We start from the raw sequence: 144,179 nt of genomic DNA, 5'->3' as shown, positions 1-144,179 counted from the left end.
CTAAAAAAATAAGAAATGATCCCTGCAGTGAAGCAGAATTATTCCTGGTGGTTTTAGCTTAGTAGAAATGATGTACTTGACAGCACAGTGAAACTGATGCAAGTTGCTGTAGTAAAAAGTGGCAAGTTGTTTCTACCAAGGCTTACAGAGCAGATGTGAACTCCCTGCATAAGCAGATGTATGTTGACTAAAAGCAGGAAGGTATTACAATAAACACAGTCTTACTGACCTGTTAGAAATTCTGTCTTTCCTGTCGTGTCCATCTGCGGTCACATCTTGAAAAATTTGGAAGGTGTTCAGAGATGATCATTATTATGTACTGAAAAATTTGCTTTATAGGACAGATTTAACAAATTCTAGATAGAAAAATACCTTGTAGTGGATTATTTCAGGACTTAATTATGAATGGTGAGCAGTTGTATTTTCTGGATGCTTTTTCATTTAGCAAGCAAAGGCATATTAAAACCAATGCCTGTGTGCTGAGTTGAGGAGACTTGTTACAGAAATGAAATGCTCTGTAACTTTATTAGCTTATGTAGGCACAAGGTAAAACCTGTGGTGTTTGATGTCCTTTGCTTCCACTTTAGAAAGGCATTTATGATTCCCCTGGAACAGATACCACATAGGCCTGAATTCAGTAGGGGGAGAGAGAAAATAATGCAATGTGCTGTTTAACATGATTAGCATGAGAAAAAACAAGCCTTGGTTTAGCAGGTCTTGGCTGAGTGAACTGTGAACTCCAGAAATGTTTGCCTCAAACACGTAATTAAATTAAACTCTTGTTTCATTTGTCCTTATTGAAATGTGCTTGATAAGTCTTTTATTCCTACTGCACCTATAGCCATGAAGAAAACTGGTGGTGTACTCATATATTTGATACTTACTGTCCTTGAGTGTGAATATGGGAAGGTAAAGCAAAATAAACGTTTTCAGAAGTTTTTTTATTATGTAAACACTTGAACTGTTGCCAACTAAAGTTACTTGACAAGTCTGTAATTCCAGAATTTCTCTAAACAAAAGAATTCAACTATCACATGTGTTCACTATCTCGAACACATAAAACTTGCTTTGTTGTAACAATGTGTTATGTCATGCATCTGCTTTTCCTGCTTTTAAAGGACTCAAGTTCAGGTTGTGCCTCAGGAGTAGAGAATTTTCCTAGCTAGTAAGTCCTGCCACTAATTCACAAGCTTTTTTTTTCCTGTTAAAGATGCATTATTAACCCAGTTCTGTTATTTGGCAATTCCATGGTACTGAAACTGAGGAGTCACTTGTTTCAACCCCAGAAAATTTGTTCATTTTAGAAGACTTAAATTCCTGTATTTAAACAACAGTAGAAGAATAAGACAGTTGTGAGGAAAAATCTGTACAAACTTGGACCTTTCTATATTTTTTTTTAACTTGATTATTTTTTTCTCTTGCCAGGCATTTTGGTGTACAAAGCACACAGAATCATTGAGTCCTGTCAGGAGGCATTCATCTTGCGACTTTATCGCCAGAAGAACAAGCAAGGCTTCATTAAAGCTTTTACAGATAATGCAGTTGCATTTAACACTGGCTTTTGTCAAGTGGAAAGAGTGATGAAGAATCTTTTTGTTGGGAAGCTTTATCTGTGGCCAAGGTGAGGCACTTCTTTACTTCACTGGACATTTACTCTTAAAGGAAAGATGAAAGATGTTACAGTGGGTTTCTAAGAAAATGAGGTGTGTGCAGTCACACTGCTAATCTGTCTTGCCTCCTCTTTCCCAAACAAAACCTTTTCAGTTTTTGACAGAAATAGTCTTAAAGATGCTAAATTTCTGAGAGTGTTTTTGAAAATGGACTTCAATTGACTGTATTATAGGAATGAACCTTATGGCAGAGCTCTCCTGTTAGTCAGCAGAAATTGCAGCAAAAAGTGACATTCTTAACAGTTTAAGAAAAACTTCTCTTACTAAACAAGAGTACTTAAGCCATGAAATGACAGGAAAACAGTCTCTCAGTTCTGCTATTCATGGACGTGTTTGTTTCCAACTGTTATGAAACTCCATGCATCTCTTTCTGCATGTCAAATTATTTTAATTTTTTTACACACCTATGCTGTGTATGAAGAACATTTCTTGATGACTGTTAAAAAACGAATTGCCAAAATGTAGCATGCACGGAGTCTTCCAGGAAGATCCACAAATGGAATGAACACTGATGACCCAGTCAGTGCTTTTGCCCTGGGCAGGGGCTCTGCCCATTTGTTCTGTTAGTCCAGGCTGGAATGTGTTTCACTCCTTCTTAATGACTGGCTCCTCTGCATTGTAAATTCCTGAAGAGTCTTGCAGTATCCCAGGGAAGTAAAAGTGGACATACCTCGAGTAGGAAAGGTTGAGTAGAAACTCTCTAGATTTCCTTCCTTGACTTCCATGAAAAGACCTGGGGCTGCAGGCTGCAGTAAGGGAAATGTGGAGTTGCAGAGGTCAGCAGCCATGGGGCTCCCTGAGCCTCCTCCTGTCAGGAGCAGTCAGGTGGCATCTCTGGATCTGTGCAACTGGAGTGGCTCCAAGGACAGGCTTCCAACAAGGACCTGCAGGTTGGCATTGCCAGCTGGAACATCGTAAAATCTGCTGGTGCAGCTGTGTGATTTCACAGAATTTACGAACCCCTTCCAGTTTCTCCCTTATATGATTTTTTAGGTTTGTTTTAATATTTGTTATGTGTGATGATGATGCAGAATCCAGTGCAGTAATTTTCCGTGGATCATTCACCAGCACTGTAGGCTCACATGACTAGAATGACTACAGTCATAATTGTGGAACAGATGGTTTTCCAAGGCTGTTCATAAGATTGCAGTCTTCACATCAGTAGAAACTGATTTTGGAATAACTTAGTTGTTTACATTTTAAATAATTGTAATTGTAGTTTGTATAAACTTTTGAGTAATTCTAAGTCAAATAAAACTACCCATGTAAATCTTAAGAAGCTGTTTTTCTCTTAGATTTCACATAGCAGTGCACTCGTTTTTAGAGAAGCATAAACCTGAAGTGGTGGAAATCCACGTGGCCATGACCCCTGCTATGCTTGCCATCCAGACTGCAATCCTGGACATTCTGAATGCATGTCTGAAGGAACTGAAACGTTACAACCCAGCTCTTGAAGTAGAAGATCTATCTTTAGAGAATGCTATTGCTAAACCTTTTGACAAGGTAACAATTTTGATTGTTCTGCAGTGTCTAAATAATGGGCTATAGATCTCCAAAGTGCCTGCCATGCAGACAGAAATGTTATTTGCAAAATAAATAACCAGCAGCAGCTGAGTGTTCTCCCATGACATGTTTATTACTGGGACAAGGGGATGGAGTGGTGATGTGACAGTTGTCAGTAGGGTTTTTGATGTATTGGTGTTACTGTTCTTCCTTCATTTCCAAAGTCCCAAGAGTTAAGAACATCCCAGTTCATGGTTATAATAATCGTTGCTGCTGTTATTAAAAAGATAGCTGCAACTTCAGCTCAGAACACTTTGTAGATAAGTATCAGTAATTGCCATACACATACTCCCTTTTTCCTTCTGAATTTCTGGCTTGTGTTTTTTTTTCTCTAGTAGGAGAAGCACTGTGTGTACTAGACAATATGTACATGCATGCATCTGCTGTATCTTTAATCATTATGTATGTCAATAACTTTGGGTTCACTGTTATTTTTGACAGATCTGCAATGTGTGGCACACATATGCTTTTGTTAGGGTGAAATCAACTGTCATAGTGCAATACAGTTATTGGTTAACTGATTTAATCTGGATGGAAGGCCTTCTGAACTTTGAATATTTGAAGGTTCTTTCTTGGGCTCTATAAGTTGCACATCTTCATGGTACCTATCTTGATTTTAGAAACTAAATGACATTATAATGGTTTTTTCTGTACCTAAGTAAAGGACATTAGATACTAAATACAACAGGCCAGTACCAGTAAAATAAGGGTGTTTTTTTATAATTTTACCAGTATTTTGTTATTAGATGGAGAGGAAGAAGTTTACTGAAAGCATTAAATTATATATGCTAATTGCTGAAATGCGTTTCATAAAGACATCTATATTATGTTAACTTTGCTAAAATATAGTAACTTATATCAAAACAAATATCTCACCAGTACATATTTATTTTGGTATCTGTAATAACTTTGGGAAACCAGAGCCTGTAAAGTTAAAATGGATTCTCAGCTTGTTAGAAGCTATAATGCAATACTGTATGTTTGACACTCCAAACTTTCCAATTTTAATTTCCAGACAATCCGCCACTATTTAGATCCTCTCTGGCATCAGCTCGGAGCTAAGACAAAGTCTTTGGTGCAGGATCTGAAGATCCTACGTACTTTGCTACTGTATCTAACCCAGTATGATTGTGTCACTTTCCTTAATCTCCTGGAGTCACTGAAAGCAAGTGAAAAAGCTTTTGGTGAGAATTCAGGTAAACATGGAATAACCATACAAGTTAATGCATGAAACGGTGCAGTGTTGATGTTTTTAATTATCATTCCCAAACATATGAAGGTACCTAATTAGGTTTTACACAACCAGCCATAAGGACGTAGGTTTTTATTGACAGATAATTCTTTCATCTTCCCACTTAACTGCTGTTACTTAACAGAGTGAGATTTGCATCACATTTTTGTCATTTATTAAGCTGGTGATTACACAGCAAGCAGGTAGGGCAGGTATTCCAGCTGAAGATCTGGGGCTTTTATTGCAGAGGGTTGGAAGACATAAACATTGCAGATGTCAAACTACTACTGCTTCCTTCTCATTTCCTCCCCAGGCTGGCTGTTCCTTGACTCCAGCACTTCAATGTTTGTGAATGCTCGAGCTCGAGTTTATCGCATTGCAGATGAGAAACTGAATCAGAAAGGCAAAGGCTCAGGCTCTGAAAAACGTGATGTAAAGAAGGAAAATGGTACTGATCATTCCTAATTTCTAATTTTAAGTTTAAGAGTGTCACACGATTCCAAGTGCTTTGCATATTATTACTTGTACTCTGGTTCCCTGCATGAACTTCCACAGCTCAGGATGTCAGTCTGTTAGCTGGGATAAATTGAGATATAATCTTAGTTCCAAAAGCATATGATCAACAACGTAAAAGAGTCACGACGTAGGGATTCTCCTCAGCTTGCTCAGCTGATCACTGGAAGAGCTTTTGTGAAATTGTTCTTGCATTACATTGATGTTTAGCTTCATCTTTATTATCTTATGTGAAAGAGTAGGAGGCTGTGGTTGCTTTTATTAAAAAAATATATTCAGGAGTTTCAGAATTGAAGAATGAGTGAATACTTCAGTGTTTTGCTTCACAAAAGCATTTATCTCCATTTTTAAATTTAAGAGTGTTCTCCACCTGATTAGCATAACAAGTTGCATATGTAGGCTGTTGAATATCATATGTGCCAACAACCATCACACTAATGACATCTAACCACTGCTTTAAAGTCTGAAGGATATTTTGCCTGCAAGAGCTGCTATGTTCAATCTTACTTTCTTTCAGAACTGAAAAGGGAATTGGTTCTAGAAAGTAACCCAAAATGGGAAGCTTTGAGAGAAGTACTGAAAGAGATTGAAAATGAGAATAAGAACAGTGACAACCTTGGCGGTCCAGGTGAGAGAATATGAAACCCTGCAAGTTTTCCATGAATCCTGCTGGTTTGTACTTCTACTTGACCTTGGAGAGAAGGAACTAACCCTTTTCTGTAGTTTTATCAAAGAGCTGGTTTAAATTTAGTAATTTGTGGCCTCAAGATGAGGAATTTCTGTACATTATGTACATAAACTATGTAAAATTAAACTTTTATTAGGTCTTGCTCTAAAAGAGAAATGCTGTTCCTACAGTGCAATACTTTTTAGGAAAGAACCTGCATTATTCTGAAAAAACATTTTAGGTTACATTTCAGAAGTGTACTGATACCTTAGTTCCAAGCCAAATAAAACAGATATGGAGATTTATAATGATTAAGGTGCCATTCACTCATTTCTGAAGTTTGGGTTCAGAACAAAAATAGGGATTCTGTCTTACACCCTTTCTGACTTGCACATTCTTCTTATGCACCTGAAAATTTGCTTTGCATGGTTTGCATATAAATGAGGTAGAAATTAGCAGGCAGGGAAGAGAGTCTAACTGCTTTGCTGCCTTTCCTAATTTAGGGCTTTTCATTCCCTTAAAATTCAGCAAGTTTTATTTTAGGAAATAGTAAGGGTAAAAAAGTGCTCTTTTCTCCCACCCACAGTGTTCTGACTCTGGGTAAGAACTGGCTCTCTCTCCTAGTGTTGTAGGAGTTTATCTGAGTCAGCTTGCAGAGAATTGTTATTCACCAATGTCAATAATACTGTGTGAAACATGTGTTTTGTAGATTCTCGAACACAGCTGACAAATTAGAATGGTCTAAATTAAGTTCTCTCTTATTCCACATCTTAAAAATGAATAGTTGTTCGAGTATGTTTCAACATGCACTGTATCTGCCTCATTTTCAGTGGTCAGAAGGAAAACTTTATGAATTTAGATATTTTAAGAAAAAGGAATGTTGAACTTCCATTAATCTACTCTAATTTTATTTGGTACAAAAAGCCATGCGATTTAAATTCTCTCAAAGTTCAGAGCAACTGTGGCAGCCGTATGTGAAGGCATTTGGCAGGCACAGGGCTTGGATCAGTGCAAACCATTGGCTCGGGAGGTGCTTTAGCTGGATAAGAAGCACAGCATTACAGGCTGTAAACATGGTATTGTTTCTTGACTGCAGGGCAAGTGCTCATTTGTGCCAGTGATGACCGAGCCTGTGCACAGCTCAGGGAGTATATTATTACTGGAGCAGAAGCTTTTCTAACAAGACTTTATAACAAAACCTTTGGAAAGGACGAGAAAGCTGGAGAAGTGTGGATTAACGACAGAAAAGCCACGAAGTCGTCCAAAGGAAATGCCAAACCAGACACAGGGCCTCAAGCCAAAAAAGCCAAGCTGACAGCTTCTTCAAAACAAAATAAACAGAAGAAGCAGCAAGACCGGACTCTAATCCAAATGATAGGGAAAACTGAAGAGGAAAAGAGAGAGGAGGTCGAGGTGGAAGACAACAAAGAATTAAGTGGTAGCCAAGAAAGCAACACTGAAGAGACCATTCCTGAAGATTTTGATTTCAGCTTGCCCTCAGATTGTTACTATGGGATCTTCAAGGACCCACTGACAATTATCCACCCGCTGCAGGGCTGTGGGGATCCCTACGCGCTCACTCGGGTGCTGCACGAAGTAGAACCCAGATATGTTGTGCTGTATGATGCAGAACTCACTTTTGTTCGGCAGCTGGAAATCTACAAGGCAAGCAGGCCTGGGAAGCCTTTGAGGCAAGTTGGCTTGGCCAGGGTAATTCTAGTCTGAAAAGAAAAAATTGGAAGTGCACTGTCAGCAGTCAATGCAGAACATGCTGCTGTTCAGTTTCATTAGCTACCTTCCAGTTCCTGTTGAGCCCTTAAGTTTAAACAAAAGCAGAATGTCTGGTGTAACCAAAAGATATTTTTTACTTTCCAGCAGGTATTTAGTCCCTTAACAGCAAAAGCCTATCTGTTAAAAAAAAAGAAACAATTCCAAGATCTCTGCTTCAATGATTTTAGTGGCAGTAGATCATTTTCAGGTGGTGTAGTCTCATTTTAAACCATCTCTGAAGATACGATTTTTAAAGAAAAGGATTCATCTTGGGTTTAATTAATTTTCACATTTCCTGATGTTCATCATGCTGAAGACCAGTAATTCAGAAATTGTAACAGAGAAGCAAGTAAAGGAAACACAGTAAAGAAAATTAGTATTTGCAGTTATAGCAACTGACAGAAAGATCACCACATTATGTATATGTATTTAATACACCTGGAAATTTCAAAACTCAGTTTTATGAATAAATGTCACATATAGAAAACTTACTATGCGATTAACTAACTTGTCAGGCATTTACTGCTGCTAACCTTAAATTTACTGGTGGTGAATTTTTTAAACTTAATACCAAGTTTTGTGACCTCTTTTTTTTTCTCTTCTATACCTACAGAGTTTATTTCCTCATATATGGGGGCTCCACAGAAGAGCAGCGCTACCTCACAGCTCTGAGGAAGGAGAAGGAGGCCTTCGAAAAACTCATTCGGTAACACAGTTTAACTGCCCTTAGAATTAGGGTTTCATGTAATTCCCCAATACTAATTCAAGTAATTCAATATTAATTCATGTCATTCCCCAACATTTTAAATAGAGTGATGTTCTTAACTGTGTGAAGGCTTTAAATAAACTTTTGATTCAATTCTTTGTCAGATGTAAAGACTACTTTCCTATTGAGAATCACCAAAAAGTCAAAACTTTCCTTTTCAAAGCACCTGGTATTTTGTTCATTAATTTTAGCAGGATTTAATATTAACATAAAGGCTAATCAGCATTGCTTGAATTTTTTCCTAATTGTCTATGAAGTTCATTTGTGTAATTGTGTTTTTGCAGCTAACATTTCTTGTAAGATAATTTCTAAAGCTCTTATAACCTAAGTTAATTGGGGAAACAAAACATTTCCTTAGACTGTATAAGACAGTATTTTTACTGACAGTGCCTTCTCACGGGTTACAGTGCTATTGCTAGTCATTAGTTCCTTTGTAAAAGGAAAAACCTAGAAAGACTCAGAAAATTGCATTTCTGATCGGGCTTGCATTTAGTATTAAACTATATATAATTTTACATCTGGATGAAGGGTATTTCAATCTTCTTTACTCCTGCATTTGCAGTTTTTAGTGTGTTTGTTTGTGGTCCCTTAGAGAGAAGGCCAGCATGGTTGTTCCTGAAGAAAGAGAAGGAAGAGATGAAACAAACTTAGATCTCCTCAGAGACGCCAGACCTGCCTCTGTCTCTGCTGACACACGCAAAGCAGGTGAGCAGCTCCTAGGTCAGCCTTGCAGCCCAGAGCTTCCCAAAAATCCCTGAACTATTGCACCTTAAATCTCCCTCAAACTGTCTGGGGCAGAGACACATTGTACATTGGCTTCATGCTAAAGAAACATTATTTCCTAGTGACAATGAACTGTGGTTTCCTTTGAAAGTACAGGTTAATGAAGTATTTGACCATTAAGATGGATACCATTTGGATTGTTCCTAGACAGATTCTTGGTTATGAGGCTGTCTAGTGCTACTTGTAGGAAGAGAAATTAAAACATAGAAACTGAAGTCTACAGATGGTCAAAGGCGGTGTTGTCCTTGAGCTAGTAAATGATGGGGATTTCTTTTCATCTTGACAAAACATGCTGCCTGGGTAAACAACTGCACATTATGGGTGTGATCACTTCCTTTGTAGTCCTTTTTATTTTGTTGCAATTCCAACCATATTTTTGTTCTTTTCCTCTGACAGGTATGCTATGCCTCTGTTTTTCTTTACTGTTGTTTCTGTAATCCTGCTCTCCTTTGCCACGTGCTCTCTAATCTTTGCTATTACATCTTTTGTGGCCTTGGTGCTGCAGTCTCTTTATGTCCTGGAGATCTGTAGAGCGCACCACATAGTTTCCACAATAAAGTGCTGCATTTCTGTGGGAAAGAGCTAGAAATAAAAGGATCAGCTTCATTATCTTGTTTTGCCTTTTAAAGATTTCCCTGATCCATTTAAATAATTTTCATCTACAGCTTAATCTATTTCATTGTCACCTATACAAAGCTTTCAGCAAGCAGAATGGTAGTTCTATCAAGCTGTAGAGCATGCTCCATAAACTACAGTATATGTTTAAGCAAGTAAAACAGTTAAAAATCAAATGAAGTCTGTATTTATTGTACTGCTGAATTTGAGGTATAACTTAAGATGAGAAGTCCATCCATTGCAGAAGCCTTGGCAGCACACAGGAAAACCACCAGAGCAGGATGTATGGGGATAACTGTGTTTACTTTGCCCTTCAGGTGGACAGGAACAGAAGGGTGTCCAGCAAACCATAATCGTGGATATGCGGGAATTCCGTAGCGAGCTGCCATCCCTGATCCATCGCCGTGGCATCGACATCGAGCCCGTGACTTTGGAAGTTGGGGATTATATTCTAACCCCTGACATCTGCGTGGAGCGCAAGAGCATCAGCGATCTGATCGGGTCCCTGAACAACGGCAGGCTGTACGCGCAGTGCGTGGCCATGTGCCGCTACTACAAGCGGCCAGTGCTCCTCATTGAGTTTGATCCTAACAAACCCTTCTCCTTGATCCCACGAGGCTCTTTACAGCCAGAAATTTCCAGCAATGACGTTACTTCTAAACTGACCCTTCTCACACTGCACTTCCCAAAGTTACGAATCCTGTGGTGTCCCTCTCCCCACGCTACTGCTGAAGTCTTTGAAGAGTTGAAACAAAACCATCCCCAACCCGACGCAGAAACGGCGATGGCCGTCACCGCAGACTCCGAAATTCTCCCCGAGTCAGACAAGTACAACCCTGGGCCTCAGGACTTCCTGCTGAAAATGCCAGGGGTTAATGCAAAGAACTGCCGTGCCTTAATGACCCACGTTAAAAGCATTGCAGAGCTGGTGACGCTGTCCAAGGATGAGCTGGCCAAGATTTTGGGTAATGCTGCCAATGCCACACAACTCTTTGACTTTATTCACTTGACCTATGCAGAGGCACTAGCCAAAGGAAAAAGCAAAAAATGACTCATGAGATTGTTCAACACACAGCACAGATAAGCTTTTCTGGCACAGTACTTTGGCAAATACATGAAATATTTTAATAAATGCCCCCCTAAGATAACCAGCTGTTTCTTGCTCATGCTATTCCATCAGTTTTAATATGTGAGTTAATTATTACTAAAGGCAAGTTTCAAGAGGAAAAAATATTTTTAATAGAGAAATATGAATTATTTTTATTCTTTTTAAAGCACTTTAACCAATTCTATAATATCACTGAATTAACTAAATTTCTAACTGAAATTAGAAATTTCAGTTAGAAAACTGAAATAAATTTCTAACTGAATTAACTAACTTTCACCAAGACCATAAGAATTAAGTGCTAAGACTAACTGATAAAGGTGTTTTCTTGTGAAAGTTATGATGTCTTGTTCAAGCTAAAAATGTGCTGTGTTTTGATTAGTCTGGGTGACCTGCTGCATGATACAACACTGCTTTTGCCATTTTTAATGTCTCATTCTCTGGCAACTGCCACTTTTTGATTGACAGTGATGAAGTTATTTGAAACACATTGTGGTCTTTGCTCAGGAGTTTATTTAGACTATACTGGGACTGAATCCTGAATTTTAGAACATGACCATAAGCCTTTGTCACAGTAAAATCCATTTGTATGCTATGCTCTGCATTTTGCTTGCTTACCCTACTAGCAATTACACTTTTTACCATTACAAAGCCGGTACAGCTCTGTCCTGCTGGATTTTACAGAGTGCTTTCAAAGCGCTTACCAAGTTAGACCAAAGTTAGACCTTTGGTCTAACTGAGTAGAAATTCTGTGGTGCCACAGAGCAACTTAATTTTGAGCGTGCCTTACTTACACTTTTAAGAGGCTTTGTTTTTTACTCAATTTTGATAGCTCTTTCACTTGAAAGTGAAAAATCTGGGTATACCATCAGCACTGTTCCTTTATACCAAAGAATATTTCCTCTTGTATAATGCAGTCATTTTCTAAGCTAGGTTTTCCAAAAGTGTTGAAAGTTCTTCCAATATTGGCTTCTTTTGTGTCCTATTGCTCTTGTATTTTTATGTTCCAAATCAACTGTCTGTCAATAACCTCAGTAAAGCCATTGTCACCTACAAGATAATACTTTTAGTGTTTTGTGTAGCATAAAAGAAGGAAATGTTTGTGAATATGTGCATTGTTAAATTATACATTCTACATTGAACTTTGATACAACTGTGTACAAACTGCCATTGCCAAAAGGGTTGGTCCAGTGTTATTCCATGCTAATGTATTTACATTTGTTATTTACAAAACCTTTATCTATGATTTGCACATGTATTTATATGATTCTAATGGGAACAACAGACCAATATTATCTCCTTTGTGAAAGAAGAAAATATTTTTTGTGTTCAGGTTTGGTAAAAACAGTACTGTGAACTTTTAGGTTAAATGTTTATTGTGCATTTTATGTATGAATTATGGATTGTTAACTTTAATCTGTGGTTGAGCTATGACAAATTTCCAAGGGAACATTTTTCTGCAGATGCAAATTTTAGTATTAAATACACCCATAATAAGATTAAAATTTGTTCATTATCTTGTTTTGCATTTGGCTGTATTGATACCAAAACATTTATATTTTTAGTGTGTGGTTTACAATCCAGATCTTTGTGTTTCTATTGCTCTAGATTCTAATTTATTTAGTATGAGAAGAAGTCTTTCCATTTTGACTTTTGTGTATTCAAACTAATATTGTCAGATGTGCAGAGGTTTGAGAATGCTGTAAAGTGGTGCTAAGAGAACTGGAAATCAGAGTAAGATCCAAGTGCCCTGAGTGCATGGCCTTGGAGCCTGATTGAGAAAAGGGCAGCTGAGCAGCCTTGGAGAACAAACATTGCCTCTGCAATGGGGTTAGGGTGCTCCATGAACTGTGGCTTTGGGGTTTTTCACAGATGCTGCCTCAGCTGTCAGTGAGGTTTGGAGTTTTTGCATTGATGTGTATGGGGTGAAAATGAAGGGATAGTAATGGGAGATAAAGTTGTAGCTTTGTGTTGTGTGCTAGATCAAAGTTACATCATGCAATTAAATAATTATTTGCTAAACATTTTAATGAAATTGCCTTTTGATTATAGGTGTGGAACTTTCCTTTTTCCTTCTCTATGCAGGGTTTGCCCCTTTTCTCTAGAACAGCCACAAGTACATGTTGTTGCATGTTATTATTGTTCCTGTGCTTTGGCATTTCACTGCATTAGGTGTGATGGCCAGTGAGAGCTGTGTCCTCCTGGGGCAGGAGGTACAGACTGTGCTCCAAGGGGGAGAGGTCCTGTGTCCTGAAACCACTTACACCTGAAATTATAGAGCCCAAGGCTCTGCCTGAATGCAGTCACACACAGGGCTGGGTGAATGATGAAAACCCTCTCTTCGACCAACAGTCATGGAATTTGTACATCTTGTCATTGCTGATGTTTTAAATTTGTGCTTTTTTATTAAAAAAGCAAACATAAACACCCCCTGCCTTCAGTTTGGGAGTGTCTCAGCTTCTTGCTTGTCCCCAAACCAAGACTCCATGTTCCCAGGTCCCTCAGTAGGTGAAGCCTCTCTGTGAGGCGTTCACATGCTAGAGAGTTGCCAAGTTGCTCCTTTCTGCAACTTCTCCTGGGCTTGGATCACTGACAGTGCTTCTGGAACAACCACACAACCTTTTAGAAGCAAATGTAGCTTGTATTAGCAAATCTATTTAGCCCAGGACCCTTTTATGTGCTTCATAAGTCTTTAATATTTTGTTAACTGTTAGGTACCTTCTTGCACTGAAAATACACATACCAATAGTATCTGCACCTTCTTAATTCTCATGTCTTGATAAGGTTTTGCAAGGAAATACTCAAATGTTATGAGTTTCAGGGCCATTTTTTATTTTGAGTACAAAATGTTGGGAACTCATCTCCCAGACTTTTCAATACAGAGAGGCTGATTGTTTTTTTATTTGAGTTTTGATCTGTATTTTGAAAGCTTCTCCTCAATAAATTAAAGGGAAGAAATATCCTCTGTCAAAGTCTTGAAAACCGTGAAGTAGCTTGGCTGGCCAAGACTTAGCTGAGAGATGGATTCTTACTGAAGTTAGTGAGGGTAACCAGGGCTGCTGCACTGCTATGGGGATTTCTTGTCTAAACAGAAGATGCTGCTGCAATATGTCAAAATGGGCCTGTGTATGTACTAAGTTTAGCATCATTTTTTTTAAAGCATGATAAAATTACCTTAATCCACAACTTCTGTAAAGCAGACTTCCTAGGAATATTTAATCAGGGCTAAATAGGTACCAGTTTCTCAGCTTGCATTTTACCCTAGTTCTGTCTGTGAGAGCTTCCCTCTATAAATTAAAGCATCGTTTTCATTTCTAGGGTCCTCAGTTCCTCATTGTTACTTCTTTTTTCTTTCACCTTAATCATCTCCCATCAAAGAGCAGGAGCCTGGAATTATTAAACAGCTGACATTGTTTCCAAGCTGGCATTTTCAGTCAGCTGTGCAATCTTGTTCTTGCACGCTCAGCTTCTTCCTCAGCTCTCAGAATGGCACTTAGACCATTCTTATTTTTATTGGTTTTTGTTTAAGAAAACACAGTGGCTATGTGACAAAATCTTTGGAACTGACTTGCCTTTTTTAATGTAACCTTTCTCATGTAAGTTCTGATCACAATCAATAGTCAGAGTAAAACCACATGTAAGTCTTCCTGTTTATGAGATGCTAAGGTGCTATTGTCCACAGAAACATGCTAACCTTCAAATTTCAGCACATAAAAACCATCTCCCAAGTGATCCAAAGCCCACGAGTTTTCCCAGTGAAATTGGCACAAGAAGCCTAAACTTGACAAGGCTGCATTTCAGCCCCCTAAAAATAGGCAGCATAATTCTAATCTGAGCTCTTTGCACAGAGCCCTGCAGTTCCATGAGGATACACAGTGGGACATGTGCATTGTCCCTCCCCTGAACATCCTGGGGTGAAGGGGATGTCCCAGCAGTGTCCCTCTGAACATCCTGGGGTGAAGGGGATGTCCCAGCAGTGTCCCTCTGAACATCCTGGGGTGAAGGGGATGTCCCAGCTGTGCAGCTGCAGTGGAGATCTGTGAATCCTGTACTTATAGCACCATTTAGCACTGAATTAAGTAACATTTTACAGTTTCTTCATCACTTTTTTCTTGTGAAAATGTAAACTCTTGTGAATTTACTTTATTCTGAGATTCTCTATTCAACTTTTATCTTTCTTCTATTTTTCCTCTGGAATTTTCTGATTTATTTCTTTTTTACATCTCTTATCCTAACCATGACTGTCTGTATTCTTGTCCTTTTGTTTCCCCTCAAGAATGCTGCTTAAATATTGTGGCAATTTGTGATGTCTGTTGAGCACAAATAACACTGAATTCTTTGCAAGACTGGCTGCATTGGAGCCTTGTCCAGTACTTATGATCAAGGGGATTACATAAAAAGAGTATTGTACTCTGCTTTCATTTTGGCCCCAGCCTTGAGGCGTGTCACATTTGGAAAGCTGACACTCAGGGAAAAGAGAGAAGCAGGTTGGCAGTTCTTGCAACATTAAATTCTCGGATTTGCCTTACATTTCTTTTGAAACAGATTAAAAGCAGTCCAAATAACAGACACAATAAAATCATAATCAGTTGATTTTATAAATTTTTCCCACCCTGGAAAAATTTTGAAGTATTTTTTATAAGTCACAAAATTCTTGGAATCTTATTCATAGATAGCAAAAGTTGGAAATTTTCTTGTGGCATTTATATCCCACAACCATATTTACATATTGCAGTACTACAATTGGCAAGTTCTCAGATCCTGCAAAATCTCTTATTCTATGCTTAAGCATTTACATTAGGGTGTGGGAGATCTGCAACAGCAAAAATATTAACTGCATGTCTTCTACTTTTGTCTAATTTTTCTTTATCCCCTTCTCTAACTCCTCCTATTGTCAAAATATGCTTTATTTCTGCATCATCTTAAATCTCTGAATGCTGAGTGTTAGGAAGAACTCCAGTCTATAAAATCAACATATATTTGTGTTAATCTATCACAATTCTAACTTCTGGAGTCTCTGTAATGCTCTTGTTTCATTTGTTACAGAAGCATTTGGAAATCTATCAATCCATTTTCCCCACAGCCTACACAATGTCTTTCCAACATTGACAGCAAGGGGGGCAGACACTCCTAACAAAAGCTGGCCAGGATGGAAATGTTCAGGTCACCTGCAGCTGTAGCCCAACAGCAAAATCTAGAGACCCTTCAAGAAAAGTCCTGCCCATATTAAATATGAAAAAATACCTAAAATCTGAAGGTAGACACGTCCTGTGCAAATCTTGGTATACGAAACACTGCCTATACAGACAGTCCTTCAGAAAATGAAGATGTCTCAGACAAGCCTTGAACTGCAGCAATAAATCTGGTGTACTATAGTTCATATAACTATTAAAGTTGCCATTTTTCTTAAATATTTGCATTATACTGCAAATAACATCACTAGCTGACAGAAATCATAACCAAGTTCTTCTTTTTCACGTTAATATTTACTTGACAGAAGGTCTGAATCACATACTAAGGTATCCAAGTTCTTTTCCACAAAGTACTATTGGTATTAAAATGAGATTTGGGGTTTTTGGTCAGCCCCACCAGCTCCTTAGGGATCTCTGACATATTTCTAATGGCTTCAATAACTCTTGTGCTATTACCCACACAGGAATTTCAGCTGGGTTCCACAGGAATGTCTGGGGCCATTCCCACCTTCAGCACCTGCAGGGGCACACACAGAGGGCCTGCAGGAGGGGACACGAGTCTCACATCTGCAGTGACCCTGAAAAAGCCAGCTAAGGCCATCCCCCATTCTATATTTAAAACTGTTTGTTTAATTGGTGGAGTGCACCAAGAATAAATAATGAGCTAATTCTGAAGATCATTTCCAGAACAGTCAGCTCAGATTTTTTTTCTGCAAGTCAGAATTCTTGCCTCTCCTTTGTTTGGGTTTTCTGGATTTTGGTGTTTTTAGTGGTTTCATTATCTGAGGGTGAACAGCTTTGTCTAAATGCAATTGTAGGAACAGTATGATATTTCAAATATGAAGCATTCTGCACATGAGTGAGGTTTTGCAGTGTTTTTTTACTGAATACAAAAATAGTTAAAAGTTCAAATTCTAAAAACTGGATCAAAGATTCTAACCAGATTGGAGATGAAGTTTCTTCCATTAACAAAAAAAAAAAAACAAACTAACAAACTAAAACCAACCCAACAACAACAAAAAACCAGCAAACCAAAACAAAAGTCAGTTAAGGAATACTGCCACCAGAGTTTTTCCAATGTATTGTACAGACCTTCTTTATCTTCCTTGATAACAGTTAAAAACAAAGAACTTAACTACAAATTTTATCCCAGAAAAGAATTTTAAAAGACTTAAACAGATACAGAAATTCCTTTTTCAAAGTTTTCATTAACTTTTTAGCTGTGATGGGTTATAAAGGTTTGATAATAATTTTTTTTAAAACCCTTCTCTTGTATTTTGCTTTGTTCTAATGCACCAGCAGCATCCACAGGTCTCTGTGTCTTCAGTGAGAGCACAGGCAGGGAGATGAGGTACAAAGTAACATACAGAGGTCAGAGTGCAGTGAAATGACTGTCCAGTAACAGAATAGGCTTGCTCATGGGCTTGATGATTAATAATATTAATACAGCAATTAATGACTATGGACATAAGTGGGTCTCATTTAACTTGACTTACTGTGGTTGAAAGAATACAAGCTTTAGTCAAATACCAGCCAGGCACTGTGAGAAGAATACTGTGTCTCTTTGCTAGGTTATAAAGTAAAGAACTTAATTCTGTCATGCACTTGGTGTTGTATTCATTTTATCTCACAAACAGAGAGCCAAAAAAACTAAAGGCAAAGGGTTATGCCCAAACTGATAAAGCAAGTCCATGATGAAGTGTGAAATTGAAACTCACCACTGACTCATAGGTCAATTGAACCTTAAAACCTCATTTCCATATGCATTTTTAGCTCTCATTTGATGTTGTTTATTACCAGTTTCAGCTGAAATCTTTATTTCTGTAGGAGTGTAGTGATACTCTGAGCAACTTACACTGAAGTTTCTCTTGATTCCTAGCACTGATGCACCAATTCATTCTGTCACATGGAAAAACATTCTGCCAGCTCCAGTGTAGCTTTGGGACACCTATTCCATGGCATGAGCTCAAACATGTCTAGAAGCCAGCTGAATCTTACCTTCTGGGTTGTGTCTAACTACCCTGTGAGACAGGAAAGCTGGGGATTAAGTGGTAGCATGGAGTCAAGAACCAAGAAGTTACTGTTTGCTGGTAGAGTTTTTCAGTTCAAATCCTTTTTCTAAGAGTAGGTTTTAAATACTCAAGAATACTGAGAAATTCAAGCTGGCAGGCAGGACCCAGTTCAGACCTGGAAAATCTGGATTTCTGAGCAACTGTAATTAGCTTGACCCTTATTTTTAGGGTCACACTGCTTAAACTGGCAGATATCAAAATAGGCTGAGGGCCAAATCAGTTATGATCTGGTTTTATTTATCCAAAAGTCTCATATGGACCTAATTTGCTATTTTGTGTTAAGAAATAATGAGTAAGTAGAAAGGATTACGAACACATGTTTGGCATAGAGAGGAAGAGAGAATGCAGCCATAACTTCAATTTGGGAATGTCTTACTTCATCATAAGCTTAAGTTTCAAAGCTGACACAGGGATTTTGGTACATAATGCCTCATTTTCAACTAATTGCATCTTAACTGAACACTGAAACCTGCAATTTGGAAGCTCAAATTAGCAGCTATATGGTGGTAGTTTTTTCCCAGGTTGTGTGTAGATGCCAACTAGAGGATACAGGCATATGATCAAGTCTTTAAATGTGGTTTTATTAAGTAATAAGAATAATCAATATATGGTGACAGTTCTTACAAAACAGAACTTCTTCTAGTCTGCTGTGTTATCCCGAGTCAATATCTTGAATAATTTACCCTGAAGTTTTCTCTGCACTCTGTAGAGAAAACCAGTACCATTCCTGGAAAGTGCCTTGCTATTCAGCTAATTGAAAAAAAAAAAAAAAAAAAAACCCAAAAAAAAACCCCACCACAACAAAATAACAACAAAAAATGTAACTGTTCTAGGTAATTCCCATGCTACGTTGTGTCCAAACTGCATTTGAAAAGTTGAAGTTCCCCCAGGGAAAAGTAAAACCATCCCTGGTGGCATATACCTGTTAAATATAAATGCAAATCACTGCTTCCTTAATTATTTATGCAAATGAATCCTTCAGTTGGGTATGAGATGTTTATCCTTTAAGCCTACCAAGTTGATTAATGACTTGGTCAGCATAAGCCTTGGTTCACAGGGAAGGCATCTGCAGATAAATAAATCAAACACTACTTGCCAATTTATAATATTGTATTTATAGTTACACCCTGTGCATGCTGAATGATGGCAGTGGCACATGAATCAAATGGGTTCTTTACAGCTTCCCAAATGCCACAATCTGCCAATTTCATTAGCAATGCCATAAAATAATTTTTTCAATCTGGGCAATTTCCTAAGGAAATCAAACTTAGAAAAGAAAAGCCACCCCATGCTCTTTGAAAGTATGAAAAAGACAGATGAAGTCAAACCACTGGAGAACAAGGTGTGAGAAGTTGCAGAGGAGGAGATGCACCAAGGGCTGGTGGTGAATGGCAAACAGAGACAGATGTGTGTGCTTAGTGAGACCATCCACAGACACTCCTCAGCCTGAGACTCCTCCCTTCCTTCCCTCCCAGCCACTCTGGCTCCCACTCCCGGGGATCAGCAGGGATTGTGTCCAGCAGCAGCTCAGTGATGCAGAGAACTGCAGCAGCCTGAGCCAGAGCTCTGCAACCCCAGTGTCAGAGTGAGAATGGGGGGTGGCAAAGCTGGGTTACACGGCTGAGCCTTCTCACAGTCCTCATCCAAGGAACAAGCACGACAGGCCATGAAAAGGATGGGACTCAAAAGGCAGAATGAACATGCATAACTAATTTTCAGGGACTGCAAGACAATGTGATCACCTTCAGATTTTCCCCATCTGTTGCTAAGCAGCATTCTTAAGTCACAAGCTTTGCCTTACAAAATGAACAGCAGTCTCCTCACATTTTGCTGCCAAGTTTGCATTTTAACTATATTTCAAAATGCTTTAAAACAAAGATGAGCACTAATCTAGCTGCAATCTTTGGGAAAAGGTTTCAGTTACTACCTGGGACTAGCAGTCCCCAAAAAGGAGTTAGAAAAGCCTCCATCTCATACATACCAAAGGAATTGCTTTCTGCCTCTCATCCCTGAGCTTCACATGAGAAATTGAACTTGCATCACGGAAAATGCAAGAGTATCACACATTTGGGGTTGTATATTCATTATCAGCCTCAATCTGTATAAACAAGATCTTAGAATTTTCCTGTGGTGGTAGTAAATTAATTGTATTTATTCATTTGATCTGTGCTAAGGACGTTGTTCCAATGATCAAACACCCATTCAATGCTCTGGGCATTCTGACAAAAATTAAAATTAAATCAAGGAGCTCTCTCTGTTAGAAATTCTCTCTCATTTAATTAGAAGTAAAGGGCTGGCTGCCAGCGTTCCCAAAATAATACCAAACATGCCCACTGCAAACACCCTCTCCACAAATTATTCACAGCAGAAATTTCAGAAATCCTCATTCTTGAAGACCAAGAGAAGTAAGTGACAAAGAGTTCAGGATCTTTCAGCAACTGTGGGGAATTAATTCCTCACACTTAGATCCCATATGTCTGCAGTTTAAGCACTCTATACTGTTAGCTCAGTTACACAAAATGAGCAATCATTTTAAAGTGCAAAATGACCAGCAGCTCCATTTCCAATATTCATGAAATGAACAAATCATAAAGCTGAATAACATAGACGATCCTGTGGAGTATGCTCAGCTCTCCAGAGCATGTACCCTCAGCTCTCCAGAAAAACATTTCCCAAAGGGATAGCCCAGAAGTTTCCCAAGTCTCCTTGGCTAACTGCAGCAGCCTTTAGGGCCCCACAGCCAACAAATGCTTCTCACACAGCCCCTGGCCCAAACCCACACACTGGTCTGTGATTTCTGTATCCTTCCAGATGCCTCAGCACTGACCAAAGCACCAATTCGACCTGGTCACAGCCCTGGTTACAAACCCCAACTTGAAGTAGCTGCACTGTTCTGCCACTGATTAAGCCATCACAGGTTTGGCAATGAATATTGCTTACTGAAGAAGATTTTTGTTTCACATAAATTCAGATATAAACAGAATAGCTTTAATGTCCTGGGCATTTATATTCACCTACTGCCCAGGAGTGGCTGGGGATCTCTACCTTGCATCTACACAAGGATATGTCCAAAGCCAAATTTGTTCCACTAGCTCCAGCTGACAGAGCATTCCTCACTCTTTTTGGTATATCTGTAGGAAAGAGATACAGAGAGTGGCTTTGGGTATTTTTTTTTCCTTTTTTTCCTTTCATCTCTTTTTGTCTCTACCAGGTGTTAAGTAAAAGGACAGGGAGCAGGTAACAAAACCTGCAGCCTAGGGGTAGGTAGGTAGGTAGGTAGGCAGACTCCTGTTGCCAACTCAATCTCCTCCCTGCAAGCCTCCAATTTCTGCAAAGCTGCAGGGCTGTGGCTGAGCCACGAAAGAACAGCAGTCTCTGGCATGGGTCCTGTTGCTTAAAGGAGCAGGCAAATGAGGAGAAAAGAGGCATGAGGAGGCTGCAGAGATGGAATACACACATATTCAAAGGTGAGCTTGCATCTACACGAGAGGAAAAACAGGCAGAAAGGTCTGATGCAGGCAAAATGGACTGATAGAGGGGATACAGGCACCCAATAGGGGAAAATAACAACAGCAATAACAAAGAAGTTATTAGGAGAATTAGAGGAAAGAAACTAATGGAAAGACCAAATAAAAATGAAAAAATAGAACTTAAATGCCATTAATAAATGTGCATTTCTTGTGACAGACTATTAAAGCTTCAGTGCAAGACTGATTTTACAGTTAGTATGAATAACCACCGTTTGGCAGTGTTAAAACCGAATGTAATAACAGCCAGTGGTGATCAGCTATATCATTTTCTCAGATGTAACCTGAAGTGTAATGCTGTTTTCTTTTCTCAGAAGCCACTGATGACCTGCAGTGAGCTCCATTCAGCAGGGTCAGCAGGACCATAGCTGGCAATGGAAACCAAAACTGCAGGAAAGCTGCTCTCAGCCATCGAGTCCCTTCTGTAGAATCACTGGGTTCAGATGTTGGCAAATTTCTCCAGGGAATACCAAAAACATTATAGCAGAGATAAGGTCAGCCTGATGTTTCTGTAACATGGATGTTTCAATATCATAATGATTTATAATGCTTATTTAACCGACTAATTTAACTTGTAACCTGGTGAGAGGCTTTCATATTTTTGTTTTGGTTTTAGCTATGATGTTGACAAATGCTGCCTTTTCCTCTTTCATTTCCTTGTCAAATAAGAACTGGTTCTGTGGTTTACACTGAAAGTCCATTTAGTCCAGCATGTCCCCTTGAAGAGCAGCCACAACAGGATACTTCACAAAGACATTCCTGTCCTTTGATTTCTGTTGAACTCAAGGAGTTGTTCCCCCGTGAGAGAACCACCCCTTGTTAACTGTGCTGCCATTTTGTAACTGGAGTGTTAAAAGCTTTTACAAATGCAAATAACGCTGTATCAACAACTCATCCACTTCCCCCTCACTTACAGCCCTTTGGAGAAAGCTCTGCGGAGAAAGTAGTTATTTCTTCCTCGCATAACATGTTTTGTCAATCTTTTGATCTCAGACCATTAAGGAATATATTGAAACATAATAATTACAAATTATATGACTCCAGGAGAAGCTGTAGTAGTTCTTGCCCTACTTTCAAAGTAGCTTGCTCAACTGCAAGCCAACTGCACTACTATTCTGTAATCTGCAAGTTAGGTGGCAAAATGGTGGTCTTTGCTCAATGAATTTCATCTCGAAATTTAATACCCCCATGGAATATGTAGTTGAACTAATACAGAATATATTATAGTATGCCTTAAATAATGAAGTCTTTATTAACAAATCTAACCACAGTGTTTACATCTCTAGAATAATCAATTCTTTATATAAAGCCTGTACTAGAATTGAAAAGCATAGGTTATTTCTGAATAATTTCTAAAAGATATTTGCATTGTTTCATTAAACAAACAATCCTTCCCTAAAATATGCAGCTTGCCATTCCATGATTAAATACATATTCACTATAAATCACAACAGATGTTTTTATTTGTGCATCAATTGGAATATTAAAATGCTGATATTGTATCATTTATCTGCTTTTCATGTTCTGCATTTTCTAACAGCAGAACACTGGTTTGAAAGCGAGGGGGGGGGGTCCATCCTTTCACTGCAGAGCATTGCATTGCTCTGCCAGCTTCAACCACTGTACAGTGCTTCTTACCCTTATCCTGCTATAAAAAGGGGAATACAGCATCCATTGTTATTGTTGGAGGCATATGCCAAGGGCTCTTGTTGAACTATTCTGTAAGGAGAAGGAAGTGTTGTACATGTCCATGCCCAAGACAGGAAAGGTGGTGCTCAAAAGTCAAGAACAATTGTGTGCAGCTGGACAATTTCCATGGAGTGATTTTATGGAAGAAACTGTTTATAAGTAGTTAATTGCCACTTTAAATGTGTCTTTTTCATTGACTCCTATTTCATAGAGCACAAATACCTTCAAGAAATGGGCACCATCTGTGTTTTATGTCAAACCCTTTAACACACCTTTGTCTCAGACATTTTTTTTTCCAGGCTTTTCAAGTTCTATAGTATTTTTTAGCAAGGAATACTCCAAGAATGTTCTGCAATATGATCCATGTCTATTTCCTTCTAATCAATGAATGGGCAATGCCCTCTAATGCAGCCATTGGAACTACCAGAATGACCTAGGCTGCATTGCAATATTAAAGAGATTTCCACCTATTGCACAATGCTCTTGTACATTGTTGTTTTTAGTTTGCTTCTGGAATTGGACAAAATCTGATTAGCTAACCATAATCTAGTGAAATATAAGAGAAATTTACACTGTTTTACAAAGCTTAACAAAAAATAACCTTCCAATCCATCTAAAACAATTTGAGCAAGTAATTCTTTCAATGTCAAAGTATCCATCAGTAGTGAAGTGTATTGGAATGGTGTCTTAAAATCATAAGGAATTATAACTGATTCTTTTTTTTTGTGCCTGTGGTATTGCTGCTGAACAAGTGCACTGAAAAACTCTCTTGGAGCAGGGAACCATGTTTTGCTTGGTCAGCACATAGCATAAGCTCAATGCAGTCTCTTAGCAAGCTCCTGGACATCAGCAAATTGCAAATAATAAAAAAGCTGTATTAGACCATAGCACCAAGTGGCAGCTTAGTACTTAAGTTGTGACCTAAAAAATAATACAACTCAAAAGCAGGGTTGCACAATACTGGGCCTGATACAGTTTGTACTTACAGAACCGGACTGGCTCGGTATTAGTAAAAGTCAATTTGTTAGATATTTGCTGTGAGCACAGTGTTGCACAATATGCGCAATAAATTACTGCATGCATGCACGATCATATTCTGATCACAAAACAAATGCCTCTGTTCTCTATTGCACATTCTCAAGTGTAAATCATGAGGTTTCCAAAACTTCTTTGAAGAATTTTATCCTCCTGACTGGTTTGATGTTGAATCAAGTTCAGTCACCTCAGACACTGACAGCTAAGCCTGAAGGTGAAATACACGAGGTATGAGTCCCATCTTGTTTGTGAATGTTTGCACAGCCAACATTTGAAGCCATACCCAATCCATCGGCTTCGAATTTCAAATTTGTGCGACTGCAGCACCCCGAGAAGCGACGCTGGCACCCTCAGCTTCCGCCCGCCCGGGACAAAGCCCCGCGGTCGGGTCGGTCCGGCCCGGGACAAAGCCCCGCGGTCGGGTCGGTCCGGCCCGGGACAAAGCCCCGCGGTCGGGTCGGTACGGCCCGGGACAAAGCCCTGTGGTCGGGTCGGTCCGGCCCGGGACAAAGCCCTGTGGTCGGGTCGGTACGGCCCGGGACAAAGCCCCGCGGTCGGGTCGGTCCGGCCCTCCCGCCAGGGCCCGGTGCCCCCAGGAAGCGGCGGGGCCGCCGCGGCCAAGGAACCTCTGTGAGGGACGGGGCGAATTGCCTGGGCCTGGGGAGCGATCCCAGAGAACTTTCAAAAATACCTGCACCAGGAATAGTGTGGCCAGCAGGACCAGGGCAATGATTGTCCTGTACTTGGCACTGGTGAGGGCTCACCTCGAGTGCTGCATCCAGTTCTGGACCCCTCAGTTCAGGAAGGCCCTTGAGGTGTTGGTGTGTGTCCAGAGAAAGGCCACAGTTTGGGAAGGGTCTGAAGCACAACTCCTATGAGGAGCTGATGAGGGGGCTCAGCATGGAGAAAAATAGGCTCAGGGGGGACCTTATTGCTCTATGAGTACCTGAAAGGTTGGAGGGGTAGGGGTCCAACTCTTCTCCAAGGCAACCAGCGACAGGACACGAGTACACCGTCTTAAACTACGCCAGTGGAGGCTTAGGTGGGACGCGTGAGAAATTTCTTTCCAAAAAGGGTGATTAGACATTGGAATGGGCTGCCCAGGGAGGTGGTGGAGTCACCGTCCCTGGAGGTGTTTAAGGACAGGCTGGACGTGGCCCTTAGTGCCACGGTCTGGTTGACACGGTGGTGTTCGGTCATAGGTTAGCCTCGATGATCTCAGAGTTCATGTCCACCCCCAACGGTTCAGTAACTCCGCACCGGCGACCCCCAGCCCGGCTCTCTGAGGGCGCGAGTGCCCGGATGTGCCGCCCCGCCTCCCGCACGTGCGCGGCGCCAGCGCGCGCGGCTCCCCCGCCCCCGCCCGCGGGCCAACCGCCGGGGCGCGCGCCCGGGGAGGGCGGTCCCGGGCGCAGAGCTCGCGAGAGGAACATGGCCGCGGCGGGCCGGGGTGAGCGGGGCAGTGCGGGCGGGGGGCGCGGGGCGCGCGCGGCCGGGCGCTGCCTCACCGGGACCGCGCCGCACGGGGCGGCCGCGCTGCCGCGCGCTGGAACCGGGCCGGGCCGGGCCGCTGGGCGACAGCGGCACCGCCGCAGCCATCGCCGCCCGGCCCCGGGGTGGGCTGCGCGCCGCCCCGCCCGCAGAGCCTTCCGAAGGAGGTTGCGGGGGGCGGGAGTGCCGAGATCGGCGGCCGCCCCCTCTCTGCCGGAGGCGGGCAGGGTCCCCGCCAGGCCGCAGCCGGGCACACGGTGGGGCGGCCCCCCAGCCCCGCCGGGCCTCTCCGGGCCCCGAGCAGGTGGAGGTGCCGGTGTCCGCACCGCGCCCTGGGACGGCTCGCCCCGGCCCGGCCGTGGTGGATGTGCCCTGTGTTATTCTTTGCTAGGGAGGAGCACTCGCTCCCGGGGGCGGTGCGGGGCTGCGGGCTGCAGGGCGGCGCTGCGGGCCCGGCCCCAGCCCTGCGGGCGTTGAGATGGGAGCGCCTCGCCCGGGGGAGAGCGGAGCCCTCCGTGTCCCCGATCGTGGATCTGCAGCGGAGGTCACTGGCTGTGAGGAGAGCCGCGACCCTTAGAGCAGGGGCTGGTAACGAGTTCGGCTCGTTTTCTGCGGCATGCCTGGATTTAGATGGCACTCGGTCAGTCCATTTTAGCGTGGAATAAGTTGCCCAGGCAGGTGGTGGAGTCACCATCCGTACGGCGTTTAAAAGACGATGTGGCGCTGGGTGATGTGCTTTAGAGGTTTCAGTGGCAGTGCTGCTTCGGTGGTTGGACAGGGCGATATAAAAGGTCTCTTCCAAGCCTGATGATTCCATGATTCCAGAATGAGCGCTGTTAACAAGTGTATGTATCCCCAGCACCTGCATGCACAGATCCCTTGGCTGGCACTCTCGGCTGTGACATTCTTGGGGACGCGGGCAGCCCGGTGCAGAGCTGTGCTGCCGTGCCGTGCCTTTTCTGCCAGCACGTACATTTGCCTTTGTTCCATTTACGTGGGTTTTGTCTTGGTGTGCAAGTGTGCAGTGCAGAAAACTGCTGTTAGTCAGTCTCAGTGCAGTCAAGAGATACCAGGACTTCTGCCTGCTGCAGGCAATTGCCTGAAATAACGACTACAGGATTTAAAGTGAAAAAATCCTGTTTGTTTAGCTGTAAAGTAAATATCAGGAAAATTATCTTTTTATGAATGTTTCAAAAACACCTCCATAAAGTCTAGTGTGTCAATATGTCTAAAATAGTTAAAGCTTAAACATCACTCACCTTTAAGAAAAAAAGCCAAGATTTCACTGTCCTGTGAGTACAGCATGATCTGAAGTTCTTCTTTATGCAAAGGTGTTCACATTTCTTCCTCATGCTACATCTTTTCCTTTAAGAGAAAAAATGCCCAGGTTTTGAATTAAGTGAGGTTTTAAAGCTTTCAACAAAGGCACAGCTGGAATTTCATAAAATTCTTCTCTTAATGTGTGACATTTTATCTTGTCCCTTTCTAAAGTTTTCTGTCCTGTGTTATTGCTTAGGGCAGATGTGACTTTGTGGTCTAACTTGCATTTAAAACTTGACTAGATTGCTGCCTGGTGATGACACCAGCAAATAAAAACACCTGGAAGCTGAACATCCTTAGTACATTGTTGGGAGTACGGAATATCTTTCAGGATTTGGCAGTATTTGGAGAAGTGTAGAAATCTGAACTTAAAGATGCAAATGAGTTTTTAGAAGCAGTCATACAATAACATTGAAATCACCTTTATATTTACTTTTTGTTTGTCAGATTCTGTTGAATTATAAGGTAGTATCAAACAGCTTTAATAGTGAGGGTTAATACATAGATATTCAAACAAATTTAGTGATTTATATGCATAAAATACTTTAAAAATATCGGATAGGGAATATGCTTAGTTGAGGTTTGGGGTTTTTTAAACAGCGTTTAGATTACTGATGAAATGATGATTGGAAGGAAGAGGGAATATATTTTATCATAGGCCATTTATTTTTGTGGGCCTTTTTGGCTCTTTTTGGCATTTCCATCTTGTAACCTCTTCCTCTTGTGTGTTTTGCTCTGATTTTTTACATGTGCAGCTTTTAACCTCTGTCACTGACATGTACAGAAACCATAACATCAGCTTCAGCCTTTAAAAGAATTAAAAGTAGTCTGATAGGATTCATCTCTGGGATCAAAAGTAAAATTGTGTGGCTGAGCAGTGTCAGGGACGTTCTAAGTCTGATACCTGTGGGTTCAAAGCCAAAGCTGGCAAACTCCATCAGTGTTACTGTATGAAACAGCATTTGATAAATGCCAGATTTAAAAGAACTGATTTTAAACTTTTCTAAATACAGTGAGCAGTAGGTTTCTATTGACTTAATCATATGTGTCTGTATATGTATACATGTACACACACAGTCTAAAGTATTCCAATAAATGAAATGTTGATGTTGGAACAGGTCCATTTGACATAGCAGAAAGGCAAAATGTGGATGGGAACAGTTTCCTTTTATTGTAAACATTCCATTGTATTGGAATCTATAGAAAACTAAAATGCATTTCTGTTGTATAATTGGCACTTGCAGGTGTGAAGACTTGAAGGAACTAGGGCTGAGTTTGTGTACTGCAGTTGAGCTAAAAGGAGCAGACGATGCACCTCTGGTACTGCTGTTCTTGCCAGAGGTAATTGGAAAGACAAATATCATCTTAGAATTTGAGCAGGAGTATGAAAGGTGCTAAAAGATGTGCATGAAGTATATTAAAATCACTTTACTCTCAGGATTTTAACCTAATAACACACTCTTACATCTGAAAACTGCAGAAGCTGAGAAAGCTGAACTAGTATTCTTAAAACTTTAATTTCTCAGGTAGAACAAAATATGTAACTTTTAAAATAACGAATCCTTGACACATCTTTGTGATTTTTGTTTTTCCTTTTTACTTTCCAACCAACCAGGAATGTGCTGAAACAGACACTCTACAAGGGTGCTAGAGATACAAGGTAAGTGCTGTATCTTAAAAATTTTAAACTTTTTAAATAAGTTTTTTTTTAATAAAGCTCTTACGCTATTTTTTTAGTGAGCAGTGTATTCCTTTAAGTTGTGCTTAAGGTTTTATAATCCTGTTAAAATGGAAGGTTTTCCAGGAGATCTGTTCCTATACAAACAGAAATTTGGTTATATGTAGTACTTGTATTACATAAACTGAAGAGCAAGTTATTGTGATTTTATGCTTTGGCCTTTGATGTGAGTGGGTTTTAATCACCTCTTAAGAGTATGATTTAACTACTCATATGTTGATTAAACAATATTTTCTCTTTTTAAAGGGCTGTCATGCTTGCAAGCCTTCATAGATGTTAGCTGTTTTCCACATGTGAGTGGTTTTGATATTAAAACTTCAGCCTGTAGAACATTTTGTTTACTTTTAACAGTTTTTCTGCAGTGACTCAGGCTTGTACCAGCACAGCACCTCCAGAGGGACTCCGGATTCTGTGTGGTTTGGTTAAATCAATCCAGTTATAGATGAGGAAAATTCTCTCTCAAAGGGAGTCACCAAGGGTGTTTGCCTTTGCTGATAGTGCTGTTTGAGGAGGTGTTAACAAGGGAAGTCAAGCAGCTCAGTAAAACAAGGAACTTGGGTTATATTGACTAAACATTCTCAGTTCTGGAACTGTGTGCTTCTGGAGTTTGGCTGATCCCTAAATGGTGAAAATTCTGATCCTGCCTTTCCCTCCTCATCTTCTGTGTGGGAAAAAGAGGGTGGGACAGGTTGCCTGATTTTCAGGATAACCAAGACTTAAAGCCTCTTGATAGTTTCCACTGAGGCCTCCTAGATGAACCAGAGCATTGGTTCCACCTCTACAGAAAAAGCAGACACTGCACACGACTGTCATGGCTAGGAGCTGCTGCAGAGACTGGAAGAACATGATGTGCAGAACTGGATATACACAGAAGGGGGTATGTATCTGTACATTGATGTGTTCCAACAAACCCCAGAGCTGTGGTAGGCAAAAAAGCCCGACTAGAAACACTTAAAGCCAGGGGAGCTTCCCCTAACCTGAAGGCAAGGTGTGTGTAGGGCTGTGTGCAGGCTCCATGAAGAGCAGGTTTGATTACACTTGGCAAACCAGTTCACTTTGTGATCTCCTTTAGTGAATCTACAACCTTTGGTTCTTACTGTGAATAAATCTGCTGCCTTTTTAGCTGCATGTCAAAAAAACAAAGATGAACCACTGAAATTAAGACTATTTGCACTTGACAGCCATGAATGTTTGTGGTTGCTTCTTCAGATGAAGAAATGCTTCTTTTTCCATGCTGTGCTGTATTCCTAGCATTGTTTTGAAACATTTTTAGCACCTGAAGTTCAAGAGCCAGAATTGCCCAGTGTTAGTTACAGGATGCAACTTTTTTCAAACTTTCCTTCTGTGGCAAAGATTGATGTCTACCACAAAAATCTGCCATATCCTGAAACTCCAAAGCAAATGCACATTACAGAATTTATTGAAGTATTCAGATTACTGTTATTAAATCCAGATGCTAATGTAACAGTTTTGCACTTGGGCAATAAACTGGATCTCTCTGATTGTTGACTCAGTAGAGAGTATTTTAAGATTTCATATTTGGTACATGGCTTAAGCATTAATTAAATGTTGGAGAAGGGGCTTTTACTTGGGCATGGTGCCAAAAGCAACAAAGTGAGAGAGAAGTCCTGGTTACACTCAGTTTTGATCTTTACACCAACTAGTGAAACACAAATTAACAAAACAAAAAATAAAGACAAAAAGGACACCCACTGGTTTTCTATCCTTCTGAGTGAATTTATGACATAGGTGGTCGTAGTTACCTACCTGAGAAGGACATGCAGTTGTGTTCATGTTTCCACATGTGTCTAATAAGCCTGCTGGAAGGCTAGGGAACAGTTGCTGAAAACTTGTTTACAAATTCTAGAGACATTAAAATTAGAATCTTAGTCATTCTTTAAATGTAAAAGAGGTAGCTCATAAAAATTCATCAGAGAAACTCATTTAAATGAGTTCAAATTGTTAGTGTATTAAGTTATTTCAGGAGTTTTTGAATGGACTAATAAATCACTCTGAACTATTTTTGAGTGTGTTTTTTCATTATATATCACTTGGTACACTATTTATTTTAGGATTTAATCTTTAAAAATAAAATTTTAAACATATTTTTCCATGGAAAGTACAACTAAGACAGGTACCAAAAAAGAAAAGCCTTAATGTTTGGCTAATGTTTTCCAGTATGTAATTTGTACTCTTTGCACAGTTATACTCTTTATAAGTATACTTGATATATTTATAAGGTTTTTGTTAAAGACTTGTAACCTGTATGAGTTAGGAATGTAGAGAAACAACTGGAAACTTCACCATTTTCTACTTAATGTTTTCAACATTAATTTCATTTGCAGTGTCTGGACTGCAGAAGGTTTTTAATACCCACTTTATGAGGGTAGAGCTCACTTATGGTCTTTCTAATAAATAATTAAAGAGAAGTTACTGCTTCTTGTTTTGCAGTCTTTATTATTTCTGAATTTGTATGGGTTAATTACAGTAATGCTTCTTTATGTTAATGTCAAATAATACAGCAGCACTCAAATACAAAGTACTGAGCAAATACTGTCAGTTTTTGCAAAATATGAACTGTCTCTATGGTTATGGGAATTATAAGTATTCCTGTGTGAATCAAGCCCTAAATAATTCTCTCTATATCTTTCGACAGTTTTAACCAACTTTCTTTGCTTCTGTGAATAACTGAGTGTATTTTGTGATTTCTTCTGGAATCAGATCCTCTCTCCTCTGCCAGATGTTCCACCCTTCCCCTGTTCTGCCAGTTAAACCATTTGATGACTCTTTTACCAGGTCCTGCATCAGAAGCCTAATTTAAAAAAACTTGTTGTGCAAAATTGGTAAAAGAGAAAAGTGGAATCTCTTGGAAGGGGTGAAATGCAGGTGGTGAGAACCTGCTGTGGCCCATAGTTCATCCTGGCTGTGCTGGGAAGGCTGTGGGCAGGAGCACAGGTGGGAATGTGGAGCCAGCCCGGCCCCCAGTGTCACCTGGGGATGGGTGAAACACTGGGACTGCCTCCCTGTGCTGCAGGGAAAGCCACACTCCCAGGAGAGCCCTGGGCACTGTTCTGCACCAGCTGCTCTCCAGTACCTGGGGCAGCTGGGGCCTCAGGGTGGTGCAGGAGAGAATTCCAAGGTGTCTCCCAGCTGCCTGTGGGTTCTTGGCATAGGTGGGAGACTTTGGAAAGCCTAAGCCAAGCCTTGTGCTGGCTGCCTGAGGAACATGGTCAAGAAAAGGTTCTCAAGGAAGGATGGTATACAGAGCATTTTTGATGGGTAAAACTGAGTTCAGGTGATTTAGTGATAGATGGAGGATAGAAGAAAATAGAGAATACAGGACTAGAAATCAGGAAAGTGGGTATTGAAGTAATCTGGGGAAAAAATAACTATTGTCTGACACTAGAAAAAGAACAATGAAAATAAACCAAGGGAAAAAACTCCTTGGCTACAGTATTTATATCTGATACCAGATTACATTTAACAAATATCTTGTATTTTCCAACAGAGTTTCTAATAAAGCTTTGTAGCATCTTTTTAAAATATTTTGAGCGCTGCTCAGACTACAAGAACTACAGAAAGTAAATGTGTGACAGCTGCTAAGTGCAGAAATTTGTAATCTACTGTAAACAATTTTATGTTACCATCTATTTCTTACTTAGTTTTAAACAAGCAGCTTTGTATGGAATGAAATATTGGAACACAATAGTTTAACAGATAAGACTTCTTGAAAACTGGCCTTAGGCAACATAAACTCTCCTGACCCAGAGTTTCTGCCCTATTAGTCCTTAGCTACTTTCAGTAGGGGAGATGGAATTCAAGTTCATTTTAGCTTTGGAGATCGTGAGAAATTGGTTCTTCAAATACTGAGGGCATGGACTGTGGATTATAGCATTAAACTGTTTGGAACATCAGAGTTTTCAGGCACCATACTAATAACATACTTTTTCTGATTATTTTAGAATATGGGTGTTGATCTGGAGATTAGACTTCATCAGTTATGATCTTGGATCTGTATTTATAAAGAAGCAATAAATTATATTCCTTCCTGTGGTCCCACCCTGTTCCTTGTTAGAAGAAATATGTTTGATTTGAAAAGTAAAAATTTGGCTTCTGTTAAGTGAAGAGTGTAATTTTTGTCTTTATCAAATAACTTCTTATGCCGTTAGTCATAATACTATGTGTGTGGTATATTTTCTTGCTTGATTTCCAGTGTTTAGGAGTGTCAGGGCTGGGATTTTGTTGTTTGTTTAGGGATTTTTCTTCCTGGAAGTCTGCTTAACTGTATGGAATTCAGCATTCTTCCAGTCTACATTCTTATTGTTTCTATTAAAAAAACCCCTGACTTTAATTCTTAGGAAGATGCTGTAAGGTATAAATCTAGTAGAAGTGATATAATTGCATTCAGATAGTGACCTTTTGTCATTGCTGTATAAAAATGAGGCCATGTAACACAATGTGGGATTAGAAGTAAGAAACAGGAAAGAATATTGTAGGTGAACTCTTAAGCACTTGGTGTTAATCAGGTAAAGAATGTGCAGTAAATTGCTGCTTGAGACGTACCACAAGTTGATTGATATATTTTTTAATTAAACATGAATGTGTCACCTTCTAAGTTTTCCTTTTGTCCATTAGCAGATTAAATACTAAAAGTTTCATTTTCAGAAGTTGGGAGCAACAAGTTGACTGGTTTCCATGGGAGCTAATTCAGGTTACTGTTTGCATTGTTAATACCTCAGAGTAGCTGTGTTGGTCCAGTCAATATGCAGCAAAAGGTTTGTGTGAGAGAGATTTTCTTAGCTTTCCTAAACTTGTGTGTAGAGACTGCTTAATTGAGGACCTTCTGCACATGTCACTGAATTTCAGCTCAGACATAATGATTCTGATATTTGCAAGATCCCCTAAATTGAAGTTGCTTGTAATCTCTTAATTATGCTTACATTATTTTGAATAAAAGTCTAGGTAGCACTTAGTTTCTTGCTGAATGTAAATAGTGTGTTAAATTCTGTCCAACAGAAATTGATTGCATTTTTAAAGACAAATTTAACTCTGAGTATTACAATAATAAAATAATTACAATAATTAATAGTCAAATTTCAATAATAAAACTTTGCTAATCTTTGTAAAGTGTGTAGATATAAAAATAAGCAAACATAGATTTTTCAAGGAATCTCATCTACTAGAAATGATTGTGCAATCAGTCCCACTTCTGATCTGAGGTAGAAAGCAGCACATTCAATGGGAGGCAGTCCTGCAGTTCCTTCCTCTTTGGTTTGAATCCTTGTGCTTTCCTTGCTTTGTTCAATTCAAGGGCTTGGTTTGCAGGCAGTAAAATAAACAGAGTAGCACCTGCAGCTTAGTCATAAATGGGAACATCTCACAGTATCCAAGCAAACAAATGAAATCATGGAGTCATCTAACCTTCCCTGAATTGCCTTAAGAGCTTTACCCACATTCATTTTTAAGAAGGACCTCTATTTTGGTTATCCAAGGTCTCTGAACACACAGGGAAAGATCATGATCCAATTCATTGATAAAAGTTATGAAGTATTGTCTGAGCTACCAAGTGCCTTTATTATACAAAAACAAGCACTTGGGTTTTGATTTTTTCCCATGTTGGCAACTTCAATTACATAAATAGATTCTTCTGGCTACACTTTGTGTTTGCTGGCCACAGAAAATCATGGAGCACATGGGACCTTACTAATTGCTTTCACAAAGTTCTGTCATAGACCAGAAGAGCTGAAATTGCTTCTGATCAGGTTAATCTGAGTTGATGGCACAATTACTCAAATACTCCTGCAAAGCACTTCATATTAAAACTGAAATTAATAACTTTGGGATTTTTGCTAATCGGTATTCAAATAAGTGGCTTTGGAAGTCATATGTCACAATGTTTCATTGGAAAAAAATATTATTTAAATATGTAGATATTTATGAAGGTGAGAAACTAGGAGAATCATTTGCACACCACACTAATGCAGATAGCTGTTGTTTGGTTGGTTTCTTTGTTTCTTTGCCCTGCTAAATTTAGGTGTAAAACTGACCCTGTGTTGCTTTGTAAACTCAGCCTGAATGTATTTGTTGCCAGTGTTAATGTCAGCTTCTTAAATTAGAGAATTAAAACAAATTTAGAATATTGGCAATCAACATCATCTTCACAGACTGAAAAATAGGAATGTCATATTTAGATTTTTCTGACCATTTGCATACAACTTATTTCCTTATAGAGTAATATGTAAACAAGACACTACTTCATGTTTTGCCTATCTAGTTTTAATTCTTTTTATGAAGCTCTTTATTTTAATAGAACTAGTGAGGATATGTGCTATGACAGCTTTGTATTTATTTAATCAAGTGGAACCAGCTGAACCACTTAATGTTGCCTTAAGAGGAGCATTTTTTATTAAGAATATCCACAGAAAATATGAGATTAAATCAAATTATGTCTGTTCATATGGTGATTAAAAGTAAAAAGTTGTTGAGGACTGTGCCTGAAGTCCTTCACTTAAAACAAGTTATGGGTCAATGTCTTCTACACTTCAGGTATTGTGGCCAGCATTCTGCTTGCTGCTAAGTGCTCTTAGGGAAGATGGATTTAGTAGTAGAATAAATAAATCATTGTCTTCTCTTGATTCAGAGTTTTCAGCATAAATCTTTATGAACTCTGCTGCAAACACTGCAAGTTAACACAGCACAGATTCTGTTTATGAAGTATTGTGTCAGTGGAAGGTGAGTTGAAGGCTGTCCTGGGTTACCAGGGTGGGTTAATGGATGTTTGCTTCATGCCAGTCTTAAACAGCTCTCCAGAGATGAGCATCTCTCGTGCAGGGTGGAATTGCAGAGCAGTTCAGACTTCTCCCTGAAAATGGAGCTTGTTGACTGGGTGGTACCTTTAAGAGGCAGCTAATGTTAGACTTTACTTTTTCTTTGGTCCCTCAGACCAATTTAGTGGTTTTGGTGCACACTGCAGAGTTTCTCAACTGTTTCTTAAAGGAAGATGACATAGTTGAAAAGTTTTATATAAGCAGTAAACAATTTAAACATCACTTTTGTCTGAAGGTATGGGTTCTGTTTCAGTGATGACTGTTGTGCATATTGAACCTTTGCTATATTAAGTTCTATTATTATCATTTTAAAGCCCTTGAAATGTGAATACAGAAGATAGTTGTAATCTTTACAATTACTTTAAACATTTGTATGAAACCTTAAAGTATTTAAACACTAAGCTTCACAACATTGCTATGAGGTAGATTCTTCCCAGTGAAGGCTGATATGTAGCCCAGATTTCACGAACTCTTGTTTGAACAGGTTAGTTTGAGCAGGCAGTAATGTGAGAAAAGAATAGATAAATCATCTCTATGGCCCTGCACAGCGACAGGGTAGGCTTTAGTTTCCCCACACTTTAATGGAGCTGTGGGAGGCTGCCTTTATTCCTCACAGCCCCACACTGCAGGGTAATTCATTTGCACTTAGCAGGGCTCAGCTCCCATTACCAATTACTGTGATTTTTTTTCCTGCCTGGAGGTAGCAGTGGAGGGAATGAATGTATCATCAAGGATTCTCCTGACTCATCCCCAGCCTCTGTCCAGGTACAAGTAATTCTCTATACATTACCTCATGGACCATGTGCATTTGCCACTGTAGCTTATTCATTTTTCATTTTTGGATCAGTCTGAAGACGTAAGATTTAAAGACTTCCTCTGAAGAATTAGTAAAGAGAATCTCAATGTAGCATTGTCATCAAAATATGCAGAAGTGTTAAATGAGTTTCTGGAGGTCTTTTGGTGTCTGTTCAGTGGTATTAATTTAGCTAGAGCAGACAGTTACAAAAATTTAATCTCAGTTGTTTAATAAAAGTGGATATTTTTCTGCAGTATCAACCAGTCCAGGAGGACTCTGCTCCTGGAAGAAACACATTATTCCAGGTACTGGAACAGTGGGAAGCGTGACAGGACCTCAGTTTTGTCAGATACTTCTGCACACTGTTTTTTAAAGAAATGAATAGTAATAGTGAGTTTTTCATAATGCGTAGTCCAAGGTGGTTACTCATGGTTAGTCAGCTGCTATTTCTCATCTTTTTCTGCTTTTGTATAATTACCTTCATAAAAATAGCTGTATGATTGGAATCCTTATTGCCCTGTATTTGACCACAAAACTTAATTAATTAGGTTTATCGACATTGTGTTTAACTGTGAGATTGCAGTTTCTCTTTCAATACGGTGATTAAATGTCAGTTTCCATGTCCAAGTTCCCGTGCTGCAGAAAGGGGGTGTCTGTAGGAAGGCGTCAGCCCAGCAGAGGTGAGGCTGTGCTGTCCCATCAGGGTTTGTGCTCCCACAGCCCTTGCTGTGTTTCTGACTCCAGCAGCCGCTGGGGCTGAGGAGTGTCACCCTCTGGAGCACAGCCCCTCTTTGGGGTTGCTCCAGGAGCTGATGGAGATGGAGACTGCAGCCAAGGCATGATTTGTTTGTGTAATTCTCTTTACCCCTGGCTGATAGGCAGCATGCCCAGAGGAGCCATCCTTTAAAAGCCTGTGTCCCTTCCTGTCCTTGCAGTAGTGTTCCATGCCCAGGGCTCCTCTCCGGGAAGTGACTCCTGGAGCTCCCAATTCCCGCCCTCCTCAGTGAGCTCAGTGTTCCCGACTGCTTTGTTTATGTTCAGGTCTGATGTGTGCTGATCCTTGGAAGAAAGGAGACACTGAGCATTCCAAGGCTCTGACCACTGGACTGGACTCATTTGTAGCCCAGGAAGGAAGTTTGCTGTAGGCTTGTGTAGGCATGGGTAGTTCTGCTGATTCTGAAAGCACAGTCCTTGCCCTTCTTCATGAGAGGGGAAGGGGAATTGCCACGTCAGTCTCAGATTGTGACTGCTCACGTTCTCTCAGGTCATTAGTGCCCACTGCTCAAATAGAAGGAATATTTAAAACTATAACAGCCCCCAAAGTGCTTATGGGCCTCAGTGTCAGAAAGCACTGTTCCCACTGCACAGATTACCAAGTCTTTCCAGGCACTGACAGGGAGACTAAAAAGCTTAATGCAATGGCTGCCTTGGCAGCTGTTGGTTAACCTGCTGGATCTCACACTTTTTGAGGATCTCTTTTAGTGTTTTCTGATACATTGAAGAAAAAGGTAAGAAAAACAAAACAAACCCAACTTTTGACATTTCTAGTATTCTCCCCACTGAAGATTCTGGTATATTACAAACTGCTAGAGTTTTAAATTTTGCTGAGTTTTATAAATGGAGAAACTGAGTGCTCATGTTCACACCATGATTCTGAAAATCCTGGAGCTGATATTGCTAATATCTGATGCCTGTTAATTCAGTACTGTACTGGGTACAGGTTCCTTGCAGGTGTAAGTGAGCAGTGTTAACGTCAGCCAGTTGACTTGGCCAAAGCTTGAATGCATTGTCATTCCTGAACTGTTATTTTCCAACAGATTGCTAAAATAAAAGCTGGTTTACTACTGAAGTGTCATCCAGATTTCAGAGCTTGTGCCAAATAAAATACCAGTTCTGGTGTCTCAAGTAGCAGGGAGGTATAAGATGATAAGATTTTTCCAAGGAAATACATTTTGTCTTATGAAGATAAAATGTTTAAAAATAAAAGGAGCATTTGTCTTCAGCAGTTAAGAAGATAGCAACCACCTACAATCTGTGAGAACACTTACATAAGGCTCATACATTGTACAGGAGTTCTGGTTTGCCAGTGCTGGAACACTGTTCCTATGTACTTGTCAGGGAAATGTGAACCGAAGCCTCCTAGCAGTGCTGGTGCAGATTCTATTTTGATAATGTATTCTAAAGGCTAAGTAGGAAAATATTTTTTTAAATTTTTACTCTACTATTAAACATTTTGCTGTTTCTATGTTAAAAAAAACAAAACAAAAAAACCCAGCTACCTGTAATAATTTAAGACTATTGGAACAATTGAGTAATGTGATTTTTAGTTTCTGGAAAGAAGTTGGTATTATGCTTTGCAACAGTTCATAAGCAGAAATGGACCAGATGAATGGCTCACACAACTTTAACTTCAGGTGTCTTAGTTGCAAAGAAGGAAGTGGAAACCCCTTGAGTGACAACTGATTGTTGTCAGATCAGCCTGGTATAAAAGGTGCTTTCTTGGATTATGTTAAGTAGAATATTGAAACTTTAGTAGAATGGATTTTTTAAAATTGTATTTTCCTGTACATGTTTTAGCTGTTGAGTTTCAATTATGTTATTAATATACTTTGTGTGTAGATCTACTTCTATTCAGGGGTTACACAGATAATGGTTACCATCTGTGAATGCAGATGGCAAATCTGAAATAATTCTTCAGGATTGAGGAGGCTTCAAACAAATGAGAAAGGGGAGGCAAATTGTTATCTTTAATATAAAATGTGAGAGTATCATGGGCTTTACATTCTAAATCAGAGGTTTCTCAGTTTTGCAGATGGTTGCTGGATAAGGTGTTGTACAGGGTTTGATTTTAAACAAGGTGAATAAATATTTTCTACTATTCATTTTCGTGTTTGGATTGTTGATGTACAAACGGTTGTATTAGAAACATCAGAATGAAATGGCTTTTGAAGACTGGAAATAGATGGGAGATATTCTGCATATATTTAGTTGAGTTTTGTGTGAAGTAAATGCTGCTGGTTGTAGCCTGCACCTGATGCTAAAGCAGCTATGTTCATCTGGAGCTGTTAAAATGAGTGTGCTAGAAAATGGTAATGGTTTGTTATCATACATGCAGCAGTGTGAAAATACGTTTACAGAGATGTTTACAGATGTTTTTTGTCCTCTTTTTTGTTTGTTGTTTGATTGTTTGGGAAGATATTTATAAAAGTTATTTTTAAGTTCCTAAATTAGTTTTTTCAATCAATAAGGAAAACCTTATGCCAAAGGCAAACTATTAATTTCATGGATGCCAAGTTCAGAAAGTTGAGCAGCTGAATGAATTCTTTATTAGATTCTAATAAGCCAAGAGATAAGAAACAAATTAATTGTTTATATTATTGTAAGTCTTCAATTTTCCATCTTTCTAATATTTTTTAGAAGTTCTGTTCATTGATTCAGTAAGGAGCTGTAAGAATCCTAGTGTATATATGCCAGATGTTCATGATGTAGGTCACTGACTTTTTTCCCCCCTACAAAAAAACCCTGGAAATGTTGGGTGGGGATGTGTGTTTTCCTTTCTGGGGAAGGTTAAGCGAATTTGTTGTTCTTAGCTCAGAAATATTTCTGTAGTCTGATACAGCAGCAGTTCATAAGTAATAACAAAAAGAAATGAGAGCAAAATGTGATTTGAGATATGAGTAAAGAATTTGAGGAATTTAGACATTCTGGAGTGTCTTTTGTTCAAAGATTATGTAGCAACATAGCAATAGGGTTGTTCTAAAGTTAAAGGATCGTTTGAGAACATACCTGGGTTTTTAGCAGCCTATCTAAAAGATTTAGGAAAAGGGAAGTGCAGTATCTGGGGCTTTACTGTGAATTGGAAAGTTTAGAATTAGGGTTAGAGTTCTGCACTGGAGAATTTAGGATTTGGAGGTTTCCTAATGATGACATTCATGTATTGTATGAAACCACAGTGAAAATAGGGCCCTGAGAGTCATGATCAGCAGAAGAAATTCTGTGTGAAGCAGGTGGGCAGAGCATTCATGCTGAGGTTACCCACAGGTAGTGAAATCACTTGCTTTGGAGGTTTTCAGAAGCTGACAAGGCAAGTTCCTGAGAGCTGGTAATGCCATGAGATGGGGGGATGGACAAGATGACCTCCAGAAGGTCCCTTCCAACCTGATCTATTAATGTTCAAACCACAGATCAAGCACAAGTCAAACTTGTTTTGAGTTGTGCTGCTGTGCTGCAGTCAACATCATTTAATTGCATGCTGTGTTCTCAGTTGGATCTGGACAATAAACCCACATTTCTGTACATTCCTGAAATAAAAATGAAGGGATGGACATGTTACCAATTCCGCAGTGCAGTGTAGATGTGGTGAAAGTCAAGCTAGTTTCATTCAAAGCATGATGTTTACTTACCTGTCATGGGGGAAAAATTTAGTCAAAGCTAGTCTGCAGCATAACAAATGCTGAGCCTTAGTACAAGAAGGTGTTTCTGTTAATTTCAACTGGTTTAAAAGTATGAATACAGCTCACGTGGCTTCATCTCTCTGAAAAGTAACTCCAAGGCAACTCATAACTAGTAAATTGTGGATAAAATGCTGTGAATATGAACAGATAAGCAGCTGAATTTTCAGTTAAATTCTGCTCTGAAGAGACCTGCTTGGTTAATAATGTACTTAATTTGTATGAGTGAGTGGGAGTTTGAGGAGAGTGTAATGTCAGGAAATCGAGTGAGAGCTGAGTAAATTATGCTTCTAGAAGCTAAGAACAAAGAAGAAAAATCTTGCATAACAGTAAGTTAATGTGTCTTCATTTAATGTGAAAGCTCCAGTTGGTAACTAGGGAAAATAATGAAAAATATGCACTTAACCATGATAATTGTTCTGTTTAGGTGTATGTCAAGCAGTACTTGCTTATATTTCTTATTTTTCAATTCACATTTTCAGAACATCATTCTCTATTCATTTGTAGTGTAGGCCATTCTTTGGTTTGTCATCTTGGTTTTTTAAATATCATGTTAACACTTGAAATATTTTGGTATTGATCATTGAAACATATATTGCATTTTCAAAATTCTGAATACATGCCCCAACACATGTGGTGTTTATATTCAGAATATTTGAAGTTTAAGGCTGAGTATGGCAAGCAGTTGTGTTTCTTAAGAAAAATAATATAAGAGTAACAAAAAATCTCACAATAATAAGACATTTCTTCATTTTTGTGGATCTGAGTTGTTAATATTTCATATCATTCAAGTTTCCAAGAGTCCAGGGATAGGACTTCATTGATGTCCATATTGATTTATTGAAATTTTAATGACTTGATAGTTCTGTGAGGTATAAAAAGCCTGCACCAGTAATTCATACTTCTGTCTCTCCTTACTGTAGATTAAGTACTACACTAATGATAGAAAGGAAGGCTATAGTAAATTGGGACTTTTCTTCAACTATTCAATAAGTAGCTAGTGTGCAGTAAAATTAATTTTAAAATATTGATGGCCAAAATTCCTCCTGACTGGGGAGAATGAGGATTAATTAGTTCTGATATACTCCTTTGGTGGTGTGAAGTCCTCTATAAATACTGACGTTGATTTGGGATCTGAAGGAGAGTTGTGCAGAGCTTGACAATATTAAAAGCCATTTGTATGTTAGCATAATATATTAATTCAGCATTCTCCAATGGAACTTATTGGGGAAAAGGGATGTTGTGGTGATACGCGGGTGGGGACACAGGGTGGGGCACAGGAGCTCTGGTGAGGGTGAGCAGGGGGTGATGTTTCTGTCAGTGTGAGCAGAGGAACTGTCCCGCTTTCTGGAAATTGCCTCGGAATCCATTCCCTGACTGTATTTTTGCCAACCCCGAGATCGGTAGGTAACGTCCATAATTCTGAAGGTGAATTTTGGGTGCAAAGGAACTGCCCACAGCCCAGATGTGAATGCAGAGCAGTGTGTGAGGCGTTTGTCGGTGCTGCCGGAGCACAGAGTGACCAGAGCCGCGTTGTTTCCGCAGAGCGCCGAGGCCAGCCCAGGATGGAGCCCGCGGGGCCGGCGGACGCCGAGGACGAGCCCGGGCCCCCGGCGCGGCTGGCGCCCAGCCCGCACAGCGAGGCCGTGGCACACGAGCTGCGGGGGCTGTCGCTGCAGCCCAGCCCCTGCCTGCCGCCCCTCACCGAGCGCAAGAATGGTGAGTGAGGGGTGACCCGGTGCCCGGGGGGGACGGGCGGTGACCGCCAGGGACCCTCCTCGCCCGCTCTTACCGCGGCCAGGTGCTGCGCCGTGCTGGGAAGGCGGTCCCGGGAGCTTCACCCGCCAGGGCAGCTCTTGGAGCAGCAGCAGGCACTCTGGAACCTGCGATGGAGTTGAGGAGATTTTTAAGTTTTAGTTTAATAACTAAGTTTTAGTTTAAAAACTGCACCTGGTGTATACTACAAGTATTGATGAAATATTTTTGAGAGTTGTATTATTATCAGACAAGAAGGGATCGTTTTCTATACTGGGGTTTTTTTCTGCATAAATAATACATCATGGATGTTATCCTGCAAATTTTCATTCAATATTAGAATACTTCTGGAAAAATTGTTTTTTCTTTGTTTTCTGTAAAACTGAAATGGATGAGGTATCTGTGTCCTGTCCAACCTCCAGAGCAGCCAAACTATTGCTCATCTATTAGTTCAGATTTAATAAATTTGGTTAATTTGGCTATAAATAGTTTTTTGTAGAAATGATGAAAGTCAGAAGCAAATTTGAATTTTGAACTTATGGATTCACATTTAAAGTAGTTTTAACAATTTAGTATTTTAACTTTTTACCAAAAAATGGATATGTGCAAGAGTATTTTAGCATGCCACTACTTTATAAAGTCTATAAGCGTAAGAGATTGCAGTTCACAGAAATGCAGGGGCACTTTAAAAAATTCTGAAATGTTTAAAGGTATTTTTGGTAGGATATTTTCATGCAGGAAGCATTATGCTTAGTGTGAGCTCTGGTAGTGATCCTTTAAACCTTTTGTTTACTTCAATGAGTCTTTTGGCAGTAGTCCAGTAGGAGGCTGAACTGTTCTAGTGTTGTTCTGTGGTGTTGTTAAGCTGACTTGCACAAGTTAGTACAGAAACTGTGTTTCCAGCTTTTCCAATGTCACTGCAAGGGTAGGAGGCTTCTGCTCTGGTTTGGTTTTGTTTACCATGGAGGTAATCACAGCATGCCTGGGTGAGCCAGCAGTCACTGGAGCTGTTACTCCCTTCTCGTTTTTCACATTTTCCTCCTCTCCCCTGCCCTCTGCCCCAGAGATCTCAGTCACAGAGCAAAGCAGGAGTAAGAGTTCAGGTGAGCAGAGCTCGGTGGGTTTGCTGCAAATTCTCATGGTTAGCTTAAGCTCCAGTGGAATTACTGTCCCTTGAGTTTACAAAGGAACATTTATATGCTGTGCCAACTCTGTCAAAGAGGTTTTAACTTCCAGCAGAGGATCAATAACAAAACAGTTGGAGTGCATTAGCAGCTTAAGATTTTCTAGTCACTTATTACATGCAGGTATTTACTCCCTGAACAAAGACAAATGGATAATTTTGGGAGGTGGATGTTATATGTCAGTTTCCTGGACTGTCATAATTTTAAGGTTCTCCTATTTCATTTGAGCTGTTTTCAAGTTCATGGCTGTGGGCAATACTAATGACACTAATTTCAGGTTCTCATTAGTCTGCATCTTTCTGGATAATTAGGCAGTACATAGAGTGCATTGATCATGTAAGCATGTGCCCTGTGTATTGCAGTGCTTTTCCATGCCTGTTCTCTGGAGACAACTCTTGCTCCACTTGCTAAAAAGCAGCAAAAGTTCCTATTTCATTGGTTCTGCTCTTCACACTTGTCACCTCCTGAGTGATGACAGAGTGTGTCTGTGATCTCATGACAGCCATGGGTGTACAGTCCCTCTCACGAGCAGTGGGCCTGCTCACGTACATGGAGTTTGGGAAAAGGCTCTGCCTTTGCATCCCTGCCTGAAGGACAGGGTCCAGGCTGGGTCCAGGATGTGCTTTTTAGGCACAGTGCTGTGTCCTTAGGAAGGACAGCTTGGAGGAAAAGTGACATGGCTGAGGCTCTTTGGAAGCAGGAGGAGAAGACTGATGCTGGGTGTTGAGTTGGGCTCTGGTGGAGAAAGCTGACAAGAGGAGCAGCAGCGTGGCACGGCCCAAGTACCAGTCAGAACAATGTGCTGCCCACATGCTGTACCAGAGTTTCATGAGCTCCTGTCTGAGAGCCAGGAGGTGGCAAGGGAGGGAAGGATAGGCTGTCTGCTGCTGACAGCAGGAGGGTGGATGGGAATGATGCTGCCTGCAGCTTTCCAACCTGCTGTTTCAGAGCCAAATGATGGGAAGGGATTGCACATGTAGATACCATCAGAAAAAGGAAGCAGTGCATGACCAGAGGTTTTTGTATGCTGATTTAATACTTTTCCAGAGCTGGTGAGCATGCCACTTTGGCTGGAAGAGGGAGCTGTGAAGGGCTGGGTGTGAGGAGCCATGCAATCATTATTTCCAGGTACAAGTAAAATAGAAAGCTCCTTGTGTATTACAGCAGCCTCTCTTGGCTCTGCAGTGGCTTCCTTGACTATCTCATTGTGCCAAACTCTTCTTGTGACAGTGGCTACTAGTTTCTGAAAAAGAGATATGTAAATTGCTCTTGTGCAGTTGTCCTCCACAGGTGGGAGCCTGGTTATATTTTTGAAAAATGAGTGGATAAATGGCTGGCACCTGTCAGGGCCATTGAGGGCCCTTTGGCTCTGCATTTTGGCCATAAATCCTGTCAGAAGGAGAGTGTGTCCATTCCCTGCCCTTTGTGTGGTGTGGAGAAGCAGTTCTGTTCCAGGCAGTGAGATCTGTGAGGTGTCTGCTCCTCCAAGCTCAAGCCAGCACAGGAATGGGATTGCTTCTGCTTCCCTTTGGGGTTATGCAGCTGTTCTCCAGCAGAATTGGGCTAACTGAGAGAAGAACCAAGAGTCTTGGATATTTTGGAGGAAAAAAGTCTTGGGACAGTGAACACTTTAAAGTAAAAGTAAGATTGGTAAAATCTCAATGAGGAGAAAACTGCCCCTGGCTGTGTAAGGACAGGGACACTCAGGAGCAGAGACCCTGAGGCACCGAAGGTCAGGTGAGAATTGCAGCTTCCTGTGGGGCTGCAGAGCTTGTGGGGTACTGTGGGGAATTCAGGGCTAGGTGGAACACACACACACACAAAACCCAACACAAACCCAAACAAAAACAAATACTCCAAATGGTGTATATTGAGTCCTCCTAAGGGACCAGTCAAGTCAGCTGGGAGACACAGTTCTTAAAATAACTGAATGAAATCCACATCCCACTTAACCTAATGGTATTACTTAAATAAATTTGATGATCCAAGGGATTTTTTCTGGCATCTAAGAGTTGTGGTGTATTATTTTGCCTGTTATCTCTTATCTTCCACTCTCCCAGTATGGAGCACTGGTAATGTGCATTCTTGGCATAGTTTTATGGCTTCTGAACAAATTCTCAATCCTCTGTGCAATTCATAGATTTGAACTGCAATTTTGATATTAGGGAATCAGGTGAGATTTGGGACATTTTTCTTGCATCTGTGTATGACAGGTTTTTCTCCATTCCTCTAAGATCAGTGATTAGGTGTGTTTTTCCCCCTTGTATATAGGTAGGTCACTGTGCTTAGAATTTTTCTTTAGAGAGCTGGGAGAGACACAGTGTAGAAAAGATGGCTAGTGGAAAGACTAGAGAATAACAAATGGAAAACTTAGTTCTGATTAAAATAATAGCTTGGCAGGGAATGTAATTGAAAAATCATCTTAAATTCAGCTGTTTCATAATCACTAAGCTGAAAGCAGTGAGATCTGGAAAACAGCATGCAGATATTTTCATTAACAGCACCACCACCAACAATAACATCAACAAACCAAACATAAAAATCCCCCACAAACCAGACCTCAAAGGAAGTGTATCCTGAAAGGCCAATCTAGATAAAGAAGTGCACAATTTCTGTAAGCTTACAGTAGAAATGTGTGTGTACATTTGTAGTGTAGTCATAAATAATGTGTGTATACAGTGGTGGTCCAGAGAGGCTGTGCAATCTCCACCCATGGAAATACTAAAAATCAGCCTGGGCACTGTCCTGGGCAAGCCTGTTCCAGCTGACCCTGCTCCAGCAGGACTTGGGCCAGGGGATCTCAAGATGCTGCTGCCAGCCTCAGTGATTCTGGGATTTGTCTTTCCAATAAGGTTTTAAAAGCCCATGGAACATCCATTGCAAATATTCTAAGAAATAATCTTTGCTAAGAACACGCAGCATATTGTAATTAATGTATATTTGTCTTTATGCTTTGGTGTTTTTGGTAGTGCTCTGTTTTTTGGGGGAGTTTATTTTTGAGGTTTTGTTTGGTTTTTTTAACATGTCAGTAGAGAAAAGCAGAAGTCCCTTGGTCTCCCAGTAAATATTTGAATGTCATCCTATCTGTTCCGAGAGGCGAGCGCAAACCGAGTAGGTACTGATTTCCCAGTGAGTCTGTCTTTGTCACTGGTACTGCCAGTTCCCACAATCCTAGCATTCCCAGGCCATCAGTCAGTGTCTACAAGGAACAATTTTCAAATATTAAAGCATGTGAAAAGACATACAAGCCAAAACTCAGAGATCTCTAGGGACTGTGACCTCTTAAATGGAATATATTCTGACATTTTCACAGGCTACATGAAAGAATTCCAGCAGGGTCATTCCATTTGGTAAACTTCTAAACAAACATTCCATCATTTTAGTTTGATTTATAGATATTATTTTTTTTTAATTATCTGCTTATTGTGAAGAGATTAACACAGGAGACATGACCTGTGACTGACTCAATTCAAGGCATCTGGTATATGTGAAATCCTGTTTGAGGGCTGGCATTTGAGTGATTACAGGAGATACAGAAAGCATGTTTTCCTTTAAAAAGATCACTTGATCAAACTGTCTTATTCTGACCTTTTTTCTTGAAATTCTTTGTGCATAACTAAATGCATAGCTAGAAAAGAATGTTGAGTTAATTTTAAATTCCATTGTATAATTGTTTTAATTTGTTAGAACTAAGTCCTAAGTGCAGATGTTGTCGCTGAAGTGTCAGTTTGTGACAGAGCCACTACGAGAAGGTAACAGGGAGCAAACAGAACTGGTGATTGGTGTGCAGCACTTACTGTAGGCAACTTGTGCAAATCAGAGGTAGCACAGTGGATGACTAAATATTGTCCTCTACAGGATATATATATGCAGTTAAATGTAGATCTGTATAGTTAAACATATACAAAAATGCACATTTTAATGTACTCTATATACACATTTTAAAAATATTTATTAATGTAGATGTGTATATGGGTAAGACCAAATGGAAGGTGGTTTTCATTTAAGCAGTGAACACTGCCAACATATGTCCTCCCTTAAAAGGAATTTGTGTGGGTTTTAGTGGGAGTAGAAGAACATGCAGACTTATAAATTTGACATCACTGTAAGTGATTGGTATTTTTCTGGGAAGGGTGACTGAGGTAGATGGTGACCATTATTTGTGTTGTTTGGGTCTTTATTGCCACAATGGTGGAGAATTTAGGCAGAACAGAGCTCCCCCAAAACAATTCTCCTTAATTAATAATTTGAAGTAATGTTCTTAATGTTTATAGAAGTAATAGAATAAGTTATAATAGGGGTTATGTAAACTGATGCTTTAGTTTGTGTAGTCAGAGCACTATTTTCCTATGTGAAGAAACTATTACACCATGATCAAGAACTCGATTATCCTAACACAATATAAAGCACCAAGATATTCATCAAGGTGTATGTAAAGCCAAGGTGAAATAGATATTTGAGTAATTAGGCTTCTTTCCCACTTGAAAATGTTATTATGGTAGTGAAAGAGTTTAAGCACCCAAGGGCATTTGGTTTGGTTTTGTTTTTCTTTTTGATGGGATTGCAAAGGAATGAGTTCCATATGATGTGAAAGTTGGAATGTACTGTTAAAGCAATTGTTGCTTAGTTACTTGGTGTTTAATGAGGCTGTGAAGCAGCTCCCAGTCAGTGATGTCACTCAGCACTTCACTGATGCTTCACCCAGATAAGGATTTGTTGTGAGGGGCAGACAGGCAGGCACTGGGGAGGTACCTGGGGCTGCATTGCTTCCTCCTGTACTTTGGAATTTTAGTTTATATCTACTAGACACTTCCACCTTTGAAATAACACTTGTGCTGTAGGCTGAAGGTTGGCAGAACACTTGGAGTCTGTGCTGCAGAAGAATGGAAGGAACAAGTGCTGATGACCTTAGATGTAAAGCAAATGTTTGTGAAAAACTTGTGCAATACATTGCTCTTAAATGAGATTCTGGCTTATGAAACTGACAGAAATGTTCCATTCTGAGGCCTTTTTTCTTCATTTCACCCACTCTTATGCAGTATATTCAACTGTAATTGAAATTCAAATGAGAGGTACTTCTGCCCTCTGAAAATAATGCAAATTCTAACATTTCATTTTCACTGAAACCAAGAGCTTGTTGTGTGTCTTTTACTTCAGCTTCTGGTTTGGATACACTGATGCAGTTTGTAACAGAGTTCAAACCTGTAACTGAAAAATACAACATGCAGGACTCAAGATTTTCTTTCAGCTGGAAGAGATACTTCGGTTTTGTTGTTTGATAGAAACCAGTCTCTCAGCCACAAGTTTTGTTTCTAGGTCATTATAGGTTTCTCTGTGAGTCTCAGTTTCATTTTGCTATTTGCAATGTTAAAACCAACTCGTTTGAAACAGGTACATGCTCAAATTGCAGAGGTTTTATGTCCAATGTTTAGTTTGGAAATGAGTAGTTCTCTCTATTACAAAACATTCTCCATTTAAATAGTCAGCAGCAGAAAGAGAAGAGGAAAAATTTGCAGTTTGAAAAAGTTTTCTGCCTGTTTTTAACAATGCCATCAATTTCAAATTACAATCCAAATTCCAGCTCACTTTTAGACACTGAACACAAAATCCTTTCAAACTCTGAGTGGAGTTGTAAGATCCCAAGCTTTTTCTGTCCCTAATTTGTATTGTGTAATTCATGGGTTGTTCTATTCACTGTATTACTGCTAAAATAAAGAGTAGTCAAAGAACAAACAAGTTGCTGTTGTTTCACTAATACTTACACTAGAGGATTTTTTGTGGTAGGCCAAAATGGGTGATTTGAGTGGGAAGGTGTTAAGTTCCCCACCTGTAAAGTCACAATTTTAGAAATCATGGTCCTTTAAAACCAACAACAAAAGTAACTGAAATACAAAGCAGTTTTATCTGTCAAAACAATCTTCAAGGCAGATACTGCCCAAACACCAGCAGTGTGTTCAGTGTGTTAGTGTGGTGGTAGTGGTTCATGACAGAAATTCTGCTATTTCATAAGAGCTTAAAAATTTGCCATCAAATTTGAAAGTGCATGAGTAAATCTCAGGAGTCATTGTGGTGCTTTAGCAGTCACAGGTAAGAACATTTGTGAGCCATTCTAGAGGAGTTCCAAATTCATTTCATTTGGCAGGGAAGGAGGAGTCCTTAACTGGCAGGTGGGTGAGCACTGGGGGCAGCAGGCAGCACTGCCTGGCTTCACATGGACCTGCTCATGGAACACCTGGGTACTGGTAGGGAGCAGGGGAATTTGGTACAGGAACATGCTAACAGTGTTTCTGTTCCTTCTGGTACAGCTCTCAGGAATGCTGACCAAGTCCATCATAGGAACTTTTCCCATGTTGCAGTGCTGTGGAGCTGGGAATTGTGAGATGCCTCCAGGTGCCTGTGAAGCTGTCCCAGAGTTTTAGACTTTTCCAACAGACATGATGAGATGATTAGTTTTTCTTTTAAGCCTTATCACTAAAAATATAACAACTATATTGTTGCACACTCAAATAACCAGTAAAACCAAGTTATCAATTGAGCTTGAATTAAGGTGTATTCAAGACTGCTGGGAAAACAAAAGGTTGTTGGAATAGGAATATTTTTTCATGATGTGGGAGACAAATGTTATTCTTCATGCAGAGATTTAAGAGAAACTTATCCCTGAGCAGAATATCCAGATATTCTCCATATTCACAGTATAACTGAATCTGGAGCAGAACTATTTCCTTCTTCAAAGGCATCTTTTCTTTGTCTTCATTTGTTATGTCTGCCCTCACCCAACTATTCCATATTGTATAGCAATATTGGCAATGGCAGTATTTGGTTACATGAAAAATGCACAGCTTCATTTTGACCTTTCATCTCTCCTAGTCTGTACAAGAATTTCCTCATTCTTATTTTTCATAAAATCTGTAATTCCCACTTTTCATACTAAGGATTTTGCGTGTTACTGTTGAGATTTTGATCAGACTTCTTAAAGGTCTTCTAAAATTTTCATCTCTGTTTTAAGCTTGTATTGAACTAAGAGGTGAAATTGAAGCAAAATATGAGGTATAACTTCAAGTAGCTGAAGCAAAAGCACATTGATCTGCTGTGGGGTGGCTACCCTTGGAATGGGGGGGGAGTGGACAGCACCAACTCCTAGCTAAGATCAACTTTCTGAACAAGAGAAACGCTCCTGAAGGCTTAAACTGCTCCCACCCAGCTGCTGTTACTGTGCTCAGCTTTCACCTGAGCACTGGGTACTCTCAATTTATATCAGGCAGTGTAAAGGGATAGGAATGGATAGAACTTCCTTCAGAAATATGGTGTTTGAAGAATGTCTTTCTCTGGCACCTTTAATTACACACTTCCTCATTAGGGCATGGAATTTTTTAAATTTCAAAATACTGTTTTTGAATCAATGGGAAATCAGTTCAGAGTGTGTAAAGTGCACTGTACCCTTTTCATAAAACAATTTGTGCTGTTATATATTGTTATACTGTTAGAATATAATTAATCAATCCAAACAATTAACTTCTCTCTTGGTACAAGAAAAATGTGGAGTTATAATCAGTTATATCAGTAAGTGTGTAATACTCTGTTTATTGACTGTGTCAGAGTTTAATGTGTGTTTAAGTAGTATGTGTTTGTATTCTGCTTGTCTGTTTTATTTTCTGAATGTGTGGAGTTTCTCAACAGTAGTTTTGTTTCTTATGCACAGTAAGTGTTCAGCTGCAGGCAAGTATTCAGCTGAGGAAGTTAATTTGATTTATGAAGGAGCTTTTCCACAGTATTTTTTCCTTGTGTTCAGTAAAAATCACTGCAAAAGCAAATGTATTGGAATAGTCTGTAACTTGTCTTTAGGCAGAACATAATTTAAGCTGATAATTTTTATACAAATGATGTGCAGACAACTGATTTTTAGGCTGGGAGAGTGGCCTCACATCATTCATGCTGCAAAGAGTTTTTTGCCGTATTGTCAGCTCCTTACATGTCAAGAGGTTGCTAAAGCCTGGTGAGCTCACTCCTCCTTGGAGTGTGCAGTTCTGAGCAGATCTAGGTCTCCTTCTCCCAGCAGCAGGCAAACAGGGAGAGGCTTCCAAATCCTGCTGGCTGGGCCAGGCAGCTTCACAGCCCCTGGTGTCACTTGCCCTGGCAGTACACTGTCATGGTGAACAGTCAGTGCTCAGTGGCTGCCTTGTAGAAAGATCCAAAGAGGAAAAGAGGGGTTTTTTTTTCTAGTTTCCATTTCTAAAATTTCTGTGTCTCAATGTATATAGGTATTTTCAAATCTGATTCTATGGAAGTGAAACATTTTATCTGAATGGAGATATCCTTTATAATTTCAGGTTGAAGGATTTAAAATACAAAGTAGAGGTGCAGAAATTGTGTGCAATGATAGCATTTTTAGGGCAAAGGGAAGGGAAAATACACCTGCCAGAGTTCCTAGCTGACATGTAGAGACTCTTAAACATTATGTATAGTTTCTTTTCTCTAAGTACAGGAAATTAAATGCAGACTCGTCTGCTGTTCCCTTATGGCCAATGCCAGGTAATTAGAGGGGATCCATTTCCCTGAAATCTTCCAGGTTGACACTGAAGTTGATGACTCATGTAAGATAAATGGGATATGCTGCAGAGAATGGCAGATCAGAAGCTGTGGGAGGAAATACTCATGAAACTGTTGGGAATAATGAGATGTGTAACTAATGCAAAAAGGAAAATAATAAAATACTCAGGGCTTAGATTTTTACAACAAGGAACAGAGGCTCTCATACTGCAGGAAAGGCATGGAAATAATCACTGGTTTTCCCAGTTACCTCTGCTAGGTACCTGTCTCTGGAACCAGTCCTGGGGTTGATGGGTGGGAAGGTTCCTAACATAACTATAACATTTCCAAATCCCGCTGTGCAGCTTTGTTTACGGGTGAAACTTAATGAGTAATGAATGTGCCGGTCAGGCAAAGATGAAATATTTCTGCTGCCTGCAGCAGTGTTCTGAGGAGTGGGGGCAGGGAAAAGGAAGGGGGGAAAGGGAGAGGGACCTCAGCAGTAGTTTGTCTTAGGTATCAGCGAATGCTCTCCAGCAACTGCTGGATTTATTTTTAACCGCTTGACTCATTCTTTGTCAGATGATTGACCACCGAGCTGCACATTGAACACCAATGTGCAGAGGAAGCGAGCGTAACTCCAGGCACAGGAGGAGTGTCTGCCTGGGAGGAGAGGCGGGCTTTGGGAGTTCGGCTTCACATGCTCGGTGCCCGCGCTGAGAGCGGGCTGCGGGCTCGGAGCGGCCACAGCCAATTGAGCCAATCCGGGGTGGACTAAGCCGAGCCGGGCTGGGCTGAGCCGAGCCGAGCCTGGCCGGGCTGAGCCGAACCAGGGTGGGCTGAGCCGAGCCGGACTAAGCCGAACCAGGGTGGGCTGAGCCGAGCCGAGCCTGGCCGGGCTGAGCCGAACCAGGGTGGGCTGAGCCGAGCCGAGCCTGGCCGGGCTGAGCCGAACCAGGGTGGGCTGAGCCGAGCCGAGCCGGACTGAGCCGAACCAGGGTGGGCTGAGCCGAGCCGAGCCGGGCTGAGCCGAGCCGAGCCGGGGCAGCGCCATGGGCGGCGCGGCGGTGCCCGGGCTGCTGCTGCCGTAGGAGCCCGCGGCCGGCCCCGTGCGGAGCGCGCTGCATCGCTGCCCACCGCGGCCTGCGATTTTTTCGGTGCTGGATGTTGCCATTCTAAAGGATTCCCACCATGATTGATAGCTCCAAGAAACAGCAGCAGGGCTTTTCCGAGATCTTACCTGCAGGAGATCTTAAGCCACTGAAGGAGAAGGAATGCCTTGAGGGGAACAGCCAGAAAAGTCTCAAGGAAGGTCAGTCACTTGCTGCTTGGGGGACAGAGAATGCAGAAGTCCTGGGCACGTTCAGTTCACCAGCATGCCTGATTTAATGCTGTAGGTCAGAAAGAGTTTTTGTACATTAAATGAGGTATTGTTTTCCCTCTGAAAAAAAACCCTCTAAAAGCTGAATTTATATTTTACCTGGGACTAGAAAAATAATGATGATAGTTTGATAGGAATTGTAGTATGAAGAAAAATGAGCAATCAAGTAGTCTTTTCAGGTTATCACTTAGTGCTGAATTAATGAAGGACTCTGAAATTGTCCTGTAAATATTGCACAAAGCACTTCAAAATGTCTCTATTGAAATAAATCTAATGAAATAAACATCATTAAATATGGCATGTCAAAATAAAACCCCCCACACCTTTAGTATTAGACATATTGTTACCTCATTTTCAACAGTGCTTTTCTCAGCTCTTTTCTTTCTTTGGAATTCTGTTCTCCCCTTATACTTCAAATTAGATTTGATTCTGGTTTTGAGAAGTGTGCTTTTCAAACCACATTATGTCTTTTAAAATTATTAGATTTCAGCTGGGCATTAAACTGATAAAATGCACGGGCATTAGTTTCTAAAATAGCAGTAGTCTGAGAATATTTGGAATATCATTCAAAGCTAACAAATAGAACTATATGAGATTCATTTGAAGTAATCTCTGTTAGGCTAAGGCAATAATGCTGCTGAGACAGGGGAATTGTCTTACTCCTGCGGGCAGGATTCCTCCCGCTGGCCAGAGTGAAGGAGGAGAAGGCAGAGACCTCTGGAGGGCGGCTGCCACCCTGCCCAGAGCCGTCGGACACGGCAGGAGTAACACACCAGGCTCTGGCAGCTCTGGGCTCGGCTCCAGCTGCTTAATCAATAGGACACAAACTGCATTTGTAGTAGACAAAACTCCTGCTTTCCTTTTACAGCACTCTGCTTTGGCTTTTCCTCCAGATATCTCTGGATTGTCTGGTGATTCAGAGACTTCTCCCTTGGTGTGGTGGCAAGAGTTCTATGTGAGATACTGCCTTTATCAGAATTTAAATGCTGGGTTTGTTTGGGGGTTTTGTCCATTTCTTTTTCTAAATTTGGATCTTAATAGTGTTTAAATTGGCAAAAAGATAGCCCATATTCAGTACTAAATTCAGTACTTGACAGGTTAGTTTAATGCCCCCCATTACTTAGCTTTAAATTTGAGCTAGGGAAAGCCCTGATCTTTGTGCAGGGTACTGGTACTGAAGGTGTGTTGGTGATCAGGAAGGTACTGAGAGGTTGGGAAGGTACTGAGAGGTTGGGAAGGTACTGAGAGGTTGATGTTGCTGCCTGTGGCAGTGGCTGAGAGCAGAACTGCTCTGCCTCCCTTGTGGCAGGGAAGTCCTGTCTGGGAGACAGGATGAAAGAAAGGGCCGGCAGTGCCTCTGGCTCGGGGTGCTTTTGCCTCCCAACTCAGAGCAGCCCAGTTAAAGCCCTGCTGCTGCTGCTGCTGCTGCTGCTGCTGCTGAGGCTCTGGGGACAGCAGCGAGAGAAGGGAGCCAGGAGGGTCACAGGGGTGGTCAGTGATGTAGGAAAGAAACAAAACCTGTCTGGGGTAAGCTACCAAAAAATCAAGGGCAAAAAAACATGGCAAAGGCAGCAGGGTGGGTAGTGTAGGTGGGCTGATGAGTAACCACAGCAGTGATTATTGTCTTCAGGCCTCTTCAAGCATGTCAGTTATGGAGAAAGTGGATGAAAGAATGTACATTACAGTAATGATGGTCTGTCAGAGTAGCAAAAAACCTGCAATTATGGGATACTCTGCCAGTCTAAATTCATTAATATTTGAGAGCTTAAATTATTCACTGCATACAAGAAGATATGTTTTCCATAATCACTATCTTTGCTTCCTTTTCTGTGTTTTAGTACCTGTTCTCCATTTTCACTTTCCCCAGTGAATATATCTTATTCTTTTATCTCTCCCAAGTTTGGCAATGTAATGATTAAAATAATGAACCTCTTCTTGAGAGTTTGATTGACTACAGGATCTCCTCTTCCAGCCTTTCCTCCTTCTAAAGCTTAGAAAAACAATCATTTTCTTTCTTGTGGTATATAGAATGAATTATTGAAAACACTCCAAATCTTCTTGATTTACATCTAGAGGGACTAAAACAGAGCTTCATGTTTCCAGTTCATTATGTTATGAAATATGTAGTTCAGACACTTTATAGATTTTTAAAAATTCAGTTGCAGTTGTTAGTTTAATCCTATTTAAATAATACTACAGGTAACAGATTTTACTTTTTGAAAAACATAAATTGTAGGACAACTTATTTTACAGAACAGTGTCTTCTAAATTAGCTTGTGCCATTCTGTCTCTCTTTTTTTTGCCCTCCTCTTTTCTCCTCCTTTCTTCCTCCTTAAAATGATGTGGTTGGTTTTGCCACGCGAATTATCAAACATTTCTTCCTTAGGACACAAAAATACTTAAAAATATGATATATGAATTATAAAACTTGGAAAAATTAAAAATGTAATTATGTAGAGATCCAATTCAAAAGGTGCCTTTGTTTCATAAGCTACTTTGCACAGGTTTGGTAAATGTAAAAATCCTGAGATAGTGCAGTGCTTATTTCAGCAATGAGTACCTTAAGAGAACTGCAAGGTGCAATATTTTTTACTTAGTATTTCTGTATAAGAAAAGGGATTTTTGGTGGAAGCAAAACCAATAACACTGTCTTCAGCAAATTAATATTAAGGACATTAGCAGTTTAGATTGCAAAGCTGAACTTTTTCTTTCCTTAGGCTATTGATACACATTATAGCATCCTGTAGCATGGGAGGGAATCCTACTGACTTCTTGTAAACAGCTCAGATACTGTTGTTGCATATTGCCTTTTTTGTGAAAAAAGTTCTTACTTTTATCTGTCTGATCAAAATTACCTTTGTTATGAGCAAGGAACAAATATATTTTCTGTCTCTGAGGTAAACCACACAGTGCTAACTAAACAGCTTTTTCAGAAATTCCTGTACCATTGACTGTACCTCCTGCAGCATCTTGTAGCTCTGTCAATTAAGCAACCAAAACACTTGGAAAATTCAAGTGAAAAGCCTTAAATGTGCATACAGTTACTAAGGAATATTCAGTGCCATCAAACAGTGCACCTGTTGGGACCTGGGAATATATCTGGCCTGCAGATTGAAAGGTTTCCAACAGCACTGGAGAGAGTTGAGGAGATCTTGTTTTATACCCTGAGTTGTTTCAGTACAAAGATGGATGAGCTCTATGACCATACAGAACTCCTGAAGACACAGTATTAAACTGGTGAAACAGTTCAGTCTGGTGATTAGCTGGGATTTAAAAGGAGGCTGAATCCCAGTTTGTTTGCACCATATTTTTCATATCATAATCTGAGTTTCAAAGTTACCAGTTGCCTGCAGGCTACTCTAATTTAAAAAAAACTAGCCAGGAAGGAAATTTTATTTCCACCTTGAAACACAGTTTCTTTCCGGGATTTGTAATGCATTTTCAATTTACTGGTTTGTGAGGAACTGGAGACTGGCAAGTGCTGCAAACAGGATACAGGGTGCAATGAGTGGATTTCTCAGGTGTGCACTGGAATTGTCTTTGTGCTGCCTGAGTAACAGATTACAGGTGTAGTCAGGAAGGATTTCTTCCCCTCATCCCTTGCAATCAAATCCATGGTGCATGAGAATTGTTTATTCAACAGACTTCCTGCTATTGCTGGCATGTTGAGTATTGATGATACTCTTGACCTCTTCTGCTCTCCTGCCCTGGCATGATAAAGATCCTGCTCTTGGTTTATTTGGTTTGGTTGGTTTTTATAAAGAAAAAGCATTAAGTTGTGTCATCTGGTGTTTAGAGGTGTTTTTATGACCCCTTATTAGTGTTAGTCCATCAGGTATGTTTCTTGAGACACAGATAATGAGAAAAATACTGGTGAAAAAAGTGTTATTCTTTTGTTAATAAAGGGAGCACTGTAAATTCTGTGTAATGATCCTGCAGGGCTGTACTAAACTCTACCATAAACAGTCTCTTTAATGTCATGGTATAATTGTATGTCGTAAAAGTAAATCAGCACTTACTCCACAGAATTTTCTTCTTCAGTGTAGCACTTAAATTAATAATAAACATATTGTAATACCATTATAATAAACACATGCTTAACTACTTCAATAAACCAAGACTACTATGTACTAATTTGATTTTGTATGTAATATGTATACAATTAGAAGACGATGGTGGCTAACCAAGAGCTTTTAAAAAACTTGCTATGACCAACTATAAGATTTCTTGAAGTTTTTAATAGAAGGATTAGGAGTGCTGCTGCTAAGGGCCAGGGGTATTCCCATCCAACCTTACCCTGCATACTGCCAGCCTCTATCTCCTGTTGGCATTAGGAGTCACACACTGCCAGCCTCTATCTCCTGTTGGCATTAGGAGTCACACACTGCCAGCCTCTATCTCCTGTTGGCATTAGGAATCACACACTGCCAGCCTCTATCTCCTGTTGGCATTAGGAGTCACACACTGCCAGCCTCTATCTCCTGTTGGCATTAGGAGCCCAAAGTCAGTGGCTATTGCTGAAGAGCATTTCTTTCATGGTGCTGCCAGGCCAGAGCACAGACCCGGCAGGAGGCACCTCTGCCAGTGTGAAAGCAGCAGAAGCAGCTGGGAGTGGAGGGAGGCACAGACCATTGGCTTTTCATTGGTAATCCTGTGTTAGATCATAGTGAGTTATGAAACCACTCTCTGAAAGCACTGTCTGCTTTGCTGCTCTGCTGGGGGATTCTTCTTTCCTGTCACATCCACCACAACACGTGGGAGCCTCAGCCTCCAGTGCAGGGTCCTCCCTAATGCAGCAACTTCTCCATGCCTGTGATCAGCTGGACTCACCCACAGAGCATCTGCAGAGTCTGGAGCTGTCTGCAGCAGAGGTGACTCAGTACCATTGCTCACACCCCCGGCTGCAAGCAGGCAGCTCAGTGCAATCCACCTTGCTCTGCTTTGAATTATTGTGTACTCTCCTGAGCTGGAGAATCTGCTTGGGTGTGCATTTTGTTTGCTGTGCCTAGGAATAGCATGGACAATGGAGGGGGCTTGGCTGGAAATCATCTGTCATCATTCTATGTAATACACTCCAAATTATCACAAAGGAAGCTGTAATAGATGTAGAATTTAAACTCAAGTTTCATGAGCCCCTTCACAGTACACTTTTTGGCTAATAGTGGTATTTGAGGAAATGCAGATTATTTTTAAAAAATCAGAGGTCTGCACTAAGCAGGGTAATACTTGCAGATTTAGAAAATGTTATTGTTAATATACTGAAGTTGTGCAATTTTACAGAAAATGGTAATATAAGCTTTAGTTTGTTAAGACTTCTCACCCAACATGATGATTTTTCTCATTTTAAAGACATAAACAGAATAATGAAAGGTATAGGTTTTGCTTTTTACATATATATATATATTCATCCCAGCAGACATCCCAGTAATTTGTTTGAAGGCTTGTGTATGTTCTGGCTGGTTTCTAAGCAACATGTTCCACAGCAATAGGATACAATACAGATTGTCCTATATCCTAGTCATTTAAGCCTCTCAGCTAATGATATTGTTATAGTTCATGTGTTTGTTTGAAATGTTCAGTTTACATGCAGCTCTCTTTGCCATCTAGGTTTTCATTTTGTGCTTTCAGTGGATGCTGTTCCTGCTGGAGCACTCATCTGAGCATCAGCACTGGCTGCAGACAAAAGCTTTAAATCACAGTGGTGTCATTTGAGAGATCTGGATGTCCTGCAGGGCTCCCCTCCAGAATTCTGGAGAGATGATCTGAAATGGCCCTCAGTAGTCTCCTCTCATGTACTTTACATTTACACAGTACATTTCTAAGCTGAAATGGAAGTATGACCGAATAATTGTTTGAAATGAATATGCAAAAGAGCTGCTTCAACTTTTCTTAATTATCTTGGATATAGTCTTAGCAGAAAAATGACTTATACAATAATGGAAAAAAGAACATTAAAATTATATAACAAACCAGTAAGGCTTTTTTTTTAATGAAAGCAAGATAACTAAACCAAATAAAATAGTTCCTTTTAAAAATTATATTCTGGCATACATGGAAGTTGTGAAGGCATTCACTCATGCTTAGATGATGTCTGATACTTTTTACAAGATGAATTGGTGATAAATTATTTTTGTTTTAAAATGAAGAGTATTTAATATGCTGTTGTTACCATCTTCAGGCTGATGGGGAATTAGTACCACAATGTAAAATACATTTTATCTTAAAATTCCATACAGCTTACTTAGAATCATTTCCAACAAATTAAAAGTAGCTATTTTCATGGTTTTCTCACCTCTCCTTTTTTGACATGCTATATAAATGAAGTTAACATTATATTAACAAATTTCTGACTTTGGACTGGTGGAATATGTAATACCATGTGCAAACTACCATGTTCCATAACCTTCCTGAATTATGTACCTCGCATATCACCTGCTCTTTCTTTTACTTACTACACAAAATATACTTTCTGCTATATTTTTTTTTATTTGCAGAACAAATATTAGTGGGAAAAAATTAACCAATTTTTAATAGATTAAGTACAATACCTCATCATAGAGCTGAGGGAGAAATCTCAGCTCAGGAGAAAGCAAAACCTATTTCTGGAGGATTAACCTAGCATAAAGTTAGGGTGTGTAGAAAATCCAGACTTTAGGATGTGAGCAGATGGGGTGTGGGGTGCAGGGCAGCAGTGCAGGATGCCCAGAGAGCACTCGGTGCTCAGGTTCTGCAGCTCTGGAGCTGCTGCCCTGTGAGGCTGTGTCCCAGTTCCAGGGCAAAGGTGATGCTGGGATCACTCCCGGTGGAATTCTCTGCTCTGTGCAGTGCCACCCGCTGGTGACACCCTTGCCTTAGGGGTCCAGCTGCTTCAGCCCAGGGGACAGTTCTGTGTCTCCCCGCAGTGCCGGTGCCACTGCAGCCTGTGCCGGGAGCCTCTGCCCGCTGTGCCCCAGCCTCCAGGGGGCACGGGCTGCAGAAAAGCTGTTGGCAGCTGGCAGAGAGAAATGGAGGCTTTCGGTGTCCCAGCTTTGCACTGAAAGGAAACGGCCGCGGTTCCAGCACTGTCTGTTTCCATGGCAGCCAGCCTAGCAGCCTGCGCTGGAGTTTCTGCCGCTCTTGGAAATTTCCAAGGGGTTATGGAGGAATGTTGGACATTACATTTTCTCATTTCCACTTGCAGTTTGAAGTGTTTAAATAGGTAATATCTGTTGGATTATAACTTCAGGAGAATAATGAGATTATTACATACACAACATTAAAAAAAATCTCGATGTGTTGTGTTTCTTCCTGCTGCCATTTGAAAGGACTGTGTGGTGTCTTCTGGACCCTGTGTCCACGGTGAAATGTTTGTTTCAGCTGTGTAATTGAGAAATGGCAACAACTATTTGCTGTTTCATAGTACCTTCTATAAAAAGATTAAAATTTGATCTTAAATTAATAGGCTATGTAATGAACTATGTTAGATGTGGAATTATTAGTGCTGGAACCGCGCACAATATGTGTTCTGGTTTTTTTCAAGGCAAGAAACAGTGGTGAAAGCTTGTCAATCAGTGTAGATAGCATGGTTCCTGCAGGACAACTATTGATTTATTTTTGGCCTCTTTACATTCCAGTGCTTGTGATTATGTAGTACTACTTTGAGACTGCTCTTCTATAGGATACACGTTACAGATTCGTAACAGGCATCACTTGCTCAGCTCTGATAAAAGCTGTTTGTTGTGGGTGATTCAATAATACACTTTATTTCGCTCCTTCTGCCACTCACAGCGAGTAAAACATGCCCAGAGAGCTGTTTGCTGCCTTTCCAAGGTGTACAGAACGTGCTGTGTCTCCTCAAGTGCCTGCTTGTGGCACTTCTCCTGCTCTCACCCCCAGAGCGCTTCAGCAGGAGATTGAGAGCTGCTGGTTCTGGTTATCCTCAGTCTCTGCCCTTTGGGGCACACTGTGTGTGAACCTGAGCAGGACTCCTGGGGTGAGAACAGGGCATTCATTGGCTTTATAAAAGTTACTGCTTTACAGAAATTCACTTCCACATAACCAAGTGCATTGGTTAATGGGTGAGCTCCCCTTTCTGCACCACCATCTCCATTCCCTGGTCAGAAGTGTTGATTCCCTGGTGTGCTGACACTGGAAGGAGCTGCCGAGTGGAGCACCAGCCTCTGGCACTCAGCTTTTGTGCTGGCTAAACACTCTCCCTCCAGTGCAGTCACAAGACTTCTGCTGACTCTGAGAGTCAGATAACCAGATGTTCTTACTGTGAGGAGGGATTATGCTTTTTTGTTTTGTCAGTAAGTATTAAATAAGCTATTCAAGCTTTAGTGATCATTTTATTGACTTAAGAAAACACATGGAAATTTTGGAATCTCTCCACCTGGTGTTCAAGTGTTAAAATCGTATGTTTAGTTGAAAACAAAAAAGAATATCCTCCCTTCTCCCTCGGTCACAGCAGGAATTGGTCTGACCTCTCTGTGCATGGCTTTTATTCAGAAGCAGTTCACAGACAATTTTTAGAGTTGCAGTGGTGTGAAGGAGGATTCCTGCCAGATAATGTGAAGTGCAAAATATTTGTACTGTCTTTTAACAACTACATTTGCTTAATGGTGTTAACACTGCCCTTCTTTTGCACATGTACTTTAAATAGGAGGAACAGCATTAACAGCATTAATAGTTTTTCAACATATGTAAATATTTGTTAATGTTGTGCCTTCATTTTGGAAATCACTTATGATTTTAGATGTTGTGTAGGTAACTTCCTGATTTTAAAAGTGTAAAAGTGAAAGGTAAACTATCTGGCAGCAAGCTGAATGGATTTACTCTGATAAGAACCATCTGTAAAACACAATGTTTGAGTAAACACCATTCCAACGGCAACTTTGCTTTGTAGTACCTCCACCTCCTGTCTTTCGAGTTCTCCCTTCCCCACATTCCATGATGGTTTGTCTGTAAATGTTTCTTTAAAATAAAGGGGAGGGAGAAAAACAAAAGAAGGAAAAATCCAAACCCCGACCCACACTAGAACAAGAGTAAAAAATATATATACATATATAATATATATGTATGTGTGCATATATAGATATAGATATAGATATATAGATATATGTTGTATTTGGGTAATGCTTCAGTGGTTTTTAGATTTTTTGGTGGGTTTTTTGGTTTTTTTTTAGGCTGTCTTCTTATCTCAATCCAGCTTTACTAGATATACCACTTTGTGTGTTACTGACTGTTCTAGAAATCTCTTGCTATGTGGATTTCCATATATATCATAAGTAAAGTCTGTATTAGCTTTAATTACATTAGATTTAAACCAACCTGTGTTCTGTTCTAGATAGTTTCCCACAGAAATAAATGAGCAATTCTTTGCCATAAGTGGAATTCTCATATGGCTCATCCTTGTCTCTGAAGATAATTTCATTATATTTTCCCTATTGAAAACGTGTGATTCAGTTTCCATGACTCCCATCCTCCTGTCAGGCTGGCTGTTCTTGTGAGTCCCCATTTCCTCCTGAGCTTTTCACAGACCTCACTGCTGTTCCCTCCCTTCATACCCACAGCAGGCTCCCCTCCAGTACAGAGAGACACATCTGTGTGTTCCTGCAGAGACAGTGAAGGGTCACTCCTGCCTGTGCTGTGACTCCTGCTCTGACACCCTGACCTGTAACCCAGGTGTGCTCTGACTGTGTGAAGTTTTGCAACTCACAGACAGGTCCTTCTGCTTCATCCTTATAAACAGCTCTGCTTTTTACTTTGTGTCACTGTAGGGGCTGAAAGTATTTTAGATCCTTTAGATCCTTGTATCTCTTTCATAGAGATATCAATATTGGCTTTTTTTCTGATGGATTTGCTTTGGAGTAGCAAAACCTTTTTAGCTTTCCAACTTTAAAAAATAATATGTTTAGGGGTTTTATTCAAGATTGCTTTCTATTTGAAAATTTTCTATTTAATAATGCATTTGACTGCTCAATATTTATCTTTTTAAAAAGTGTAGCTATGAAACGCTTTTTCAACGTTAGTTTTGGAGTTGATTGCAAAAGCAAACATCTGGTTTTCATCCAGCTTGGTTTCTGTTTAACCTTGCTCTGGTCAAGTCAAAATCTTCAGTTATTATCTTATACCATCTTTCTAACTATGAGTCATCTCTTCTTTAGCATTCCCCTGCAGTGCTTTCCTATTAGTCATGCTACAGGCTGTCCTTTCCTTATTATGTAATATATAAGTTCATGATATTTATCTAGTAAGTGAATAACTACATGTTCTATATCTTCTATATCTCTAATTTTCTCACTGTTTCTATGACTTGTCCAGATACAGATGGGACAACTTCAAAATCTTCCCTTATTGCTTTGTAGTGCCCAGTGTAGATGAACAGATGATGGGCAGACAAGTAATGTTATGAGAGACAAAAAGGTTTGTTACATTTTTTCTTAAAAAATGCTAAAGCTTCACACGTGAGCACATAAGGTTTATGTGCAGGTACATTCTTACTGTTCTCTCCCTTTTGCTCTAGTCCCATGTATGTTCCCTTTTTACACTGTACGTTGTTTAGGATATGGCTGTGTTTTTAGTCTTTCTGTAAAGCTTAAGCCAAGTATCTGACCATAAATGAAGCCACAAATCATAGATACATTCCTAAACTACACAGCAGGGCTTCCTATCATTTATATTTAGATATAATGTTCAGTATAATATATTCAATAATAATGTTCTTTCCCACTTGTGATTACTAACATTGAAAGCACATCCCTAGCAATGCTTAGGTAGTTATAGCTGAACCAGCTCCACCTACAAAATGGGCTTTATGAGAAGGCTTAGTGAAGAAAAAATTGTAAAAGAAAATTGTAAAGTCTGAACCGATCTGCTGTGCCACAGCCCTGAAATGTTTGTATTTGAACTCTCAATGTTTGTGTGACACAAGAAAATAATGTCCTTGTTTTCAGGACTTGCTATTCCCGGTCTTAATGCCTTAGCCAGAGGAATATCCTTCCTGTACTGCAGAACAGGAAATAAGCTGGTTCCTTTTAAATTCTGGAAACAATGAACTTTGTCCTTAGCTTAATTTTTTAAAAATTACATTCATTTTGATGTTTTGGACAATGCATTAGCTTGTTTTGCTTCCTTGTGAAATACAATAGGAACAGCATACCATAATCATACACCCATAATAAGCTCTCAAGTTGGAATTTCAGCATGTAAATATCACATCTTTAATGTGATTTATACTTTGTCTTAACTGTCCCTTGTTCAGAAGATGAAATTTCACTTTGGGGTAGTAGCTATATGTGTCAAGGAGATAATGAAGCATTATGATAATTTGATACAGAAACAAGGATATGGGAGGGGTAGAAACAACTTTTTTTCCCCCTTGTTTTTCCCCCTGGCAACAAAAAGCCATAATCTTTAAAAGTATAAAGCTTTAATGTCTACCTCTTCCCCCAGGTTTTGTGGTTTCTGGTGTAGCATTTAATATATGTCACATTGGTTGACACACAGAAATGTGTGAGAAACATTTCATTAAATGTAATGAAAGGTAAGAAGTTACCTCTGAAGCTTTATAAGCTGTTTTTCCACATTTGACAGTACTGGATATATTCTGCCCTTTAAGTAATTATGATAACACATATCTCAGTCAAAAAAACCAACATTTTCTGATGTTCAGAGAGAGAATAAGGTGTGTTCCTGATTGTAACACTTTTTTGTTGTTTTTAAATAAGGCAGATAAAATTCTGCTTAGCTTCAGTTTCTTGTGTTTCAGCAAGGTTTATTTAATGTACTATCAGCCTTTATATTAAAAAAAAAACCTTAAGAAGAAACAATCAGCAAGACACACACAGACCTTTTCTTCTAAAATGCTCTGCACAGTTCATTTCTATTTCAGCCCAGTGAAGTCATGTAAGATTGGCTTAGGACATGCAGTGAGGCTCTGTAATCATTATGGGCTCCAGTTTATGGTTTAAACTCTTTCTACCTCACTGTTTTCTTGATGTAAGCTCAACACTCCTCATGAGGCCTGACTGGTGGGAAAAGTGGATGCACATGGGAAATACAATCCTGGCATCAGGGATGAGATTGAGAGCAAACTCCAGTGGAAGTGGGGATGGAAGTCATCCCTGGGAACTGTTAACAGCAGCTGTTCCTCGGATGGCTCCTGGGGGTTACTGTCAGGGCTGAATACACAGCAGAAAGGATTTCTGAGGTTGCAGTACTTGGTATCATTGGAATGGGGGTTTTGCACTGGATGAGGAGACTGTGCTCACACAGGAATCAATGTTTTCTTTTGTCAGTACTTCAGCTGAGGCTGCAACAGAGACGGACACGAGAACAGCTGGTGGACCAGGGCATCATGCCACGTAAGACTTACACCTAGTAATTTGTATTTCTGTAGTGTTAATTATGAATTGAATATATAAAATTATGAAGATCAGCATTTCTGTGAGATCATTAAAAATTACTTTAGCATTTGAAAAGACTTGTGGGATCCTTTTGATAACCTAAGTGAGCATGTAGTGAATTCACTGTGCTTCAGTGAATTCAAGTGCATCATGTTTCAGTTAAAATAGCCATTGTGACAGAAATGCAGGGATTTGTAGACCTAGTCTGATTCTGCTTCTATTTTCTCTACTTAAATAATTATGACTGATTTACTAAATAAACTGAATTACTTAAATGAGTTGGCATTATTAATAAAACCAGCAGTTTTTAAAGAGTAGAATGACAAAGGTTTCCAAACAAATGAGAGGTGCACAGGAAACATGGAGGATCTCTAAGTGGATAGCACTGAGATGGAGCACTCTACAATTTATGTTATTGCTAGGTTAACAGTTTTTACTCTTTTTGGTTATTTAGTAGCTAGACATCATTTTTTTTTCTAAGATGAACATTTAACTCCTCCACATTTTTCTATATAATTTTTAAATCAACACATCGTTCTTAAGGGAAGGTCCAGTTCTCTCTAATAACAGCAAGTATGAGGTATGGACAGCCAGAAAATTCAGTGGAATAAATTAAATTAAATTGGCATTTTGGCATTCTAAACCTTACCTCACAAAATTTCCACTGTAGGACAGTTTTGATAACTAAACAAACACCTTTGTAGATGGTGAAAAAGTTAACCATTACATGGTAATAATCTGTTAAATATTCCAGGTATTCTATAAAGGAGTATTGCTCATCTCTGCTAAATATAGGTGGATACAACTAGCACAAATCAAATGTAATCCTGCAAGCACAACTCTGAGGTGGTGTTAACACTCATACACACATTCTGGTTAGCATATTTCTTTAGAAAATTATTTCCTGTCCGTTTAACTCTTCCTCTCCATTCACAGCTTTGAAAAGTCCAGCTGCATTCCATGAGCAGATAAAGAGCCTGGAGCGAGCCAGGGTAAACCACTTTGTGTAGACTTGTGATTAACATCTGGAAATGGAGAGTCAGTTTTTTGTGATACTAAATTCTCTGAGTATATGGAAAAATTCTTACCATTACAGTAAAAATGTATTATTATTTTGGGAGAATTTGTTAAAATAAAATATCAAATCTGAGAGGAACTTCTCTGAGCCTTCACAGATCAGTGGGGATTAAATTTATGGGGGGTTAAAACATATGGGGGGTTAACCTCCAATTAAGGATTGGATACTTGGGGAAATTATGCTTCAGCAGTTTTTTTCTATGGCAAATCTATACTATTGTGATTATGTGGTGGTGTGGGATCAAACCAGAAACATTCCCATCTTGTCTGTAGAAGTTGGAAATCCATCAGCCCTGCTTAACTGCTAGGAAAACAGAACAAAGCAGGAGGAACCCCTCTACTGCCTGTGTTCTGACAGTGCTAACCCCCCATCTGAATGAAACTGCAACTATTCATTGATTGGACGTGGCTGATTTGTCAAACTGCTTTGAGTTTTTAAGTGAACAGTAGCTAATGGTGCTTCCTCCTCTCTTTTAAGACTGAAAATTTCTTGAAGCACAAGATCCGGAGCCGGCCGGACCGCTCGGAGCTGGTCAGAATGCACATCCTGGAGGGTACGTGCTCACAGGGGGCATCTGGAGCCTGCTCAGGCTGCTCACAGCAGGGCCTTGCTTCTGCTCTGCCTTGTCTCCCTGAATGACACTGCCTGGGAATTCATTCTAAGGGTTTATCTGCTCTGTTTCTCTGCTTCTGCAGTGTCTGTGGTAGTCTGTATTCTAAATCTGTGTAACAGATACATCTATGGCAGTGAAGGTATTCCCAGCAGTGTGTTTATTTGTTTGCTCTTGCATATTGTTCTTGATCTATAATGGTAATTATAGTATCAGATGTGTACATGGAGTGTTTCTATTTCAGTTTCTACTCATGCTCTAAAATGACCTGACAGCCTTATGCTCTCCTCTGGCCCTAAAGAACCTTTAATAAATGTGACTGTTATCCTGTTACCTGTTATACCTGGCTGCTTTTGATACAAGTGGAATGGTTACTGCAAAGACAAGACAATGTTGTTTGTCATGAAATTGGGGAACAAGTGGAACAGAATATTTGAATCAATATATCCTTTTAGAGACCTTTGCAGAGCCTTCACTACAGGCCACTCAGATGAAACTGAAGAGAGCTCGCTTGGCAGATGATCTGAATGAGAAGATTGCTCAGAGACCTGGCCCTATGGAACTGGTAGAAAAAAATATTCTTCCTGTAGACTCCAGCGTTAAAGAAGCCATTATAGGCAAGTAGTAGTCCCACAGCTTCTGTTTGTAATCTGTGTGGCATTGTGGAAAATAAATAATTTAACTCTTGAGGGTAGAGTTCACTAGAAGATAACACATGCTAAGTTTATTACTACTTACTCTTTCAGCTTCTGAGACCTAAACTTTGTTATCATTTAAATAAAGTAGTCCTATTTTTACATGAAACTTTGAAAATACATTTTTTAAAATAAAAATCATTACAAATAATCAAACATCTGTAGCCATCCCTCAGCCTGTCGTAGGTGTCTGCGTGCACCCCACATCTGTTGAATGTACCTTTTAATCTCTTACTAAAACCACTTCTGCTCCACACTTGGTTTTATTGATTTAATATGGCTCTCATATTAAAAACACAATACATACTTAGGTACCATATGTTTAGACTGCTGAAAACTGATCATTTTCCAGCAATTAGCTAATTCTGCCATAAATGTCTAAATTAAATTTGTGCAATTAAAAAAAACATTGTTTCTATGTAAACATTTTAGCAGTTGGACAAGAGAATTACCCTCAAGCTTTGGATGATTTTTCATTTGATGAAGACAGCAGTGATGCTTTATCACCAGATCAACCAGCCAGCCAAGAATCCCAGGGTTCAGCAGCTTCCCCTGGTGAGCCAAAACCAAGTGACTCACCCTCACCAATAACCCCAAATGCTGCTACATCAACACAGGTACAGTTTTTAAATGTTAAGATCTTCAGAGTATGCTTTTGGTCTGGCACTGCAGAAGTGGGGCATGGTTTCAAACAGAATGAATACATCTGCTGCTACAAAGGGCTGTCTGGGACTCTCTTTTCTGCTTGGGGGTGTATAGAGTAGAACCCTGGCTTAGCTGGTGGCAGTGATGAAATTCCCATAGGCTGCAGTGAAGCCATAAATTCCCTGAAATTCATTATGACAAGATCTGCAGCTTTCCCAGAAGTTGTTTAAAAGGTCATGGCCATGGTTTACTCCAGCTGTTATTGATTACTTAATGTCTGTCTTCCTTCAGGGCAAGGTCTTGAACTCATTTAGAATGAAACTTTACTGAAAAAACAACAGTTGATGTCAGTTCTGTTACCCTCAGAAAAGTCCACAAAAAAGGTTTCCCACATAATTTAAATATTCTTTCCTATATTATTAAAATACTGCCTAAGGAATTTACTATTTAAGAAATCAAAATAACAGTTATGTTGATTTTTCTGAGGTTTTTAGTATTTCCTCAAGGTACTTACAAAGAAAGGAAAGTAAATGTGTCGTGGCAGATAAAATGTTATCTCTATAGCAGAGCATCTAAATGTGTGAGGATTTAGAGAGCTGAGGATTTGCTCCTTACTGCAGAAAGTAATGTAAAAGTCAACTGTTAAATAAGTAAAAAAGAGACAGCTCTTGTTAATGCTCCAAAGTCTGTAATGTCTTTATGACCATGGACACCTGATAGCTGAGTGGTTCAGGATCTGGTGTTACTCTCCTTGGTTTTCTTATTATCACAAGAGATGGAAACAGTATTGTAAATTTTATATACAGAAACAATGCTGGATGGAAAGTACAGCACATCCATTGTATTTCATTTTTCCCTAACATACAGGTTAAAATATGAGTTCGGTTTCACATTGAGAGAACATAATTTGTGTTGAATAAATTGAAAAGAAACCACATGAAATTAGATTCCTGAGTAAGGAATTAGGTTCCTAATGGAGAGTTAAATAAAAATGCTCAAAGCAATACATGCCAAAAGCTTTTCAAGTAGGAAGCATAAGAGAGATCTGTGATTGCAGAAACAAAAAGCAGGGCACTTGAACTTGATTGAAAAAGCGCTTCAGAAAAACCTTCAAGCCTTTGCTTATGGATTTCATATCACATTACAGCCACTTCTGTGCACACATCTAAAATGAGAAGTTGTTCTTCTGCAGAATAAAACAGATGCTCACCTTGTTGTTCCTTTTGAATTAAAGAATAACAGCACAGCAGGTCTCTACAGGAGACATGTCTGGGAATGGCTCCTTTATTCTTTAATTTCCTCTGATAAATTTTAAATTTTATTACAACAAAGTAAATACAAAAAATACAAAGAAAGTTTTGAATAAAGCAGAGTGCAGCCAGAGTTCTTTTCAAGGCTTCCTCCTCCGCACATTTCCAGACATCAGAGGATGTAACAGAAGTTTCAGAACCTTCAGCTCTTGCTGACTGATGACCTAAAACTTGCTTTAACCCAGTGTACTTGCATCTGGTAAGGATTAGGCATTTTAGTCATACTCTAAACAGATCAAATTGAGGTATTCACAATTCAGAAGATATTAAATAGTTATCTTCAAAACAGCTGAAGAATTTTGCTTGATGGCACAGAATGACTGTTTCCCTAATATATTCTCTGTAGCTTGTTAACCTGCTAGATTCTTGTTGGCATCCAGCAGAAAAGGTACAGAAATCATATTATTTGGAATAGGGATCTGATCAAATTAAATAATGACTAGTTTATGAAGCAATCAGGTGAAGAAGTCAAGACCTGTTAAATCTAAGTTTTTGAATTTAAAAATAAATTATGTGTATGGTTCATTGCTTTATCTAACACTTGCAGGTAAAATTGGGAAGTCTGTAAAAAGCTTTGTGTGTAGGTTAGGATAATGGCTAGTGTAAAGAGAAGTAATTTACTCTCTGGCAAGAGGAAAATGTTTAACACCATGATTTTCATGCAATGTGAAAAGAGGTAATTTGGGGTTTTGGTGGTGCTTTTTTTTGTTGTGCAAGTCCAGCAAAAACAGATACTGTGTAGATATCAGATGCTTTCCAGAGCAAACACTTGGAAACTTGGAAATAAAAATAGAGACATTTGTATCTTTAGCCTGCCACCAGGCTGGATAGGACAGGCCAGGCATGTGCACAGTGTTTCAGTGACAGGGAGGGCATGGTAAATCTGCTATCTAATAAAGCAAGCATCAGGAGTTGTTCCTATGTGGCTGCAAGACAGGGATCAAACCCACTATTCAGTTGACTGGGTTATGGGCTAGAGTTGCCTCTTGGCAGCTGATGGTTGGGAACACAGTGAGATATCTAAATGAAACATGAAGATAAAATGGAAATTTCTTACAAATTAATTGTGAGCAAAAGTCAGAGAGCTTTGTTCATACAGACTGGCACCTTGGGAACTGCTATCCCAGAAACACAAAAGAACCAGGACATAGAGTTGCAAAATGTGTACTAATCCTTTGTAGTACAGAAAAATACAGGAAAGGTACAGGAAGAAATGAAACAGAAAGTACCTGTCAGACTTCATTATAATGCAAGTCTTGGAATTAATTTGGAAGAAAAAGGATGTTTACTGATAGGAATATAAAGAAGAGGCTTTTATAAAAGGAGCATTGTGCTAGGGGATCTAATTGCTTTCTTAAACAATGGAAGTGCAACTGATGTCATCTGGCTGGATTTATTACTGGATGATATTAAACACTAGGAAAATGAGGATGGAGATTACCAGAAGTGAGCCAGAAAGAGGGAAGTGCTGGCTGAAAGGAAGCTGGTACCAGTGCTCTGTGGGAGTTGATCTGGGACGTTCTGGTTTCACGTTACCGTTAACAACCTTGACGTAAGAACAGGTCACCTAACAAAAGTAGGAAGGCACAGTCAGCACACAGTTGGATTGTTATTATGCAAAAAGAACTGGTTGATGTGGCTTTTTGGAGAGAAATGCAATTCCAATAGAATGAACAGTTCTTGGAAAGAAAAATACACAATGCCCCTCTTTCCCATGACAAAGAAATGTGGAAACCTGGGGACTCTTGACTCAAGAGGAAACTGAGGAGGAAGAGAGCTGGGGTGCAATGTTCAGCAGTGGAGTCAGGGAGCTCCTGGGGACATCCTCTGTAAAACTGCAAGCCTGTCAGAAGAGGTGATTCCAGGAGAAGTGCTAATGCCACTGTGTAAGGATGCAGTGACACTCTATGTGGAATATCCTGAACATTTTCAGTTACTTTTATCCAAGAAAGACTAATGAAAACTGTTAACACAGTTAACTGTAACAGGAGGATAATCAGAGAATGAAAAATCTATTTCTGAGTAAAGAGTAAAGATTTCTATGTATATCTAGGAACACAGGGGCTGAGATCTGTTTATGTAGAGTCTGTATTCCATCAAGAGGGATATTCACCACAGAAGGAAATAAGTAGGTTTCTTTAAGACCTAAAATCACAAACCAATTTCAGCACAATAAAAATTGGTATGACAAATTTAAGATGAGCAAAGTTCGGGTTTACACTTCTGCTGGCATAAGATATAGAAGAAATGCACCTCCTGGCACAGTCAGAGGTGGGGTTCTGTGAAAATACCACAGGAAGGGTGAAAATGCACCTTCTGTCCTGCTGCGTGATCATTCTGAAGCAAGAAGTTTGTTTGCCTGTTGAAGCTTGACCTTTATGAAAGCAATGCCTTTCAGTACTTGTTTGGGTGTTAAGATTCTCCTTGTATACACAGAAATCTGACTTCACAGACAAAAAATACTGATGGTCTCAATTTTATAGTAATAAAGCAATGTTTTCTTAGCTAACTAAGAAGTCAAAGTAAGAAACCATTTTATTTTATTTGCTGTGTTTGAAGTGTGCCAAAATGTGCCCTTATAGAGTACTTGTACACATGTACAGGAGTTCTGTTTTCACCATTCCTCCAAAAAAGTATTTTGTGAATTTGATGTGATAGTCAATTGTCTTAACGTTTTCACATTATTTCCAGTCACTCAGGCGGTCGACGTTTTTAATGTTTCTCTTTTTCCTTGTATTTTTTTTAATACCAGTATCCACCTTTAACCTCTCCAGTTCCTGAGTTCCTCAAAACTCCCTCTACAATCGAACAGCACGTGACTCGTTCCACTGCTGCAACCACCCTGACCACAACCTCTGTATCTGCAGCAAAGCCTGGGCCAACCTTAGTGAAGGTGGGTTTTATATGGAGGATAACTGAATAGAGAGTCACTGCATTCACAGTCTACCTGCAACCAGTGGTGAGCAGCATTGCTCCTTTTTCACAACTGTTGTCTCAGTTGTTTTAATGTATAAGCAGAATGCATTGTGAGGGAGAAGTTCCTGTACCCTTGTTGGGGATCAGAAGAACATACTCAATTCTCTTTTCTGCACCGACTTTGCCAGCAGCATTGGAAACCTTTCAAATACAGTTAGAGAGGGATTTCTTTTAGATGTCCATAATGTTTCATTTCAGTAACTCCACTGTCTTCAGTTGTGTTAATGAATATTTGTATGTAGACTTCTACTTACCTACATGAAATGAACTCAGTTAAATGTACCAGGATGACCTCTGGCAGTCATTTTCTAATATAAATTTGGCTATATCCTTTGAAATCACTGGATATGTACCAGCTTACTTAATGCAGGACCTTAATTCAGATGTGCCCCAAAAGAGGCTATCTGTGTAGTGAACAGGCATGGATCAACACAGCATTTCTGCTTTGATACCTTCTGTATGATTAGGTAACTGCCTTCAATTTTCCCCTCAAAATAGTTTCAAAGAGCTTGTAAAGGAAGATAGTTTTAATCACTTGAGTGTTGCTAATGAAGATGTTGCTGCCTGTAATTTACAGGAGTGTTTGTCCATGCTTTCAGTCTAGACCTCTAAGTACCTCAGATGTTTACAGATGGAATTTAGAATACTGGCTTTTACTTTCACAAACTGCTAAGTGGCTTTGAATTTAGCTGCTTAAGAAGAATGCCTCTTTGCAATGACAGGTCATGACTAGTAGAATCCTTTAGCTGTGCCAGCTTTGAGAAACCATTCAAAAACTGTGATTTGATGACCCCTACGTGTGCAGGAGATAAGCCAGCTGGAGTATGTTAACCTTCCAAGGATGGTTCATTTGGGGATGTTTTCAAGGACAGTTGTTTTCAGCAGCTCTCTGAAAAAGTGCTCTGGTATGCTGCATCTCTGAGCCATGCATAACTGCTTGAAGTGACATTTGTTGTGGTTTTGTTTCAATCTTTTCCATTCATAAACAGCAAAGCCACCCAAAGAACCCAAATGATAAACATCGGAGCAAGAAATGTAAAGAACCTAAGCCAAGGGTGAAAAAATTGAAGTACCATCAGTATATTCCACCTGATCAGAAAGGTGAGAAAAATGAGCCACAGATGGACTCCAACTATGCTCGTCTGCTACAACAGCAGCAACTGTTTTTGCAGCTGCAGATCCTGAGCCAACAGCAACAACACTACAACTACCAGACAATTCTACCTGCACTGCTGAAGTATGTGAAGCATTGTTTGTGTCCTTTTAAGAAAAAACATATACATCAGTTATAGGCTTAGGGCTTTAGAAGTAAACATGGTTTGAAAACATTAAAGAGACAGTTGGAACCCAAGAAAACTTTAAATGGTATTTTGCATCACTGTGGGTATTATTTGCCTTATTTAACAAGGTGTGAGGTTGTTCTCTTGTTAAAATAACCCTGAGGTCTGAGAAGCCTTGAGGTGGTCCTAGTTATTTTTATGACATGGAAACAGAACATCCTACCTGTCAGATGTGTTTTTTCTGACTAAATGCATATTTGAAACTCAAATGCATTTGGGTAAAATCAAGAAAGTTTTGACACCATTTTCACTCAAATGTGAGCTAGGTAGGCAGGAGAGAAGCTTGCAGACCATGTCTTTAAAAAAGACATGCACTATTCCTGTGGGTTTATTTTTTTTACATCAAATTCACAAACCACATCCTTGCAGTTTACAAATAAGACATATCGGTCTTTTTAGATATGATAAGATTTGTCTGTTGTTTATAGCCTCATCTCTAATGCTGGTATGAGTTCCTCATTAGTACTGATCTTTAGCACTTTTACCAGTGAGAAGTACACTCACTGATTTATAGGTAGAAACAGTCAAAAAAATAAATGTTTAAAGAGTTGCCAGCATCCCATAACAAAACAAGAAGTTGACTATCTGCAGAGTTTAATTCTCATTATCTAAGACCAATCTTTTCCTAGAAGTGCTTAAAGTGTAGCATGCCACTGTCACACAAGCCTAAATTCAAATTGACTTTCAGCTATTTTTTTAAAATGAGTTTTCACTGAGTTCTTTTTCTTCGGCAAGTGAGGCTAGAAAAGTTAAAGCTACCATCTGTGGTTGTATTTATAATTACCATGTATCCTAACATTTGGACTGGCGATGTTTCTGCCTGCTTGCCCACGCTTCTTATGTTCCATTTACTGACATTTCAGAAACATTTCTTCATAAATCAGCTGAACGAAATCAAAGAGCTGACTTATGATATCTAGTGTAAATGGTGGAATTTTAAATTTTTTACAATTACTTCAGAATCCTTCTATGAGATTCTTGAGTACAGCTGATAAAAATGCATCATCTTCAAAGTGAACTGCTTTATGTCAGTCCATACTGTGTGTGAACATTGGACATCTATGGAAGGGTTGCATCACAGAGTTCAGTGATGGGAGGGTGGTTATTGATGCCAGACAAAAATCTAACTAATTGCCTTAGCTGGTGATTAATTTGTGTAAATAGAGTTTGCAGTCCATAGTGTTCTTCAGAGATACCATGACAATAATCAAAACTATGAAGCATAAATTGGTATGCTTAACTGCAAAACCAAACCAAAATAGCAACATACTACTCTCTGTTTTCCTGTTTGTTTTGTTTTACTGAAAATACTTAACAGTAATGTGTTAGGTTAAGCATAGATTTGTAAAAAAAGTTAATTTGTTCATTAGTTTCACAGACATGAGATTCAGAATCACAGCCTCTTGATTGAAAACATAATATATTTAGCATTGACTTTCTTGTCCCTTTTTTTTCTATTACTTGAAGGCCACTGAATGACAAACAGAGCAATAATGGGAATTCACCACTGAATACTCTGAACAACAACAGTACACCAACATCAGCTGCCAGCTCACCAAGACAGACCAGTAATGTTCCTAGCAGGAAACCAGGTCCTCTACCTTCAAGCTTGGATGACTTGAAGGTAAAAGATAAGAGGGATTTGTCCAGTCCTGTGCATTCCTGTAATTCATAACTTGTGAACTGTTACTGTTGAGAATATGCCTGGCAATTTGTACCAATGAAAACTGTCCTTTCCTCCTAACTGGTTAGAATAAGAGTGTCTAAGTTTTCACACACAACTCTCCTGGACTGAAATGTTTGATTCCTCATATGCCTATGTTCCAGAACTGACATTTCTTTCCCAAAGAATTAGAAGAGGAGGAATTTCAGACACATTATAATGGTCCCTCACTATGACACCTTGGGTAAGATGTGAGGTTCACTTCATGTGAAGTTTTTCATCTCAGGCAGATTTAAACACAGGAGCAGTAATTTCCTCCTGACAATTTCAGTGTATCAGTGAAGAGGTTTAGTTAAGCAATATAAATGAAAAGATGCCCTAATACTCTGAGAGGTCACTGCTATAAATAGAAACAGAAATAAGACTATTTATAAAGAGAGAACAGAAAAGATCTTACCAGAGTTCAACACCACATATGAAAATGAATGCTAAATTCCAAAATTTATTTAAGTTATAACTGTTTAGACTGTTCAGCTTGCACTGTGAGGGCATTGCATAGGATCTTGTTCCTTCTGAAATAAATGAGAAGGAATAAAGACAAATCTGAAGCAGCTTGTGGGGGTTTAGGATTCAGCAGCTGTAGGAATGTGCCAAACTTCAGCAGCAGCATAGGGACATCTAGTGGGCAATTAATTCCTTTCTCTCTGCCTTTACCAACGTTTGTGAGGGGTGGGAGGGAGGATTCTTTTAGATTTGAAGGGATAAAATGAAGAAATTTCTGAAGATTGGATTCTCAATGTGGTAATATATTATCCTAAGTTAAAGCCAATCTTTTAATATGAAATAAATCAAATGCAATTCAAACAAAAACATTTGAAATCAGTTTTCCAGTCCTTAAATTTTTAACTAAAAACTTGTGAAGATTTTAAAGTTAATACTAAAGTTAATGGAATTGTGCTTTGCAGTGATTAAAGCTGTTCACTTATCTATTTCTTGGCACAATTTATTGGTATTCCTGCTCATGTGGTAACACTCACATAAGCCTTCCTTGCAGACCTGTTGGTGTTGGTTTTACCTTTGAATCAGCTAAATCAGTTCTGAGTTCAGAAATGAATTGTTGAGAAAAAAAGAGAAAAATTAGAACACACTCTCAAGTGCAGAGGGTACCAGACTGGGGGAAACAGCTGATGGTTATTGGCTAGGGAGTTATTTAACATAAAATTGCTGTGGGTTTTAGAGATGTAAAATATATTGCTGTGATCTTCTCATCATTTCCAAATCAAAAATACCTCCAACTTAAATTCTAGGCCGGCTGAGTACTGAAATACTACTGAGGTCACTACCTTTTGTTCTATTAGAGGTAGCTCTAATATGCAGCTCTAATATGTGGTGCATGTTTATGATAAACAGAAGTCATTCTTTGTGACTACTTTTCTTTAACTGATATTTTGAAATATAGAATCAATTTACATTCAACATATTTGCACTTTACTTTGTCTGTAAGCTTATTGGAAAAAACTGAGAACATTTTTCTGTCAGAAAGCAATTTTGACTGCTTAAACTGTTTTTGTAAAGGAAACACAGATGGCACATAGGGTGACTGTTTGGTTACTAATTAGCAAGAGAGCCTTTTGTGTTTGATGAGTCTATTAAATCATCAGCTGACCTGATAAAGTTTCTCAGAAACAGATCTGTCTGTCCTGATGGTGTAACGAAGGGGCTCAGCGTGCTGCTGCTCACTGCTTTTATCTGCACTGCTGCCATTGTCTGCTGCTTTGCTACAGAGGTTTTTAGCTCAGAACTGGAGCTGTAGGTGCATTTTTCCATGTTGAATATTTATGAAAAAACATCATCAGTTTGCTACTATTCACTGTACAGCTGAACACTGCTAAGATTTTGGCCACTTAAATACTAAAGTAAGTAGGTGGTCATGGCAGTGTGTTCATAGATAATGCATGCTGTCAGAACCCAGAAATTTAATAACTAGCAAATATGGGAATGAAAATAATTTTCATTATTAAGATGTAATAAGAATGCCTATCAGTAAGTTTTAATATTTTCCTTTTTTATTATAGTGTTTTATTTTATTTTATTTCAGGTAGCAGAGCTTAAAATGGAGTTGAAACTGAGGGGATTACCAGTGTCTGGAACAAAAACAGACCTTATTGAGCGTCTGAAAACCTATCAAGATCTTAACAACAATGGGGTTGCTACAAGTACCTCTGTGACAGTGACGACTTCTAGTGGGGCCACAGGTAACACTGGGGAAGTGACTGTGGCATTTCCTGTTGCAGCAGTAAATAAACCAGTGGCTACTACAATATCCAGCTTCCCTCCGGAAAAAACACCTACTGCACCTGGCAGCAAAGCAGTAAATACTGAAAACGTCAGCTCTCCCCTGCCTATATCTCCCTCTCCCTCTGAACAGTCCAGTCTAAGCACAGATGACACGAGTATGGCAGACACTTTCCCAGAAATGACCATGATGTCACCATCCCAGTTCCTGAGTACTTCACCCCTGAGGGCAAGTACAAACGAGGATAATCAGAATCGCAGCAGTGGCAGCATCTCAACCATGGAGTTTGATGTAGCAGAAAAGGACCGCAAGCTTCAAGAAAAAGAAAAACAAATTGAAGAGCTCAAAAGAAAACTGGAACAAGAGCAAAAACTTGTGGAAGTATTGAAAATGCAGCTTGAGGTTGAAAAAAGGGGACAACAGCAACAGTCTCAGACTTTTGGTAACTCAGCTGCTTTGGAACAGAAGCAGTTCAGTGGTGCTGTCAAAGATGAAAGTGCCCCTGCTGACTGCTCAAGTACCAGTCAGTCTGTCCCTGTGGCCAGCCATTCCTTAGGACAGCCCGTGTACACCGCTGGCCACAATCCAGTTGCCAAAAAGGCAGTTGTTATCAAGCAGGAGATACCTGTGGCCAAAGCTGAACCTCACAATGCCATTTCTCAGTTTTATGTTAGTCCACAGAGGCAGCCACAAACTGCAGTTGTTGCCCAGCCTCAAGCTTTATTAACTACCCAAGGAACTGCCCAGCTGCTCCTCCCACTGTCCATCCAGGGACCCAATGCTGCTACTGCAGTGCAGTTACCAGTTGGAAATATCAAGTTGCAGGTAAGGGTGTTTCTATTTTTTTTATCATGTAACCTGCATGGCAGTATTTCATAACTTAGTGTAAATAGGTAAATGTGCTGCTTGTAAGATTAATTTAAAACTCAGGCTTAGCCTGTTTCTGCTTAAGGGAAACAGTACAAAAGCTTGAGTTGATCTTGTAATACCTGCTTCTAATACTTATTTCTTTGCAACTTTGTTCCTACTCTTTCCTGATAAGCAATTGCCTTACCATGTACTGCCCCCATGCACAATTTGATTTAAGGTAGCATATACCATCATTTTGTTAACTGCAAATTGTAATAGATAGCTACAATCTCAGTACTTTGAGATAGCCCTGTTTGCAAAACATATGTGAACTACCTATTATGTGGTGATGCTTCAATATATTTAAAAATGTGAATGCCAGATTGTACAACTCTCCTGTGGACTTAGAAAAAGAAACCATGGTTGTGCAAATATTATTTCTAGGCTGATTATGGGTAGTGAATAAATACAGCATAAACCACGACAGGCTATAAATACAGATGTACAGGAGTAATCTGACCAAGCTGAATCAGTGTAACCTGTTGGTCTGAACTAGGAATGGTAGAATTAAGCAGTAATGCATTTCCCACTGGCACTGTTGGAACATCCCCTGTCACCCATCATGGCAGCTAAGTATTCTTCCAGCTGCAGTGAGTCCCTGGCTGTTGTGCATGCTGTGGGCCCAGGCTTGCTGCAAGCCTGTGCAGCAGCACATCCACCAACCTTTATGAGGGGTGGAAAATTCTGGTGAGAATGGGCCACAGTCTGCAGTGCAAGAACTCTTCCTAGGAGCCATACACCCAGATCTCCACATGAATTGTTCTAAAATCCTACTAGAATTCTGTCACAACCTTAAGCAGCTTGTCCTGGTATTTTACTTCATTTATACTCCAGAAAGTTTTCCACTATCACTTAAAATTGTTTTTAATGAGTTGGACATACTTCTTGCCTTTCACTGGCCATGAAAAATTACCATGGTCTTAAAAGCAACCTTTTAAGAACCTCAAGCCAGTTCTTACAGTCCTTTCTGACTGATATCTGCTCTCTCTGTGCCCTGTTATTTTTAGCATTTCCGCTGGGCTCTCTCCAGTTTGTCTTTGTCTTAAACTCTGTTGGCAAAATAAACATCACCTTTTAGCTGGGAACTCCCCAGTACCAAACACAGTAACAGTTTGGTTTCCTGTACAGTTCCCACTCATCCCTCCCAGAATACATGTTACTGCTATTCTGCATAAGGTGTGCAATAGATTATGTAACTTAGTCTAAGATACAAATAATTCAAATATTTTATCTTCATCCTTTAGGCTCAATCACAAGCTGGAATACAGACCCCATCACAAATACCTGCTCCTATTTCTTCCTCTGGCCTGGTGCAGACAGCACCTCAGATGCATGCTCCACAATCAAAACAAAATACCATCACGCAGCACGCACTTGGTCAGAGCCAACAAGTCAGAAAGGTTTGTGGATAGCAATAAACATGAAGATAAATAGTTGTATGATCTAGTTCTAGGCAGTGCTTTGGGAATCTTTTTTGTGTTATATACAAATGATCAAGTCACCTAACATCTGTACCATATTTTTCTGTGTGATACAATGGGCTTGTAACTCCTTCTTTTCCCAAATTTTAGTCTGTGTAGGACTTTATTTTTCAGTTGCAGATATATACATAGTCTAAAGACTTTTTATCTTAATGGTACACTTAGGCCATGACTCCTGCTCCATCCTTCCTCACATTTGGCACAAGTGGTGCGTGCCAGGTATATTCCAGTCAGTTTCTCTTATTTGCACTGGCTCTAAATAGGAGATTCTCATAGGCAGTTCTTAAGAGAAAGCTTTTACTTAGGACTTCAAAGATTTATTCTTTTATAGAAGTTAATTCTGGTGTTCTGACTTTCCTTGTTGATTTCATCCCTCCTTATGAAGAAAGCTATGGACTCAGATCCTGAGGATGGTAATTCCATGAGTCCAAACCCTACCATACCTCTTCCTAAGGAATGCAGGGGATGGTTCAGAGAGATCCTTCTCTTCCTTCTACCAAAAACAATCAGCTCTGTAATGTCCCATTCCAACACATGTTCTCAGCACTGGATGTACAGTTGTGACTGCCCCTCCAGTCATGTTCATATGGGAACTGATACCAACCCATCAGCACCATTCATCACAAAAGAAAGGCTTTCTCCTCCTCTGAGCCTCTTCTAGACTGACCCCTGTTATTAGGAATGTGGACATTAGTTTTGGACCTTTATTGCATCCTTATCAGTGGACAGCAAGGATTTTCAGCCTGCCCCTAGGGACAGATAATTGAGAAACAGCTCAAATTCCAAGATGAAGAGGGTCATTTTTACAGTATATTATGTAACTGTTACATCTCAGCCTTCAAAGTTCTTATTTCAGTTTACAAAAGTGCATCATGAACCCCATGTTCTGCTGTGATTTGGGGATTGTCCCTGAGTAACCTTATCTGCCTGTGCTTGGGCTCTTGTTGCAGATAAGAACTTAACTTAGAGGATGTACAATTGTGCATTGCCATTCTCCAGAGAGCTGGGTAATAAAGGGGGACACAGCTGAAAGAGCATCAGTACTCTTCACACTGCTTGTTCAATCTATGTCATTTCATGGACATTGAGGTTATCCTCCAGGAGTCAAAACTGACATACATCCAAAAAGCAGATTTAATGCAAGTTTTCTGGACTTTGGTGAGGGGCTAATCTTAGCATGTTAATGTAACAGGTCCTATAGAGAAATTTTCCAGTCATCCTGAGGCATGTACTTGTAACAGAGACTGGCAGCTTGCTGCCATTGCTGCCTCCAAGTTCCTTGAAATGTCTGTAGGACATTTTCTCCAGTCCTCCCCACTATTCAGATCAGTTGTCATGAAGACCACAGTTCCCAGCAGAGTTTGCAGCCTGCTGTTGCATTGGTTTTAACATCAAAATGAAAAATATTGATGAGATACAACAGATCAGGACACCCCTCATGCATGCAGCATTAGATCTACATCCATGACCTAAGATTTGTCACCTTTGTTAGAAAGGTATTTGGGAGTGATGCTGAATTTACAACAGCCTTACATGCTGATGCATTCATAGCTTCTCTTTATCTCCCTTTAACTCAAAAGTATGAGAAACAGGATTCTGCTGGAAATCATTTGCAATGAGTATGTGGACTACCAGTTGAAGAAATAAAAGGTTTCATATACCAGTAACCAAACTTATAGTTGATACCCATGTTCATCAGTTTTATCTTTTGCTTTTCCCTCAATCCTCATAGATACCTGTAGTTACTTTCCAAAAAAAATTAGAATTATATGACAGACAAACCATTCTGCCTTAAAACTGGCAGGAGAGGGCAAATTGTGTACAGTTTGTGTCGGGCCAGAAATAAGCTCATGTTATTGACTGTCCACTAGATGGGGAAATCATGGATATTCTATTGAACTGTTCCATACACTTTCCTCATGCTTCCTGGAAAATTGCAGGAAAATGTTTTTAGTAATGAGTGATGAAAGAAAGTATGTCAGAGCACAAAGTTTCTTTCAGAAGCTAACTGTTCTGAATTTAAAAATTATTCCACTTAAAGGAAAAATCAGTATAAATAACATTCAGTTAATAGGGAATTTAAGCAAGCAAGTATTTTTAAAACAAAGGTCCATTTCATTAATGTAATATATCCAATGTTACCTTTCTTTAAAAATAAAAAACCCACAATCTGAGACTGATCTGTTAATTGTTTTCAGGTTTTTCCACCTGCCACATCAAATGCAGTATTTTCCTATCAGACTGCACCAGTTTCAACACCTTCACAATCTTTTATTAATAAAACATCAAACTCTAACATTCACCCTGGTGGTAATCAGGTCCCTTCTGTGCAGAATGGACCTGCTGCTCCCAACAAGGTAAGGATATCCTAACAATCTTCCATAAAGTTCATGTTTACATTATTATTATTCTTATATAACATGTGATTGTTTACATATGGCAGTTCACTCAAGGAAGAATGTTTTGTAGATTAAAATAATGCTGATATGTGCATATGTGTTAGAGGGAGAAATAAACTTATTTTATTTTATCCTCTGATTACATTAATAAGGGGACTGATGTGACAAAATAGAATAATCTGTAGAGCTTCATACATCCTCAATTCACTAAATCACATTATTTAGTCATTATTTTGTTATTTCATGCAGCCTGGGTCTCCATCTCAAGCCCAGCCTTACATTGTTCAGCAGCCCCTCTTCAACAACACAGTGTCCAAGACAAAAGATCCTCCTCGTTACGAAGAGGCCATAAAACAGACCCGCAGTATTCAGCCATCGCAGCGTGAGGTACTTGCCTTCTTCAGGCTCTTAAAAACAAAGCTTTTCTCTGTAATTACCAAAACCATTGCTTGGTTTAGGTTTTGATTTTTTTTGTTTGGTGTCAAGATTTTCTAACATACCCTGTCACTAGTTTCATAACTGTGTTTAACTACAGGACTCCTGTTTCATTATTCTATTATTAAAGCAGCATATATGTAAATAAGTCTTACAGTTCCCAGTGTGTGATACATCTAGTTGGGATAATGCTGCTGGTACTAACAGTAACTAGCCTTCAGATGACTTGTTTTGAGAATGTGGGATACCCAAACCTCACACTTAAGAGAGGAAATAGTTTTGTATTTTCCAAAGTGAGTAAACGTGAGGAGAATGTGTGTGAATGTGTTTATACACACAGGCAAACACGAGCATAGGTGCTTGCTGGAAAAGAGTCTGTACTGAGTGATCTTGGTGAACAGTCCTGTGTAGTGCTCTGCCAGTATGAGTAATAATGAGTATTCCTAATGTTGTGTGTTTCAGAATGCAAAAAAGAATTCCAAAAGATAAAACCTTGTAGCCCCTTGTGTTGGTTGGGTTTTTGTGGTGGCAGATCTGAGGCACAGCAGTGGGTGCCTAATGCCCTTTCCTGTGTCCTTGGCACATGTGGGACATCGCCACAGGGAGGGCACAGAGGTTGTCTTAGGTCACTCTGTCACTACCAGTCAGCCAGGGACTCCCCAGTGGATCTCCTGATGACAAATCACTTCCATCCCTGGAGTACAAGCAATGGTTTAAAACACTTCTTCAGACCTTCATGAAAGTCTCCACTTTTTCTAGACTTTTTGAATGAGTGGGTTTGTGGGGGGTTTTCTTACCTTTTGCTTAAGGTTCAGTTATTTAGGGGATGGCTGTTAAAGATGAGCAGTTCCTGAAAGCTTACCCCCTCCCCCTTAAAAAATAAAAGAATATAAATCTACAAATTGGGAAGAAATCCCAAAGACACCTAATAAAATGCATCTTACATGACTGACATTTACAGGCTATCTCTGAGAGACAGCAGAGCAGGGTTTGCAAGCCCAAAGTGCTGCAGTTGTTACCATCCTGGTACAAAATGGGGTTAGTAACTCTCCTGATCCCTGGCTTCCTGCACCTCTCTCCTAGGTTGCCTTCATGAAGTCTTTGTCATGCTTTTTCCCTATTGCTTTGTACTGAAACCAACTACAGAGATTGCAAATGTCTCTCCAAAGTATCTGTTTTCTAGCTAGACAATTTCCTATTAAGGATTTTAGTCTTTATTATAGGTTAGTACTTACATACTGTTGATGAAAACTAGGAAAAATAAGCATAGGAAAAAATCCCACATGAAAGAGAATAACCCTGTTCTCCTGCACTACAGATTTCCAGTGCACACAGTCAGCAGATGGATGATCTTTTTGATATTCTCATCAAGAGTGGAGGTAAGCTTATTGACAGCTGTGTGATGGAAAGATTTAAAACCTGATCATAAAAACTCACTGCTATCATCAAATGAGAATTCTTTTAGGAACAGGAGTTAGAATCTAGCGAGCCTGAATGAAACTAAATTTTTGAAAGTTTGCTTGGTTCCTTATTAAAAAAAACATTTACCAAAACACATACAGTCAACCTGCTGTGGAACTTCATGGTTGCAAATTAGCTCAGGCAGACCTGTACAATAATCTCTACAGCATTCAAATGATTAAAATAACACTTTAGGTTAGCACATACGTACTTTATCAAAATCGGAAAGGTTGAGCAAGTCCATAACATGTTTATTGAAATTATACAAAGAATAGAGTAAGATAAGAGTTCAAGTATGTTGATAGTAAAATTTCATTAAATATAACCCTGTGTTATCAACTATAAACATCAAAGATACGTTACTGGGAAAAGTGTGCGTGAACTACATGGAGACATTAATGAATAACAATTTTATGTCAGTTAAAATAAGGGAGCTATCAGCAAGGCACTGATAAAACTAAAGTAATAAACAGAGTAGCTCAGCAGTAAAAGGAAGAGGCTTTCAGCCATAATTAGGCTTAGGAGCCCAAGAAGCCATTACAGTAGTGGGAGATGTTGTGCCAAGTGATTCAGTTAAGGGAATGGATTATAACTGCTGTCATGTAAGGATCCTGACAGGAGGGAATGCCAGGGCAGAGGGACTGGTTCTGGGCTACTGGAACACTTCAGCCATATTCTAAATATCAGAGTATTTTTTTTCTTTTTCAATGCAAATTGCAAGGTCACCTGCAGAAAATATGAGTAGACTGAGAAAAGTAACTTGAGTATTCAACAACTCAAGCTAAATTAATGATCATCTTTATGAAAAAAACAAAGTAAAAAAGCATTCAGGGCTGTTGCAATTAATGTAAGTAAGCTCTGCACTGAAAAATGTTTCATTTACTAAGGTACTTCAGGAGAGTGAGAAGGCTGTGGGTTTTTGCTTGGAAAACCAGCACAAAATATATTGTCAGGTATATTTTTTCTGCTAGGAACATCACTTGTGCTAGAGGATTTATTTGCATATTTGTCTGTCTTGTTTTTGGGCTTCATTCATGCCTAAGAATAAATTGGAATTTAGGCTTTATTTCCCCTTATTGTTACTGCCACTGTCTTATATGGAACTTCTTGACAGAAGTGTAGTTTTAGATTCTAGAATTGAGAATAAATGCTTCTTAATCACATCATTTCATCTCATGGGCTCTTAATTAACCAACGTGGACAGTACTAAACAGGGATGAAACTGAAAATTGGTTCTATACAAGGAAATGTGTTAGTTCCATAATTATTCCAGTTAATGAGAAGAACTATAAACATGAAGGAGGTTAAGGTAACATCTAGAGATAAATTCCTTTTTTGATCAATATTCATGCTAATTTGCTGAGCTATCACTGAAAGCAGAACTTTGGGACTTGTTTAAAATACTCTGTGGTTCATGGAGGCCATGCCAGAGTCTGATGTATGTGAATGTGAGTGGAGCAGCACAGTGACTGTTACTGCACTTAATTCACTATGGATGCATCCCAAAATGGGCTGGAATTTCTCTGTAGGGGGCTATTATATCGTTATCTGTTTGAATTCAATAGTGGGCTTTTTTTATTGCAGAGATTTCCCTTCCAATAAAAGAAGAACCATCTCCCATATCTAAAATGAGACCAGTAACAGCCAACATCACTACAATGCCAGTGAACACAGTGGTATCCCGTCCACCTCCGCAGATCCAAATGGCCCCTCCTCCTGTGTCCTTAGAACCAACAACCAGTTTGTCTATCAGTTTGGAAAACCAACTTGAAGCCCTCTTGGATGGAACTTTACCATCAGGTAATGAAATTCCTCAACTGACAAGCAGTAATGAGGACAGAGAGTCATTTTCTTTAATTGAAGACCTCCAGAATGATCTGCTTAATCACTCCAGCATTTTAGATCACTCTCATTCACCCATGGAAACATCTGACCCACAGTTTACTACTAATAATTCTTGTCTGTCTCTTGACCTTCCCGATACAAATTTGGACAATATGGAATGGCTGGACATTCCAATGCCCAGCTCCTCATCTGGACTCACCCCTCTCAGTTCTGCTGCCCCGAGCGTGTTTTCCACTGACTTTCTAGATCCACAAGATCTACAGTTGCACTGGGATTAAGCTATAGCCAATGAGAACACAACCTGCAAGTCTCTCTACACAGAGGTCCATTATTAAACCATTCTGATTGCAGTTAACATAAACTAAGACAGTAATGTTGGGAAGAACAAATGCTTGAAGCTAATTCCTTATTGATTTTCAAGTTTACAACAGCGAATCACTTTATGCACCTATCAGTAATGCAGATCAGGGCCCTCTGGAAGCTGTATTTCACAAGTCAAGAAAGGATGATTGTACTTTGTGATTAAAAGTACCCCAAGGTAAATGTATCACAAATATTTAAGAGAGAAGTTACATCTCTGACTTTGTAATGCTTAAATGAGCAACACAACATGACTAAACTGAGTTCTCTGTATTGACCCAGTGAGCAAATGGCTGGGGGAGGGGAGGTATCACTGCACTTCATTGTTCCTGTGGAAAGCCTGAGCCAGGTTCAGAACTAATTGTGAGGGCAAAGGCAAATAGAAGCACTGGCTGGTTCAGTGAAATTTCATATCTCTAGTCTCTTAATTTGTTCAAATTGTTTTTATATTTTGCTTTTGTGGATTTTAAAACACTTCCCCCATTCTTTAATCATGAGGGAGGAATTTACCTGCATCCAAAGGGATATTAAGTGTAACTGCAAGAAATCCACTGTAGCTAATGCCAGGTAATATTGAGAACACTGAATTTTCTATAGCAATGCTCTGGATTTAATAGCTAGGTTTTAATGTGTATATCAGACAGTTATTTGTATACTCTTTTAACTTTATATAGCTTATTTTTGTGAACAGAGGGGAACACAGTGGTCTTCAAACAAGAGATTATTATAATGGAAGTAAATATCCTATTTTGCTTTGTGTTTGAGGATATTTGTTAGATCATTGAATCCAGTATCTCAATATACTAGAAAAGTTTGAGGAAGTAGAAAAGTTTAATTAATAGTTGTATACTACAATCCTGCAAGCATCTATGCATAATAGTCCCAATGCCCTCAATAAAAGATGTTTGTAGGATGAGATCAAGTTGCAGGGGACAGTGCTGACAGGACAACCATAATTTCTCAGTGAACACTTTGTCTGTTGAACAGCTTTGTCTGCCACTACATAACATCAGGGAAACCAACAGAGAAGCTGCTCAGTGCAAATCCTAAACACCAGGATCAGAATGTACTGTTTGTGATAAGAAGGCATATTGCATATCTGAAACAGAGAATAGCAAAAATTAAGCTCTTACCTCACAGCACAGCACATGAATATTTTTTTGTTGTTTTAAAGCCCATAGTTGTTGTTTTCAGAGTCTATTTTGAAAGGAGTAAGAAAAACAAAAAAATCAAGTAGAACTAATATACTTTGACATTCTATGGTTGTCTCTCAGGTAATAGTTGTTAAATGTTGCCATAGATGATGGAGGCTTATAATCAAACACAAAATTGGAATTTCCTATTAGGGAATTCCTAAATTAAGATAAAAGGAAACACTCCCTGTTTCCTGAAATACAGAAATATTGCATATTTTCTAGTCTGAAAACTGATCTCATTGCATGGTTATTTCCTCACCAACAAGTTTCAAAAATAAAGTTTTGTAGGATTGAATGAAAAAATGCCCCAAAGCTTTTGCCTACTTCTTAGAATAATGCTATGTATCAAAGAAATACTGAAAACAGTAAGTAGCTGTTAGCCACTTAGCAACCTTCACCACATTTTTCAAAAATTAAAACACAACACAATCATGTTAACATCAAACAAATACTTTTGTCAGAAAATGTTACGGAATTAACTGAAAATTTGCATCTCCAGATATAACGCAGTCTGGTTCACTGATATGGCAGAGTTCCATTGGCTTCAGATAAAATAATGGATTTCATCAGTGATTCAGGGTTTGAACTGATACCATATGTTTGCATCATATCAATTACAGCACTTTAAATCATTTTGTACCTTCACTGGTTTTACTGGCCAAGAATTACTGTAATATGAAAGTAATACAAGAAACAATCTTTGGAGATTTTCACTACACACAGTTGAAAGACAGAATTCCTTATTCCTTCTTGCTGTGCCTACAATACTTGAGTACAATATTACATGGGGACTGTCTGCCTTAAGTTTTGATGGTATAGGACTTTTCAGTAACAGTGAACACTTCACATTCAACTTTTTGCATTCCTGTTCATCATCCAATATTGGGAGCTGACACTCTGAGATATGAAGTGCCCTCGGCTGTTACGAGAATAAGAATTAAGGACTCTTGGTCTGATAGGAACAACTCTGAATGAAATATAGTGTTCTGCAGTACTGTCAGTTTATTATGTGTGATACACCAGACATCATACAATATATGTGTGGTTAGAGTTATCCCTTTTTGACCCTGCCTCCTGATTAAATGAGAGGCAAGTAAATTAATTTTTAGAGGACAAATTAACCTAGAGCAACTGTACTGTCGTTTTGGATGTGCATGTAAATACAGCTTGAAACTGGCAAAGTCATCTTGCTACAAAATTACCCTTATTGGCAGTGTAGAATGTTAATTAATCCATAGGAATCTTTGTGCAGAAATAAACCCAAACAGTTGGGATGTCTTGTTATCAGTACGGTATAGCTTTCTGCTCTGAACGTCTATTTGAAAAAAAATAAAAATTAAGGGATCATTTTAGTTTCTGAAGTACAAATATTCTAGTGTAGGGAATGTGTGATTACTTTTCTGTACATTTCAGAATTGTGTATTAAACCTTATATAAAATGGTTTGCTTTAGACTTTGTTCTGAAATGTGATCTGTTTGCCATAGTTGTATATGCCTGTTTATGGCAGAAATAGGTTTTGCTTAGACTTTTGTGTGTGCATGTTTTACATGAAAATTTTTGTAGCACAAATACATCTTAGAAATTTAATTGTGCCTGTGCAGTTTGACTGCACAGAACTGAATCTTTCTCATTAAGAGAACAGTTGCAAAGGAATGCACTGGCACTAAATTTGCCATTTAATGGCTGCAGTATACTAACAGAATGCATCCTATCAAATGTGGTGTTAGTGGGTTCTTCAAAGTAATTAAGAATACCTTTTAATCAGTATGAAAATCAAAAGTTGGTTGTTTACACATCTAGACAGAGAGAGCTCAGACAATGTTTCCCTAGGCTGGTGTTACTCAGGAGGAGTCACATCCTGTGTTCAGTAGAGAAATGGAATTTGCTGCACACTTGTAGTGCCCTTCAGCATCAAGTTACAGCAAGGAAGTTTACAGGCAAAATTTTGTTTAACCTTAGAAATAGTTTAAAAAGCACTGTCATACTCTCTCTGACAATAAAATTAATTTTTGGCAGTTGTTCTCTACAGAAATTTAAAGTGTAATCCAGCAACATGGGCTTGCAGACCTGCAGAATTAGAACTTCAGAAAGCTGAGGCGACAGCTTTTAGAAATGATCACTACTTAATACTGACATTTATTTCCCAGGTATTTCTAAATTCACCAACAAGAGTCATGTTCAGAGAAGATGGTGATCCAAAGAGAAGTGTCAATATTAAACTTTTTCTGTTACATAATCTCAAGCATTCAGGTGCCTCAAAAGTGTAGAAGTGTAGGCACTGTAATCAGAAGACAAGTACAAGCTGCTGAACTATTTTCAAGGCAGAGAAACTGCAATTACAGGATACATTGAACTGGAAGGGCATTATGTAATCAAAACACAGGAAAGTTCACCGATGTAAACAGTTATTATTTGGATGGCATCTTAAGTGTATTGTAAACTTAAAGCAAACTCTATTAAAACTGGAAAAAAATCTTCCACTTATCTCTAATAAATGTTCTGTTGAAACTCTTTGTATTGTGGTCTGTGAAGTCACCTTTCAGTGACTTCTAGACCATACCCTGGGAGGTGTTTTATGTGAGATCTGTGGAACTGAGTTACACATAGTATATACATGGCCAATAAAGAGCATCCATAAAAACCTGAAATAATCTCAAATATTCCTTTGATACCAGTTTGCTAGGAATAAAGTGCAAAAAAGAGACACCTACATCATTCTGTAGTGTCCAATACTGAATAGAAAGTGTTTTTAAGTTAAAAGTTCATAAATGTATTTGTAGAAATCTAGCCAAAAAAAGCCATTCTAGCTATGAGAGCAAATTCTCAAAAAGAAAGCAGGGAATGGTTAATAACTATATAATCATACTATTTTTATAAAATTATACAGCTCAGATATTCAAAAGACAGCCTAAAGTAAATTATAATAATATAAAAATTTAAATAGGAACCAAAGCATTGCCATTTATATTGCCAAAGGAGGCACTTTGTATTTTAAAACATAGGAAATTAAGTCCCCAAAAGTGTTATCCGTACTTTTTTAAAATTAAGGATGTAGATATTTTCAAAGCTGTTTTTGATGTTTAACAGTACAGATTTGTTTTTGTTGTTTGAGGAATTTGTAGTAACTAATAGCACAGGCTTTTTTTCCTGATAGGATTTTCTTCACAGTACTGCTTGCAGTAGAAATAACGCTAACCCGAGTAGGTGTTTCTCTTCTTATTTTCATAGTCATAATTGTCTTAGCATCTCATTTTGTGAAAAGAAGCAGATAAACACCTGTCTCTGGGGCCCTCTTCATTTAAGCACTACTTTACTAAATGCAAATTATGGCAATCAGGGCGTCAGTTTATGTATTGCCTTTCTAGAACCATGATGCCTTTGTATTTGCTGTTTGCACCCCTAAAATCAATTCCATATGTTTGAATGCCATATGTTTTGCACATTGTACTGTATATATGTAATGCATACTGTATTTTTATATGTGTACTACATTTATCAAATATTTTGTACATAGTGGCAATATTGTAGCTACTGAGGAAATGTTTGATATTTCAGCATTTTTGCTAAGTGTCTCAAAATAAAAAAGGAAAATTGTGTTCATTTGTCCATGGTTACTACTTAAAATGAAAATATCATTCTGAATTTTATGGGTCTGATACATTTGGCCTATGTTCTAACTACCTTTCTCACAAAAAGGAGTAAGAATGAATCTGCACTTCGACAAACTCCAACATAATTATGGTTTGTCTTTAAAATCAGAGCCAAAATCTGTAAGAACAGAGAGTTCCTGAACCCTTGAAGTTTAGGTTTGGATTTCCATTTTTTTTTCAGCAATTTTTAATATAGCATCATTTACTCATAGAATGGCCTGGGTTGCAATGGACCTTAAAGTTCATCTCATTCCCTGCCCTGGGCTGGGACACCTCCCACTGTCCCAGGCTGCTCCAAGCCCTGCCCAGCCTGGCCTTGGGCACTGCCAGGGATGGGGCAGCCCCAGCTGCTCTGGGTGACCACTGCAGTATGTCAGCACCCTCACAGTAAAGAATTTCCTCCTCATACCCAATCCAAACCTACTCTCTTTCAGTTTGAATCTGTTCCCCCTTGTCCTCTCACTACAAACCTCTTGGAATAAACTTTAATACATGATTTTCCCAAATCCTTCCAAGGTTTTCAAGATGTGTTGGGTTGTGAGATTTTGTATTTTTGATTTGCATTCTGCTCAGCTTCTGGAACACCTGAATGCATTTTTTCAGGAGTATGAGCTATGAGCTGTTTGCACAAGCTTCTTTTAAAGATGAAGCTGTTTCATTTAAATATTTAGTGTTACACTTCCCCTTGGGAAGGCAGTCCTGTACTAATCACCCACCCTTTCCTCATTAAAGTCTGTTCTACACTGATAACATCAGAAATTTTGATACTTGGCCAAATATTAAAAACTCCATAAAGTAGTAAGCAGTAATTAAGTCAGTAAAACTGAAAAAATTAAAACCTACTAATAAACACTGTAAATTTCATATAATACCTTTTCTCTTTGAACTTTAACCATTTTAAAAGCTTGTGGGCTGTATGGGCCACAAACTTACCTTTGATATCACACACCAAACACAAATACTGCAAAACAAGTGCAGCACTTTTTGACCATGTATTTGTGCATTAAAGAAATTACAGCTGGAGTATAACAGAGATAAAGCACTTGTTTGGTGCCAGCTGACAGTCTGGGGGCTTGATTGTTTTACAGTGACAAAATATAAACACATAACCTTCTTTCACAAGTTGTGTTCATATTACTATTTGATGTAAACACAAAACAAGGCTTGATAAAACTTGAGATTATGCTGAGTGAACCTCTTCCACAGGCTAAACCTTGATTTTCAGTTAAAACTCAGTTTATTCAAACATGTTCTACAGATGGCCATCAGCACATTTGTCTTGACTCTGTTGCACATTCAATGCCATTTACTCCTGCCTATTGGTTTCTTGTTTATTGTACAGATGTTGCTAGAGGAACATATTCCTTAGAGTATTTGGAGTGTCTCAAGTAGGAGATGTTTCTTTGATGGCAAAGAAGTCACATGGATTTCCCCACACCTCAAAGTATAGTGCAACTTTACCAAGACATTCTTAATGCAAAATCAAAGTAACAAATTAGAGCTGCTGAGAGCCAACAGCCAGGGCCTGGGGTTTTTTCTTCAAGTGTTCATCCATAAATGAAATGAGAAACTCTAAGATAAATACTTCACTTCTTGTAAAAATATTACCTGTGAGTCTCCAGTCTTCTGTGCAGAAAAAGGACTGCAGGGCCATTCTGCCATCTACTGCATCATTCTTGAGCTCCTTCCAAGACAAGTGCTGTGGATTAGAAAGTAAAATAGTGAACAGAAACATTCTTCATACAGCTAAGACAAAGCTCAAGTAGCTGCAACAGCTCCTCAGCATCCCATAGCAAGTCTTTATAAAACTCAATTGCACCACATCTACATAAATAGGATTGTTCCCCTGAGTGTATCTCAGAAGAGTCAGGGAATGTGTTGAAAGGCCTTGTTTTGCACATGGAAACAGACACCAAATCAGCAATAGAGCCCTCTAACACTTCCCTTTTGAAAAACCACGTTGTGTTTAAAAGAAGCTTGTGTCAGAGGAGAACAGCCCTTAATGCACAAGGAGGATTCAGCATGGAGGAAAGGCTTTAACACCCAGCTCTACCAAGGGTAAGGGCCAGCATGAAAGACACTTCCAAACAAAAGTATCCAGACACTGAAAGGGCAATTACAATTTTTTTTAAATCAAGTTAACCTTTTTAATTATAAAAGCTATTGTGACAAATCAGCTCACCATTAAACAACACTTTGTTTAGATAGAAACACTTTCTCGAGGCACACTAAGGAAGTTAGGCCCAGAGAGTAGACAAATTTTTTAAACTTTAATAAGCATTTCCTCTTAATCTAGTTAGAAGATCTATATGAATTCAAATTGAAGTTTCCATCTCCCCATACAGTTATGGAAGAACTTGATCAATAGAAGTTGATTTACCATTAAATACTTTTCCCAATGCCAAGCAAATACATTTATTACAATGTAGTGTATTTGAAGACATAAAACCCACATGAATTCCACCAACAATTCAAATATTCCTTCCACTCACCACAAAATTACCTCTCAGCTCATAAGGATCAAAACCCATTAATAAACACAGATATGAGCTGCACAGGAAGTGTGATGACAAGTTACAACTGGCAAGTATGGCACATAAAAGAGCATATTTTGTAATAAGCAAGTAGGCCAGAAATGGTATATCATCAGTCAAACATGAATGGTTAAAACAACTCCTTTCTGCTGCCAGCTTAATACTAAGAGTAACTCCTTCAGCCAGGGGAGATAAGTGGCTCTCTGAGGTCACCTGTTCATAAACTCACAGGTGTGAGAGTTGAGGGAGGCAGCTTCCACTCCTACACACCATCACACTTTGAAATGCTGCAGTGATTACACTAAGACAAAAGCAGAATACAACAGTGCCGTTCTCATTTCCTAGCTTTCCATAGTCCAGATGAGGGCATGTGATGAACAAGACTAGCAGAAAAATTCCAGCAAGCATTCAGACTGCCAGGCCATCAGTTATGCCCATAGGAACTGAAAAACCAGGTCACTTTCAGGGCAGCTTTACAAGGGCTGACTATCCAGTAAGGTAATTTAAATTAAACACCTTTCACTGCAGGGCAAGCTCATTCAAATCACTCTGTTTAAATACAGGCAGGCCTAGAGTTATCACAGACAACCTAACAAATCATAAGTTTTAAAGAACTAAAATATTTTCATACATTCAAGGCATCAAGCATAACTTTCCATGATGACAGTTCAAAGGATACATAAACATTCCCCTCCTCACTGCAGGGTGGTTCAACTACAGGACCTTTGAAGGTCTCTTCCAAGTGAAGTTATTTTGGTTCTATATCAGCCTTGTAAGGCACCTGCATTACAGCACTACCAAATCAGTGCTCTAATCCAAACCTTTACAATGGCACCTCTGCAATATGTTCACACGCTTCTTCCACAGGAAACCAAAACCACACCAAAAGGAATATAAAGCTTGGGATATCAAGCAACAGTTTCATGGAGAATTTAAACAGACCTCCACAACACATTAAATGAAAACTAAAACCTTTGTTTTCATGTCACACTTGTAAAAATCTAGGAGATCCTGTCTAGAAAATATCTAGTATCTTTTCTGCAATTCATAACACTGAGTTTTTTGAGGGAACAGCTACTGGGCAGCAAGTGTGTTTAATTCAGTATTTACCATTTAGTTATCCCAACGTTTTGAATTCCTGCTTCTCTTCTTGGAAGAGGAAAACTTTAATCCCGCTTTTTTCCCCCTCTCTAAGCCGTGCCGGCCGATGTGAGGCCTCGAGTGCCGCCCCCGGGTACCGCGCCCTCACAGCTCCGGGGCGGACACTGCAGAGGGCGCTGCCCTCAGAACGCCTCCACAGGCGGAGGGAGGCTCCGGGTAGCTCCAAGAGCGAGAGCCAGAGGGAGACGAAGGGAAAGCGAGGGCCAGAACGAGACCGGGAGCGGGGGCAGCCCGGGTCGGTCCCTCCCTCCCGTTCCGCCCCCTCAGCCGCCGCCGCGCCCTCAGCGCCTCAGGTCCGCGCGCCCCCGGCAGGTGGCAGCCCAGGCACGCGCGAGGGCGGGCCGTGGGCAGGCGTGCGGGAGTGGCGCCAGCGATAGAAAGGCGTCAGGAAGAACTCTTAACGCAGGCGCGGTGGCCAAGTGGTAAGGCGTCGGTCTCGTAAACCGAAGATCACGGGTTCGAACCCCGTCCGTGCCTTGGCGGGTCCGCGCAGGCGGGAGCTCCCATCTCATTTTTAGGGGAAGGCGGAGCCCCGGCCCCGGGACCCTCCAGGGAGCGCCCGCGACCCGCCCGGCCCCGGGCATGGCAGCTCCGCAGAGCCGCGGCCGCCGGAGCGCGCTCGGCAGCAGTAGCGCTACGCCCCCGGGCGGGTCCCCGCTCCCCCCGAGCGCAGGTACCCAGCCACGGCTCTCGCACCGGCGGCAGCGGCTCCTCCGGCCCCAGGAAAAGGTTCTGGTCTGTTGTGGTGGATGTCGTGCCAGCTCTGCCTTCACCTCGGTCGTTCCTGCCCATCCCTCAGCGGCTGCATGACCGCCCTTCTCACATCTGCAGGAGCACAACAGTTTTCCTTCGTTTTTCCTTGGATTCTAAGCCTGCTTTCAAGAGACCCTCAGCTCAGCCTGAAGAAACAAAAAATAGTTTGAAATGCGAAAGGCCAAGATGAGTGCTGAGGTCTAGTGGAAGTTATGTCAAACGCTTTTTCCACACAACACTATTGAGGCAAGTGCTGGTGCCTACCTTATCACGCAGTCATTCCTGGGAGAAACAAGTGGAGCCTCTGCAGGATCTTGTTTGAAGAGATCCTCCAGCTCCTTTAAACTCTTGTTTGAAGAGAGCCTTCTCCAGAGGCTGCAGCTATCAAGATCATCCTGTAATCCCCCAGGTCCCTTTCATTAGTTCACCCCACCCTACCACCATGAAATTAGGTATTTATTAATTTGGTTCTTTCTTCTGATTGATAAACCATGAGGTTTCTTCATCTCTATCACTAACCACTTAAAAGGATTATTTGCAATCTGATTAGTCTGTACTTTACATTTCCTATTTTCTAATAGAAAAACCTCCCTGTGACACTGAAAATGGGTAAGGAAAGGGTGCAGTGGTTATCTCACAGGAGCCCAGCAGTGCTCCCCTCCTCCAGTGAAAACAAACACTGAGTGCTTGGGACACAGCTGATCCAGCAGCACCACAAGTGCCCAGGAGGTCCAACTCAGTGACACTGATGGGACCAGCCACCAAACCTTAACACACAGTTAAGGGTTGACAGCACATAAATGCATCCTAACAGTGTAAATAAGAAAAGAATTATTAATTGAAGGAAATCTTTATTGATTCATGTTTGATATTTACTTACCATTTGAAATTTTACTGATCACTGTGTCTACACACTCAATTTTATTCTCTACCTGACAAATCTTCCTCTCATATTCTGCACCATTATTGTCAGGAGTATAAACTGTATATTTGTTGTATGAACAGAAATAAATGTCCTTAACTATTTACACTGGATTTTGTAAATATTCTTACATATTTTTACTTAGGAATACAAAGGACAGTGAGGTACATCCATGTCCCTGAAACTACTTTCACAGGAGGGTTGTGAAAACTCAATGAAAAAATCAAACTCAAGGACAAAACACATATCTGATAAATACTGCTTTCTGTTTACTACAGTGTCACCCTCTCAGGGAGGGTGGAGATGAGCCACCTTGCCACTGATGAGTAAAGCTTTCATAAATTTGTGCTTGTTTTTTGGAAATAATATAGGGCAAAGCCAGGTATGCACAAGAGCTGTGGCTGTGTCCGACCCTCTTAACGATGGTTTGAGGCCTGTGAGTCTGTGTTAGATGACACAGAAATCAGGTAACACAGCCTGTTTTCCAGTTTGCAGACAGAATTTATATTCTGTTGAGCAACACTGCTGAACTATTAGCATGATAACAATGTTGCTAAGTAACATTTTAAGACATGTCTTGTGGTTATCTACTTGAAATTAATTTTGTAATTAGAAAACTATCTGTGCACTCAAAGCCTAGGAGAAACTTGTGCAGACCAGAAACAGTAACTCCAGCAAGAGTTAAGAGGTAGAAATAATTAACATATCACACGGGTCTACTGCCACAGTGGATTCATTTACTTGATGTTAGATCTTTTTTCAGTTTTGTGCTATTTGCCTTCAACTTTCTTCTTTTTAGATGACACAATGCCCAAATTTAAAAATCTCTCCTTTTAGGCCAGGTTTTCTACACCTCTAATCATCCTTGCTACAATCCCCCCAATCCTCTGCAGATGCTACATGTTACTGTTGAAGTGAGCAGCCAGCAAGGATTAGCAGCAGAGCACAGAGAGGGCATTTCCACCCAGCAGGGCTCCCAGGCAGAGGCTGAGCGGGAATTGCATCACACGGCCCAGCAAAGGCCGGGCTGCCATCGCCACCGTGCCCAGAGGGGCTGCCCGGCTGCCAGGGCACCACAGCACACGGGTCACACACTGAGCGGCACACGGGTCACACTGAGCACTGAGGGGCCACAGCACACAGGTCACACACTGACCAGCACACGGGTCACACACTGAGCACTGAGGAGCACACAGGTCACACACGGAGCACTGACGAGCACACGTGTCACACACTGAGCACGGACTGGCACGCGGGTCACATACAGCACTCAGGGGCACACGTGTCACACACTGAGTACTGAGGGGCACATGGGTCACACACTGAGCACTGAGGGGCACATGGGTCACACACTGAGCACTGAGGGGCACATGGGTCACACACTGAGCACTGAGGGGCACACGTGTCACACACTGAGCACTGAGGAGCACACGGGTCACACACTGAGCACTGACCAGCACACAGGTCACACACTGAGCACTGAGGAGCACACGTGTCACACACTGAGCACTGAGGAGCACACGTGTCACACACTGAGCACTGAGGAGCACACAGGTCACACACTGAGCACTGAGGAGCACACGTGTCACACACTGAGCACGGACTGGCACGTGGGTCACACACAGCACTCAGGGGCACACGTGTCACACACTGAGCACTGAGGGGCACACGGGTCACACACTGAGCACTGACCAGAACACAGGTCACACACTGAGCACTGAGGAGCACACAGGTCACACACTGAGCACTGACCAGCACACAGGTCACACACTGTGCACTGACCAGAACACAGGTCACACACTGAGCACTGAGGAGCACACGGGTCACACACTGAGCACTGACCAGAACACAGGTCACACACTGAGCACTGAGGAGCACATGTGTCACACACTGAGCACTGACCAGCACACAGGTCACACACTGTGCACTGACCAGAACACAGGTCACACACTGAGCACTGAGGAGCACACAGGTCACACACTGAGCGCAGACCGGCACACACAGCCCTGTCCCCAGACCAGACCAGGGGATATGAAATTTAAACTCCAAATCTCTGTGGCCACGTGCTTGCCAGCACCGCACCCCTGCAGCCTTGGCTCCCAAGGGCACCTGCAGCTCACTGTGGCACCCACACGCCGGGCACAGAGGGTGACCCAGCAGCAGGGGACCAGGGAATGCCAGGGCAGAATTTGTACTACAGTCATGTGAAATGAGTCTTCTCCATAATTCAGTTTCTATCATTGCATAATTTTAAAAAAAAATCCCTTACACTGTGCAGTGTTATAGTGTTATTGGTGAATGCAGAAGGTGAAGAAAATTTGAAAATTTAATTTAGTTTCATATTCTTTTTCTTTTTTTTTTTTTTTTGTCACTCTAACAGCCTCTTCCCTGCCTTTTAAATTCAATTTTACTTGTGACAACCAGTATGACCAACAGAGGACAGCACATCCATTTCTTTTAATGATTAAAAGATCCTGAGCTTGAAGCTGCCATTCACTTTTTCACTCAGGAAATGAGAGGGACAGGCAGAGTGGAGCAGTGTGCCGTTAAGTAAGCCAGCCAGATTAAAAAGGCCTTTTTGCAATTAACTAGAGCTGTTTTGAATTCCAGGAGATTACTTAAAAGTAAATCTACTTCTAACCAGGCATTATTGCTAACGAAACACTGTGGGTGCATGTTGGTGAAACCTGGGTCTGTATTTTGCCGCAATTGTTTACTGAGCACTGCAATAACAGTTAAAACACACTTAGGAGTAAAAGCACACTCAGGAGTGTCAGGTAAACTCAGCTAATTCCCTTTCAAAGCTGCTGAAAGACAAGGTGTCTGTAACCAAGTTTTGATTAAATGTGAGTGTTCATAAAACACTGAAGTGAAGCCAACTCCCGTGTTTTTATTGCATTTGATTTGGGGGCAGAGAAGACTCTGCAAGTCATAATGAAATTCAAAGAACAAACTCAAGGATTTCATGTGGCTGAGGGGAATTTCATTAAGAAAATCCAATTAACCTGCAAGAGTTGCACACATTGAAATCTATTATCTTCTCCCAAAAGCTGGCTTTGTGGTTTTTATAGCAACCTTTGCTATTCCTCGATAAATAATGCTTTATTACAAAAGCACTGACATCTTTATATAATTAAGATTATAATAACATCTTCATTTGTCTCTGCTTTGCAAACATTCAATTCTGCTTCCTATGAAACATATGAAATAGTGTTTTTAAAGAAGATATGAGTCAGGATTGGGTGTTAGACACTAGCACAAAGCAAACAGAGATGTAGGAGACACACGAGGAATAATGTGGCTCCTGACAGCGTGCAGGTCTGCGTTTGTCGGTCAGGGCCTGATCCTGTCAATTGCTGAGCTGAATTAATTAAGAGCCTAAGATACCATTAGGTCCATGGGGACTGACAGTGCTCAGCAGTACTCGGTGTTAAAGCCCTTAAATAAAAGCCAAGCTACAAATTCCGATTCATGCGAGTAACAATATTGCACACATCTACAGTGGGGACATGAATTATTCACATCAGTGTAGCATGAAAGATGCAAACGGCAAAGCCTGTTTAAAATAACACACAAACACTCCGTTTTTCTGTGATATGTGGGTTATCATTTGGCCCATTTTTCACTCATATGCACATTCCTTTTATTTGCTGCGTGCATAGGTCTGACATGAGGATGTGGAGAAAATAAATACAGGAGATAGACATCTAATAAATATTATTAGAAAATGAGGAAAGGAGGTTACTGATTAGCATTTTTCCCATATAAAACTATTAGATTGTATCAGAGAAATGTGAGTTAAGTGTTTTACCGTTCTTTATTTTTAACCATTATCTGATCAGAGAAGCATGAAAAGCACTTTATTGCCTTTTTTTTATCCCTGTGCTAGGAGCCCTCTGCAGGAAGTGAAGCTGAATTTCACAAATCTTCCCTTTCTGACGTCTCCCGAATTTCTAGGAATACCCCTTCCCTGTTACTATATTTGGTGGTAGTTTCTAGGAAAAAAAATAATTTTCGGACGGTCTTGGACTCACCACACCTCCTCGCAGAGGACTGTGCGCCCCGGGTCTCCTGGCACGGCCCCCGCGGAGTTGAGGAGCTCACGGCTCGGGCTCACAACTCCCGGCGCAGACTGCACGTCTTTGTAGCACTGTTGGAGGAATGAGCATGGAGAAGGAGTGGGAAGGGGAGAGGTGTCTTTGTGGCAACAATGAGTGAATCTTCTCTAGTTTTTTTTTCCCGGCTGCTGCTCTTTGTTTTTTTGGTTGGTTTTTTTTCTGCACTTTTTTTTTCTTTTTTTCAAGGAAAAGGATCTTAATGAAAGAAAAAAAAACCCTCAGGATTTTTTTTTTGCTCTCCGCTTCCCCCCTCTCCCCCTCCCCTTGATGTGGCCTCTTGTTTAGCTTGTGGCGTGACCGTGATGAAGAAATGTTTCAGGGCGCCTGGCAGGGTGATCTTTTTATGTAATGAGTCAGGATTTTGCCAACGGAAGGAGCCGGCTCGGAGCGAGGACCGGAGGGCTGTCTCCTTTCAAGAACAGGGACCTGCCCGGCGAGCGGCTCCCTGCGCGCGGGATCCCCGCTCGCTGCGGGCGCTGATCCGTTTCCGTTCCCGGCTCTCCGGGGCACCGCCGCGGGCACTGACAAGCGGTGAGTTGCGCTCTCCCTCCGCGCCCCCGCTCCGCGCCGCCCGCGGGGAGCAGCGCGGCCCCGCGACGTCCCCGCCGAGGCCGCAGGTGCGGCCGCCGCCCCGCGCCCCCTTCCGCGGGCAGCCGGGGCCGCGCCCTGCGCGGGGACGGGGCGGCTCCGCGGCGGGCGGGCACCGGGGCGTGCGGGCGCGGCCGAGGCGGCGCGGGCGCGGAAAGGCGCCCCGGGAGCGGCGGCGGCGGCGCCGCGGGGCCGCGCATCGGCGGGCGCGCGGCCCCGGGCAGCTCCCGGCGCGGCCCCGCGCCCACCTGCCGCAGGCCGCGCAGGGTGCGCGCCGGGCGGGGCGCCGGGCCCGCGGGGAAGGGGCGGCTCGCCGCCGTGCCGGCACCCGCGGCAGCTACAGGTGTGCGCTCCCCGCGGTGTGCGCTCCCCACGGCGTCCACCCGCTCCCCGCGGTGTCCGGCCGCCGCTCCCGTCCCGCTGCCTCCGCTGGGCTGCGGCGGCGACTTTCGCCAGGCACAAATAACTCCAAACGCGCGTGCGGACGGGGTCGATACGCACCGTCTGATCAGGTCGTGTGAAAGCCAGAAAAACCTCCTTAATCATCACAGCCGTAAATAAGTAGGTTAAAATGTATAGTCTGTAGAAAGAGGAATTATTTAAACATTTTTACTTCGCCAGAATTTCCATCAACTTCTCTGCGTTTTCCTTTCAACATGTATTATAAAGGTGTTTATAAAGCAGTCCAGCTAGGACAGCATTCTTCAGCTCTGCATTTTGATTATCAAATGTAGAATGAATGTAATAGTGGCTTTTCAAGGACAGTAATTAGTTTCTTTTAAAGTAACTGACAGCATTAACCTACTTCAGCCATCCAAGTGTAAACTATAATGCTTTTAAACATGGATTTTATATAGAAGCTCTGTTGGAATTATAAAGTGAAGATTTAGAATATATGTTCCTTTTGTCTGTGAATTTCCACTATTCCTCTCATCTTTGAATGATCTTATGAAACAATATTGAGGGTAGTAAGATGATGATGTAGAGCTGAATACTTGAGACTATCATTGTTAGTAGGAAGAGACCTGTTTTCAATTAAAGTGAAAATAATTTCTAGTTTATTGTACAAATAACAAATTTAGAATAATGACAGCTATTTCTCTATAATGTGTCAACTTTAATCTGAAATACAGTGAAACATAAATAATAACTTTTTACACACTTTGAGAAGAAGTCTTAATAGATATATTGAGTGCTGGGTCTAATAACTGTTATTCTGTGTCATTTTATAGACACTTAGAAAAGGTACTTCTTACCTGCTTGATAAATAATTCATAAAATATTAATAAAATCAATTAGTATCTGTTAGGAATTCCTGCTGTCCAGAAACAGAAGGAGGATGTATTGCGACTGGGCTGTAACGTTCTCTCTTGATTAGTGTGAAAATTACTGCTTACTCTATAAGCAGTGACTCAGTTGATTGGGCATATCTCACAAAGATACTTTACTTACAAATTGAATCTTGGAAGGCTGTGGTTCCAGAGTCGGGGTTTTGGGGGCGAGATGAGCTTATGTTTTATCCAACTGGCCCACAAAGTCCCGCTTTTGGTGGTCACTTTGTTCTGCAAAAGAAAACAGCACATTATGGCTCTTACATTGGACAGTAAACTTAGTAGTAAACTACTGCTGCATTTAGTGAAGGGCTATTATACACTTTAAATAAATAATCATGTTTTAGCTTTAAAATTGTCTTCAGCAATAAAAAAGTAGATAGAAAATAAAATAATTCTGAAAGTTAAACATAAAAGTTTTCTAACTATTGGTGGTGTTTTTCTCTTAAAAAGACAGCAAAAGCTGAAGAAAAAGTCACCTTTCAAAGGGTGCAATACAGGTGAATTGGGAGAAAAGATGGTCCCTAGAAAAGAGAGACAGTTTAAATCTTGAAAAAAATCTTTTAAACACTGGTAGCATTTGTATTGTCAATCCCCACCTCATTTTTTTTTTTTTTTTTTTTTGCTCACAAAGTATTTAGTTGTAATGTATCCTTTCTGTGTGTCTGTGTGTGTCCACATGTGTACAGTCTTTACCTATTATTCAATTTAAAGACTGCTGATTTTTGTACTGTTAAAAGTTGTGAAATATATTATTGTGAGTAAGGCAGTGTAAACCTGAGCTTGGTAGAGCTGTTTAAGTTCGTGTTACTATTTACATTTTGGTATCAATATTGCAAAGAATTGAAGTATTATTTTACTTAAAAGTTACATAGCTGTACTTTCTTCATGTAGAAAATGCTGAAAACATTTCTAGAAAATGCTGAAAACATTTCTCATGGTTCCAAATACACTGCACAGATATTTAACACTGAATGAACACATGATACACAATGTAATTTATACAGGGTTTCATATATGCAGCATATTCACACAAAATACATGCAGGAGCTCAGCTAGTGTAAATGTGTCTGTCATAGTTTTGACATTTAATGCAGCTAATCACCTGCTTGAGCTACACATAAACATCCAGACATTCACATTGTGATCACATTGTCACTGCAGTCAGGTTAATTTTAAGAGTTGACCTATACAGACTGAATCAATTTGAGTATTCAAGAAGGCCTGGAAATTCAGCTGAAGTGAGACAGTGACACGCTGTTAAAGCAAAGTTGTTGGCATGTGATTTATCTGATGACTATGTGCAGGATCAGTACATTTATGCAAATGAATATCAGGATGAGTTATTCAGTTTTTCTGTAGAATTCTCACATTTTACATTTTACAGCAAAATAATTGCAACAAAAGTGGAATAGGATGTGGCCAAACCTTAGTGCAACAAATTCCTCACTTGTTTAAGACTGAAATCTGATTTGGAGGAGCTTAGGTCAGAACTGTGGTGCTAATATGCTTTTTAGCTACTATTTTCCATGAAAATAATACTGTTCAGAAGCAGCATTTATGAAAGGTTAAATTTTCATAAGCCAATTAAGTTAAAAATGTAACTGTAGAAATTTTTTATTTTTGACTTATACTAGAGTATATTGGTACTTATTTTGTGAATACATTCCAGCCTTGTCCAGTCTTCCTAGTTGTCAGATTTGGATTGGTTTAATTCCTGTGGTCTCTTCTCTAGTATTCTGAGAATGTAAGAGCAGAGAATCAGAGATGAGAAAGTGGATCAATGTGAGGATCTTGCTTTAAGGGAAAAGAAAAACACATCCAAACATCAGCAAAGATCAGCTCTGCTCTGCTGAAATACCACAGTTACTTCTCACCAACTGTTACTTAAAAGCTCTTAAATTAAAATGTAATTTTGTGCAGCTACTTCCAGTAAGATGTAAAGATCACACTTTGTTAATCAGCTATTTTTAGATTATTTTTTAAAATAGATTCTATCTGCTATCTGGCTCTCTACTGAGGATATATAAAATTCACTTGCATTGCTTCTAGCACCAATAACCTAGCTATAGAATTAATACACTATTTAAATGATTAATGAGCAGTGTTAAAGAACACAGTTATGCTTCTGTAGGCCTTCCTCATACAATATTTTTATTCACATTTTTTCCCATCAATAACTTACAGAAAGAGCTCCTGTTTGTCTCTGGTGTGCAGTAGAACAGACAATTTTCTGCTGCTGTAGATATCATGCATATATTTTAAACTTTGAATGTATGTTCATTTTGTATGTGTTACTTAAATTAATGATAATTAGAGAAAACATTGATAGATTTCCTAAACATCTGTGTTATAAAAATTTGATCTATTTCCCTCACACTGGTTTTCCCAGCAGCTTTGCGTGCAGCTTGGGGTGCTGGCCTCAGAGCTGAGACTCCTGAAGTGCACTGTGTATCCACAGTATTAATAATTAAATACTTGGGATCAGTCTATCTTGCCATTTGATATGAAAAAAGAAATTTACAGAAGATAAAAAGTAGATGGTATGTTTGTAATAAAAATTAAATTTTCTTCAGATAAAAATGTGATTAATTATTGAAAAAAATTTAGAAATATCAACCCCAATTATTTATTGCATTTATAATTTACAAAATTGAAAGTCCTACTAGCTGTCTTTCTATTTAGAATAAATTTTAAACTACATTTTTGGAATTACTTTTCTGCATTTTTAAGCAAACCTTTAAAAAACCAGCTCACAAACACACTGAATCAGCAGAGGATTACCAAATGGCCTAATCTGTTTACTTTTGAAATTTTATTGAAAGCAGTGAAAAGATCAGGATCTCCCCTGGAATCCTGTGGCATGGTTTGGAGCTTGCTCTGGGGCCTGTATTTTCTGCAGCAAGGCCTCAACCTTTGACACCTCCTGATCCCGTGTTGCAACAGAAAAGTTTTGTGACTCCCCTCTGATCCAGCCACAGAGAAAGAGACAGAGAGCTACTGACCCCAAGTGTGGAAACTCATGACCTGGAACAATTCAAATTTTGCCTTACTAAAGGCTGCAGAATCAGTTGTCCTTTCCTAGGAAATTATCCAGAGTTTTATCAGGGCAAGAGCACAGACCCCTGAGGTCTGAATTTTAGACTGTGCCTTGTTCTTTGCTCCCTGTTGCAATTTTACACAGCAGCCCTGCTGCCCTGGGGACAACCTGGAGCTCATGCCATGGGAAAGGTCTATGCAAACACAAACCAGTCTGTTCAGACATGTTTTTTAAGGACATTACTCAAAAGATAATTTTACCTGCCTTGGAAATCATATTAGAAGCCTATGAAGCAAAAACAAAACAAAGAAGTGGATTTTTGTAAACGGGTTTAAGAGATGTGGGGAACACGACTGCTGTCACCTGGAAGCTGCAGCTGTAGTGGAAGACTTGGTAGAAAAGTGGTTCAGACCCTGTGGCTTGAGCTTCTGGTGGAATCAATGAATTTAAAGCATCATTTGCCCAATACACAGTGCACATCAGGTATTAACTACACTAATCCCTTGCTGCAATGCCATATTCTCAGTCAAACAGTGCAAACATGTAGGGAATTTGGTAAAGGTATCAACATGGAAAAAGGAAACAAAAATCAGGGGGGTTTGCCTGTTGTCAAAATGCCCAAATAGTTCTTGTTTCCAAGGTTTGGGGGCAAGGGCAATAATTCTGTATTCAAGTGTGAATGGATAGGCCTTTTTCAGCTTGGGAATTTTTTTCAGGACCTTTCCTAAAACACCTACAGAGTAAATGAAGATAATATCAACAGAAATAAAGCCCCATGCATTAGTGAGGTAACTGGCTTTGTGAGGTAGCTGACAGGGCTACACCTTAGCAGTTGGTTCCAGGTTACCCCTGATCTCTGACTCCCTGTTGGATACAAGGCTCTTTAATTACCAACATTTTTTCTTTTAATATTGGAATTGTAATTCTCTACAGATAGGCTCCAGAGTTTTCTTGTGGTTTTTTTTTTTTTTTTTTCCTGTTTGGAGTATACCTGCTCCTAGCTCAGCTCAAAAGAAGTCTCAAAAATTTGAGTCCTATCTGATTTCCTAGTATGCCAAATACTTACATTGTTGATATAAATGAAAAACTTCTAAGCAAAACTATTTTGATATTTTCAGTTAATACTCTTAAATGTAATTTAGCTGTTAATGGGGGAGACTACAATTCAACAGTATAAAGTAGTATTTTTGCTATTTGAAGTATCTCAGCTTCAGTCAGACAGTCCAAATCTTCTACTGCAATCATGGCCTTTCTATATGAACCAATATAAAATAGTATCTGCACACTAATTTTTTAAGTAGAGATTTTCATTTGTAGTTCAGGACAAGAATTAAAAAAGAACACACACACCCCCCCAAAAATATAAAATGTGTTTTGTCATCTACAACAAGGCATGTATTGGCAAGGCAAGGTTGTAGGACAAGGTGAGAAAAATAATTCCAGGATGTTTCAGGACTGGCCCACATGCATCAGGAAAAATAAGTGAATGCAGTAATTGTACTGAAAGGGCATTTCTAGATGTTACACATTGCTGCTGTTAAAAATTTCTGTTTTATGGTCAGCAAAATCTGGCTTTCTGCTTTGATGCCGCTGCTGTTTGTATTACAGCTTTTTTTTTAAATCAAAGGCCTATTTCAAAGCACACAAAATACACACACCTCTGTCAGTAGGTGCCTGGATGCTGCTCTAAGTTAGAAGTATCTCCACTGAATTCAATGGATTTACATCCATAAAAACGCAAGTGAGATCATGTTAAAGTTTCTGGAACCTGAGAAAAGAATTTAGTTAATTTTTCATATTTTAACATGAACAAAGGACAAATGTATTACAACATAGTACTAAATAACATGAAGAATTGAGCATTGCTTTTTTCAACAATATTATTGTTATATTTTATGCTTTGTACTACAAGAATCTGTGAAGGATATGCCTGTTAGGTGCTCTTCAATGGGGGTTGTTTTAAAATAATAACTTTTCACTGGGCATGCCAATTGAATGGGCATAACTTAAAGTTCAAATGTGTTACCTGTTTTACTAGTGATATTTATAAATATGGATAATTCAGCCTACTAAATTGGGATTCCCCTTTGTATTTTCACTCTGACTGGTCCTTCTGTATGTATGGAAAACTGCCCAAACAGTTCATTGGAAAATATCTTAAAGTTCTTTAAAATTAAAGATGTTCTATAATTCTATTATGTATAACTTTCTTCTATAAACTAATGTTCACTCTGTCCATGAAGTATCCTTAAAAATGAGAAATGCAGGTCAGCAGTTAATGATGATTATCCTGGGGTTTTGTTTTGGTGGGTTTTTTGGGTTTTTTGGGTTTTTTTTGGAGAGCTGAAAGAAGAAATCTTGTCCTGTCTTGTCTTCATGCAAAATGTATTTTGCTTCTCAAAAATAGTATTTCTAAGATATCTGCCTCAAAATTCACTTTATTGCATGGACAGAACCATTTTCTCCATCCAGAGCTGATGAATTTGAGGATCCTTGAAAAACTACAGTTTTACTGTCCAGTGGACTAACAGAAAATGATGAAATCCTGAGGTATTGTTGGAAAGTTGTTCTAACTTAAAAATCTTTTCTTTATAGTTTCACTCTTGATGTTCCACAGCATTCACCACTTCCTGCATGGCTTTTAACCGCAGGGAAAATGAGGGACTTTTGGGGGCAGATGTGTTTCCATTACACTATCATAATGCCCCTAAAAATCCTTATTGCTCTTGCAGTATTCTTCTGTATTGCTGGGCCTGGTGAGAACTACTTGAAGACCTAGCTTATAAATACAACTTTTCTCTAAAAACACTTTAAAAACACCACTGAGTTTTATTTTGCTTGTCTTATATTATTTTTAGTTGTGTTTACTGTTGCTTAAAATATAAATGGCAAGATATGCAACCACCTGTTGGTAAATAAATGTCATAAGTCATAAATCCATGGGACATGCTGATAACTGCATGGGATTATGAAGAGGGGTCTGTTTTGGCTTGAGAGTGAGAGCTTCATTTTTTTGGTACAACTAACTTGTTTTTTACGTAAGAATTTAGCATTTATGTATCTGAAAATATGACAGATGTTTTGCAAGCTAACTCAAATGACTGCTGTGAGCCTCACTTAGAATATTTACTGCTTTTGGAAACACACATCAGGTCATTTATCAAATGCATAGATCTGTTCAGTACATTTATTTAAATGCACCAAAATATTAAAATCATGTTTTAATACAGTCTCAAAATAAAATTATGATTATACCTGCAGAAGACATTGTGGTTTGTCAGGTGTTCTATGCTTACTCAGCTCAGAAGGTCTTTGTGTGGCCGTACCTCTTGCTGAGGCTTCTGAGGAAGGCCCAGTCATTGGGAATGCAGTCCTGCCCTGTGGCTCCTCCCAGGAAGGGAGAGATGCCCAGGGGTGTCCCAGGCACAGTTTATTCCTGCTGGGTGGCAGGTTCCCCTGGAGCCTGCAGTGTTTCAGTTCTGGAAGGAGAAGGCAGAACATACACATGTAAACATGGTCTGTTGTCTTGGTCTTGCAGAGCAATACATCGTCAGTTTGACATGTGCAGTGCTGGTAACATTTATTTCTGTAGCTTAGTGTGGGGCACACACAGTGCTGTCACTGCTTTGTGTTAAATGTACTCTTCACTTCCCTGACTCATTTAACAGAAATTATAGACGGTGTGCCATGGTCCCTCTGATAGGATCTGCTCCTGTCTCTAAATACCCTTCAAAATATTTGGTGGCATAGGAAAGAAACTAACTGGGTGGATTCACCATACCACTTTTATATTAAAGTTTAATCTCCAGGGAGATGCTCTTCTTCATTCTGCTGTAGGAATGTGTCTCATTTTTCATGCAGCAAAATCTTACAGGTCATGTCCTCCAGGTCACAAAGCAGGCTTGCTGCTATGACTGAGGCTCAGAACTTTTCTTGCCCAGAGAAATACTACAGTTACAAGAAAATTCCTTTCTAGAAGGATGGAATGAGCGGTGTTGAACAATTTTATATTCACAGGTCAAAACATGCTGGAATATGTCCTTCAAATAAAACACTGCAAGATGCAACAGCATTTCAAATTAATGTATAGACAGAGAATAGGAAATGGTCATTACATTAATTTGAAATCTTCATATCAATATTTCAGCACTCCTGTTGGACTACTGATCACAAGATGGTCCCTAGCACCTTCTGACATAAATGGAAGGTGTAACACAGACTGGCTTGAGGTTTACCCAGCCTTTATAATTACAGTTACTTATAAGGTATGAAACGAATTGAACTATTAATATTAGTCGTTAGTAAAAAACTCATTAGAGTTTTTTGCATTTTTCTATTCTAAACATGCCAAGGTGTATGTTCAGCATTCTTTTTATTTCCAAATGACACTCCTAGGTAAAGACTCTGCATCTAATAGAAAATGTTTTTTTAAAAAAGCACACGATAGCAAATAATATATAACTTTAATTTAGTTTTACGCACTTTTATCGCTGAAGAATAGGCATTAGAAAATGAGAGTATAGCATAAGGTTTGAGATGTGTACTTAAATTTCTGAATTCAAATACTTGCTTCAAATAATTTATTTTAAATATTCAAATCATTTGGTATGAAACAGTATGTCACAAAAATCTTTGGATCTGATATAGCCTCAGAGGAATGACTGCAAAACTCATCTGTAAAACTGTCCACTGCAGCTAACAGCACACTAGGAATAGGCTGTGAGTAGGGTTCAGTCAAACATTTTGTAAAAGATAATATTCTTTCTCTGCTTGTTTTCTTAAATATTAGCAAAACACAGATTTCTATTAGCCTCTTCTTAGAGAGTTTAGTTTCTTTTAATTATAGGGCCAAGAGACATTAAGAAGAACAAGCAAATTGCTCTAAAAGTTAGAACAGTAGCAAGTAGGTAATTTTTCGAGTAGAATTTCCACAGTGGAAAAGACATTAAGTATTTCTTATGTGCCAAGAAATTAGTAATACGAGAATATTTAGATTCTTTTACAAAATGGAAGAGCATTAACAACATTTTAGTTTTTTATTATATATAAAATAAATATAGAATGTAGAATAATATATGAAATATAGAATAAAGCAGAAGAATGTGGCCAGAAGTAAAGGGGAAGGAAGGATTCATCACAGCCTGCAATGGAGCTTTTTTCACTGAATGCTTAGTTATGGAAGCAGAAGTGCATACAAAAATAAGCTCCATGAATAAATGGTCACTACTACATTTGTCAATTATATTAAATTGTTTCAGACTTTGTTAATTTGTTGCCATTTACAGCTGATTAAAGATGGCTAAATGGTTTCATTTTTCCTTAACTTTTGAATGTATACACTTTTATTCCCATATTTAAATAATTAGTGCCAAGATTCTGACTAAAGTGGATCTTTATCATTGTATTATCAACAAGTGCAAATGTCAGTTATGAAGTCCATGGCTGACATAATTTCAGCTATAGCTGGGAGGAAACTGTGTACATACACTTTAGCAACACAAGGAATCAATGAAATTGAATATAAATCATTGAAAGAAACAAGATATTTTATAATCAGACTTTTATCAAGATATGACCTATTTTATACTTAAGAAATTAAAGTAGAAGCTGAAATGTTTTGAGATTATTAATTTCTTCAGTAGTTAGATTTAACAGGTGAGATTACCCAATAATTTACTGAAAAACTGGAATTCTTAACCAAAATTAATTTTGTTGACTACTGGGGCTTGGTTTTTTTTAAAGGAAAAGCCGCTTCAAAATTTTCCTTACTTTTCCAATGACAGATTGTATTTTTATATTCCTTTAAAAGCAAAATCTACAGCCTTGCTGTGACTACTGTTTGAGGCTTTTGGAGATCTCAGCTGTGAGAACAGTGTAAATACCAAACAAGATTGCAGCAGGTTAATTTTGCTTCAGAGGAAGCAATAAGATATTCCTATATGAATCCAGGGAATCTGTGCTAGTCATTTTTGGAGTGCTGAACTAATCCATAACAAAATTATCCCATGACTGCAGTTGGCAATATGGAGAACTGAGGGAGCCCACAAGATCCCCAGACTGTAGTTTGAATCAAATGTGGACTTTGTGATATAATCTGGGCTCATACTCAAATAGTCTAGCTTTAGTATTTTGATAATGCACATAAAATCTTGTTTTATGGATTTATTCTAACTTGTACCAGAACGTCACCTTTTTATTCTTTTAAGACTCTGGGTGTGTCTAAAACAAAAAAGGAAACAAATCCCTTCTTCAAACATATCTGAAATGAAAACATCTCCAGAGTTCTGGTTCCAGTCTGAGCATCAGGATGTGGATGTTTCAGCAGGAGTTCTGTAGTCAAGGTCTAGGCCCTGATTTGCCCTCTGGACAGTGACAGGGAGGTGCCAAATGCCTGAGTGGAACCCAGGTGAGGTCAGGTGGCATGTGCCAGCCTGTGCCAGCCTGTGCCAGCACTTTACCTGTCAGCGGGAGCAATACAGCTGCCACCCAATTCCAGAATGTGTTTTGATCTGGAATAGTCAGCTCTGGCCTTAAACACCATATCTTTCTGTACCAGCTCCATTCCTACCTCGTCCTTTCCAGATTAGCTAGTTCATAAACAGAAAGTTCCAAGAAGTCAAAAAACCCACCCAAAACCAGAGGTAAGTAAAGATGGAGCCACAGCTGCAATTTCCTGATAACAGCCCTTGCAAACCTCCCAGAGGGGGCTGTGAGTGAAAAAGTGACACCAGTTAGGCTGCTCAAGGCTCTGGATTTTCGTGTAAAACAGGACCCAGCCATGCCTGCAGTGTCCCAAAGGCCACCTTTACCAGGCTGTCACAGCACACTGCAGTGTCCTGGAGGCAGTGTCCCAAAGGCCACCTTTGCCAGGCTGTCACAGCACACTGCAGTGTGGTGTCAGTGTCCCAAAGGCCACCTTTGCCAGGCTGTCACAGCACACTGCAGTGTGGTGTCAGTGTCCCAAAGGCCACCTTTGCCAGGCTGTCACAGCACACTGCAGTGTCCTGGAGGCAATGTCCCAAAGGCCACCTTTGCCAGACTGTCACAGCACACTGCAGTGTCCTGGAGGCAGTGTCCCAAAGGCCACCTTTGCCAGACTGTCACAGCACACTGCAGTGTGGTGTCAGTGTCCCAAAGGCCACCTTTACCAGGCTGTCACAGCACACTGCAGTGTCCTGGAGGCAGTGTCCCAAAGGCCACCTTTACCAGGCTGTCGCAGCACCCCCAGATCCGGGGCTGGGGCCGTGCCTGGCAGCCCCCGGAGCCGGGACACCCCGGTCCCTCGCCCTGTGCCTCTGTCCTTTGTGCTGCAGCTGCGGCTGCTCGGCAGGCACAGCACACGGCACTTCTGTCACTGCTATTTTATTTACTTTCATTTGTAGTCAGTTTCACTGACTTTTTCTCAGATGTCACCCACAAGATAGCAGAGATGGTGAACTGTTGCATCTTGAGTTTCATCTCAACCAACTCCCAAAGAGAATTTCCTTTATCACTGTTAATAATGGAACTGGAAAACTGCTTTCAACTCTGGTTGGGAAACAAAGCAGTCATGCTTTAATGACACAGTTTTAACTGATTTCTCTAGGAGTTCATACCAGCAGAGTATTATATATTATATATTATATATATCCTTGAACAGCAATTCCACAGAGTATATTACAATTCCTGTAATAGCAAGTTTTATCTCATTGCACAAAAAACCCCAAAACATTTCTGATGAAGCATGATATTGGGTGGTATTGACATTATTATAAATTTTCATTTTTTTTATGGAGAACATAAAAATATATTTTCCTATTCTGCCTACAGAACACTTGACAATAATTAAGTATTTTATGCTAAGGCACCAGACTATTGCAGTATTATAGCAGAAACATGGAGTTTTAGATATATTGGGAGACCGGGACTTTGTTTCTGTTCTGTGTGATGATTCTGCATCTCCCAGTCCTGATATATGGATTTAACACTCAGGTGTTAAAAAGTTGGAAAGAACAAATAATAAATTCAAGGTGCTGTACCTGATTTTGGAATATTTTTTAGGCTGTAAATTATTGCTGCCAATCTTTAGCATCAGGAATACAGAACAATTTAAGCTGAGAAAAGGCATGAGAACTAAAAAATAGAAGAGTAAAGCAAAGTTTCTAGACTTGCCAGCTGCTCCTTACATCAACTTTCAGTTCTGCTGCTTGCTTTGACTGTAGCAAAAAGATAAACATGTTCTTGTTGCAAGTTAACAAACACTGCCATGCGTGACAATTTGATAAGGGGTATTAAGAGTTGTATCAGGAGTTTATTAGTTCATTTGAGCAAAAGATAAACATGGTAGGAAGTTCTGATGTGCTGCTGAAAAATGAAAAATGACCGGTCAATGCCAAAAACAGTTCTGCGGAAAAAAGTGTTTCTATTCTTAGTGACTGGAGCTTTCATTGCTATAGACAATTTTTCTTTCTGTTTGTAGTAAATTCCTCAATGTGTCTGCCTGCTTTGTAAACTTACACCACTGCTCTGTGGGTCTGTATTTTCAGGTGGTACAGATATAGCAGACTGAATTCTGCACTCACAAGGAACTCTGTTAAAGTCATTGCACGACAGGCAGAATTTGGTTTAGTGACATTTTCTGCTTGGTGTCTTTTCACATTAACAGTAGGTGTTGAGATCTTGTCTCCGTGTTTTTGTCTGTTGTAGTTAGTGATAATAACTAAATACAGTGTATTTAAGTATCCTTTAATTTAGCACTTGCCTAATTAAATTCTTGCCTGATTATTTTTATGATGTAGGCATACATGCCTTGCAACAAATTGATAGTGTTTGACTCTTGATATTGTCACCAAATCTGTATTTGAACTAAGACCTGCCAAAACAAATATTTAAAATCCTGCTATACATCCCCAATGGCACTTCTAGTTTGGCAATGCAGTATAATATAAACAAGGAGAAACAAAGACATAACACAGTGATGTAGGATCAGAGTTTACTAGCAAAACCTGGATGTGGTATATTAATCACAGATGATAAAATAAAAGCAAAAAGTCTTCCTAGATTGCAGGAAGAGACCTATATCCTACACTGTAATGACTTTTTTGTATAATTTGTTTTATTGAACAGTTATTTTACAAAATTTTTGGGGTTTTTTCCCTTACAAAAGTAACCATACTATTCTATAGTCCCTTTCCCCCACTAAGACAGACTTTAAGGCACCATTGACATTTGTGGTATGCCAATTTTTATGGCTCTAGAGAAATAATAATAACACATCTAGGAGAAAATTCTGACATTTTATCTGGCAAATGTTGTTAAACTTTGTCAAAGGCAGAAGAACTTACTTTAATATCCTGTCTCACAATATGGGGTAAAAGGGACAAGAAAATTAGGATAAGATCAAATGTACACGTTAGCAAGATGTGATCAGTGACCAGTCAGGTAATATTTTCAGTTATTTGCAAGGCTTCAATGATTCCCAGATGCCTGAAGTAGGGCAAGGGTAAGGACTAGGAACTTCTGGATTTGATGGTTGCTTGGCACTGTGGAATGTGGGTACCTTTGCCCATTGTATAAGAATTGTGTCCTTTGCCTTGGCTTCCCACTGGGAGCTCAGACTGAATACACTGACAGTCTTTCCGGGCTTCCTTCCTCCCTTACTGAGGGCACAGGCACGGGAGATGCATGTGCAGGATGTTTATGGAAAAGAATAAGAAGTTTTATAGCAACTGAATGCTCATGACAGAGTGTCACACATGCAGATATTTGGTGAAAGTAAACAAACTCCTGTCTGTTTTGAAGGAGAAAGAGTAAGGGGTTTTCCCCCCTCTGTATATTTAGACACTAAATCACATTCTGCTAAAAGGCAGAAATTGTTTATGTGCAGATGCTTGGCTTCCTAGAAAATATTAAATTTTCTTGGTAGCATATTTATTCACCATATTAATATTAGTCAACTAGGGGTTACTATTTTTGAATTTGAACTACTCTGAGGCTAATAGCACAGAAGTATTGCTATTGGCATGTTAAATATTTTCCATTAACTAAATAAGTTCAATAATTTAATAAATTAATTTTTTACTCAGTTATTTATGAAATTCACATATTCAGTTGCTTATTCTGGCTTCCTCTGATTCTCCAGTCTCAAATATTAAAACTTAGACAATGGACCAGACAGTGACACATGTAAATTGAGGGGTGGGATATGGCCTTTATAAAACAGGGCACTAAACTTAGAGGTCTCTTGGTACAGGAGACAGTTCCACTATTAAACAACTGGTGCTAAGAGCAGTTCTAAGATTCAGAATGCGAGCAGTCTGAGAAAATGGTCTATAAGGTGTACATTTCAATTTAATATTTTGTGAAGCTTAAAGCTTCTTGCAGTGCAATGAATTTCCTCCAAAGGGTGTGGTGTTTAACAGCAGCACACCTTTGTGTGACAATCAGCAGATTTTGTCAAAGTCTGTATTGTGATAATCAGCAGGTAACACATCTTATGAAACTACTCTCTACCTTGACTGTGGCATGAAGAAAGCAGGATACTAATGGATCATTATGGGAATTGATGCAGGCCTGTATCATAAATAGTCACCTGTGAGAATGCAGGAACAAGGAGAAACGTCCCAGATGAGCTGGCTGGCTACCTACAGGAGCATCACACTGCCCAAAGAATCAACTCTTTCAACTTCACACCAACTTAGCTGAGGGTATTTCCTAAGATGAATAGATCACATATGGCAAGCACAGAAAACAGACGGATAGCATTTGTCTTCTGAGGTTTAAGAATATTTTGCTTAGTCTGTGCTGTAAGGAGCTAATAAAATGAAGATAAAATGGAAGAGAATATTGTTTGATAACATTTGTCTTATATTGGGTCTGACAGATTCCATGTTTAGGGTTGAATAAAGCTCATATGTCATAAAAGACCACTTCCTAGCACTTAGACTCATTTTCCTGCCTAAAGTAGATTTTTTTTTACTTTTTAAATTGGGTTCTATTGGATTAGGTTGGGTCTCACACATCATTGCAAATGTAATCTACAAAGGCACTTCAAGGACCCCTTTATTTAAAACAATAGGCCAGCAGTAGGATTTTTTTGTTGCTGTTTATTTGTTTGGTTTTTTGGAGGATGTATATTGGAAGCAGGCTCTGATTCAGAAACTCCTGATTTCAGAATGTGCTGTAGAGAATTTGGAGGTGGAGAAGCTGTTCTGAAGTAATGGCTCTAATGTGCACCAGGAGCACTGCACAGGAATTCATCCCAACAAGCTCTGATGTTTATCTCTGCTCAGATAATGCACCTAGTCTGCTCTTACATCATGTATTCCAGTTGTGGTTAGAATTACAAAGAGTTCCTTTGAATTTTAAAAATACTATAGTATGAATTAAGAATCCTCACAGATTATTATGAAACAGACATAAATCTTGCAATATATAAATTGCAAGAAATAAATAGCACCTTTCATACAAAGATGCTATTTAGGTGTACTTGTAGCCTTACTCACCTTGTACAACCCCAAATATAATTTGATCTTCTACATTTAAAACCGTACATTTCCATATTGAAATTGTTTTAATAAGAGATGTGTTAGTTAGGCATTGCTAAACACATATCATGTTCCTGAGTAACAGTTCAGTATTTATTACTGCAGTAAAAGAGCTCCAAGACACAAGAACGGGGTAGCAAAGAGAGGATCTTCCCAAATCCATGCAACCCAAGTACTGTCAGAATCATTCTCTAAGTATGTGTTGCTTCAGTATGTGGTTTTTAATCATTAAAAAGTGCAGTCTTTGTAACTTGAAGATAAGGACTTTAATGAGAATATTTGTGAATGTGTTACTTTCCTGTTACAATACTTGGAACGCTTTGTTAATCCTGTGTGCCCTAAACCAGGACATCCTAGCAAAGCAGCAAATGGAATGTAACCATGAATGGAACTGAAAGACCATAGTCCTTCTCTATGGAAAAAAATACTACAGAGCTGACTGGTAAGTTCTTTACAGAGGAGTATAAACTGAGGAGAGTACTAGAAAGCATTCCTACAGAGCATGACTAGTTTAGTTCTTAGTGAAGTAACAAATTTTAAAAAAATTAATGAATCTTTACTAAGTGATCTTTGATAATATGGGAAGTACATTATATTTAGTCCTATAAATGAAATATCTATTTTTACTTAATTTTTGGATTTACAGCCATATAGATTGTTGGCCAAGGTCTCAATGTAAGTGATTAAAATAATGAGCAAACATTTCAGAATGCAGGTAATGCATTGTAATTGGTTCTGCCTCATGGCAACAAACAATCATTTAAATGATCATTTAACCAGTACCTATTTAGTTATATATAGCTATATATATACATACACTTACAGTTTCCTTTAGGAGATCCAAAGGAAATACCTCTTTTCTATAGAACCCACATTTGAATGTTTGTAGGGTGACTTAACAGCTTAACCCCCCTAAGGATGGTGTCCGGTTTTGTAGGTAAATCCAGATTCAGAGTAGAATCTTTCAAAACTCAGCAAATTCCTCTTTGAGTCCTACCTACCTTAGAGGCTTATCATGTGAGGGGATGAATAACCCTTTGACAGTACCATTACTCTTCACTGATAAATAGTCCTCTTGTTCATCATGGTGCCTAGATTTTAGATACCCAAAGTAAGGAGGGATTAATTATCCTTAAAGTCACTATGTTCCTTAGAGGATTAAAAAAATGAAAAGTCAGCACATTATTTTTCTTACATACAAGATCAGAAGAAATCCTGAAAAAAAGGAGCATTCTAATATTGCCTCATTGTGGCTGCCTATTCTACATATGACACCACTTTATAAACTGCACAAATCTATTCCTGCAACCTACAGGTATTCTGAATGACAAAACAAAATTGAACATCAATATAGAAAACATAATGCATTTATCATGCAGAAATAATCTCCACCTATAAATACATTCTGAATTGAACTAGACAAGGCTAATATCACATGAAAAAAATAAAGCAACTACACATTAAACTCACAGGAAGTGACATGATCAAAGATAAAGTCTAAATGAAAAAAACAGTCAGTAATTATCTCCATAAAATTACTGGCAGTAAGATTTTATGTCATTATTATCATATTGGTAAAACTTTCTACAGTATAAAAGTATACACTAAATATTGTGTTGTAAAAATCCCTGTGGTATGAGTCATAAAAAAATCCCAGCAGAAACAGGTGTCTCTATTACCTGACAGCTCTACAAAGCTTTGAAATCAGAAACTGATCTGCACAACCGTAATTTTAGCATGCCTTTAAATAAGTAGATTTGTGAGACCATTTAACTTATAATGAAATACAGAAAAATGTTCTTTTGACAGAACATTTTATTCTGAGTCCCTATTTCTATATTTCATCCTAAAAATCACTTTTATAAATTACAAGTGTCACATAGACCAGTGTGACTTGAAAAACAAATCGCAATCTATGAAAAGATTCTTGATTTGAATAGGCTGTTTTGCTTTTAAATCAACTGGAAACCCAGACCAAATTCCCTTTAACATATTCAGTGTGCCTAAGCTGATTTTGGTTTCCTTTCAACACAGCAAATAGTACTGGTGACAGGCAAGAACATGAAACTCAAAATATTTTGGCCGTGATTCTTGCAGAATCTGGAGAATTAGTAAGTCTGAAGTATGTGAAACCGGTACAAAAGTGAAGGAATTATCCATGCTTTTCATGCCTAGTTATTTACCAAAGTGAAATGTTTTTGCTATATTCATAAAGCTAAAATCCCAATTTTTACGACTGTACGGAACAGGAAGGGTCCCTCTCCTATTAAAGGCAGAGTGATTGAACATTGGAGGCTGGAAATGCAGGTTGATAAAAATGGCTGGTGCCTGTCCCAGAGGAGGTTCTCTCTGAACACAGACTCTGATAGCTGGATTAACACACTGAATAAATAAGGATGATGACTTTTTAGATATTGCTAGTGGCAATTTCTTTGTACTAGTTCCTCTGCAATACTCCTGTTGGTTTATGAGGAGAGGACACAACAAATTAACCATAAATCCTATGCTTAATTCCACATTTAAACAGGCTCCTTTGCTGCAGTGGGAGCTGCCACTGCAGTGAGAAATTGTGTGTGACAGAGCAGTGTCCCATGGCTGTGTATCTGTAAATCTCTTTACACAAAACACTGCCTGGGCCAGGCTGTGACCTCAGGGAAGAAGGAGATTGCTTGACTTTCATATAAAAAAGCATGTTGCATGATAACTAGACAATTATTTTTTCATTATTCCAGCAGTTGGACCAAATAAAGAGCTATTGTGATGTAATCCCAGACACACATCTCAGGTACTTGCTTTGAGCTGCAGAACACTGTCAAATGAGTAGCGTAATCCAGAAATCATCTAGGAAAACTGCATTTTGTCCTTAAAACTAACATTCAAATATTGCTTGTAGGTGTTGTTTCACACTTTGTACAACAAATATGTTTCATTTGTACAAATGTACATTTTCACTCAATATTTACACTCTTCATACACATCCATTATTAATGTAACCCTTACTCCCTATTGTAGAATGGATTTTTACCTGTAGCATAAGGCTTATCCATAAGCAACTGCTTGACTAGAATGAATAATGTAAAAAGCATATTTTCAAACCATGACCTACACAAGGAATTTCTAGTGGTTGGTGACAGAAAACAATGTGGTTATAGTTCCCTGTAAAATCTTTCAAGTCTTGGATTGAAGTTTTCTAGCAAAATGTTCACTAGCTTGAATTAATTGTGATAAGCACTTTTTCAGCAAAACAAAGTACACATACACAATTCCATCAGAATTCCTCAAGTCTTTAGCAGCATGAACAAATTGCAATAGGAAATCTTTTCAGGATCAACTGGAAAAGGCAAACTCAGTTGTTAGCTTAAGACTCTGTCCTAAAATGCAATAGTTTAGTTAAAATACATAGGAGAAGCCTTCATGGTGCTCTCTGCACTTGACTTGACTGCAGCCAATACTGTTAATCCTCTAATGTCATAAATACTGTAGGAAAGACATGCTAATAAAAAAGACAGCACTGACACCATTTATCATGTGTAGGAGTATATAAATAATGCAGAAATCTCTCTCGCTTTTACAAGAAAATCAGCTTTACAACAATTTTCTGAGAGAATTGACTATAATTTCACTGCAAAAATATTTATACTCTGAAAATAAAAGTCTTTTTAAATAACCACATGATTTTAATTGTCATTATTATATCTATGTCAGCTTTTAATGAAAGACTTATGGATGTGTCATTAATGTTCCTGCTATCTGTTCTGTTTGTGGGAAGGTTTGATTTAATAATGAAATCTGCTCCATTTGAAAAATGCATTTCAGCCTAATGTCAGAGCTTTGAAAACCTGGATTGGTTCAATATCTAAAATGACTTATAGTTGAGGAAAATGGGTTTTCTCCTAATTAAGACACAATACAATAAGATTGTTCAAATCAACTACTGCTAACAAAAATGCCCAAGTTACATATATTTAAAAAAGATTTAGCAAATAGCTGTTTTCTGATACAAGCCTGCTGCAGAGCACTCTGTAGGGAACCCCACTGTGTGGAATTTAAGGGCACTGGTGGAATTTACAGAGTCCATACACCGCATTCCTAAAATGTTGATAAAGACTGAGTTTCGGTTACATCAAATTTTTAAAGATTGTCAAAATAAATACTGCAAGGTAAAACTCAGCAAAATGCAGCATTGTTTCTACCATAATCTCTATTTTCCAGGTATTTGTAAAATTGAGTTGTTCAGCCCATTTCCTGTTATGAAGAAATCCTTTCTAATTCTGAGTTCTGGATAGTGGCAATACCCATTAAGAAGCAGACAATAACTACAGCATTCACTTTGGCTCAAAATCTAAATCCTAAACCTGTATAACATTGTAGAAGTAGGGTTTTTTAATGTTATATAAATGTGTTATTCTTCCCTGTGCAAACTGTGCTATTGCAAGGAGCCCTGTAATCTTCATTGAACATAATTCAGTGATGGAACTCCCCAGAGGACCAGGACTGCCTGGATACAATGACATGTAGAACTGAGGAATTTTTATTCTTTTTACTCAACAGAAAATAAATAAAAGGATATTTTGCTATTGTTTTACAATGCTTATGGGAAAATTTTAAAAAATCTAACTTTTGTCATAATCCTTGTTTTGCTTATTCTGTTCTTATGGGTAAAATATTCTATTCTGTTATTTAAAGCTATGTTGAAAAGTGAGGTGATTCATGTCTGTGCAAGTGTCAGGATTATGTACATTCTCTATATTTCGATATTCATAATGAGTATAACTTTGGAATGAGAATAAAATATAAATGAAATGCTTTTCCCAATACAAACTCTACAGATTTTTGAAAGACTACATAATCCTCACAAAACTTCTAGGGCCCACTTTTGTCTGTGGCAGACACCTTCTGGCACTTACACTGATTATCGGAATAGATGCTAGTAAATAAAACATCTCTAGCTAATAGTACCAAAGATATAAAGTAGAGTAGTAATGGAACTTGCTGTATGTACTGCTATGGATTATAGTTTTCATTGTATGACTTTTTATTTCAACCACAACTCAACAGGATGGTGAAGAAAAGTGTGAATACAAATGTGACATGTTTTGACTAAGCACAGGAGTGTAACGATGGGAAATTTTTCCTACAAATCATCTCTTTGCATGAAGCTTTAAATGTATTTCCTCCACAGAACTCAAACCAACCCCCTGATGTAATATTAAAGTGAGTGGCCTGTCTTACATCATCATTCCTTAAAACTGCTTTGTACACATGACGGCACGGGAAGGAGTTTGCTGTGACCCCACCCCTGCAGTTCCCACAAAAGCTACCACTGAAACCCTCAAATGCCTGCCAGAAATCTCAGCATTGAGAATTCTAAGGAATTTGCCAGCGTGGTTGTAAAGGAAGCCAAGAGGATCATCAGTTACATACAATGATTACATTTTTGCCTGCTGATATTAATCCATTTTTAAAAAGAAATGTAAGCAATATGCGTTTTACTTTTCTCATGCTTGTGACTGCAAATTTCAGTTAAAAAGTGATGATTTAAGTTACAGCTTTTGTACTTCCATTTTCCCCTTTAATTTGTCAAATGCAGTGAAAGCACTAAAAAAAGGAGAGAAGAATAGAGGTGGCAAGGCTTCTAAATATAACCAAGATTGTTTATGTCAATGAGCTCTGCAAAAGGATAGTGTGTTTATGTGACTGTCTCAGTGAGTTGGTTTGCAATGCTCATTTATGCTGTGCATCCCTTATTGTTGATATTTCAAAGGCCTTTTTTTCCCAAGGCTCTAAACATACATATCAAAAGTTAAAAATTAAACTCAGTTGTGGAAATTGAAATATTGAAGCTGACTGACTCTATCAAGTCAATATTTACTGTTAGAAGAAGGATTAGATTTCATGTCATGCCTCCAAATCTTACATCCAGAATTGTCCACCTACCACACTGTGATAAATGTTCATGTGTTTGGGTTTAAGTGCTTAGATCCCATGGAAGAGCAATCAGGAAAATTACTAAAAATTTTTTAAGAATAACTCAAATGTTGAACATGAAACCCCCACACATTTCATGTTACAATTCTCCTCACTGCCATTTCTCAGGAATGTTCTGATTCATGCCTGTGGAACAGTTTGTGTGCTGCAGTTTAACTTTGTATTTCTGTCGTGGTACCAGCAATGTGCCAAACCAGCGATTCCTACAGCCCGCGTGTTCACTCCTCACCAAACGTGTCCTGTCTGCTCCCATCCCTGCTGTCTGTCACAACTAGAATTTTTTGTAAGATAAGAAAATCCCATTTTTACCACTGGAGAGCCAGGCTGCTTAGGTCACAAGATTCTCCTGGCTTAATGCTGGCGTATGAATCATGAACTTTCCCTAATAAGTACCGGCATTCTTCAGATGATCAAGCCAGCTTACCAAGGCTTCCAGAGCTTTCCACATTCATTATCACCATGGTTAAAGGATCCAAAGTAGCAGCTAATAAGGAATTATTAAGACTGTAAATTGTTTATTCTTACTTTTCCTTTGTGTCTTCTATTCCTCACTCTTATTTGGGTTGATATTGTAAATGGCAATAATACAACTCAGTTAAAAGATAACAACATATGAAAAGGATTATGAAAAATATAAACTGAACTGAAAATTAGCTATATGGATAATTGGAAAGAAATTTGCTTGCTTTCTACATTAGAATGGGTCAAAAGTAAGCTATACATGACCACAACTTCTGTTCAGAAAAAGCTTTTTTCTCACATTAATGATCAGAAAATTGTAAGATAGCCAGACTAATAGTAAACCTCTACTCTAGAAATAAATTACTTCTGCAACTTTTGCAGAAGCACACACACTATTGAGAAGTCATAGTAAATACCATGTGGTTAAGTAAGTATTCTTTTAGAAATAAATAATATCATGACTTTTAAAAGAAAAAGAAACTATTTCTTAGCATTTGAAAGTGGAAACAGAACATTCACTCTAGATTCAGAGTACAGAAAATTGCTGAAATAAGTCTGAACTTCTAAGTACTTTCAATCTGGAAACCTGACGATCCTGGACATCCCAGGAAAATATTTATATTCTTGCACTAAATTCAGACAGTAAGTCTTGTAAAAGTAGAACAATTAAAAGCCTATTATGTTTAGCTACCAAAAATATATTTTTTTTATCTTTTAGCAGGATGAGCGTATCTAAATAAAGATTAGGGAAATTCCTCAAACACTATTTTAAGTGTGGCACAGCATGATAGGGAAAAAGTGTATTTTATATTTGGAATAAAATAAGATTTGTACTTAACTGGCAGTTAATTAACAACATGCATAGGTGGATCAATTCTATATGTATGAATAACAGGACACACCCAAGTCATAGTCAAAAATCCTTTGGGAACTTCTGTGAAGACAGTAAATATTTTTACAATAGCAGATTAAGCCTGAAAATAAAGGGAGAAAGCCCCAAAAGGAAATCAGAAGTGAGTCAAAATCATTAGTGGTTACTCTCATATTTATCATCCAAAGTGAGTCAAAATCAACAGGCATTACTCTCATATTTATCATTCTATAAACTGTACTGTAAGAATGCAGTGAAGAGGAAATGAAGAAAAGAGATTAAGAGAGCAAATCCATCTTTAATATTCTTTCCAAAGAAAGAATATTTGAGAAGAGTACTGAAATCTGAGAAGAATACTACTAAAGAAGCAGTAAATAGAAAGTTCTTCTTTAAGCACTCAAGTGAGTTCTGAAAAAGAACTTAAACCAGTGGAATAACATTCTAGTTTATGTTTTCCAGACAAATCCTTTGAAATCAAATTCAGATACCCTATGTAGATATTTACAAATTTTTAAAATGCATAAAATTATCATAAAGATTCAGTATAGCCCTTTTTTGAGGCATAATTCAGTGACATACTTGAACAAATGAGTAGCTGAACATGAGTCTTGCTTCCAAGGACTTGCATAATTTAGCAACCAGGTTCAGGAAATGGCTGTAAGTAATACCAGCCTGATTCAATAAACTATTTGAAGACACAGGGTACTGAGCATTGAATTTAATGTTTGCGATGTCTGTAAACAGATAAACAGAATCTTGCTCCAGAATGAAGGTGTCTCTGCAGAAAAAGAAACATTCTCTAGTTCTAATAAATGTTTTCCTGAATAATACAGTATACAGGAATCAGGCAGAAAATCTAGCATCTATGGGTAGAGATCTATGCCATTCCTGTCTTAAAAACCATTATTTGTTAGAGATAAGCTCAAGCCACTTAAGAGCTGCAGAGAGATAAGCAACACTTCTGCTAAAAAAGTTACTGAATTTTTTCCAGACTTAGTGAAAAACACTGCAAAGTCTTATAAACACTTCATAGCATCATGCAAAAATTTAGATTAAAATTTTAGGCTATCTCTATGCTGAATGTTTAGAGAAGAAGTTTAAAGTTCTCCAGAAGCTGTTCTGTTTGGTTATTAACTCTTTTTGTCCTGTTCCTCACTACCTCTGAAAATATTTTGGTTTTTTTTTTATGGAAAGGTACAAATCTGCAGAAATTGTTTCACAATTCATATTAAAAAAAACCCAACTCTAAAAGTATGCTTTCAACAAAACACAGCATAACATCGTAACCTAATAAAGTACTGCCCTACTTTCTGATTTGCAGACTTCAAAAAAGGAGTATAAATATTTTACTTTCGCATTGGGGCAAAATTACTTCCTAAGGAAAAAAAAAGAAAAAATTACCTTATCTTGGTACTCTATTCAGTCCTAGAAACTGCAGAACCAGACAGTTTTGAGACGTGACAATGTCCATGGTGCAGATCAGCAACAGGAGCCACATTCAATTGCTGCTCTACAATGGCATTAAGTAATCAGAAAGGACAACAGAAAAGAAACATTTCCAGTGCTGTTTTTTTCCTTTGGATGAAATGAGCTTGTGTAGAGTTACAAAAAGGAACTAAAATTATAAGGCCAGAATATAGGCATGGCATGATCCTAAAGAAGAATCTGTTTCTATCTTCCATATGCTGTACAAGCACAAAAATAATGATGTATCTGAGCAAAAATACTTTCTATTTATGAAGAGAAAATTATTAATAAAACTATTTTGAGATCGCATTAAAAGCAACAATGAAAACAAAATAAAGGTAAGTATATAGCAAAAGCAAGATGGTTTTGAATGCTAGACAGATATGGAAATGATTTCCTAAAACTTCCATCAGTTACTATTAAGTGTGTCATTCTTTGTGGCTCGTCTTTGTCCAGAGAGCTCCATCATTGATCCAGTGCAGATTGTTCATTAATTCTTCATATCATTATATTAAAATATAGGAAAATAAAGATACACAGGGTTTACACCATCTTTCTTTTCAGTCAGCATTTACTTCTCTTATTAGTTTTGTTTACTCTCTCAAAGGGACAAAGAAAGGAGAACAATAGATTTTCTCTGAAAAATACTGCTCTTTATATATGATATCTACTTCCAAGTATTAAAATCAACTTAATATATGCAGTGATCAATAGATATGGACTTCATGGGGCAGTGGGGCAGTAAGGCTACAGCAATTAAACTCTATCATAAGTCACAAGGACTGCTGGTGGCTGTTCTCTTTCTAAGGGTTTTCTCTTGCTTGATATACCAGTAAATTTACATTATAAACCTGATTTTTTCTTACGCATGTAATATATTTTAATATATAAGTTCAGTCAATGGCAATTGCATCAGTTTAACATTCAACATTTATCTCTTCTTCATGACCTTAATTTATCTACCTTATTTATTATCAGATATTGTACATGTATATGCATAGGATTCCTACCACATTACATTCCTGCTTTTGATTTAAAAGCAAATGAGTTAATTTTTTCTTCATAACAAAGAATGCAGCATGTTATTTTTATGTACCACTAAGAGAAAACTGATAAAGAGGAAATGAAGCAGTGGAACAGAAAAACAAAGTGAGAAATGAAATCCAAGTTTCTAATGCAGCGATGTAATGCCAAGAAACTGCTCCAGAGAAAATGAATAACTGCCAGCTTTTCTACCTGTTGCCAAGAAAATGTTGCTGTGTTCACTGATCCTGTAATTAAACTGCGTATGTTCTGAAACAACTTCTTCTGAATTGTGCCATCTTCTGTGAAGGGGGAGGGAGCTTCATTCCCATAATACACCAATAGAAAGATGGTTCTTCTCTAAAAAATTAGGTTGAAGAGCAAGCTTGGTTTAAGCATGTACAAACATTCTTTAAAGAAAAAAAGTAACATTTGGAAAGAGAAATATTATTGCCTACAGACCTTTGAAGGGAAGCACAGAACTGTAATTTGCATCATTCAAAATACTCATGTGCAGGGCAAAAAGTTTTAATAGCTATCCTTTAATGTCCTTAAAAAAAAACAGTGGCCTTGCTGACTTCTACTGTTTTGTCAACATTTTGAAATATGACTTATTAATTGTACTGTCTTATAGCAATTTCTTGCTAGGATTTTTAATAAATTTAAGTTATTGCTATTACCCATGCTGGTCAAGGTATTTGTATACAAGTATGTCAATAAACCAGATCATACATTATACTTCTGTTGCCACATTTTATCTTGTTCAGCCCAATGTTGGTTAACCAAGATTTCATAAAGGCTGACTATATTCTCTTCACCTCTGCTATGGTCTCTGGGATCTTCTGGTAAAGCTTTATTGTACTTTGCACAGCTTTTCTGCATTCCTCATGCTTGTACACTTGATGAGTTAATGAGATGTTGCCTTTTCTCAGCTGAGGCATTCTTTGCTCTGTGGCTGGCTGTGCTAGGCAGGACAATGGCCCTCCCAGACATTTGTCACACAGAAGCATTGAACAGCTGAGATTGTGCAGCCCAATCCCCCTGCTGCAGCAGGTCCACCTAGAGCAGATTGCATAGGATCACATCTTGATTGGATCAAGAGATGTCTGGATCAGCTTATAGAAGTGTCAGAAAGCCCTGGCTTCCAAACCAGTTCCCCAGTGCTCTTCCCCATATACAGTGATAACAACTGTCTGCACGTGCAGGCTGACAGCTTCACTCTGGGCACAGCTGGCACCCACACTCTGCTTCATTTGCAGGAGAGTTGCTTTGTTTTAATTCTGTGTTGGCTTGTTTAGTTGAGGACTAACAGATCAGAGTCATTCACCAGACAGAAAACTCTGCTACTAATCTACCTCCAAAACAAAACTCAGAAGCAGAGCCAGGTCACTCTTACTTTCCTAGCTTGCATCAGTCCTGCTCTCTCTTACTGATATCAGCATTATCCACTGACTTCAGTGGACATGAATATGCCCAGGTGGTCCATTGCTGATCATTGCTTCTAATCCTGACATCAGCTAATTAATTCTTGTACTTCCAAGCCAAGCTTTGGACAGTTTAGTGGAGAATGAACAGTTAGCTGTTGGTGCTGATTCATTATTAGCTGGTATTTCTCAAACTGTCAGCATTGATTCCAAATACATCTCTTCACATTTTCACTGCTGAGCGGTCCACTTGCTATGGACCAAGAAACAAGAGGTTTCCACAGCTGATAACTTGAGTACTTTGATAAACTTGATAAAGTGAGTATAATTTTGTATATATAGTTATAGATAGTATATCTATACTATATACATATATATAGTTATATATGCTTATATAACTACAAGTAAACTTGATAAAATGAGTACTTTTCAACCACTACTAAATGTACAGCAAGAGTAACACAAAAATGTATGTATGTATTTTGACCTGCTGCAAGAAAGGCCAGAAGATGGATGCACAGTTATATTGCACCTGTTCAAAGGAGACCACATTAATATTGGGTTTTCAGCAGCCTTTCCCATTGCCATCAGGAGAGCTCATAAAGCTGGCTAGCAGGCAGAGCTCAGCTTTTGGGAGCTGTTGTTTGTTACAGTGCTGTGCCCCTCCATTTGTGTGTCTGTTCTCGTGCCTGCCCTGCCAGCAGGGCTCACTGCACACTCCCAGGGATACATGTGGAAGCCACCATCTTTACAGAGGTGACATCAGCAGCACAAAGCATCTTGTGTGAGATGTGACGTCTCACAACTTGCGCTGGGTTCTTAATAATAGAATTTGGAGAGGGAAATTAAATCGGGCATACAGCCCTTAAGGTTCCCAATGTATGACCTAGATTGCATTTCCCTACATGGTTTATGAGAATGTTGAGAGATTTTTCAAAAGGGTTATTAAAATGAAAATATACAACTGCCTATCCCTCATTCACAAGAGCTGCTACCCTGTTGTAGAGGGAAATCCAACTTGATTAACTTGGTGTGTTGTTCACAAATCCATCCTGTTACTCACTTCCTGCTTGTCTTCCAGATGACAGAAAATTATTTTTCCTAGTTTATTCTACATTTTTTTATTTTTATACTTAGTGAAAGAGAAATGAGTTGGATTCTTGAATAAAAGTAGTATTTGCAGTTAAGTTATTGTAGTCTGCAATAGTGAAATACATCTAATTTGATCTAATTTGATTGTTTCTTCATTTTTTCTCTTAACCTTTTATTGTCTTTAACATGCCTGACTATCCTTTACAACTCCAACAGGATAATGATGTAGCAGCTTTGTGTTCTGTCTCATTCCTTTTTGACCATCTCCCACAAAACTCAGTTACATGTTATCTATCCTATTACTAACCATTTTTAAATCTTCCACTTTTTAAACAAATATATTATTAATGGCATTATTATTAAAATATGTTTCTAATATTGCTAATCCTCAAAATAGTTTAAAAATACACAATCAATTCATGCCTAAAATCCTTTGCAATAATATTGTCTTGTGAAAACTCTTCTTTCTATTCCAATGTACAGAAGCAATACCTTTAAAGCTGCACATAGCTTTAAGAAATAAAAGAAATAGCACCTTGAACTTTTTATTTATGACATGTTTTGAAAATTCTGTCAAGCTCTGCAACAGGTGAAATTGCCTTTGAGACTGAAGGCCACACCAAGCTCTTTTAGAGCCATGAAGACATTAAATCATCTTTTTGTGAGGCAGATTGCATACTTGCCATTGTTTTACTGGTCTTATGGGATAAAATTCATTTGCAGGGAGTTTTAGATTTCTTTTTAACATCAATCTACAAACTATAAAAACTAAAGTGTTTTATCTCTATGGGTGTTTATTGTATGTATCACTACATGCACCATTTGGAATATAACAGTAAGGAGTGCTTTTTATGTACTCAAATGCATTAGTTTATAAGGAAAGACTTGACACAGTGTACAGGTTACTTCAGTTGCTTACTTCACTGCACTGATTGCAAAATGCTGAACTCAAACCAGCTCATATAGGATTTGTTTTAATTTCTCTCTGTTGGAAGAAATAAAACAGATTATTTGATCCAAATTCCAATGCTGTGCTCTGACTTTTACATGCCATCTAAAATGTACTAATAATGCCAAAAAATGAAACACTGAATGTTCTTCTATTTATTCTCCATGTATCATTTTCTCATTTGGGGAATCAGGCTCTGAAGTGCTGGCAACTGAAATAATCTGAACCATAAGATTTTGAAAGCTATTCCTTAATATAGACCTTGATTATCTTTGTGGGTGGTGTTTCTTTGTACCTACATGAAAAAATAAAATTGTCATGACTTTTTTTTTATGTTCCACCTACAACCCCCTTATTCTTACTAAAGATTCAGATAGAAGGCTGTGTTTTTCTCCCTAGATTTCCTGATAAATATTAAAAATGCATTTAATCTGTTTAGAAAGATTAATAGGCTTCAATTCTGACAAAGTAATATTGGCACACATTTTTGTTGGGCTTGAATTGTAAAGAATTAACTATTACATTTATAAAGATTTCTGGGCTATTACAAGTAAACACTTTGCTCAATGGATTTAGATGCCAATTTACTAAGTAAATCTGCAGGCTTGTTCAATTACATTTTAGAGTGAATTTAGAGAGAAACAAGGATGAGAAATTCTTTCTGGACAGTGCAAAAGAAAAGGTCTTTCCTTTTTTACTCCTACCACGTATGCATATTTCACAGAGGCTTTCTAAAGAGGACTCTGCCAGCAGCAAATACTAATTGGAAGACTTTCTCAGTGCTTTCTATCATTGTAAGAAAACAAGGCAGAAGAAGCAGGACCATTACTATCATGATTTGGGGGAACTGATTTTTTGTAGGTATGCCAATAAAATTGTTCATCTAAATCTGCACTGTCTGGACAGCCTGGGGAAAGATGGAAAGAAGAAAAGCTGCCTTCCAGAAGTGACTGCTTTGTTACAGGAAAAAGCCTGTAAAGGGCCATTCCCTGGGAACTGCCTTCAGGAACTCCAGAGTAACTAGCTGAGACTAAACAGCCAATATTTAAAAAGGTGGAGTGAGGACATTGTTACAGAAGAGATACAAACTTAATCTCTGAGTTGAGCAAGGATGAGAACAATCAGCTCACAGAAATTACCTGGACACTGGTCCACCAGAATGGATGTTTGAATGCAACTCATAGCTCTGAAATTAATACTGTTTTTGGGTGTCTTTTCCACAGAACTACAGACAGCTGCAAACCAAATGTAAGCCTACAGGCAATGGCCAGTTTGTATGGTGTAGCACATCATGCAGCACTGAAGACTTTCACATCAACAACATTGCTACTAGGAAATTTTTTGTAAGCATAATGGTAGCAAAAACTTCTTTTAAACTAACACTCTTCGAATTTGCAGCTGAATGCAGTTTTCATCTGAATGTGTGTAGGGTAATGTTGGTAATTTCACCTACCTCCATCACATAAAGGATGCAGCTTGACTTATCAAAAAAATTGCTGAGAAGTTTAGACTCACGTTCTTCACAAGTGAGAAACCTTCCTTAACCTTACATTTAAACTTTTTCATTAGGACAATACATAGGAAATACTCAGATAAAAACATGTCACAGTACAACTGTGATTTTAAATCCATACATGCATATAAATAAATGCAAGCAAAATGATTGGTAACAGTAATGCCATGTTTTCACACTGCAAAGCTTGTGCCTAGAAGTTTAGAAATCTCACATTAATACTTTAAAACATTCAAATGGCACAGGTCATCTTTACAGCTACATTCTTAGTCTGATTTGGACTGCTGCCTTCAAACTCTGCATAGTCTTAAAGAACAATTTTCGTTATCTGAGAATTCTAAGTTCCTCTAAGAATGGCACTTCCTTTCTAGTGCTTTGGCACTTTAGGGCTACTGTTGTTTGGCTTTAAATCACAAAGCTAAGAGTGTCTCAAATATTCTATGTCATTATTTAATCTATAAATTTTATCAAAGTTTATATGCCGGGAAGCCAGCAAATCTGCTGTTAAGCACCAATAGATCTCTGAAGCCTTAGGTGTTATTTCTGAAAATTACATGCTTACATGATGATAACACTATTTTAAGATGCCCCACCTTCTGAAGGTAGCCCCAGTATGATTCAAGAAAATAATTGTGATTATTTATGTGTGCACACTAAAAGGTACCCAGCCATCCTAACCTTGTCCAGCTGTATCCTTTTAAACAAGTTCCTTTTCGGGTTTCAGACAATACAGCCACTTCCCTCTTGATATTACCTCCCTGCTTTTGTAAACTTCTGACACTTCTCTTTCTGTTCTATTTTCCTCTCAGCAACAGCAGCTCCTTCACTCTGTTTAATTAAAGGAGAATGCTGTGACTAACACAGTGCACGAGCTTAACAACATCCTCAGAAACATCAACTCAAGGACTTTTATATGTTAATTTGATAATATACTATTTTTTAAGATATTGCACACATTCAAGGACAAATAAGATTTCTATTAAGATAATGGATTGAACTACATGATGTGAAAATTGCAAACAGGAGGGAAGGAGCAGTAATGACAACTGGCCATCATTAGACAAGGCAGGGAGCAGCAGGTACCTGTTCAGAGACAGATGCCCTTGAAGTACAGAAAGCCACAAAATAATAATAGGGCAGGTAAAGAAACAGAGCAGATAAACAGGCCTGTGGCAAAAGTGCAAGAGTTACCTCATGGTATTTAGCATAGCATTTGTTTCAAAGTAGCCTGGATATGTCAAGGGGCAGAAAACCTGAGATTATGTAGCACTTCAGTGCTGGAAGCCTTCCGAACCCAAATGTTCCATTTCCTCCTGAACTGTGTGGGTTGGTACAGACAACACAATTATTTGCCTAAACACAGGATAAGCTACAGGGCACAGATGAGCAGCTCAGGTTTCTGACATTTCCTAGTGCCAAGCAAGTACCTGGGAATCACCTTGCTAAATTCATAAAGGTGTAAAATTCTTCCTGCTGCTCTGAGTGATGGAGATAGAAAAATGTGTCAAAAATCATCCTTTAATATGCAAATGCTAGTTTGCTGAAAATGTAAGATAATAAAAGCTTATAGTGATTCACAATTGCTCCAGGAGTTCTTTGGACTACTGGGAGTAACTTGAACTGTATTTTTAAGCAGGAAGTCAGTATTTCTCAGTAAGCATTCCTGATTAGAGTCATAGCTTTGTTTCATTTTTTTTAAACTTTTTTGACCTTTTCTATCTGGGACAACATATTTGTGTTTTGTGAGCTTCCAAGGATGAAGGTTTTATTTCTTTTTTTGCTTTCTCCCAATTCTTGTGTGAGTAGGAGAAATTCTTTGGGAATGAATAGAAGCTATTTGGCCTGCAAAACTTATCCTTTTTTGGTTCTATCTTTCTCCCATGATGTCATGCAGTTATTTTTCTGAATGACTTCAATGTGTTTGCCGCAACAAGTCTGCTATTTTGTAATTATTATTGTACTTTTCATCTTTTTAAAAGGAAAGTTCTACCTTTTCATTAAAAAACCTCAAAACCTACAACAAAAAAAATCCCAAACAAAAGAACTTTTTTTTTCTTTTTTTCCCCCTTTTGGTTCATCATAATATCTAATATAAGATGGTGAGCACTACATGTGTCCTGCAAATATAAACTCCTGCTACAATTTCTGTATTGAGAATCTCTGATAACATCAAGCTGACTGTAAATAATTAGTAGGACTCATATAATTTTAATCTTAGTTTTCCAATATGTTATTGTCAATGCCTCTCTACTCCATTCTAATATTTAATGATGATGATGATGATGATGATGATGATAGTACGTTACATTTGATACAATTATATTAGTAGGATTTTTTTAAAAATTCCCTCCCACTTACTCAAAACAAATTAATAACATTTCCTAAAAGAACGGACTCAGTAGAAAGGAAAGGAAATTATAACAGAATGATGAAGACTTCTGTAAAAGATTTCTTTGATAATTGGAAATATACAGACATCTCCCTTTCATCTGACTTCAGAAGTAAAGGGGACAAATTCCAGATTGCTAAAATGGAATTTGTCAACGTAGAGTTTGGAACAGTTAAGTGGGATAGCAAACCTGAATCTGATAAGAAAATAATTTGTGACACTGACTACCTTTCCTGCCTAGCTTCTTGGTAAAACAAATTTGTATAATCTGATTGTTAGCCTGTCAGTGCTAAAATAGGTACAAAGTATTTCCTGAGAAGCTTGAGGAAAAGCACTGTGGTCCTAGCACAGCATTTTAATTTTTTTTTTTACTATTGAGAATTTATAACAGGTTCTTGTCTCTCGGGAGTACACTGGATTTAACAGCTACTGTGTACCCATTCTGGTACTTTAGGGTAGATACAGTCAGAAAAACCCCAGCCAGGTGCCCCAGCATATGTGCCAGCAGCAGGTCTGAGCTGGGGGACAGAGGTGTCCCTTGCACTGTCCTGGGATGGCTGCTCCTCGAGAGGAGGTGACACACGGAGGGGACTCAGGGACACTGTCATGGCCATGGACTGCAGCAGTGTGGAACAGAACTCTCCTGGCAAGAACACCAATGGCTGCACAAACCTGTCCTGAATATCTCCTGTAACATTGCTTCAAAGAGGGCACATGTTATTTATACAGTATTTAAAATCCTCACAAATATTCAGTTGCTGTTAGATTATTTCTCCTTTATCCACTCAAGTCCCTGACATAACACAGCTGTTCAAAGATTCATTTTCATATCTTAAAACTTAATTCAAAACTACACATATTCACTCTGTTGTTGTTGTTGTTTCTCACTATCTGGAAAGCTTATGAGACTAAAATATAACCATTATGAATTTTAATCTATTTTGACATTGAAGATATATTCTTCTATACAGTTGATCACTAACAAAATTACATACCTTTGGCCAAGTCCTTTAGCTAGCTTTTAGATTTGAACAATTTGAAATAAAACCATCTGAATTAAACACTCCACTAAATCCTGAGTAATTTCAGAAGTTTTAAACATGACTTCTAATTCTTTTTCCATAGTCCCAAATCACAGGTACAAAATAAAGCCCCTAGGTTAGAACCTCTGCTTTCTGAAACTCTCTGTACACCTCTGTTATGTGCTGTGCCTTTATTTGGATTATCTCACTGTGCATTTTTAATACAGCAGGTAAAGGTAATGAGGAGTTGTAATAAAACATGAGAAATAAAATCTTTGTGTTTCTCTCATGTTCTTCAATACATCTCTAGGAAAAGCCCAGAAGAAATCCACATTAGAAAGCCACCTAGAAAAGCTGTCAAGGACTCAGAGGAGGCAAAAAAAGAGCCAGCAAACCTAGTCAAACAAATATTTGCACTGTGGGAATGTGGTCTCTCTCTCTCTGGTTATCGAGATAAATTACATTATAACTGCCATTTCTCTCATTCTCCAAGTTTTCAATGAAATTCAGCTGGTTAAAATCTAACCTTTCCAATCAAAGCTCAGACTGTGGTCTCCATGAGTCAGAAGTTGCTCTATTAAATAACTGCAATTGTTTTGGGGGTTCTTTTTGGGTGTTTGAGTTTTTTTGTTTGTTTGTTTGTTTTGGTTTGGTTTTTTTCTGGTCTGTTTTTTTTTTTTTTTTTTTTTTCAATTCATGCACTTTCATTGCCACTCATGCAAAAAAGAAAACATCCCATTCTCCAAGGGAAAACATAAGGAATGGAATTCAACGCTTACACTATTTTTATTCATTTATAAGTCATGCTTTTGGCAGCAATGCATGGGATTGTCTATGTATTTCTTTTTTCACTAAATGCAGACCTTCTTTGTTTTCTTCATATTAAAATACAACTGTCCTCCTCACTACCATAAACTACCATTAACATACAAAAAACCTGCTTAGTTTCTTATTGTACTATATATCAAACTATTTGAATACTTATATTGTAGAGTAGGGAGACCATGGAATAATTCCTCATAAACTGGAATGCTTAAAAAGAAAAGCAAAAGCAAAAAACCCACTTCATTTTCTGTCTCTTTAGTTATAATTTTCTAATAGATTGCCCATACAGATCAACTGATATAAAGGACAAATTGTTAACTTCTTTTGAAGTAACATTATGTAATTTCAGTAATTTCATATTTCAACAGTAATTTCATATTTTTAATTTATAAATAATATTGCTGTTTTCAGGAAATACAGTATTATGAAAAGATATTTTTAAAAAGGGTGAATTTAATAGATAAGATTCAAAGGGCTGCAGCAAACTCACTAGGGTTTAATTATGGCACTGTCTTATTAAAAAACAAGTTATCCAAAATGTTTTGAGCTATGAGAAAAACAGGATTTTCCAAAGACTGACAGGAACTGAGAAGCTTTTTAGCACAACTGGAGAGTGTTCTTGGCAGACAAGCCTAACACTGAGGAGCATTCTAGAATCCCTGCACAAGCTTTGTAAAGATTGAATTGGCTCAGGAGAAAAAGATAATCAACATAAAATAATTGTTTACATGTAGTTTATTAATTCTAAATATTATGTTTATGTCAATAAAAATGAAAGCATAAAATAGCAAGTACCTGGAGTTAAAAGGAAATTATTTTTGAGGCCTTATTTTCTTCTTTGTGGCACTTGACATACATGTTCATTTGTATGCAAACTGTAAGTTAAACCAAGATTTTGTACTCAGTATTTCTAACATTCATTTGCATTCATTTTTGACAGGCACTGGAGACAGCACAAAGTGAGAGGTGATTTCTTGATTCCCATTGCAAGCTCCACTTGTAGCTTTACATATGCACTTATGTGTGCTCATGAGATGATTGGAATTTTGTTGCTCAAGATTTATTTCACTGCACAGTTTTGAATGAGTGATGAATTCTTTCTGCTCTCAGTTTAAGATGTAAACATCTACACTGCTTGGTCATAGTGCAGTCAGGAACCCAATATTTAAACAGACTAATCATAAAAAATTAGTCAACAAAAATCTTCAGAGATTAAGAGATGATAAAGGCTTGAGAAAGACTTTAAACTGATCTTCCCCGTAAATTATTTCTTTTTTAAAAATGCTTTTTTCAAGCATCTGGATTCTTAAATAAATCCAGAATTACTTACAAGTTCTGTAGAATTAAAATAATTTCTCTCCATACTTATTTAATAACTACTATAAGGAGTGACAGTAATTACAGAGAGTAGAATTAATGCTAAATAATTGAAAACAATTCATTTATACATACAGCAACTCATGAAAGGTGGTTCATACATAAAGTTGATTCTGTAAAGAAAAATCTCTAACTGAAAAAGCAAGTTCAGAACTTTTGCAATTCAGTAGTTTTGCAGAATTCCTTGGACAGAACATCCTTTAAACCATTAAAATCAGATTTAACTGTCATGTCTCTTAACTCTCTTAGCAGCAGGTGAAAAGGTTGAGTAACTGCAAACACTTTGTAACCATTAACTGCTGCCAATATCAAATAAGGCCAACCTTTCACACACTACTTTTTTCATGCTAGCCACATCCAAAATTTAGGTTCATAACCTTTTATGCTAATTCCTCAGGATAAAAATTGGAAAGGAAATCTACAGTCCAGTGCTGAGCAAGTGAAAAAAAGCTGCTATTTGTTAAATTTTAACACACAGACCCATGACCTGCAATGACCCCAAAGCCAACATTCCTTTGGTTCTGCAGCCCTGGAATGGGACAGCTGAGCTGCAGAGCTGACAGATGAATTGAACTCTGGAACCAAGAAATTCCCCTACCTGGGTTCTTCAGCTGTGGTCAAACACTGCAGAGACAGTTGTCATAAGTGTTAAGATGTCACCTCTTTTACTAACTTTGTATCATCCTGAGGCTCCAGTAAAAGGAACTGCATTCCTGAGCCAGTTGGGTTCAGCTGGATTACCTTCCACAGCAGTTAAAGATTTCTCATTTCATATTTTGCCAGAATATCTGCAGTCCAGTCACACTGAGACCTGTGAGGGGACAGAGTGTATCCAACAGCTCAGTGGAGCTCATATGCACATGCTTCATTTGGAGACAGATTATGGAAATAATCTGGAATAAAATTATCAAAGATGTCACTGTTTAATTCTAGCAAGCAGAGATCATACTGGGAGTTATGCCCAAAAGGGTTAAAACTTGGTTAAATATGTAGATTTTTCACAGAAATAACAAAAAGCACATCCTCAACAGGCAAGTCACTTTCCTGCCAACATCAAATCTCAATTCCAAGCCTTTGGGTCATTCCAGTATTTCAAAGAATAAAGTTGCCAGACCTTTTTTCCCAATAATGACAGTATAGAACACACATCCCCAGCTTACTTAAAAGAAAAAATTTTGAAGAAGTTTACCATGTTGATTTTCTAAGTAGTTTCTTTGGCTTTTGTGTGTTTGTTTGTTTGTTTCAAGGATTGCTATGGTATTCATAGTTACCCAAACTACATCCCAGATGATCACATGTGGATATTGGGTAGAGCAGCATAACTTCTAGGAGTACTCATTTAGAATTTGTAGACATTTGGATTGAGTGCCAAAACATGAATTCTGCAGAATCTGAAGTTTAAAATTTCTTTCAATTATATTCTTAATATGCAAGAAATATATTTAACATTACAAGATACAAACAGATACAATGTACACTGATAAAAAATTAAAAAACTTCAAATTGCCTCTCCTCTTAGTATTTCTTCCTTCTCAATGCTCTTTCAATTTCTAAAGAGTTTTTAACACAATGGGTTTCAGCTTATAAGTTCATATGTCCAATAGTCTGGGAAAATCTAAGTACAGCAATTTAATTTGAAAATGCTCAACATGCCAGAGAAAGGGGGGATCACAGAGCTTATAATGCAATGCAATTCCTCAGGCACTAACATTAGGGGCTTCCCTAGTCTCTGGTCACACATTCTCATTCCCTCCCACCAAAGCAGCATTTCCTGACATGACTCTGGTCAGAAAGACTCTGCTCATCTTTTTAAGTAAGCTCAAGGAGTGAAGCAAGCAAGATGTTATCCTCACAAACAAGGGAATTAATTATTTTCTGCCAGTTCACTTCCCTGAACTGGTATAACAGTGAGGTAGGACTGTGAAGCCCGGATCAAGATGACCTTTCCTGTCTGGATGTTCACTGTGTGCAAGTCAAAAATAACAGATCAGGCTATTTGAAACAACAGCAGGGAAAAAAGATGTGGTTTTTGAAGACACAACTTCTGAAGCAGAAATTTTGCTTCCAAGCTTCTAGCCTTCTATGTGTCTATTAGTTTTCCTCATGTTTCTGATTCATAATCAGTCTGAGATTCTTTTGCTTGGAAAAGTATTGGTTATATCTTAAGATTTATATAAACCAGCTGCTGCCTTTGAAAATCACCTTTCTGCTCAGAAGTTATGTGGTGTGATAATGCTCACTTTTCATATTTTATTCCACTCTAACACCTTTTACATACTCTGCTCATAGGAAGCAGTGAGGTGAATAAGTATTTTATGAAAGAGAGAATGCCACCAGTGCAGCTTGTAGGTAAAATACTCAGAACTGTTAAAAAACTGCCTTTGAAAAAGCATCTGTGCCGACGTGGGAAATTATCTGTGTGCAAAGCAGGAATCGTGGTTGTGGTTATGAAACTGCTGTATCATTAAATATCTCAGAGGATGTGAAATCAGCCATATGCTGTCAGGGCTGAGTCATCCATGTCTCAGACAGGGGCTGTGGAACATGTCCCACCCTAGCAGCTCCCAGCTAAGAGGGAACAGAAAAGCACAATGGGGTGTCTGAGCCAGACAACCACAAATTCACCCAAACTCTTCCTGCAAGACAGGGTCTTAAGCTACAGATTTTCCCCTAATTTGAAAGGAAGAATAACACCTACAGCCCTTAAAAGCTAAATCATTTGAGAAATCCTATGAATCACAGAAAGCAAGAAAACTTGTGCATGGACAAGGAACAGTGAGGTGTGCTTTGCTAACTGAGGGCCAAGCCAAATGAGAAGGAAACTGGCTTCAGAACCGTGACACAGACATGCATGCAACATAATTTAGCAAAGCTCTGTGCAGAAGTGGATGGCACAGAGTGCACAGACTATGCCCAAAACAACATTAGAACCGAGGGAGGGAAGCATACACAGTATAGCCAGTGTTTTCTCAGCTGTATGATAGATGCCAGCTAATACAAAGAATCGTTGATTTTATGAAAATTTTACACCTGCGCTTGTCTCCCTCAACTATCACACCTTTCTATAAACCCTGAGTGCATAAAAGGGGGGCAAAAGGAAAAGCTGTGCTTAATCTTTCAGAGAATGTAGCAACACAGGTGTCAGGGCTCATCCTTGGGGCTGGGGCACAAGTGCAAGCTGCCAGCAAAGTCTCACATTTACCAAGGAATAAAGACAAATAATCTGACTGGAAAATGAACCAGAGAGAAATCTGCTTTCCACTTACATCAAACAGAGCTTAAAGGTCTATGGGCTTCAAGAGAAAGAATGGAAACAAAGCAATCCTGTCCATTTGCAGCTGACTGGGCATTTTGAAGCCTGTGACAAGCCTGTTTCTTATCACTACTGTATCAGTTGAAATTCGCAGGCCAGTTATCAAATTTTCACTTTCAATAAAATTTAACATAATTATGATTATTTTAGGAAGCCTTCCATGCATTCATACCTACAAATGGCTCTTCACTACAGAGATGCTCTTCATTAAATAATTTTTACAAAATTTGTGCTGTTACTTGTCTATTCTTCCTATGGTTTTAGCCAAATGTCAGAGGAACATTTCCTACCTGAGACACATACTTGTTCCCAATAAAATCTATATTCTACCCTATTGTAAAATTACACCCAAGCCACTAAACTGGAATTTCATGCCATTTGTAGATATACCAAAAATAGGGTCAGGAAAACATCCAGAGTAATTTCCTTGATATTACAAGTAACTAATTCTGTCATTGGCTTATTTACTTGTAAGAATAATTTATTTGTAAGATAGCAGTTTGCATTTTTAGTGTTTTCAATGCCTCTTCATTATTATGTATTTCTTATTTGTTCATAGGAAAAAAGTATGAGGATGCATTGTGATTGTCTTCTTTTTTTCTGGGTGGAGAACCACAAGCAAGAACTTTGGAAATCACACAATAGCACAACATTCAAGTCAGACCATGTCCAAACAGCTCTGGCTGCCTGCACTTCAAAGCCCTGGCAAAGCCCACTCAGTGTTCTTCCAAGGGCTGCTCGATTGCCATGGTGGTGAATCATGACCATAAAAGAAGCTGTGTGAATGTTGGTTGGGTTTTTCCTCTCCATACAGGAAACAATAAAACATGAATAAAGAAGTGAGGTCAAGAGAGAACTATAGAACTATTCTTCAGTGAGATCTTAGTGGCTGGGCTTTTTTTCCACCTGGGACACCCAGTCAAAACATTTGTTATTGAAGATCTCACTATGATTCACATGTTAAAATTCCAAATACAGATTTAACTCAGTCCTAACTCTGACAAATAAACCCTGACACATTTGATATCAATAAATCTGACAGAGTTTAGTGTAAGTCACTTCTGAGCATTCTAGCTTGTTTTGGGTTTTTACTCAGAAAAAAATTAAAGTATGGAAAAATCTATGTCACTTAGCTCATAGAAAATTTAATGCTTTGCAAAATTAGACATCAAAGCTAATGAAGGAAGCATTAACATACATTATGAATTTGCATTGCCACAAATTCTGATACAGAGATTATGAAATGTTTGCATTTTCTTTTGAAAGGCATTTCAAGTTTAATAAAAGATCTGCATGTCCTCAAAAAGAATTTCTCATCTGTCCAAACATTCAGAAGCAAACCAATCTTTCAACTGTACAGCAAATCCTGCAAAATCTTGCTTAGTACAATACTTCTCCAGAAATATTTTCTCTATGGTATTTCAGATTTTTTTTCTTGCAGATATAAACCTGATTTATTATTTCAGCAATATAAGGGAATACACTTATTTCAGTGTAGGATAGGATATACCCTATAAAATCTTCATATGAGAGAAATCTTTTTTGAAAGAAAAAGGGATTATGTAATTGGATGTAAAATCCATAAATTACAAATAAATAATTATATCATTAAATGGCTAAGACCTGTAACTAGTACTCTAAATGTCACAGAATGCATTCTGATTTATTTTCTGAGTATCTACTAGAGGAAAAATTTGAATTGGAGGCTTGAATCTCAAGGGAGAAGAACATGGAAAAGAAAAGCTGAGTGAAATATGAAGTTCAGATATCTTTTGGAACACCATACCCATGTAGAAAATAGCCCTTCACTCCAGGATGCCAAAGTCAACCTCTGGGATTATTCACTGAATTACCATGTTTGTATACCAAAAGCACACAGCAACAGGACAACAGCAGTTGCTGTGTACTGACTTTCAAAAATCAATCTTTAAAGACAATTAATCAAGTATGAAAATAGCAGGAAATTTAAGACTTCTGTACAGCATTAAATATTACCCATTCAACTGTCAGTCCTACTCAAAAACCTGGTTTTATTTCGTAATTTTTAAAGCAAGCATAAAGCTAATAAACAGCTTTCAGCAGATAAATT

The 144,179-nt window shown here is 39.0% G+C and overlaps 2 protein-coding genes and 1 non-coding gene across 6 annotated transcripts in view; all 3 read left to right on the top strand.

Moving 5' to 3' along the window:
- The window catches only part of ERCC4 (ERCC excision repair 4, endonuclease catalytic subunit), a 15,756-nt gene extending 3,101 nt beyond the window's left edge, over positions 1-12,655 (top strand). Inside the window, exons 3-11 of the mRNA XM_058816079.1 lie at positions 1,426-1,621; positions 2,966-3,173; positions 4,249-4,429; positions 4,778-4,912; positions 5,495-5,605; positions 6,741-7,335; positions 8,028-8,120; positions 8,773-8,885; positions 9,896-12,655. Of these exons, the coding sequence (XP_058672062.1) occupies positions 1,426-1,621; positions 2,966-3,173; positions 4,249-4,429; positions 4,778-4,912; positions 5,495-5,605; positions 6,741-7,335; positions 8,028-8,120; positions 8,773-8,885; positions 9,896-10,629 (2,366 nt within the window). The 3' untranslated portion in view covers positions 10,630-12,655. The remainder of the gene's footprint in view (positions 1-1,425; positions 1,622-2,965; positions 3,174-4,248; positions 4,430-4,777; positions 4,913-5,494; positions 5,606-6,740; positions 7,336-8,027; positions 8,121-8,772; positions 8,886-9,895) is intronic.
- Positions 12,656-25,624: 12,969 nt separating this feature from the next.
- MRTFB (myocardin related transcription factor B) lies at positions 25,625-92,349 on the top strand. Of its 4 annotated transcripts, XM_058816374.1 has the most exons (17): positions 25,625-25,648; positions 28,625-28,669; positions 42,367-42,540; positions 65,946-66,011; positions 66,990-67,045; positions 67,609-67,684; positions 68,197-68,358; positions 68,869-69,053; positions 73,144-73,284; positions 74,357-74,604; positions 76,175-76,331; positions 78,469-79,491; positions 80,820-80,975; positions 83,255-83,413; positions 83,705-83,842; positions 85,209-85,269; positions 86,936-92,349. In XM_058816374.1, the coding sequence occupies exons 3-17, from the start codon at positions 42,387-42,389 to the stop codon at positions 87,472-87,474; spliced, it is 3,321 nt and encodes a 1,106-aa protein (XP_058672357.1). In that variant the 5' UTR covers positions 25,625-25,648; positions 28,625-28,669; positions 42,367-42,386; the 3' UTR covers positions 87,475-92,349. The 4 variants fall into 4 exon arrangements, with proteins under 4 accessions (XP_058672357.1, XP_058672359.1, XP_058672358.1 ...); XM_058816376.1 differs by lacking the exon at positions 80,820-80,975; XM_058816375.1 differs by lacking the exons at positions 25,625-25,648; positions 28,625-28,669; positions 42,367-42,540 and adding an exon at positions 53,307-53,598.
- A 4,154-nt stretch (positions 92,350-96,503) lies between these two features.
- Positions 96,504-96,575, top strand: TRNAT-CGU (transfer RNA threonine (anticodon CGU)). Its single transcript has one exon. It is a non-coding gene; the product is annotated as a tRNA-Thr (tRNA).
- Positions 96,576-144,179: the final 47,604 nt, after the last annotated feature.

This window comes from Ammospiza caudacuta, chromosome 17 (genome assembly GCF_027887145.1).
Source record: "Ammospiza caudacuta isolate bAmmCau1 chromosome 17, bAmmCau1.pri, whole genome shotgun sequence".
In the NCBI taxonomy this organism is placed as follows: domain Eukaryota; kingdom Metazoa; phylum Chordata; class Aves; order Passeriformes; family Passerellidae; genus Ammospiza; species Ammospiza caudacuta.
The sequence above is the reverse complement of the archived record's forward strand: the minus strand, read 5'-3'. Positions and strand labels throughout refer to the sequence as shown.

Coding starts and splice junctions, on each gene's coding strand:
- MRTFB (XM_058816374.1), top strand. CDS start 42,387: ATGGAGCCCGCGGGGCCGGCGGACGCCGAGGACGAGCCCGGGCCCCCG. Junction 67,046..67,608: donor AGAGCCTGGAGCGAGCCAGG/GTAAACCACTTT, acceptor CTCTCTTTTAAG/ACTGAAAATTTCTTGAAGCA. Junction 76,332..78,468: donor CAAGCTTGGATGACTTGAAG/GTAAAAGATAAG, acceptor ATTTTATTTCAG/GTAGCAGAGCTTAAAATGGA.